A 144,179-nucleotide genomic window follows, 5' to 3' on the forward strand; every position below is an offset into this window, starting at 1 on the left:
CTATTACATGAGACAGAATTACTGGAAAAGCAAAAATGCTGAAAGACTGTCACTGGGGATCAGAATCCCTTTGAATTAGATGCTAAAAAGTGAAATCACAGTACAGTCCTTGCCCAGACAACTCAGAAGTTAAATGCCAGAAGGGCTGCAATAGATAAGTCATTCAGACAGATGAAGGGAGGGAAAGGAAAAGAGGCTGAGTACATCTGAGAATAAAAAGAACAAAGGTTATGAATTCCAATATAGAGGTCTTTCCTACACGTGGGAGTTAAGGTAAGGAAAGCATTTGTAAGCTTGAAAAAGAGTGAAGCTAGCGAAAAGCAACCATGTGGGTCTTCTGTTCTTAGTCTGGCACGGACATTTGGGTGACTGTGGGTTTATGTGTCCATCCAGTTTTAAGTTAAGCATTCTAATATTAAAACAATTAAACAAAACACCTTAAAATAGTGCTATCAAATAAGCCTGACAGATGGATGGTGCCCTCAGTGATACTGTAAGAGGGATGCAGCTACAGATTAGTATACCAAACTTATGTGTCTATGTTAGCAATAGGATCCAGTGTCGTCAGTACAACGTAGAAAGATCTAGAAATTGATTCAGTTGCCTTAAAAGTAGGCATCCTCTTTTGTTTAAGAGACTCTAGATCATCTTACTTGTCCCCTAGATTCAGGAACACTATATTGGTCTCCCAGCGTAAGTTGTGTGCTAGATCTACTAATCTCATTCAGATATCTTGACACTAGACACCTGTGCTTAAGCAACTGAATGAAGAAACAGTCAATAAATTCAGAGGAGCCTAGGGAGAACTTACAATCTCTTTAACAGGGATTCAGCTTAGTTGCCCAATTGGATAACCATGCTTGACAGCTACGCAGCCTTCAGCTATTGCTCTAGATGGATGTAGAGCTCTAGCCAATGCTGTCTCATGGATATTTAGATTAGATGTCAGGGGAAATTTTCACTAAGAGAGTAATGAATTGCTGGAACAACTACGGCTGCCCAAAGAAGTTGTGGATGCCCTGTCCCTGGAGATATTCAAGGCCAAGTTGGATGGGGTCCTGGGCAGCCTGACCTAGTGCCTAATTTACTATTGGCAAGCCTACGAGCAGCAGAGGGGGGGGTGGAAATAAATGATCTTTGAGTTCCCTTCCAAACCAAGCCATTCTATAGTTCTATATCATGTGGATGTGTGAGATACCATAGGGCATCAAAACATGGATTAGCTGTCTTTAGAACGTCAACTGAACAAATTCTCTGATGCTTGGTCAGTTCAATAATGCACTAGGTCTGTCTGTCATGACTTTGGTGTGGATTTAGTTGCCTATAGAGAAACATCTACTATGGCCTGAGACCTCACAAGCTGTCCTTCCTGGACTCTATGGCCTAGAATCTACCTGGCATAGATAAGCCTAGAACATCTTAAATGGCCTATGCTTTCGAGATGCTTAAGAGACTGTGTGTCCAGTGATGATGATGAGAAATCTAGCATAACTGCAAGTGAATATCTACATTTAAACTAATAAATGTTTTCATTATTTGTGGAAATATGTAAAGGCAGGCCTAAATGAAAGGAAAGGTGAACCCTGATCTTAGCTAAAATTTAAAGATGAAAGTCTCTGCATGTGAGGGGAATATTACAAGTTTTCCACCCATAGAAATAATGAATAATGGACATCAATTATCTTGACATGAAACTCCACAGCAGCAGACATCCCACTATGCAACTTGTTTTGCTGCTCACATCTTTTTTATAAAATAATAGAATTATATCCATCAGTATCTTTCTGATGTGTATTTGTATTGTTGTTAAAGCAAATGAGAGAGATAACAGAAGCAAACAAACAAAACTCTCATGAAGTCAATGTTTTTAATTACAATTCTCTGTGAGCAATGACTAGTGATCGAGAGTTGTTGTGGGCTTTTTTTATGCTTCATGGCTGCATGTCAGTTTCTCTGCTATGCTACTAACCTAATTGTGCTTTCTTCCTCAGCAGAATGAGTCCCGGCTGAAAAGCTAAACATCTCTGATGAGAATTCACAAAACACCTCATGACTTCCTCTCAGCAATCAGTAAGAAGAAAAAAAAAATAAGTCAGAATTATCTTTTAAGTTGACTGAATTTCTTTTTTATCTCATTTGGAGTATGGAAAAAGGATTTCTATACTGAGTAAATGCTTTATTAAAGTCATTTTGTTAAGTGCGTTTTGCCTGCGTAAAAACTACTGACAGCTTAAACTTCTGTATTAAAAAATGACACAAACTAAGCTTCAGATAAATTCCCTTAAGCGTACTAATACATAAAGTTATATTAATAAAAGTTATTTTAACTTTTTATTTATTATTCCATTTTAACAAGTTTTAGCAACTAGTTTTCCATCCATTTTGGCCCAGCTCCAATTTCAAGGTAAGATGTTGGGAAATACAATGCCATTGTGTAAAAAATATAAAAACTAAGTGGTAGTTGAGCATGACAAGACAACATATCACTGCCCAGCTGGGATGCCAAGAGGAAAATCAAAGCAAGAACTGGTGTTTGTAGTATCCCACACAACATGACAAATGTATGCTGTGATCTCAAGAGAAAGGAGGATGAGCTCAGGAAGTGTGTAATGAATGGTGCTCTGTCTTTGAGAGTCAGCAGCACTGGGAACAACTGCTGTTCCAGTAAAGCTCTGTTTCCTACAATGTTTTTATACTGAGCTGTTGATAATCAATAGCAAAAAAAAATCCTGTTCTTATCAATTCTATTGGAAAGACTCAACACAGATCTCGTACAACATGCTAGTGGCTGATGGAGCCTTGGAGCCCCTTCTGGGAGCCAGCAAGGAACAGCAGAACTTACATGTGTGAATCCATCTTTCCTCACCTGCTAAGAAGATGCTGTGTATTCCGCAGTTTCATTTCTCCATTTCCAGTGGAGGGAGACACAAGATATTTGGCAGCTGGCCAGTCCCAACTAAGGCAACTCCTAAAGGAAGCGCTGGGACTGGGTACGCCAGAGGAATGCAACTGTGGGTGACAAGGGGAAAAGTTCAGAAAGGGTTGTGTAGAGAAAAGACAGATAGGGATATGGTAGCAGGGTGTGTATGTATCACCTTGCTGAAATTTACATAGATGACATCACTGGGTCTTCCCTTGTCCACTGACACAGTTATACCACCATAGAAGGCCACTAGATTGGTCAGACAGGACTTACCCTTGGTAAAGCCTTGCTGGTTACTCAGATGATGAACAGGAAGGGGACCTGCAGAGATTTACCCCAGAAAGAGGCAGAGGAGGTGGAGAAGTAAGTTGTACCCATCAAACAGCTGAGTTGGTCAACCCCATTGTATGCAGCAGCATGGCAACACTCCTGTGATTAAAAGGAGGCCTACGCACAGGTATAAATAAATAAATATATAAACACCTTTTCCACAAACATGAAAACTGAGAGTGTTTAGTTCAGGCTTGGCTGTTACTTTCTTCCCTGCATAAGGACTGCGCAGAGTGAGGACCACTGTGAGATATAAAGAAGCATTGACTCTATTAGCTTTTAGCTATTCACTGTATTAATCATAATCCACCTCACCTTTCAAAAAGTAAATAACATCTTTAAGATGATCAGACTCAGTTTCAAGCAACATTTTTCTTATTAAGCAAGCACAGAGGACTGGGAAAAATCAATAGGAGAGTTAGACTAGCCTCTGCGTAGAGTGTTTGTGATCACTCGTAAGTCACTGCAAAAGATGACAAAGCTGCCACATCATGGAGAAAAGTAATTTTACAGAGCTCAGGTGAGCTGAAGTTTCTGTCTTTTCCACTCCTGTTAATTCAGTGCATCATGTGTCTCCACCAGCTAAACGAATCTGCAAGCTTGCCAGAGACAGATGGTCACCACTGTGACGGAGCTCAGTGTGCTAATTTCCACTTTATGGGCCATGACTCCTTACAGTTTCTTTTCAGCAACAAAGAAAGGAATCCTAACTCTTCCAGGACTTTGCAGGTCAGTGTGTATGGGCTGCAACAGCTCAGTGTTGCAGGTGGTTGGCTGACTACATCCGTCTGGGGAAAGGAGAGGATCCTCATTTCAGCTGGTAGGAGGAGACTTGAGTGATCTCCACCACATTCATCACCTGACTGACACAGTTCACATCCCTTGCTTTTCCAGTCACCTCAAATAACTGCAAACAACAATAGAAATTCAGTGAATTTGAGATGGCTTAGACTAAAGTTATCAAGTACAAACATTTTTTAATTTCCGTACTATTTTTCTATGTAATGTCATAAATATGAGACTTTAAAAATTAATTAATTATGCTAAGTTTTGAGGTAATTTTGAGGGGGTTTCTACTTTGTTGTTGAGAGAGGAAGTTGATTTTTTATCAAAGTAGTAGTGAATCTTGATTTTCTTAGTAGGTGTGTTATTCAGTTGTATTACAACAGAGCTTTAGAGGTTGCAGACGTAATGGGAAGACCAGTGGTTCTGAATAAGAAAAGGTAAGTAGCTATTCCAGCAAACTATTTGCAGTGCAAAGGAAAAGTGGTAAAAGGAACAACAGAAGAAGAAAAATATCAAACAAGTTGCCTCTGGATTTACAGCCTATCTGTATTAGTGAATCCCTCCATTTACCTTCTATTTAGTGGATTGCTTGTAGTAGAAGTTACAATACATAAATGAAAACAAATGTGTATGTGCTAGACGTTATGGACACTGAAAAAAAATGCTTCTAGACAAGAAAAAATGTGGGTTTGTAGTAGTACCAACCTCAAATGTGTAGGAAAGCTACTATCTTTCCTTCTTCCTTCTGTATCTGTTATGTGAATAAAATAAAACTATTCTACCAGTGATTTTCATATAGATGCCAAACTTCATCTAGATTAATAGGCTATTATTTTCTGTGTTTGTCCTTCTACCATTGTTAATTCTGACTTGAAGAGTAGCTACTAATGATCAATAGGGCCTCTAATATGCAAATCCTTACATTATTAAAAGTAATGACATGCACGGAACATAGCATAGCTGAGATTTTACTTTGTCCACCAGACAATTCCATAACCTTCATTTGTCCTCTGCATGTATTTTGGTAACTAGCATTGAATGACTATCTAAACTGAATACTGTAACCTGTATTGTGAAATCAATCAATATTACTTTCTGACATTGATATTACGTTCTGAGGATACTTAATTGTAAATCCCTGGAGCACAGGGGTATTTATAGAATGTGTCAATACATTTAGCTGGCTAAAATGGAAAAATAAAATTTTATTCCATTTTTAGTGGTATAAAACTTGGTCATGCAGTGTAGTAGAACTTGTTTATCCAGATCTATGCATTCCATGAAAACAGAATTATTTTCAGAATCTTCCCAAATTTGAACTGAAATTCTACGTATTGCTGCAAATTTCCTGCCAGTGAAGCAAAGCAAGGATAGTGTGCAAGTAGAATAAGATTATTTTAAGCCAACTTCTGCATTTGCTGTAATGCATATAATTGGTTCAAGATCAATTTTTCTAGGCAGTGAAGCACTTTCAGTACACAGTCCTGATTCATCTGTGAAATGTGCCCAATATATATAATGACATCCTGGCTTGTATCAGAAATACTGTTGCCAGCAGGAAAAGGGAGGTGATTGGCCCTCTGTACTCAGCTCTGGTGAGACTGCACCTCAAGTACTGTGTACAGTTTTCGGCCTCTGAATACAAAAAAGACATTGAGGCCCTGAAGCATGTCTGGAGAAGGGCCGAGAAAGTGGTGAGAGGTCTGGAGAACAAGTCTTATGAGGAGCAGCTGAGGGAGCTGGGCTTGTTTAGCCTGGAGAAGAGGAGGCTCAGGGGTGATGTTATTGCTCTCCACAACTCCCTGGAAGTTGCGGAGGCCTCTTCTCCCAGGTAACAAGAATAGGATGAGAAGTAATGGTCTGAAGTTGCACCAAGGAGGTTCAGATTATTTCAGATATTAGGAAAAAATTCTTATCAAAAAGAGTGATCAGGTGCTGAAACAGGCTGCCCAGGGAGGTGGTAGTCACCATCCCTGGAGGTGTTCAAGAAATGCTTAGATGTTGTACTGAGGGACATCATTTAGTGGGAAATATCAGTGGTAGGCAGACAGTTGGACTAGATGATGTTGAAGGTCTTTTCCAACCTTCAATGATCCTTTGATTCTATATAATGTATAATATGTAACATATCATGCATAACATATTAAAACATTAATGTTATATATAATTAATACATGCATATATTTGCATAACCAACATATGGAAGATAATATTTAGGAACAATACCAATTCAGGTAGCACAGAAACTTTTTCCTATGCTATGTGTTACATATATTTAAAAAAACATTTAAAGTTTTTAAGAAGTAACAGCAAGCAGAATTGTTTTTAGTGAAAGACTTTGCTTTTGGGTTGTAATATGGTCAGACAGTTATGCTAGAAATGTATGTATGCCTAGGATCATTCTTGGGCTCAGAGTGGTCTGTATTTGTACTATTCAACTCTTCTAGCCTGCAAACTGGGTGAGCACATCCAAACTGCTAACTGGGAATGGTTTCTGGTCTGTGCTGATTCCCAAAATGTGTCCAGGATGTGTTTGGGAGAGCACCAGTTGGCTGCAGTGAAAACCATAACAGGAGCCATTTAACATGACTGGCGATCGAGTTCTCATCCCTGGGAATGTTCCCTGGCACTGTTGAATTAGCTAGGATAGATGTAGTCCAAAAGTCTAAACTAATTACTGTGAAAAGAGACAGTAATTCAGTGGTGGTGTTTCAGTGCCATATGCTGACACCTTTGGGGTCTGGAAAGGAAATAAAACCATCCTAAAGTATGCTTCATTAAAGGAATGCTCTGAAAGACAATTGCAGTGGGGAAGCAATTTCAGGCATCACTTATGACACAGCAAGCAGCGTGAACATGAGCAAAGGAGGGAAAGATGAGCCCACAGGAATATGTCATGATAAAACTGTGCTTCCCTTACTTCCTTTCCTACTATTTCATTAGGTGACAATTGTGTTAAAAAAATTTTTATGTTAAAAAAAATAATAATTTCTTACAAAGATAAGCTGTTTCCATAAATTAAGCCATTTGAATGACATGTTGGCATTACTGGAGTATAGAGTTAACCACATCCTGTTCCATAGGAAGAGCTCAAATCAGCTCCCAGTTAAAGTAGACTACTGGATATGGTATCGTGAGACTCTGTTCAGGACACAGTCGTGAGGAACAGAAAAAGAAACAGTAGCATGTTATTTGGCGGAGCCTTACCAGGTATGACAAATGAGCCACATACATGCTGAAGCCTTGTAAAAGCCAAGATTTCCCAGTAAAAAGGCAAAATGTAAATGATAAGTCCCTCAAATTCGGACTTTCCTTACACATACGCTCTTAAATATACGTGGTTTATAACAGACTGCCAACTAGTCCTATCCTCAGCGTGGATTTGCCAATGTAGTAAGTGAGCTGACTTAATCTGTCTTCTTGTTACTGTTGTTTTAGAGTAGCCTGTGCACTAGATCATAGGAGAAGGAAGAAACTGTACTGGTACACTTCATTTTGCTACTGGTATTGCATCCTTATCTGCCAGGCCTCTAAGGCCAGCAACTGTCTGGATCAGGAGAAGATATTGCATCAGCAAGGAGGTAAACAACTTTTGAAAAGACTATAAAACTTGCACTATACCTCTCTAAGTTATGAAGTACTGAATATCTTTTGAAAATAGATCTACAAAGGTGGAGGCAGAGGGTAAAATCTTTTCATGTTTACCGGGACACAAGCCAAGATATGACAATCGTATAATCCTTCACCTATTAAATGGAACAACCAAGTTTATTGACTACCTCCAATACAGCTCAACAGTGAAGAGAAGACTAGTTTTATAACTTACTCACTTATCACGCCATGCATACATGTAGGGCATGATGGACATAAAAGTAACTTGATTGCGTCTCAGCAAGTTTTCCTTTACCAGGAAAAACTCAAAATGTGCTTAAAATGACTGCATCTTCAGATGTGCCTCACTGCCCACTTGTGTATTGTTATAAGGAGAAGTTGTCAGAACGTGATCTATGCACCCTGTTAGCTTTAACCAACTTCCATTCACTAAATTGCGGGAGATGGATAAAGGTCAATTTGTGGCTGAGAAAATTGAGCTTAATCACAGGCCACCTAAATGAGGAAAGACATTACCATTTGGTATTATATAGTAAATTAAATGGGCTTTTCTCTGGCCTGCAAAGGTCATTATACATTGTAAGGCAGAGGTTGTACTGTGGAAATGCTAATTGATTTTTAATATTGGCTGCTGACTTTCCTGTAGAGGGTGTCAAGTGCCTCTTGGGAGTACTTACTGACACTCATTCCCAATTCAGCCATAATTCCCACTCCATATCAGTAAAATCAAATAGATTTTTGAGGACTAGTCCAGCAAAGCTGGAAAAGGATTAAGGACCCAGGTAATAAGCATGACTCTGGCAATGACAAACTATTCAACCTCTGTCCATGCTGAGAGATACCATTGCATCTCATCTAGAAAGCAAGATAATTCCTTTCTCTTGTCTATGCACTCAGAGATGGAAAGGGCAAGTTATTATCCATCACAGAACTGGTCTGAGCATTTAGTGTCAAGTCCACAGCGTTTTCATTATTTAACTCATGTTACATTGCAAATCACTGAAATATAAGTGAAATGTCTCATTAAAGAAAAGTCAACAAACTAATACAAGTTCAGTGGAGACTGCTGAGATGGTCAGGGCTACAACACTAACTCAGGAGGGATTGGCTGAGGGATAGAAGTTGTTCAGTTTGGACAAAGGAGGAAAATGATCCGCAGGTGTTGGTTGCTGCTCAGATGAACATGAACTAGCAGTGTGCCAAGGCATCCAAGAAGGCCAATGGCATCCTGGCTTGTATCAGAAATAGTGATCAGCCAGTAGGAGCAGGGAGGTAATCGCCCCTCTGTACTCAGCTCTGGTGAGGCTGCACCTCAAATACTGTGTTCAGATTTGGGCACCTCACTGCAAGAAAGACATCGATATCCAGAGAAGAGCAACAAAGCTGTGAAGGATCTGAAGCACAGGTTTTATGGGGAGTGGTTGAGGGAACATGGTTTAGTGGGCAATGTTGGCAGTAGGTGCATGATTCGACTAGATGATCTTAGAGTTCTTTTCCAAACAGTAACAATTCTATGATTGTGTGACAAGAGGTTTCTTTGGAGGAACCTTACAGCAGGGCCTGGCTGTCAAGCAGATGGAGCAAGGGTCTTCACAGTGATATGTAGTAAGAGAAAACAGTAGGTTTGGACCAGATATAAGAAGCATGTTGTTGTTTCTCCAGTGGAGCATGGGAAGTGTTGAAGGACATTGTCTAACTCCATCTTCTGAGATTTTCAAGATCTGAATGTATAAGGCCCTGAAGGATGTTGTTGGATCCCATTGCTGGCCCTATTTTGATAAGAAGTTTGCAATAGAGACCTCCTGAGGTCAAAGGAAGCTTTGTCTAAACAGTGATACTTTCCCTTCTGTAAAGAAGACAGTTGATAAACTTATTGTTTGCATACATCCAATAGCCTGCTTCTGATCGTCACCTATAGCGTGAAATGCTTTCAGGGCATATATGGTTACTGAATGAATGCAAAGACCGAATCTTCCCAAAGCAATTTAATTAGAGTCAGCTCCCTTTCAAGGAAAACCTGAAAGATAAAGTACATTATTTGAAAGGATGTGTTTTCCAGGGCTCTGGTATGGCAGACTTCCTGGCTCATGGACATGGCTCATGGACAATGACATAGGAAACCTCTGGCAAAGCATTGGCAAATTCAGACCTAAAATGAACTCTGGAAGTCTAATCATCATTTGTGTTAGATCATTAGCACGTAGAAATAGACACAGTCTATGAGAGGAGGATAGAAGTTATGATGAAGTCATTTTGACAAAGAATGACAAGAAAAAAAGAAAAAAAAAACCTTTGCTGTTTCAAAAGTATATATTTCTAGGGGAAAAAAAAATAGGAGCGTTTCAGCTTTCAAACTGGGACTTCTTAAAATGACACTTCCTGTAGTTTAGACAACATTACTGCATTACCGTTTATGTTCAACTTGTCACGGCTTTGCACAAATGCTCAATATGAGGGGAAAAAAAAAAAAAAAAAAAAAAAAAAAAAAAAAGGAAATGAAAAAGCACTACCAGGGCTTAAAAGGAAGAGAGGAGAAAAAAAAGACAGCTTATTCCCAGTGCAATCCAGGCTCCTTTTTGTCAGATTTAAAGAATATTATCCAGTTTTCCCCATTAATCAGCCAATAAAGGGGACCCACATTCTGACAAGAAGCATAAGATAATGTCAACATTATTTGCAAACTGCTACACTACAGTGACAGCCTAATGTTTATTACTGTCAAATTACTGTCATTTTATTAAAAGGACGAAAAGAGCTGGCTTTGCTGAGCACAGCTCTCAGTCCCACTAGACTAGCGAAGCTGCTCCCTCTTCCCCCTTGCTGTTCACTGTGATAGAGCACGGTACAAACATTCCTCTGTACAGACAGCACCATGAACATGCAAGTTAATGAACAATGTAGGGACTTTCAAATACTGTGAAACCTTTTTATCTGAATCATCCTTTGTATTTTGATTTTTTTTTTCTCTCTCTTGAAATATTAATATTATTATCACTAGAGTTTATTCTCATAATAGCTATTCTCCATGTAGCGTTTGTACTGTTAGAGCTACATTCTGCTAGCCTTACACCATTTGAAGAAACATTTTCCTGCTGTGTCAGTTCTGGCTCTTGTGAAGAGGCATGCTTCACAATTTTAGGAAGTATCTCCATGAGGTACTGGCATAAGTTGCCCAGAGAAGCTGTGGATGCTCCATCCCTGGAGGTGTTCAAGGCCAGGTTGGATGAAGCCCTGGATAGCCTGATCCACTGACTGATTTAGAGGTTGGCAATCCTGCCCTCAGCAGGGGGGTTAGAATTAGATGAGCTTTGAGGTCCTTTCCTATGCAAGCCATTACATGATTCTATGATAGCCTTCTAGATTTGCATCTATTACTGAAAGAATGTCATATTCTCTTTACCAACAATTTTCCAGTACAAAATGATAACACTTGGTAACAGATCTGGGCTAATTCATCCTGTAGGGTCATATGAAAACACGTTAACATTGTTTTGACAGTGTTAACAAGAGTGTAGTGGAACTGGAAGCTGGAGATGGTAAAATCCAACCTCAGAATCAGTGGTAATTTCCTGGAAGTCTTATTACTAAGAACTGATACAGCGCTTACACAAGGGAAGGAAGGGCAGGTGCTGTCTCCTGATGCCTTCTTAAAAAGGTTTGAGATCCCTTTATTGGGCTTTTAAAAGAATCATTGGATTTGCACTTTTTGAGAGAAAGGACAGATGAGCCTCCTGTGCTGAGTAGCCATGGGCACTAGCAGGAATGGGATCTCTTATGCTGCCCTCAATGCATTTATAACAATATTTTAGCTAATGTATTTATTGCAGTTGAACTTCATGTCAGATTACCACCTATATAGGTCAGAAGAACTTTTTTTCTCCTTCAACTGCATACTTCAAAAAAATAGGAAAAAAGCATCAGAAATACATCTTGTTCTGTTCTTCACTGGTTTGTGTCCACAGAACCAGTCTGCTTGGTGTGACCCTTGCCTCCAATGTTTGCTTTCATATCTAATAATAAGCAGAGTGCAATTAGAGCTGGTTCAAATGAGAGTTAGAATGATTACTTAAAAATTTCAGGACAAAGAAAATAAACTCAGCACATGCCTCACTACACATACAGTACAGAAAAACATAGAATCATGGAATCATAGAATTGCTCAGATTGGAAAAGATCTTAAAGATCATCAAGTCCAACTGCAACCTAACCAGAATACCCCAACTCTAACAACCTTCCACTAAATCATGTCCTTGAACACCACATAAAAATGGTTTTTAAACACATCCAGGGGTGGTGACTCAACTACCTCCCTGGAGAGCCTATTCCAGTGCTTAACAATCCTTTATCTGATATTCAACCTCAACCTCCCCTGGCACAACTTGAGGCCATTTCCCCTCATCCTGTTACCAGTGAGAACAGACCAGCCCTGCTCTACCTGTAAGCACCTTTCAGATATTGGAAGAGAGCAATAAGGTCTTCCTTCAGCCTCCTTTTCCCCAGACTAAACAGCCCCAGTTCCTTCAGTCTCTCCTTGTAGGCCACATTCTCCAAGCCCTTCACAAGCCTTGCTGCCCTTCTCTGGACCTGCTCAGCACTTCCATATCCCTTCTGTACTGAGGTGCCCAAAACTGAATGCAGTACTCGAGGTGAGGCCTCACCAGTACCGAGTACAGGGCAGGATGACTTCCCTAGTCCTGCTCACCACACCATTCTTGATACAAGCCAGGATGCCATTGGCCTTCTTGCCCACCTGGGCACAGTCTATCCAGGTCCCTCTGTAGTGCCTTTCTCCCCTCTGGCAGATCAACACTCCCTCCCAACTTGGTGTCGTCTGCAAACTTACTGAGGGTGCAGTCAATCCCCTCATCAAGATCATTAATAAAGATGTTAAATAGAAGCAGCCCCAGTACCAAGCACTGGGGACACCGCTCGTGACCAGCCACTCCATTGACCACAACTCTTTGGGTCTGGCCATCCAGCCAGTGTTTCACCCTGCAGAGTGTATGCACATCCAAACCATGGGCAGCCAGCTTCTCCATGAGAATGTTGTGGGGGACAGTGCCAGAGGCTTTACTGAAGTCCAGGTAGACCACATCAACAGCCTTACCTTCATCCACTAAGCAGGTCACCTTGTCATAGAATGAAATTAGGTTTGTCAGAAGGTATCTACCATACATGTTAAATAGCAAGTCCCACAGACACAGACTTTAATATGACAGGTGGAAAAGAGAAAGCATAGAAGTGAGCTGAGGGTTAAGAGAAATTGGCTTTGGCTGTCACTGGAAGATCTGTTCAGGAAGAAGATGAGAAACTCTTTTGCAGGGACAAGAGGAAATGCTTTCAAACTAAAACAGAAGTGATTTAAATTGGACAGAAGGAAAAAAAAATTACAGTAACAGTGGTGAAGCAGAGGAATATATTTTATATTATTTATATTTTTATATAAATTTATATATTATATTTTTTATAAGATCTTATATTTTTTATAAGAGATCTTATAAAATAATAAAAAATCTTATAGAGATATGAGATCTTATATTTTTTATAAGATCTCACTTGCATTGCAGATTGCTTACTTATTGCCTACTTTTACCAAGACATTTAGGTTAAGTTTTGTTCCGGTGTAAAATGGGAGTCAGCTTAAAAGATACAGCAGGAATAAGCACAAACTCAAATTTAACTAATTCCAAGAAAAGCCAAGGAGGCACATCTGACAAAACCTGAAGAGTTCATTTTTTTATCAGTATCAAAAACAAATCATCTCCAGAACACTGAAATTTAACAGCAAATATTTAGTAAGCTTAAAAGCCTGCCTCTTCAAGAGGAGATTGGTGAATTTTTCAGGGGACTGGGGGAGGTGTAAAGAACCAGTCCTCTTCTCAGGGCTATAATAATTTAAGAACCGATATCTCTATCAATATCTGAATTGTTACTCCTAAATTTGCTGGTGTCTGGAAAAAGATTTTGAAGTGAAATAAGGCAGAAGAGTAGGAGCTCTTTCCTCCCAGGGAATTTCACATGCTTGAAGAAAAGCAGTTGGTTTTGCCTTCTGCTGAAATGCAGTTCTCTCTGGGGTACAGAGAAGCAGCTGTGTAACAACACATAGCGATGGCACACAGGAGTGGAAAAATTGCACATGAAAGTACAGTGGGACCAGGAAGTTTGCTAGACAAATTGTGCTGTCATTACCCATTCAGATTATCAGATTATTGGGACAGAGAAGGGGATTAAGTTTCCTATACCACGCGGTCTTTAAACACTCCTGTGTGGCAAAGCTTGAAGTTTGATATCTTATTTGAAGGTTGGCAACTACCACCTCATAGGGCGCTTTGCTTTGATACTGCTGCTCTGCTCCTGCTTACGCTGTACAAGTGTCATAACTGCTGATATATTTTCACTGAGGAGCAACATTTGGTTACAGACTGAGAATGCTGGTGCTAATAACTTGGGCTGTTTCCAAAAAGGTTAAAAAAAAAATAAATTAAAAAAGAAAGGAAAGGAAAGGCAACAATCCAAATATGTATCAAAAGCTGCACAACCCACTGAATCAACAGGGACCTGAACTGAGATAATAAATGCCAATTTCTGGGTGGACATTAAAGGACTTAGCAATAAGCTAATAGGAACAATACATTCATGGACACATTAAATAAGGCAGTGCTGCTCAAAAGAACGTAAATAATAAATTGCAGTTGGCTAGGGATTTTTTTTGTTGTTTGTTTTTAATATATACTAGGAAACTCTTTGAAAAACAAATTCCTGAGAACGTTGCCTGCTCTTGAGATGTATCCATAGCAGAACAAAAGATCTGCAGGGATGATTAATAAGTAGCTCTGTTTCTCAAGCTCTGATTAACAGCATTCCCACTTACACAATACTCCACTTGAATTAGCAGAATAGGATTGTCAGTGAATGGCACTAATGGGACTGGTAGCAGAGCAGCATAAGGAAGTCAGTTCTTCCCTGCGAGCATATTCTGATTATCAGGAACTTATTTGTAATCATCTCACTTACTGTCTGCATTTGTACAAGCGAGAAGGCAGAAGAGGAAACACAGGCTTCATGTTAAGAGTGATTATTCATTATTAAATTAACTACTATATTAACGACTGCAATTATTTCAACAGCAGTATGTATGGGTTGATAAGGATGTGTCAGCTAACCTCAGACAACCAAAGGAGGGCTCTAGCATAGGAGGAGTGCTCCCACATTCCTTTGGGCAGATCATATCTGGCTGGCCTGTTTTTCCCTTTCATGCACTGCTCTTTCTCACAGCTGTCCATAGAGGAAGCCATAGCAACCACAGAACCAGACTTAAGAGCACTTTATGTGGGTCCAAAACCACCTGAAGCACATAAGCCTTTTTATGAAGTGGAGGAATTTACTTCCCCTGACACTGTAAATACCTTTGAAAACCTCACAGATTCTGATAGCATCCTACAAGAATCAATCAGAGGTGCAATGAACAAAACTGTTCTGATGGTCTTATGCCCGTTGGCTGAGGGAGAAAAAAAGATGTGACTGTTACTGACTTGATGAGAAAAAGCAACAAGAAAACATGCTGTATGTTTTTAACCTTCTTCTTATGTATCTTTATAAAAGGGAAAGAAGTAACAACCTCTTTTGTTTTAGATTGCTCTCAACTACCTTGGCTTGGGAAAAGTTGGACAATTAGCCCAGTGTACTAGGTAATGAAGAACAGAGGAATATTTGAGTGAAGATGCATTTCTCTATACCTTCCACATTTTATTTCAAAATATGTATCTTTGGAAAAAGACTTTGGAATAAGTTTATTTTGAAATGAAATAGTAACTCTGTTCCAAACTCTGAAACAAGTTTTTCTGGGAAAAGTTGAGTTTCTAAAGAACATCAAAATTAAAAAGTTCAATGAAAATAAAAAGACCTACTGGCACATACAGGATTATCCACTGAAAAACTGCACTGATGAAAAATTAAGCTTCTTTTGGCTCTTTTTCTGTATAGTGCATAATGATCTATGTACATTACCTCTTCCTTAACACAACAGAATTTGAAAGTCTGCAAATTCCTCAAATGTTAAGAACCATAGGAATATACAGCCTTAGATTTCTGTTTTTAGTTAAAAGATTTCCTATCCATATTCCAAAGGAGAACTAATCTTATTTATACAGCTCTGGATAACTGGAAAAGTACAATGAAGGCTTTTATTTTCTTTCTATGAGGCATCTAATGGTTATTACTGGAGGCTAGATACTAATATTTTAGCTACTATGTTGTTGAAATAGGAAATATTTTACTTTCTTTGTGCCAAGTTTTTATGCATAGAAATTCAACTACATTTCCTAGTTTCCAGACTTTGCTGTAGCCAATCCCATTTAAATGTTTCCTTTAAGCAGCAGCTAACATTTATACATAACCACAAATTTCCTTTTGTGTGAGTCAATTCAGCCAATGCTGAAGCTAATCCTTCGATTTAAAGTGCTTATGAGCGAAGAAAAGTATGTAGCAGTGTTTAACAGAAGGCTCTGGGAATGAACACTAGGTATGGAAACACACAAGCCAAGAAGGCCACGTCACAAGAACATTTGAAATGGCAGTTATCAAAGGATAAATCTTTTTCTGCTAAACCTTGGATAGAAGGAGAGGAGGAAGGTTGGCAATAAATATGGTTATGTACATCTCTCTCACCTACTCCTACTCTGTAAAATCCCCTCTATACTGTGTAGCATACCATATCTTCCACAAATTGCTATGATAGCTGTTTTCTGTGAAATTTTCCAGGTTTCTGTTTATTCCCAAACCATATCAATTGCCATTATTTTCAGTGTATCAACAAACCTAGATTTGGAACTGAAATATAAGTGGAAATCACCATGCCTCACTTCGGACATCTAAAGATTAAACATCCAAATGAGTCTAATCACCCACAAAATCATGGGAAAAGAGCCTGTTGCTTTCAGAGGATGAGACACCTGATCCCAATGTACTGCAGTCTCAGGTAAGATGCGTTATCATTTGAGCTAGTTTCTCTTGGTTGCCTGTGACAGGAAATGGGCAACCAGTCTGGAGTTTGCCGTCTGAGTTTGAGATGCATAAATTGTCACAGAAAAACCCTCCAAATTTCTTTTCTTTGACCAAGCATACAGAGACTTCTGTTAAAATAACTAAATGCTTTAAAAAAAAAAAAAATTAAAAACATAATTCATAGTTAACAGTATTTCTAAATGTTTCTTGTATGGGGAACAGCAGCTGTATTCACGCATTAATACCAGTAAATACTGGTTTAATGTGGCTTTTGCTATTTGAAAAAACAGTAAGAGATATGTAGAATTACTGTTTTCTTAAAATACCAAAATGGAGAATTCTTGCTAATAAAATGTATTTTTACCATCTCAAACTTCAGATTATACCCTCCGCTTGCAAATCAGAAAAAAGAGAAAAGCTTTCTTGTGATGGTTTGAATTTTTATACAGTCATCACAGATCCACAACTTCAGTTCAGATGCAGTTATTAAATCGTTCAACCTATTCTCCTATGTAGAAAAACACTCAGAAGCTTGTTCTCCTTTATGTAGCTTGCTGCTATGGCTAACCACTCTCTTGTGAGCCTAACTTCTCATTTAAGATTACAGAGCTTTTACAGCAGCATTAGTTCTTAGTTTTTTTCCACTACTAGATTAGAGTCATTTAGTACTTTTTATTCTATCCCTGTGCAAGCAATTATAAGCCACAATCAAGCTTTTCAAGTCGCTCACAGTAAGATTTCTTCTGTCCTTTGAATTATTTTTCTGAAGAGCATTTACCAAGTACTTTAAATTATGTACACATGCATGTAAATACTATTCAGAAGTACATGGTGACCTTTCAATGAGGTACCGATAGTAGCATTACAAACATTATCTGCTTATAACTTTGAAGGCTACCACCAAATGTTAATGAGGTTACTACTGCTGTATGAGGGATGCCAATGCCAGACTAGTTAGTACAGATAGCACAGTTATCAGAGATCCTGCATAGGACCAACGTTTTCCTCTTACAGGAGACCCCTCTGACCTAGGACAGATCACTTCAACTTCTTAACATCAGATTTATCTAATTCAAGAGTAAGCCCCGTGGAAACATGTAGGGAATACTGTGTGCAAAAAATACGCTGTTTTGAAGATTAGCAGCCATTACATGGCCTCCCAGTCTGGCTCAGAAAAGCTGTGCACTGGAGCGTAGAGGCTTTCTTCTTCCATTCCAGAGTTGGAAATACAAATGGCTTTTAGTATTTAGATTGCTTTTTTCACTACCTGCTTTTCCACATCCAGAGTTTCACATTAATTAATATGCTTATTCTAACTTCCATTTTCTCCTGTCTGTAACAAATATAATAAAAAAGGAAATGCAATTGATGATCACCACCACAAAATGTATCAAGAAACTCTTCTGCAATTCCTTACACGTTACAGTTCTTTCAAGAGGAAGAACTGCCAGAGGATCCTCTCTGCTTTCTCAACTTCTACTGAAGTATAATAATCTTAGGGGGTCTCAACTGCTGATAGAACAATGATAGAATAAGTGAATCATGAAGAACTACATACTTGTTAATATGCTGCATAACTGAGAGTGTCATCCCTGGTATATTTTAAATGTCTAATTAAAGCTTCTGTTCAAACCATCATAAGTTAAGTTAATCATTAATTAATAATCATTAGCTTAAGTTCAGTAAAAAAGGAAATTATAAACTGAACATGGTTAATTTTTGCATTTGGAAAATGCCAGTCAATAAATCCAAACAACCTCCACAATACACGTAGACAGAATTCACCATAGTTAACGTATACTTGGTCCTCTCATCGGCTTTCAAGCCTGTGATCAACTATGCTGAAGGGTCTAATGAGTTTTTTAAACACTAAATATTTGTATTGCAATATAGACACTGCAAAATCATCTAGTAGAAGCCCAAAGTCCATGAAAAATACATTTAGCAGAGCAATTCTGTAGCAGTCTCTTGACACTGGAGGCGAAAGACTGCATGTATGGATTTATGAGCTGGTAACTGAATTACCAGGAGAATTAGTTTCAGAACACATGCTTCTTTCAGATACTTCCTCAGTGACAGCAGTGACTTCTGTGCACATGGAGTCTGCATCATTTTTCTCATTGAGAGGTACACAGGAAATAGCCACTTCCAAATTATGAAGAAGTAAAAAGGAAACTACTCAGAAACGAGACAGTATCAAATGAAGATGCTTGGTGTGGGAAAAGGGGTCAGATCTTTCACAGGCAGATCAACAGCATTAGCACAAGTTACCACTTTAATCCTTTGCCATAGGAAGCCATGAACAACTGAGTTTGTTTGTCTGAGTCAACATTTGGAGCAGTTCAGAATGTTTTCTGTTGGAAGGGAAAACCACTCCGAGGTCAGTAGAACAACCTTCTCTTTAACTCCACAAAGGGAGGGGACAGCATTTCACTTCAGATGAAATCCTTCTCTCTTGATTTTATGTTATATAAGGATAAGGTCACTTAAGCTATGTTACACCAAATTCTTCCAGGCATGATGAACTGTGGATAACTTCAGTTTTGAAAAAGCAGAACCTGACTCCATGGACTGATTCACATGGGATTTCTCTCAAGGCGGTAGGAGCAGAACCACTTTTAGTCAGGAACAGCACAGTAGCTTTCTATCTTGAAATAGCATGAGTTATTTTGATATCTGGATATAAACATTTCTGAGAAATTTTATCCCATACCCTAATTAAATCTGAATTATTTTTATTTCATAAATCACAAGTATGATGAAAGCTGGAAATTTCCAGAAAGTCTCTTCCCTCATTTGCTATTCTTAGTAATGTCACCATTTCATACTCTCTTAATACTTTCCAATAAGGAGACTAAAAAAGAACTATACAGCAAAGCAGCTTTATTTCTGCCCTTGGCTAAAGTTTCTGAACATTTTAAAGATGCAAGCCAACAGAGATGCACTCTCAGCTTCCAGTCGTAGAGACAGACTGCCTGAAGACAAGCACCAATGCACTGCAAACTCATTCAAGGCTGCACAAACATTTATCATCTTAGCAATACGTGCTTTAACACTAACTACCTTCAATAATTTCCTTTACCATAGGGGCTTTTTTTCCCCACTAAGTAAAATACAGCTGTCTTGGAAAAAAAATTGCTGAGCTAGTGAAAAGTAATTCTCAGTGCCTTCAACCAATTAATCTTCTTCATAAACCTGAAGTCAAAGATGCTCTTTATTTTTATTGTGCATTTGCTCAGCTCTGACAGCAGTAAGGTTGTTGGACATCAGTTACTTGGCAATTTTACCACCCAAGGTACCATTTATCAGCATATTAAATACACTTTTAACTTTTATAACTATTTATTTTCATCTGTAAAGTTTCCATTCTCTTACTCAGAAGGATGAGGTGTTCCACCTTGAAAAGCACACTCAGCAATGTTTTTTAGGAAGATGGGTAACCAAGGTTTGATCCAGCTCATCCAGTTACAGGTTGTTTCCAAAATGTATGTACCTAAATGTGGTAAGACCAGTATCATTAGACACTGAAATACACCACTGGAAAGACCAGGATGCAGACTGAAGCTGGAGGCTTATGTCCTTGCTCCAAACCTTTAGGTAATGCAATGTTATGACCTCATAAAAAAGAACCGTAGGGGCTGCTGTATCACAGTAAAGGTGGGATTCATCGATGACTACATAGGTAGGATAGACCCTTCCTTCCAACACCCATAAAGGATCTTGAGGTGAATGACAAAACACTCCTCTCTTGCAACATGACCAAGATTTCACTCAAAAGAGATCACAAAAACCTCCTGATTGCACTTACTAAGAATAAAACCCAACAGTAATGAAGATCAAGACTCACAGCACAAGTTTTTAGTGGAATCAAGCAAATTGCTTTTAATTCAGGATAGCCTGCAGTCAGCCAACTTTCATTTGACCCTATCAGTTTCCATGTTAGGTTACTCAGTAATTACACATATTTGTACGTATTGTACGTATTGTACATTTTGTATACATATCAAAATTACTGGCAATGCTAGATAGGTTTGATAGTGCCGTATTTTAAAATAAGTCATACTGGCAAAACATTTCAGTATCAGTGTTAGGAAACTCACTCTGGAATGAATACCTTAATCATTAAATAGTTCATATTATTCCTCAAATGAGATCGTACCAGTAATCCTACTGTCCAGTCCAAACTGCAGCAAGTGAAATTACATTCTGCTTATCAAAGCTCCAGCTCCCCACCCTCCTCCAAGATCTACAGATAATTTTTATCCTTGGCAGCACTTAAAATGTTAGGTGCTGTTCCACACTGGAGGCTCCTGTCTGTCAGTGTGAAGAGAAGCCATTACAATCCATCTCTGGAGCTTACTCAAATGTTTTTGGAGTTTGCTTTTAAAGTATGTTATTTATTTACTATTTACTTACTGCTTGCTGTGGAAAACACTGCAAAAATGCAGTTGTAATATAGTGAGAGATGATGGCAGGGAAATTCTTTCCCAACATTGAGAGTAACTGGTAAAATCAACTTAAATATTCAAACGTTGGAAATAGACTTTTTTTCACTATAATCAGAGTAATCAGAGGTGTTCCCTCCCCCCTCCCCCCCATTTATTACTCAAGACATTTGCATCAGTGTAAATGTTAACATGAAATCTTAATATTCCCTGGATCCCCAACAAATTTCCAATGCATTCATCAATAGTCAGTATCAGAAAATAATACATGCTGCAGACGAGCCACTTGGTGTAAAGATTTTACCTAACATTGTTTATTCAAAGTAAATTAGGCCTAAGATGTAGTTTTTGGTGTAATGAGACTCAGTGAATGCAAGAAAAATACATCTGATGGACGTATAACAAGAATGGGACACTCGTGTTTTTTTTCCCCTAAATATTACTTGCAAAGCACAAGGACTTGAATTATCAGGATTTTATTTGTTACAAATTATCACAACCACAACTGAAATAGAGCAGAAAGCATTGAGTAAACAGAACTGTAAGATACAAGATTAATCAAAGTGTAAAAGCCTCATTCAGGACTACTACTAGAAAACCAGTGATTGCATACCAGAGAAAACAATTCTATGCAAACACCAAGTGAAAGAGAATAAGCAGCATAATACAACAGGAATTAAAATACCATGTTATACAAGTTTCTGAAGGAAGCTGGATTATCACTACTACTTATGAGTTTTGTTTGGTGTTTTGTGTTTAGCTAATACATAAAGTTCCAGAAGAAACACTGATCCTCCATTTAATTTATCCATGTTGTTCATATATCAGGCAATCTATTTCCAAAAGCATATTTAAAGTCTAGTCATGAGAATTCACACGCACTTCAAGTTGCTGCGTAAGGCTAAGAGTCACTAAAGGAATGTGAAGTTGCATTATTGCTTTGTAACAGGAAATTAAATGAAAATTCTTTATTGAGCTCCAAGTAGAACATTTTGAGTCACTAAACAAATAAGGGTTCATATATACAATTATTTTAAAAAGTATATAACATTATACACTTTAAGGCTTTAATACAAGAAATACAGAAACAGAGTTTTCATACTCCGAAGCCTGTCTCATTGTTGCCTAGGCACATGGACAAGTACAATGTTCTAAGCAGTCAGTAGTTAACATGGCAGAAGTTCCTGAAAAAGAGAAAAACAGAATTTATTTGTACACAGCCTGAGAGTAGTAACTACTAGTTTCCTGAAGACTGTCACATTACAAGCAGAAGGATCAGGCAATAATGTGTACAATAAACATACACAGACTTAGGGAAACCACTGCAAAGACTGCTGTCACTGAATTCAGTTCAAGTGTGATAATAGGTTCAATAAAGACAAATAATTGTGTCACTATAATCGTATTATTTGACCAATAACAAAGCAACTGACCTGTGCAAGAACATAAAATCCTACTAGAATGAATCAAGCAACATTTATTTGTTCATTTAGTTTTGCCTTAATAAAAGAAAGGCTGCCTTTTCTCCCCCTCACTTTGACTTAGGCCCCTTTTTAGATTACATTTCTATTTGTTCAAAACTTAACAGATTTCATTTCATGGATAAGTCCATTAGTTATGTAAACAAATTTTCATAGGAGAAAGCATGAAAGAAGGAAGACATACTGTATTTACCATTCTAACTACCGTTCTGCCCTACATATGTATACTTTTTTTCTTAAAAGAATTTTTGAAATTCTCTTCTCATCAGTAGAGCAAATAAAAAAGGACTGAAATGGTCAGCTTTCCTGTCAAGGTGGGACATGTATACCAAATGGGAGCACCACATGGCTGAGGATTATTACATCTCCTGTCAGATGCAGATATGGCACAAGACCAAGGCTGATATTTCTGACTACAGAATGAGTGTGTGCCTTTCCTCATGAGATTAGTTTACAGATGCGACTGGCAATATCCAATCATGTGCCATCACATTACACAATGGTGGCTGCAAATGTCCTCTGAGTGTTTTCACAGGGACACCTGATTATTATTTTTATTTTTCCCTCCAAACAGAACGAAGAATATTAAGGTTTATAGAACTTGAAGACTGTATAGCAGAGAAACTGAACACGTTCATCCTTCATACTAACAAAGGATAACATCAAAAAATACAACTTGCATAAGCATTCCAGAAGGTTGAATTCACTTCTGATTCACTGGTTCACCTACTCACCAAGCCCAACCACTAGACATTTTAGCTTTAAGCCATACAGTTTCATCATATATGCAAATGAATACTTAATGATTTACATGAAACATCATTATCTTTCAGCAGATAAAGAGGGGCTAAGAATGAAGGGGACAGATCTTTAGCAGGATCTGCTGTAATACAATAAAGATAAATGGTTTCAAACTAAAAGAGGGGAGATTTAGATTGGATGTAAGGAAGAAGGTCTTTTACAATAAGGGTAGTGAAGCACTGTAACAGATTGCCCAGAAATGTGGTGGATGCTCCACTCAAGGTCAAGCTGGACAGGGCTACAAGCAACCTTATCTAGCTGTAGGTATCCCTGTTCACTACAGGGGAATTGGACTAGATAACCTTCAAGGGTCCCTTCGAACTCAAACACTTTAATGATTATATGGTGTTGAAAGTGTCAATAGAGATTTAAACAATTTTACTCTGTGTTTTTTAAAAAGATGCTCTGCTTTGCTGCTTCTAGCAGCTACTTTTTCTCTCAGTTATAGAATCTTTGCTCTTCGAACCCATTCAGCAGAAATCTTCTCCAAGCTTTCCTAACCTTTATAAGGTCCTCTACTTCAAATCTTCGCAGTAATCTCAAAATTGTTCTAAAAGCATATTTGTATGTACAAAAAAATCCTTTAGCTTGTGACAGTTGCCTCCTAAATATACTATGCAATACAATGTATAAAATATTTTAAGTATGGAGCTCTAAGTCATGTCCTCTACAGGCAATGAGTGCATGGGGTTAGCAGTAAGAATAACTGGTCCAACTAGGAAGCAAAGAGAATATCTGTGCAGAATAGTTCAGTTATTTCTTACTTTATGTACTGGATTTATCAGAAACAGCACAGCTAGCTATTCTATAGCTAATGTTTCTCAGTGACTTGCTCTCCATTTGTGCCAAAATTCACTTTGCTTCTTGTGCAGAAATGCTCACCTTTAAATCTTTTTAGAAAATGCTTTATTCAGCTTTATAAAACCACTTTAGACAAGCCTGCTGACCAGATCAGGATTTTAAGTTCCCATTTGAACATCAGTAGCATAAAATTACATTCACTTTCACTCACTTTCTCCTTTGATGAAGTTCTTAATTAGCTGAAACGCTATCAAAGGTAAATATACCTTTCATTTCCCAGTCTCAGATACATTTACACAATAAGCAAACAGCCAGAGGACAGTGTCTGTCTGCACACAAGTACAGTTTAAGATCCTGTTTAATGACAATTTAAAATCATGCCTTTTCCCAGAGGAATTGAAAATGGCCAGTGATTTTGATTGTATTCTATTTCAGTACCTTTAACCATTATGTAATTAATTACGTATAAAAAATTAAGGACCCGATCAGAAGCTCCATTATTTATCTAATAACTTCAGAGATGAGCGAAGGTACCTACCAAAGCATCAGAAGATTAAGGTTTTTGTTTTTGTCTTGGCTGTCCAAGGAGTTGAGTTTCCTGACAAGAGAAAAAAAACATTTTACTAAATCTGAAATATTTTCAAGTAAAAAATAAACAATATAAATTGAACTATAATAGAAACTTAATGATTAACAAAGCTTCAGATAACATTTGCAATGTTTAAGTTACTAGAATTTATGGAAAAATAATATATTACAAACTACTGGTTATGAGGTTTTACAGTTGTTTAATAGGGAATAGTTTGTCCACATTTAACTATCTAAGCTAAGGATTTTAGATTACTAACACAAATTAAACGTTTTAAAATGAGAATTTAGGTGTTCTTGAAACCTTTCCTACATTCTAAAATGAAACTTTCTAAGTTGTATTCTCCCTGTTTTTATTGGTTAAACTAAAATAAATTAGTGAGATTAAAATCTTATTGGATTTATTTACCTTTGCAAATGAAGACCGTTTTAAGGGTTACACATCCTCTGCCTCTGACGAAAGCGACCTCAATTAGTCAAGTCAGAAAGTCTTTAAAAGCTTTGTGTTTATTGCTTCCAGCACGGAGCGAGGTGGTCATTAACGTACCAAAATTCTCATAAAAATTCCAAAGTTGCACTAGTGAAAAAACGCTCAACAAGGTGAAAACTAGTCACATCGTTTTCAGAAAATTCATTAGCTATTTTAACCCATTTTTTACAAAAATATTTTGATCTAATGTGGCACTCAAGCAGATCCATACCATTTGGATACTTTAAACAGCATTTATATCTACTGTGAGTATATGAAGGTACATTTAGGTTTATACCTTGTTTTAAAAAAAAAGTTGTGCCATGTTTAATATAAGCCTTTTATGCTGATTGCTGTTAAATGGATTTCTCCCTGTTTACTACTATTTATGAAGTTTTATTATCAGATAGAGCATAAAATTAATCTCACACACACTGATTTTCTTTCAAAAGTTTATTTAGTATCAAGCAAGGGTAAAACTTTGCTTAACACTACAGAACATTTCAAGACTTGAGTTACAAAATACCACATTATTTGCATTTGTAATTTGCTTCCCTTTTTACGCATGTTTGCAAAGAGAAAAAAACTAGCAAATGGCCGAAAATAAAAACTAAAAACTAAGTTGTTGAAAACCTTTAAAATAAAAGGTTACGCTTATGTTAAAAGAACAGACTAACATATTTAGTAAACCTAGTTTAACACTAGTTAATCAAAGGTTATTTTTTTGATCACCTATTTTTCAAATACAGTTTGGAAATAACAAAGTTCCTTGTTTTACATATCTTTCTGTCCAGGTTGTTCTTTCAACAAAATATTTTAAGCTCAGTCCATCCATTCAGATTTTTAAGCGCTTTGATTTAATAAAAAGGGATTGTTCATAGAAAAAATTACTTTGAACAGTATACAGGACTGGTGGAGATTGGATATTTCACAACATCAGACAGTACAATCAGTATCTGGCATATGGCTGGTCTCTGTAGACTCCTTTTGTCGTCCTTGCCGAAGGTGCCTTGTGTCTCGAGTTGGTCCATTCTTCTTGTCCTACAAGAGGAGAAAACACAGTTAGACCTCTTTCAGTATTTTCCAATGCTGTACTTTTTTCTTAATTATGAACTCAACGGAAATGCTATTTACTGAAACCAAGGTATACAAATGGAAGTTTAACACCTGGTCAAAAAAAAAGTGGATGGAACAGATCTGAATGAGCCAGCTTAGTCTTTCAGCCAACAACAGCACACAGTGTGAAAAAACTTAAGGTGAAAAGATCCAAGATTCTGGCATTCAGCTAAGCCTCCATAGTGCAAAGGTAAAAAATGCCAGGTACATTAACAGAGTAATGATTACACTAGAATGAAATAACTGAAGAATATGAGTTATATGTAAGTAACTCAGAAATAAATTTATTTTGATCAATACGAATTTAGGCTTAATTCATATATGCAATCTAATAGTGAAAAGCCACAACTTTACTGCAAACACTTGTGGCTTTTAAAAATCTTGAGACAACTGACTTCATTGAACACTCACTTCCTCTAACTGGCAAGGAGTATGATGGTAGGTTATAAAATTAAGGAGCAAGATACATCACATGTTGGAATTCTGACAGCAAAATAACTTTGTCAAAAATGTGTGCTATAGTTAATGCTTCATATTTTCATATGCCATTTTCATGGTCATAGATATTAAGAAAAAATAGCAACACATCTTATTTAATGAAAATCAGAAGGCAATGTCAGGCATTCATAACAAGAGGAAGATTCAGGACCAAGTGCAGAGTTTAACAAAACATGACTTAGGTATGCTCTACAATGTAAGCACAAGTCAGAGTACCACATAATCCCTGAAAAAAAGAAATCCCAAAAGCAACCATACACCTTCTAGACCTCTATTCTGAGAACTGCTCTGCACTAAGCATAAAGGTGTACACTTGAATCCAGTGCTATCCAGAAATTAAATGTGAAATCTAAATGGCTAGATACAGTAATCTGAAATGTTCAAGTCAATAGAACAAAAATATTACAGTCAACAAAGAACCCACTGTACTTCTTTGAATGATAAAACAACTTCCTCTGATGGCAGATATCTGCCTCAGCTGACACAATTAAGAAATCAATAATTTCAAGAGTACAATTTCATCATCTCTTCATAATAGTCTAATTCCAGCTGTTTTATTGAAAAACAAAAAAAGGGGAGGTTACCTGCAGTGCCTAGGCTACATATCACACTGAGGTGTGAACATTTGGACTAATAAGTAAAAGATGCAAGTTCAAATTTCACTGTAAGGCTAGAAGAATTAAAATTTACTTTAGCCATCTGGTAACAGAGTAATATGCATGAAAAGCAACCTCTGGGGCTTATTCATTACAGTGAAAACAAGGATCATATTAAGCAAAAGAACACTGGCCACACAGCAAAGGCAGCTGCCAAAGGTATGAGAAATTAAAAACTATTCTAGCTTTTAAGCACTGCTGTAAAGAACAGTTTACATGTAAAAGGCAGTGTTACTTAGTAGTAAGCACAGGTTGAGGGGACTTAACTGTATTTTTGCATTCTTGAAATACTCTTAGAAATATCATACTTACTTTGGCAAAGAATTTACTTTAATGAAAAAATAAAGATTTCACTTACATATATCTATCTATCAATATCAAATGAAAGTGATGTGGGATAAAGAAATTTGAAATTGGTACCTCTTTTGATGAACTGATTTTTCTCTTAAGCAAAAAGAACTAGATTAATCAGGTGACATTGTAGAAACTATCATTAGGTATATTTATAGAATCGTAGAATGGTTTGGATTGCAAGGGATCTTTACGATCAGCTAGTTCCAATCCCCCTGCTATAGGCAGGGACATCTCTCTTTAGACCAGCTTTATCAAGACAAGGATCTTGGTTGAGGTAATTTATGTTTCCACAGGAAATGTTTTAAAATATAATTAAAGAAATACTCATGAAATTATTTTAAGTTCTAAAATCCTGTGACATGCACGACTCAGAATCACAACTCTCATACTATGCACTAGCAATCCTCAAATGTATGATATTTGAATGATCTAGATTTTAATTTCTCTGATCTCTAGCCAGAGATTTAATATTTATCCCTTAAGCAAAGGTGCCTTTTAACATGCTTTATGCCTCTAATCCATAACAGATTCCTTTAATTAAACCTGTCACTACCACACTTCTACCTCAAAAAACGTGATCTTTACTACTGGCATATGGTTTTTGCTTCATTACACATTGTTTTGTCTCTGGATGAGTAACTCCCTGCCCGCATGTCTATTAGCTACCTAAAGTACTTCCACAACCTTTACCTAATGACTCTGCTTGATTTCACAGGACTGATGCACGACAATGAAATAATGCAAAAAGAGCATAAAAGTTTTAAATGCATTTGGTTCGGCTCTGTGTCAGAGAAGTTCAGCATATTCTTTGCTGGTACTGAGTTCACCACCAGATATGCCATACTAGAAACATTTACTTTCAGCAGCAAGCATCTGTTGAACTAAGGACAAACAAGGCCTTTTTTTTAGTTTAAATCTCACTGAATGAGACATGAAAATGATTATATATTTGCATTTGCAAATATATTTGCAGCACAATTTAGACTGTTCTCTTTTAGTTTGTTTGATTTCAGATTCACATGAGTACACTAGCTAATAGACCACAGAAGCCTACTGCAGTGTTCACATGTCCACATGTGGACAGTACAGGAATTCCTAGCAGCTGTTAGCCACTGCAGAACTGAAGTCTGCCTTACGGAAATTCTGCATCTTTGATTATATTATTTTTTCAGACATCTTTACTACTGTAGTCACTCAGTTCAAAGCTACTCACCATATGATTCGTATGTTTCTTCACTCAGCCCATGGCCGTAGTCATAGTAATCAGCTCCACTGTACAGCAGGGAAGCAGGAAGGAAAATAAGAAATAAAGCAGTTAGATTTTTTTAAGAAACAGTGCTTACCATTACACTTTCTGACTTCAAAAAGGAGAATCTAGAATGTAGATGTGTCCCAAGCTAAAGAAACTAAGTATTCAAGTGAAAATGCAGCTAAAAGGTTCTCACTGTTCACTAATGAGAAGGAAAACCAAAACACATTTACATTTGTTTAGGTTGATTTTGTCCATCACTGAGACCCTAGCCCACAGTGCAAAATGTTACACGAGAATTTTACATTTATCATTACACCTACAGATGGGAAAGTTGAAAAACTTAACAGTGCCAAAGATTATCAGGTAATGTTCCGGAACTAATTCCTTTGCTATCATTGTCTACTACTACCTAGTGGTTTGAATCTTTGAATTCAAAGAAAGAAAAACAAAAACCAATAAAGGATAAATGAGGGTTATACATCTCCTACATGTTTGCAGAGTTCAGCATCTTCAAAACGAGACAGATGTGCACAAATGCAAAGGCTATCACTTGAACAAATAGAAAAGAAACAATAATCAGAATTTCAAAGCTTAAAGAAGGACTCTGCAGTCATTAGTATTCAAAAATTTGTATGAATACTATAACGATGGACTAAAACAGTCTTCCATTTCATAATGACATTTTCTATTCACAGTAAGATCACTGAATGGAACCTAGAGAACAAGCACGACTAAAAGTGATATTTCCATCATCCTTTCATATTTTGTATAATTGTAGCTATGTATAGGTTGTTATATATTGCCCATTCCATCCATCATGTAAGAAAAGTCTATTAGACACCTTTACAGCATATTAAAAATAAGTGTCTCATTTTCTTTTCTTTTCTTTTCTTTCTAACCACAGGCAGAGCACAAAGATGATAATTGGAAAATATATACTCCACAAGCTGATGTCACCAGATCTGTACCTGCTTGGTAAAGAAATCCTTGTGAAATATGATCACTAAAAAGAAATTGCAAATACTGACAAAGCATTTCCAAAATTAAATGGATTGCTAACAAAATAAAAACCAGAGTGAAAAGGCAATTTATGGAGCCCTAACATGAACTTGCAGATAGAACATTATAATACAAATAATTCCTAAGTCACAATCATTTCTAAGCTGAACAAGATCACTTTGGTTTTTGACTAGCAAGTTCTGGATTCCAGAAAATAATCTAAACCAAATACAGTAAAACCCTGATGTGTGCAAATACGTATCTGAAAACTGTAGCTGAGTGCTTTTTAATTGTGAATGTAAAACTTCCTGAACAAAAGCATTAACAGTGTTAACAGTGCACTATGAAAACCCATACAATGTATCTGTACCCAACCGAAATATTGTATGTGTTTGTCAGCCCGTGTGATATACAACACAGAAATAAGGTCAAAGTTTGAAGCCTAACATATAACATAATCTTTTCCTGCAGCAGCCAGTGATAGAACAGTCTTTATTCTGACAACCAACCTGAAATTGACGTGCACTATCCCTCCACACAGTACGTGATTATTTATTTTAAAACTGTCAAGCTTAGAGGCCTGTAGCAGCTGAGCCCTATTCCCGTATCTGTCAATCCTGTCAGAATGACTTCTGCAGGGTTTCATTTCATAGACTTAAATATCTATTAAACAAAAAGTGACTCATTTTACATTATGTAAACTGCAAAACAAACAAACATCTGAAAGGGAAAATCTTCTGCTTGCACTAAAAGGATATCATGACTTATCCATATTAATCGTCCGATCCTTCAAAATTAATAATCTACATAAAAATAGAAATAATAATAGGAAGGAGAAATTGCCCAGTGAAATGCAATACTTCTTCCTTCAATTTTTCCCTCTTAGTGAGGAAAACCAGCTTTTTTTTTTTTCCTTAAAAAAAAAGAAAAATCTCCATTTTCCACATGGATATCAAAATTAATTTTGGAACTGATGGAAGGCAGAGCATTTTCAGAAAACAACTGAGGAAAACTTCCAAGCAGAAAAGCTGTTTTGTTTTAAGAGTAGCTTCATAAATGTCACCTTTGTCCTACAGAATCACACACAACAACAATGTAAAAAGAACAAGTAAGTATCTTTTTAGCTAGAGGTCCTACATGACAAACCCTGACAGGTAGAATCATATCTGAGCAGAACTTTTCCATAAGGACAAGCCTCTTTCTATTCCCCCCTCAGATCTTCATGCACAGCTGCCACTGATATCAAAATCCATCTGTCAACAGCAAACAGGAATATGCATGTCCTAAGTATTACTGCCAAGACAACGATCATCTTAGCGAAGCTTCTCATCTCCACAACTGTCTTGAACATTAAGTTGAGTATAAGTTCTTAATGCTTTTGTGGATCATTAAAATAGATTCTGTAACCTAGTTTATAAAAGGGTAGCATGAAACCAGGACATCAAGAGAAGATTGAAGTCCTTTCTCAGATCTTATAGATATATTTTTTACTTACTGCACAGCTATAACATTTCTTGGTGGATGTTTCTTTGGCTCGTGTTCTCAGCCTTTACCTCAACTTATATCTAATACAGAAAGCAGTTGAGACCTATTCGTGCATTTTTATAAAATACAAGAAAATGATGCAATCACTCCTAAACTACATCCCATTTTAATCTCATAATACAAATAGCAAATCTATTTCCTATAATCCAAAAAGATGACCACAGTGCCCTCTCAAGGATTCTCTTAGCTATCACTGTTTAGAAATTATTTTTTTATGGCAAGAATTGTAATATTTTTTACTTGTGTTGAAGAACAGTGAAATGCCTTTATAAACATCTGCATTTTGAAGCTACCCACCAGGCACAAAACTAGGTCTATGTATTTCTAGCAGAACTGTTTTTCCTTAAAGCAAACAGTTTTACCACACGGAATGTCTGGTTACTGGTATCCATAAACTCATTCAAGTAGTTTACCGCTGGACTCCACTCTCATCATATCATTATCTCAAAAAGGACAAAGGACAAGCAGCAGCAGCAGCGACTACAGCGCACAATGCAAGTGAGATGACTTCTCAGGAATGGCAGTAGTAGGAACCTATAGTGCTACAGTGAAACCAGACTACAGTAACAATCCATTCCATGGATTCCATGGGAAAGACAAAATAAAATGTCAGCATCAAACCAAAAAGCACCAGCAGAGAAACCAACAAGTAGAGCTACTGGCATTTTGGTTTACCGTGAGAATTAGAACCAAATCCCAACCAATCCCCACATCACGTTTCTCTGGCTTGCAAAGCAGTCTAAGGATGAGAGAACAACACTGCTATCAAAGGACACAAAACTGGAAGCCCTGAACAAACCAGATGTGTACCAATGTGTTTCAACAGCTAAACAAGGATAGAAATTTGAACCAACGTGAACATTAACGCTGAAGGATGTGTTTTCTTCCCCACATTTCCAAACAGACAAGAACTCTCAGCACAGTGGGAACAATGGGGATAACGAAGATCTGAATGGCATCAGTTAGACTTTGTAGAGTTAAGTAAGGCAGTCCTCTTCATCTTGCATTAAAAAGATGAATCCACTTAACAGCAAATGTTTGTTTGTTGGCCTTCTGTGGGTCTGTGTTGTGTGTTCCAACTGCATTACACATTGTTCTCATTTGATGTGATTATATCACAATAAAATTTAAATTCTGATGGGTGCTAACTGATCGTTTTTCATGGCATCTCGCGCCATAATTGTACAACTTCCATCTGCCAGTTATTTTTTCTAAAGCAAAACTCAAGAAGGAAGAGAACAAAAAGTACAAATTTAACGTTTTTCCGCAACTGTCTTCCTTTTCTAAGATTTGCCCAATTAAATAGATATTCTCCCACCAATGGAAACAAGTAAAATTTTTCTTCCCTTCATATAAAAGCAAATACTTCAGGGTAACCTCCAATAGATAAAGCTACAGTTTTCAATTAATGCTCATATGCTTATGTTCTGTAACACAAAAATGTGTCCTGAACTGATAAAGACCTTTCTCATGTCTCTGTCATATGCCTACTATTCACTGGCTTCCAAGAAAGCGTGAGCTTTCAGTGAAGTTCCTTCTCCACCTAACATCAGGGAAATCAATCTTATTTATGTATATTTTTGAGTCTTCTGCAAGTCTGAAGTTATGATGCCATCTATTTTCTTGCTGTAAACGATGTAGTCTTCGTTCCTTCCCTGTCTTTCAATGGAACTGGTTACTACATATGACAACTTTAAAGTTATTTCCAAGTGCATAATTTGTAAACCCTGGAAGTCCAATCATCCAGCTTTTGTCTCCGAAGATCATACCTCTGGGATCCCTGCTGCTGCATACTGAGGCTTAGCAACTAGGTATTTCTAAATTCATTTAATCTCCCTAAAGTTAGTCTTCATTATTGAAGCTTAAGTCATCTTCTTAAGTAGAAGCTTAAGTCACAACTGTGTATTCCAAAATTCATTTTACGCTACTCAATATAAGGTCTTATAGTCTTCATTACTGAAGCTTAAGCTACCTTCTTTTTAGAAACATACTCTAATTAAATTTAAGTACTAAAATTAATGTATTTTTAATTTTTGACTAATTCCAGAAGTAACCATTAACATCTTCATAGCCTTTATGTTCAAAAATATTCACTGTTAATTATTTTTTCTCCTTATCAAGTATTTCTTACGCAGATCCAATTTTACCTACCCTTTTCTCACACCGTTCCACCTGTATAATCAGTCAAGGAAAGATTTCTAAGTCCCACCAAATACCCTCTTTAATTATACTGTGCCAATTCAACCATACTGTTTTTAAGATTCTGTACAGACACCTAAGTTCAATTAAATCGGTCACATAAATTGAAAAAATTGTCTGGCATCAAGTTCTGTTTTTAGATTTCTCAATTACTCACAATTTTACACTACTTAGCTGTACGTTACTTTACTTCTTTGTACAGCTTTAACACCATTCAAAGATTTTTCCAAGGTCTCTGGATCATTTATTATTATGTGCACTTTGTATGTTTTCAAAAGACTGAGAAACAGTCACAGTAAACTTAGACATAAAAACCAGGACAAACTAAAATTAGGTATCTAAAAATGTTTTTTATTAAGTATTGTTATTACAATTTCAAATTAATTATATTTCTTAAGTAGTGAACTAGTGACATTCACTAATGCCTACATAAAGATTCTGAAAAATTTTCCCCGTTTTTTGGAACATACAATGTGAAATACTTGTGCTATGATTTTTTTTCCCATATGAAGTTTTCTTCCATCATTACACTGAATTGGCTTAGTTATATTCCTGTGTACTGAGGCTTCAGATCAGTGATCTTTGTAACTCTTTTTTTTAATTGAAACACATGTGCTAGAATCACAGTTAAAAGTGACTGTGCCATTGAGACACTAACATTTTATCTTCTCACACCTTCACAGATGACAGAAAATTATATATCTAAAGAAGTACCTGAGGAACCAGATATGACAAAGTGTAGAAAGAAATTTCTACCAAAAACTGAGCCTAAAAGTTAAACAGGAAACCACATGGCAGAGATTTTCAGTTAAAAGATATATTACCTTGTGTATGATAATGCTTTTGAAGCTTTATTTTTGCAGAACTATAGCCTACAACAAGCTTCTATGTAGCAGGTGCTCATAAGCAACAATAAACAAATTGCAAAGTAGTGGCCATTCTCACTATCCCAACAATGCTGTGAATTGATTTGATTTATAAGCCAGAGCATGAAATACTAACTGCAACTAGCATTAAAATCCAGAGAATCACATCCTGAAAAGCTACGCTAACAGACACTGTTTTGCATATAATGCATATTTATGGATCCTGGAAATGCTTGAATGCTGACAAACTAACTTAATGTAAATTTAAAACACCGAGCATCACAAACAAAATGATAGCAATTAACATGGAAATGCCAACAGCAACACCTAAATAAGCTAGCTTCAAATCCATCTACTCAACTCTTTGCAAAATCCCTCCATTCATAAACAGTAACGTTGCCTGCTTTTGTATAACTACTAAGCACAGCTTAAGAATGTAACTGAAAATTTGAGTTCTTCGTTGAAAATGCACAGGACCACATTTCTGCGCCTGGGCTAGAAGTACAACCTCAGAATCAGGTTGCTGAAACTAAGGTGCCACTTCAGTGGCACTAGAAGAGGGAGTGAGAAATCTGGAGAACTTTGGCCAATCCATTTACCTATATTAATTCAGCATCAGTTGAGCAACACCACTATCTGATCTTATACCTTTGTTTCTTTATCTTGATGTAACATCCAGTAATATTTTCTTCATTAACTACCTCAAGCTACTAACAACAAACTTCCTCAAACCTTTCCAACCAGTCCTTGCAGGGGCTTCGGCAAAAAAAATTGTCTCAAATCAGTCACTTGATGAATGGTGAAGAATAAGGCTTCACTGCATGGCATCTATAACACTGATTTTTTAACACTCTTAGCAATTGCCACATGTACATTTCTTTTCTCAGGCTTTCAGACAAACGATCTGAAGTTGCATCATGCACTGTTCCTTCAACACATTAAGGAATAAGCACACTGAACTGCATTGAAGATGCATTGAAAGGTGGACTGAAGAGAATATGTAAATCCACTCAAAAAGTTCAGATTAGCTTGACAAGATGGCACTGAAGTTTGCAGACAAATTGCTGTTATTTGAATGCACTGCATTTTGGCGTAATTTAAAGTGGAAGTAATTGTTCAATATGCAAGAAAAGTGACTGAGAAACACTGCTTGAGGCAACAGCACAATGGTTGTTGCTGAGAGAAATTTGGAGGATTAAGAAGGAAATGCGGAAAGCAGAGAACAGCATAGGAAACCAGAGAAAGCCAGCAATTATTTTAAGTGCTAACCTTTCCCTGATTTTAATCAGCGTTTAGATTAAATTCTTCTGCAATGGAGTCAAGATCACTCAGACTGAAGATCTAAAGCAACTTTAAAATAATAACAGCTGCAAATTAAACACCAAATGACTACACAACTACAGGAATGACTTACTGTTTTTGGCCCTGAACAGGCACAGGTATACAGTTATATGAACCATTTCTTTTATAGTAGACTGCTCATCTCCACTGTAGTTAAAAATAATGAAAATAGTCATTATCATTATTTTTTTTTTCCTGACGAAAAGTTTTCAATGCTAGCAGAAAAGCCTGAAGAGTTACCAGAAACTTCTGAGTGGCACAAGCAGACAGATGGGGTTCTCTAAATTTTTTTGTGCTACAGTAGCAGCATTATCCATTCTCTTGATAGCAAACTTAAAAGCAAACAGTAAACCTTTAATGCTGCTGGAGAGGTAACAAACCCACCCCCTTTCTCAGCAACCTTATCACATAATCTGAATTTTAGTAACAAACCTCATTCTCTGGCATGTTAACTCTCTGCAGCATCTGTCACTGCTATGAATGGTTGATCATAAGTACCTCTGTAGTCATCTCAATGCTATTAAGCAGATGGCAACGCTAAATCCGAATGATGTAGTACATCTCCCTAGTGGACTTTGTTTCCATACACTACCATTATTCTACAATTCCTCAGCGATAAATCTTATGTATTCTAGAGAACATTTAACAGTGAACTGACAATGCCAATTGATTTATTAGCACCAGTTTCTCTTTGCCCTATTATCGTCTTCGCAAACGCTTGTGCAGTTCATGTATGGAGCCACTAAGGGACAAAAGCACATTTGCTCAATTTGCAACACATTTCAGAGATTTAAAATCAACAGATTTTTTTCTTCACATAAAAAAATCTCAAGACTGATCTACCAGCTAAAAAGTAAGACCCCATTAAATTCTCTGGTTTCTTCCACAACATTCTTCTCTACATTTTTGTACTAAAATTGTTCTAGCACTAATACCAGACCACAAAAATGCCCACTTTCTGCAATAAATCTGAGTTAAAGATAGGAGCTCTAGATGGATTTGGGAAGTCTCTCAGAGTTGGTTACTTCTCACTGGTGACAGGACGAGAGGAAATGGCCTCAAGTTGCACCAGGGTAAGTTTAGGTTTGATATCAGGAATAATTTTTTTTACAGAAAGGGTTGTTAAGCACTGGAATAGGCTCTTCAGTGAGGCAGCTGAGTCACCATCCCTGGATGTGTTTAAAAACCATTTGGATATGGTGCTCAGGGACATGATTTAGCAGAGGGTTGTTCGAGTTAGGGTAGTACAGTCAGGCTGTGGTTGGATTTGATCTTTAAGGTCTTTTCCAATCAGAGTTATTCTGTGATTCTAAGTCTGTGTTGTGTGAGCATGCACACACACACAGTAAGGGGTGCTATCAAATCTACATGCATCGGACACACCCTCAAGTATCTGAACCAAGAGCCCCACAAGGAGATGCCACAGCAGAATCCTGTACTTACAACTCACACTCTACTGTAAGATCCTCAAGTTTTTGACGTAGCTCTTCAATATTTAATTACTATATGTTTTTATATGACAGATTTCCTGAAGGGATTACTGACTGCATAATAGGATATCTGTGCTGCATGACCAACTATCTTCAGCTCTATTTTTGCAGCTTTCTTTAGCATTTCCCTAAAATGATCAGAGCTCCCGGCCAGTTTTCATTGCTCTATAAGTAAAAAGGCTGCTTCAATTGTTTGATTTTCAGAAGTTGAGAAATTTGTGTTAAATTCATTTTAGGTTGTTTAGCTTTTTATGAAAACACTGAACAGCGTTTAACCACCTTACTAGTTTGCCCTAATATAAATTTTGTCTAAGGATCCTCTGCAAAAAATTAGATGTAATTTAGTCACATCTCTTCTGAAAATCAGTTAAGATAACCAGTCAAGCTTAGCGCAGCTCCAAGGGATATCTTTTTAAAGTTTCTTTAACCATAACAAATAATTCTGATAAGAAAAAAACACACCCCCGAGCACTACAATCTGGGGCTTTGTCGCATGAACAAACAACTGTGGATAAGAAAATGTTTTAAATGAAAGCAACCTCTACAGGATTACAGGGCATTAAGATGGATCAGAACTTAGAAAGAACTCTGATGTTTCTCTCCTTATTAATGCTGTGACAGGCTTTAACTAAAGCTTCACATTGTGTACAACTTAGATACTTTCTTGTACTTGACAATGTTAAGTAAAACACCACTGAAATTTAAACAAACATGATGTGGTAGCCTCAAATGAGTAATAGGAATGAACTGTGTAAACAAATACAAATTCTGAGCTACCCCACTGCACTTAGAAATACACAATATGCTGTTCTTCATATACTACACCATCCTATTCCATCTCAAATTTGGCCATTTTTGGAAATTACACTAAACACATTAATCAAAATTAGAAAGAATACTGGGGAGTACTGCTGTCCTGTACTGAATGGCTGAATTTGAAGAACTTATGCTCCTGATGCATACATCTTACAGATGCAAAGAACAATTTGGAACTATTTCAACCCTAGTGCAAATTTCCATTTTTAACAAAGGAATCACTGAAATAAGGAAAATCTTTAAAAACAAAATAAGTATTCAAACCATCTCAACTTTATCACACAAGAAAATACATCTGTAAACATTAACCAGTTCTAATGAGGTGCAGGAACAGAATCCTGCACTGAATAACTACTGCAAATGATTTAATAAACAAAACTCATCTTTTCAGTTTTAGTCATCTCACAAATTTCCTTGTTAATTTAGAATATCGTTCTTGAGAAATCAGTACCAGAAGATACACTAAAATACTACTTTTTCAAAAGATCATTGCTTTGAACATATAAATGGAAATAAGAATACGTTTGTTATTAAATGTGTTTTAAACATGTGAACACTCTCTATGCATAAACATCTTTTCTATCCATGCATCACAAGTGAGGTAAAATATAAAGAAAAGTTTAAGCTACGACAACAATTCTATTTTTCATAATTTCCTTCACAGAAAGAACACTGTAATGTAACTAAATATGATAAAACATCTCTTTGTGGTTAAAAAACATTTTGCAATATGGGCTACTATTGATATTCAAATTAAATGCTATTAGTCTAGGTAGCTCAGATGGCTGTTGATAGTTACTACTTATTGACTGCCAAGACAAACCTAATATTCTTTTCTGCCAAACTAGAAAACATGCAGAGAATGAGCATCCGTACCCCAAGAGAAATTACAAATGAACCATTTTTTGTTTTCTTTTAGCATACTTAACAAAATTATGGGAAAAATAGTATTTTGAAATTAAGTGGAGATCACAGAGTAATCAATTTGTGAAGCATCCCCTTCCATAACAAGTTTAAGCATATCAGAAGAATATATAATATCCACACATACACATATCATTGTTACGGCTTTATTCATCAATTTCATCTCTTACGAAAAAATTTGCTAATTTTAGTTCAAAGGAAAAGAAATCCTAGTGAAATCCTTAGCATGAAAAAGAAGCAAATTGTAGCAATGTTTTCAGTTTTGGCTCAGTCAAATGACTTGGTAATGAAATCTGATTGCTATGTGCAATAAACCCTGTTACCCAACACTAGAAGCAGTAAAATAGTACAGAATTACCAACATAAAAGTTGAGGACTATTCTGGTAATTTTCTTTTTGGGGAAAAAAAAAAAATCTATTACCAGCAGCTGGTCTCTAAATGCCTACAGAGCATTGTATTTTGGAGGTCCTACACTGTCTTTTTTTAAAAAAATCCATTTTTAGTAGCTTATAACACTATAGGAATCAAGTACCATATATACAAAGGTAATATTTCCCTTGTGTTAGTTCTCAACAATAATGACATTGGAACGTTCCACTACGATTTTCCACATGAAGTTGATGGGCACAGGGAAGAATTTATAAATACAACAAAATTTAAGTTGGGTGTGTCAACACTAAAGTAAAGCAGATGTCAGTTATAAACAGCTTTGATCTCAATTTTGCTTTAAATTGTTTTGCAGTCTTTCAGACTACACTGAAAAAAGTAGAGTAAACATTGTTGAAGCTAAATGCTATTTCTCTGATTCTTTCATTAACACACATCCAGCAGCATCTCCCTTCCCTTCCGTCTCGCTTCCAGTGGGCATGGCTTAAAGCTCTCATTATTCCAAGCAACCAAATTACACTCAGTAAAACATGCACAAGAATCCCCTCTGCTTTTTCAAATGTATCCACTAGAAACAGCTCATACTGGGGATCATCAGCGAAACTTTGTGTGACATGGTGTTTGCTATTAATTCAAACTGATACCTAATACAAGTAGCTAGTACTTCACAGTTGTTTTTTTTGTCGCACTACTGGAAATCTGGACACCTTATTTTTCTATGTAAGTCATGTAATTTTCAAGTAACTTCTTTAAGCAAAAATCAAAGAAAATAAATCATTTTTAAGATATCACTTCTGTTTCTTTTCAACCACTCAGTAATTGATTTTCATACTGGTGGTACTAGAGACAAAACACAGCAGGTTATTTCCAATAAGCCTTTTATAATATTTTTGTTGTCTAAAATGAACCTGAAAAAGTCTAAGTAAAATTAACTTTCTAACTGGACAGTATTTCACCTACAGAACTTGAAACTTACCTTTGTGCTTGAGTACTGTAGCTGTTGTCATACGAATCATAGCTTTGCTCATCATAAGCAGTTCCATAGCCATCATCGTATTCCTGAATGGATATAAAAGAAATGTAAAATATTAACCCCTCAAAATACTTCACAAACAAGACAGTAACTCAGTTCTAAATATGATTGTACTCTCAAAAAACAGACATGACATATGTACACCCTAAAATGGCAAAATCTCGATGTTCTTGATGTTCACACCATACAGAAGTTGAATATGAAAACGGCTGACAACGATGCTGGGCTTTCCTTAAAGGATAAAAAGTGGAAAAATAAAGAATTGCCACAAATTTACTACTAGATAACACAATAAGCTGAACTAAGCTCAGCTACTGATCAGTAAAAATGACATTTCCTTGGTAGTGAACCCTCACAACGAGAATTAGGAAATCCTATCCAAATATCCCAAAGGCCTCAATGAATATTTAGAAGTATCTTGTCCAGCTTCACCAAGTAAGAAAGCCCTCTGAAAACAAAGGGAGTTAGAGAAATGAAGATCATGCAACGTCATATAAATTATGCTTTCTGAGAAAGTGGGTTATCAACCCTGGCAATGTAAGAATAAAGTATCACAAAAGAATCTCTTTCATAGAGAAAGAAACCTTATAAAGAATCTTTCAGTAATAACTGAAAATAATAAAACCAACTACTTGTGACAATTAGATAAAGATTGTCCAATGCCAGTAGAAAACACCTCCAGTGATCTCAATCTGACAGCCTGCTGGAAGGAAAGTTTTCTATAGCAGAGTCATTGAGATCCTCAAACCAAATAAGAGCTGTGAAATTGCTATCTATGAGGCTTTTTAGAACTTCCCCTGTCATTTGATATTGCTTATATGGAAAACCAAGCAATCAGCCCATTAATACTGCTTCACCACCGACCACTGAAAATTACTGCTTCCCAACAGTGATCAGTAGAAGGATGTCTATCAATATTTGCAGGTAGAGGTGAATAACAGCTGATTCCTATGTCTGGAAGAGGAAACAAAGATTCCTCCAATTGTGAAAAGAAATGCATGCCTAAAATGAAAAGGAAATCCATTGTTTTCTCTTTCATCAACTCACTGCCCTGAAACTAAATATTAAAATAGAATCTTAGCATTTCCTTTGCTCATCTGATACGGATATCAATTTTCCTTGATGCACCGCACACTAAGCCCACAAAACCATTGCCTCTTGGCACTTAATTATGAACAAGTACTTTATTACTTATTGATGCAATGCACAGACATCTGTTAACAATAGAGTCATTGATAAACAGCAGAAGCTGTCTGAGCCAATGTACTTGCTCTGTTCCAGAGCATTTACATGACATTTGGGCTCCTCTCATAGAATCTACCAACTGTGAAAGCTTCAACCCTAAGAGGGAGTCTCAGATTTCAAACTATGTGCAAATAACGGTGACAACAAATGAAAGCAGAAGACTGAAATTAACCTTTTAACATTTAATGAGAATTGGTCCTGTTCTTCACATTTATATAAACTTTTTCATTAAAAACAGGCTGGAAAAAAAGGGGAAAACAAGACTACTCCAAAGCTATGGTGTGTCTATGACTTCTCACAGAAGAACATAAGAACAAACTAAAAAGGAATGGACTTCTCAGGTTAACAAAGCATACAAAAAAATGAAAGCAGAATTTTGGGAAAGCCCATTTTTTTGTATTATACTTCAGGGTCCGGTGCTACCTTTCCCTTCCACAGAAAGTTTGCTTGGAATTCATTACTGCAGACTTTTGCCATGCTAATTTCTGCAGTAGTGAATTAAATATCTTTTTCATTATTAGTATTTTTCTGTAGATAACTAAGTTTTGATTGAAAAATAGCTAGATTCTATTTTTTATATGTAGGACTCCTATCACTTAAGCATGATGTTGTTTATTATCATAATCTGCTTAAATAGACTGATTTTAGTGCTGTATTTATACTTATAAAAATCACAAATTTACATTAAAAAATACACATCCAGTGCTACATGCTGCAAAAATTGAATATTTTTATAAAGCTGCTGACATCTTGTGAACAGAAAAGATTCAAATTTCAAAATATTTTTATACAGTGCACTTGAAATATCAAGGGCCGAGGGGCAACTGAAGTCTCTACCAGAACATTCCATGAACTAGGTCTGATGTTGTATTTTCTGTCAATCATACTGGATTTGAAAACTTTCTCTTTCAGGAAGTTATTAACAAGGCTGGGCAAAGTAGAGTATTTTAATGCAATCAAAATCACAAAGTATTTTTGTTTTTATTTCTGAAAAAGACCTCTTGTGACTTCAATAAATGTCTCATTTAACATTAGTTAATACCTATGTGAAGGATTCTCAGTCATCTGACATGTTTCAGGTAACATAAAACGTGTAAACATGAATGCAAATATTTGTATTTATATTTATATAAATAATATAAAACATGTAAATTTAACTTTATATATTCAAATGTAATAAAAAGTATAGAATATAGGTGTATATTTAAGAACATCAGATTCACTGGCCAACACTGCTGCAAGTGAGTAGAAGAAAAATTACACCTTCATATAAATATTTCCATTACATGCGCCTTATTTGGGCATCTTTCAGTTATTTCTAAAATACTATTTTTCTATTTAAAGCCACTTCATGTAGCAGACAGCATTTGCACACCTACCAATCAAAAGCAATACAATGGACTTCCCCTATACTCCAATTACACAGGGCTAAAAAAATACCTCTAGCTGAAGATAATAACCACAGAATTGCAGAATCATAAAGGTTGGAAAAGGCTGCTAAGATCTTTAGTCCAACCATCGATTCGTCCCCACCAAACCATGTTCCTTGGTGCCACATCACCACTTTTTTTGAACACCTCCAGAGACAGGGATTCCATCACCTCCTTGGGGAGCCTGTTCCAATGCGCTGCTACTCTCCGTGAAATTTTTCCTAATATTCAATTTGGTGCAACTTAAAGCCATCACCTCTTGTGCTGTCACTAGTAACAGACTCCCATCTCACCACAACCACCTTTCAGGCAGTGGTAGAGAGCAGTAAGGTCTCCCGAGCCTTCTCCTCTTCTCAGATGAAACAATCCCAGTTCCCTCAGCTGCTCCTCACATGGCTTGTTGTCCAGACCCTTCACAGCCTCGTTATCAGTAAATATCAGCAAATACTAGTATTTGTCTCCCAAAAACAAAAGCACAAGCAAGAACATTTTATCTATGAATGGAAGCATTCTGCTTTTATGATTCACCATCCTGCTTCTCAGTACAGCCTAGAAAACCAACTCTCAAACTTAGTCTGATGAAAAGGCAGCAAACATGCTGCGCAGTTTATGCTTACAATACAAAAATGTAAAAAATACTGAGCTGAAAATGCTACAACTGACTTAAAAGTGCAGATATTTTTCACAGGACAACTGAAACATAAACAAGAATGGTATCATGAGAAACTGTCCTGATTTAAATCCTGATTTTAGGAATTTATTTTCAAATTAAGAGATTAGGTAGAATTATATGGCAGATGCTCTAAAACGATATGAAATAGTTCTGTATAATCTCAAACCTTCTTAATTACTACTCCATTAAGCTAGCATCACATTACATTTCCTCTTAAAAAGAACTCATGCCTGCAGTTGTCTTAATGACAGTGCCTGCAACTGATGTAAATCCAGAGAGTGGAGAACAGCACAGAAATTCTTCGTAGACAGAACCAATGGCATCGTGTAAGCATTCATCATTCAAGTATGTTAAACAGTAAGTCACAGTCATGGGTCAAATGGTAATAAAGCTAATGAAAGTGATCTCTGTCAAAACTTCTGCACGACCCCCAAAAACATCATGAATTGTGCTGTCTTGAACATCTGCATTTCCTTCTAATAACCAAGCACTTTAAATATTACCTTGTTCATAGGGAATAGGAAATGGGGGCTTTGAATTATAACCTGTAAGCAATGACAATAACAGGTAAGTGCTTGGGACATCTTTAGGTGAAATTCACAATGTTTCAAACAGAGCTTGGCAGAAGCAGGCAAAAAAAAAAAAAAAAAAATTGTAAAAATTTCACTTTAGCAAAGTCATTTGCAGTGCTAAAAAAAATAATTAAATCAATAAGAAGTCAAATTCCCAGCTCTCTCTCAGTAAGAAAATTCACCCAGGGGAAAAAAAAATAAGGCTGTTATCACTACAACGTAAGGGTTTCTGTTTCCTTTCCTCATCATTCTCAGAAATTAATACTCACGCCAGTACTTTATCATCCAATGCCAATGGAGTGCCTACCTTTCAGAAAAGAACTATTACATTCAGAAAAGTACTGAGTGCAGAAATGGACTTGACGGAGAAAGCACATAAGGTAATATCAGCATGAAGAAATGAAGGATATTTTTAGGCAAATTAGAATGGTAAAAGGAAGCAACAGCTGTTTTACTGTGTAAAAATGACATCACCCCATCACTTAAATAACAGGGAATAGCGAGCTATCAGGACAAGCACGGGCAGCTAGTACCATCTGAAGTCTGACTGATAACACTAAGTACATTTGCAGCAAACAGGCACAGGCTCTAAGCTCTTAGTTTGAACATTTTCATTTGTTTTCATTTAGAACTGCACATTCAACCAGAACAATCAAGGTGTTTATGAAATGAGAAAGGTGCACTGGTAGGTTGTTTCATACACTTTAAAATAATAATTAGAGAAGTTGCTAAAGAATATGGCAGCTGCACTGAAATCAAGGCAAGACTATTTCAGTTCTCCTGTATACAATGGCAGGAGCCAGAGTCAGAATCACAAAGACGCACACCTACAGAACTGCATCAAGTCACAGAGGTTCAAATTATGATTAGCAGCTTGAACTCTGAAATAATTGAGGAAAATATTTTATGCTCAATGCAGGTTGTATTTCAACCTCAAGATAGGCAGGCAAGAGAAACTTTCCAGCTTTGTCACCAAAACATTTGACTGTTTCCACAATCAAAAAACATGTTTCAGTTCCTGACAAAAAAAAAAAAAAGCTTTTCCACTGTTTTTCTGGCCCATGTTCAAAATCCCAACAGTTTATTAAAAATAAATAAATAAAAAATAACAGGAAAGAAAACAAGCAACGACTTGTGGGACTTAGTATCTTTAAACTTTCTTTTTTTTTAACATTTGTTTTTCTTGACCTACTTAGCAAGTAAAAGAACTCTGAAACATACAAAAAACCAAGAGACCATGTTTTTGTGTTCTGAACTTCCTTTCCAAAAGCCTAACCAGAATTTAGCCTGACTTTAAGTACTTTTGAAAAGCCCAACCCAGTAAACACACTGCTTTAAAAATCAAGTAAGATTTCAGTGTAAACCACAGCATTATCCACAAAAGGGAACAGAAACAGAAAAGACAGAGAGTATTTCTGTAATCCCTGGAGAATGAAGTTATGACAAATCCTTTTCCAGGAACTGAAGCTTCACTGAAAAAAAACTAAGTAAACAAGAACATCCGAATTTAATTTGATTAAAATGATCACAAGTACTAAGGAAAATATCAGAATTCAGAATCACAGAATGGCCTGGATTGGAAGGGACCTCAAAGATCTAGTTTCAATCCCACTGCAGGCAGGGTTGAATGCCTTGGCAAATCAGAACATGGTGTAATTCCTGCAAAGTGAAACAAAAATTATATTGGAACTCAATTCAGTTAGGACTTTTATCCTTTACAACTTTTGAGTTAGCTCTTAGCCTTATATCTTGCCTTGCATCCTGGGAAACGTTCACTTGGAAATAAAGACTTCACAATTTTCATATGGTATACAAACATTTTGCTGCCACTTCCAAGAGATCTTTCCTTTTCTACAAGCAACAGTAAGTGAGCAAATTAATGTTAATGAGAAGGAAGTCGGGTTTAAAAGCAGCCTGCCCTGCAAAATCAACACAGCTCCAAGAAATTGCTCCCACAGTATGCTCTGTATGATCCTCACTTTCAGTTTTTTGACATCTTCCAAATTTGGTGTGATCTCAGTGAAGAGATGCAGAAAGGATATTTACAAATGAGAACGTTGTGTTAAATGGTTGAACTTCAGAAGTTCCTATCAGCTAGACTCCATATAGCCCCTGAGCACCTTTCAGAGTGGATATTAAGACACCCAGTAGGTACTGAAGCCACCTAACACAAGATTAGTGGTAAAAATGAAGGCATGAAAAACATTTCTTGCAGCCTCAATCCTTGTTTGTATTTAGTAAGCATTTAGACAACAATCTTACATACGTGGTTTAACTCTCAGGCACACTGTGTCTCACTCTCTGTGTGGAGCCAGGAGTTGGACTTTACGATCTTCATAGGACGCTTCCAACTTGGGATATTCTATGGTTCTGTGAGTGTAGTATGAACAATTCTTCAGGAACTCATGCATAGACTCCTATACTCATTGCTCTAAACTCATCACCATTACATCTGGCGTTTTCCACAGAGGAAAAAGGACTTGATATTACATCCAATACTCAGCATCTGCAGAATTGAAGTTGAATGCTGGAGATTAAGCCTGAGAGAATTTGAATAAACTTTCTAAGAAGATGCACTAAAAAAATAGGTTGATCAGCTGAATGGGCTCTCACCTGGAAACATTAAGGCTTTGCATTCATTCCTTTCACTAATGGATACATACATATTTTATAATCATCACTGGGTTGTGAAATGGAGTTTTTGTTCTTAGCCATCCAGCCAAACATCACTTGTAAACAAACCACCCCCACCTCCTCCTTCCCCTTAATCTTCCCACAGAATTCTTAGAGTTCCTTCCAAAATGGAAACGATGGAAACTGCAGCTCATGACACTGAGAATGCCAGGACAGCCAGCAGCACGGTGATGAGCACATGTTCCCCAGAGGGAACTGAGGAAATGTGAATATCTGCAACAGGAATCTCAACTGAAGGCCTTCCACTGCTTTCAGTGGAACCAAGCTTTCAATTAAGTGAGACTTATAGCATTACATCTCGTCTTTTTTGTGTAGATCTTGTTACCCAGAATGTTATTATGTCCACTGAGTTTTCTCCATTTCTTGCAGGGAACAGAATGAGCTTGGCCTCACACTATTGTCATGAATGTAACTTGTAGTATCAGTACAGCCTTGCAGAATGGACTTAGCATGACAATTAAAAGCTCGTCTGAATTCAATCTGAAGCATCTCTTTGTGCACCAGTAAAAGCAATATATTTCTGGAAATACCCATAAGTGTATGCTTTGGAAACTGTAAATTTTAGCAATTTCTAAGCTTTAGGATCTTCCAGAATCAGATGATAGCTGAAAACAGATCATAAAATTTAAATTTTGTTATCAGCATCTATTACACATTGAAGTGTTCTGTAAATTCTTTGAAGTAGGCTGTGTCTTCAAATTAAAAAAAATATCAATTTACAATCACTGTAAATTGTTCACAACATTCTTATTCAAGTTACAATTTATTCAACATTAGAAAGACTCCCCAGGTCTCTTACTATTAGATGTTTCGTCTTAATTCATTTTTATTACAGAATATTTCAATGAGAGTGCATTCTTCTTGAAACTCTAACTGCTAAACATTGTGCATGCAGCATTAGGAAAATGTGCCATTAAGGTAACCCTTGTTGGAACATAAGGAAGCATCAGTAACCTGCCAGAAACAGGACTAAAGCTCTGCCATCACTCCCACATACAAAGCGGGACATTCAGAACTGTTTTCCAAAATAGTGCTTAAACAAGTCTTGTCCATGACTTGCTAGATTACCAAGTTATTTTTTGGTTCAACAGACTATGTGCTTTAAATCCGTGTTTAAAGTTCAATATTTAATGCCTAAGAACTGATTATCAGTTTAGGTAAATATCAAGTTTCATTTAACACATTTTAAAAAAGAACTTGATGTGGCATGACAACAAATATATTCAAGCAGTAGAGAACTGAAAGAGAATATCTGCAAAACATTTTGTGAAATGAGAATAGCAGCAAATAAAAATCTAATCTTGAACAGCTTCAGTTACATTGCTGCGTTACTAATTCGGAAAAAAGCCTCAAAGTTTAAAGCTGGTGGGAAAACAACAGCAAAAAACACAGACAAGTTGTTACTAGACAGTACTTGAGATTGAACAGTTACATTCTTATCCTGTGTTTGAATATTAAGAAATCAACAGTAGAAAAAAAAAGTAATAATATTATTTATTTCCTGCTTATTAAAAATTATGGAAAAGACTAAAATCTCCAAGTAGTAAAAAATTTCTATTCCTTATCTTCATGGAATAAATTGGCAGCTTAAAAATACATGAAAAATATTTTGATTTACCTATTGCATGTTTGGTAAATGTAGCAACTCTTGATTAAGAGAACAGCATCCCTGAGACTATCTGGCTTAAGTAAAGCCAGCAACCATCTAGGATGTTTTCTCTTATCCAAGTATTATAAAAATAATCCTGGACATCATTCTACCTCATACTAGGCTTTCTCCTGACCCAAGCATATGAGGATTTAGAAACGGGAGGTGTATTAGCCTTCTGAGAATGTTTATCACACCAGAGCAGAGAGATTAGAACAGCCATTATAAAGCTGGCTGGCTGCAGAGACCTGAATTTTTCCTATCGCACAAACTGATGCTACGGCTATTAAAAAGACAATGTTAACACAAGATGATAAGGAGCTGTGGTTTAGTAGCTTCAAAATCTCCATCATGGTGCTAGCAATATGGTGAAGTCCAAGAGAAATGGGTCTTGGGGATGAATGCGATACAGTAGTGAGACTGGCAAAAAATGGAAAACTTATACTGAATTGGAAAAAAAAAGTGGAGATATTGCTGCTATTCCAGTACTTATGTGACTTCAGCAGAGAAGGCCACATCCAGCATCCAAGAGTGTTATAGGCCTCTCAGAAAGCTGACTGAGCGATGAAGGCGGTCTATCTCTATGTAGAGCCTTCTGTAAGAGTTAAGTCCTGTGCTCCTACTTCCAAACGTGGGACAGATCATCTATTCCTGTTGACTTCCAGCCCGCGTTAATTACCATCTATGTCAAAATCAAAGAGTCTTTGCTCCTGGCATCATCTCCCCAGTGTGAAATACTGCCTCCAAAATTAACCCTTCAGATTTGTCAGACTACTGTAGGTATTTTCAATTTTGATTTTATTTTTACATATAGTTTAAGTAATAGAAGATAGGAGAGAAATTAGGATAGACAGGAGGAAGAACTGAGTAAATTACTGTTAGATGATATATTTATTGGTCTGATGTGTTAAGGACTGTGAAATAAGTCATTAAAGGGAGTGATAAAGAAGAAACTAACTGTTCATGTGACTCAGTGATGGCCCCACTTTCTGTCACACCGTGTACATAATAGTATGTTAGAGAAAAGGGCAAAGATTTTATGTACTGACAGCTCTGCATCATCTTAGATTACAGAATTACAGAATCAAGTTTTGAAGGCTTCATCCATTATACAGCTTGCTTCCTTCCAAACTTGCACAATTTCACACTGTTTTAAAGAGTACAAAGTAGAGATCTGTTGGAACTGAAAACCTTCACAGATCTTTGTAGACATTTCAGACCACAACAGAAATGCTCTGTAACTTCTGCAGATATCTCTGGGGTTGAGATATCTCTCTGGGGTTCAGAAACTATGCCATAGATGCTGCTTAAATAGCTTCCTAATGATACTCACATCTACTGTCTATTGTCCTCTCAGCAAGTTGTGACACCTTACCCAGCTTGGATATTCAGGATTGCAATACAGCACTTAATACTTACCAGCAATTAGTAAGCAAAGACTGAAACAGGACTCTAATCATGTCTCCTCACTCACTAAAATATACAGTTATGGCCCTTTGATTATAAGCTAAAATTGGACAGGTGGATGAAGTATCATGCATTGACACAACATGCAGTACTCTAATGGTTCATGTTTTCATCAGACTTTTCTAGCAAAGCTCAATTTTAACAAAGGAGGTGCAAAATTTGATAATTTTAAAATGAATCTGCTTGCACTGCTTTTACCCTTGCTCAGATATTTGGAAGATAAGTGATCTGGTTTTAGACAATGTGTTGTTTTTTTTTGTTTGTTTTTTGTTTGTTTGTTTGTTTTGTTTTTTTGTTTTTTTAGTAGCTGTATAACACAGCACTGTTTCTATATGTATTTCCTAATATTCTCTCAAAAGAAACATGCATCAGGATAGCAATTCAAAAGGCTGTTACTTCCATGTCTTGCTACACAGATATTAAAAAGTAAGAAATTAATCAGGTTTACTTTCTACTAAACGGACATTTAATCTACTACATATGGTCTAGAAATAGGCACAATTGATATGAAAGGACTATCAGGACTAATTGATTTCCAAGTCTTATGAAATAATCGCCTACTTACATCATCCACCTTGAACAGTTAAGTCAGGTATAGCCAAGAGACATTTGGATAAGTTGCTTAAGAACAAGTTCTCACAATATTAATAAACTACACTAGTTTATCCTTCATTGTTCAGGTATATGAAAAAATGTTCATACTAGCAATATTAAACTTGTACCTCCACAAAGCAATGGTACATAGAACCTTATGTTTCTGACTGACGGACAACAGTTGAGATTTGATTTGAAACTTTTGTGGTAAGATAGAAGGTAGGTAGAAGAAAGGTGTTCATAAAATAGGAGAAGACATCTGAATAGAAGTAAATATTTTCTGGAACTCCCAAGCTCTGTTTTTGCAAGCTTGAATGAAGAGATACAAAGTCTGGATAACAGAGTATGCTGTAAAAAGGGCGCATGAAGTTTAAAGATATATATAAGATCAGAAGTATTGTCCTTGAAAATGTTTTCTATTAAGACAACCCATTTTTATTACTACAGTTGTGATTTAACAATCTTTTTTTATTTATCCCACTATTCTGTAAGTTCAGTACAAATTAAATTTATCCTTACAGTTCATAACTGTAATTTTCAATCATGTACAAAGTATTGTGCTATGTTTAATTTTTACTGCACTGAAATCAAGACAAATATGTAAAGGCTGACTGAGATGACTGTGCATTGGATGATTGTGGTAAAGTTCTTTGGATCAATTCTGAAGCATTCATAAAGCCATTTTAATTACCTAATCACTGAGCAAGTACTACGGCTATAAACACGGCTTTGGGCTCAAGAATAGAAATTACTCGAAGTGCCAACTTAAACATCTACCAACAACGTGGTTTTTCAGATTTTTTTAAAGAAGAAACCTAATAGATTTAGGAACTACATAAATATTTTGCTGAAAGCACTGTAAATGTCTTTATGATAGTACATAAAACCTGAAGTCTGAGCAGTATGAAACAATTCAAGCCTAAGAGGGTGATAAGATTATCACACTTTCCACAGGTTCCGGGCATAAGACCTCATTAGGTACTAACTGAAGAAGTTCTGTTGGGTTCTAAAGCAGTAGTTAGGCCCACCCCTTCAAAAATGCAAACACCTCATGTTAATAGCTCTGAGAACAGCTCAACTTACATATTCACCATATGTCTCCTGTGCCGGAGGTGGTGGAAGAGGCCGGTAGCCTGCAGGTGGAGGCACTCCTCTCGCTCTGGGTGCCAGAAGTCCACGGCTACGACTGACTGGCCCTCTACTGGGAGGCACTCCTCTGGGCGCTGGTGCCCCTCTCGGTACTCCTGCAGGTGGTGGAGGCACTCCTCCACGGCCCCTGTGAATACATGGATTACTTACATAAATATCCCCTTGGTATATCTCTCAGTAGCTCCCTCCCACAACAGCGTGACAACCAGGCTTTGCTACAGACAGACAAAAATTATGAAAGAGCCATTTTAATTTGATATATTTCTGTATGCTTTAATTCAATTAAATGCATTACGCAGTAAACACTGGAAGATTAAAAACTAGTCATATGATTCAGTGATGAACCTCTCAGCAGTTTGAGCCATTCTTTTTGCTGATCACATACAAAGAAACACTCAATTTGCTGGAATCAATCATCTTCACTAAAATTTGGTTTATAGCATGTGAAATCACAAACACAGAATATCAAGTTAATTTGAACCTGTCAAGCTATTTCATACTCAGATCCTGCACAGAGGAATCAGTCCCACCGCCCTTCTCATCCTGAGCAAGCTCCGAAATGCAATCCAAAGATCACAGCGTGTGCAAGAACTTGAATGGGTCAGAATAAATTATTTTTCTTCTGGTTCTATGAAGTGATTTCCAGCTGTTGCACAAAACTTTCAGACATGTAATAAACGTGTAAAGTGTTCAACTGGACATAACCTATACAGGTATTCAAGGACAACAAATAATAGTGGTATATACATAATTTTTTTTTTTAAATTCTGAAGGAGTAATAGAGGTCAACTTGCAACCCATTAATTTCAACAATTCTATATTTGAATTTCTTCTGCATTTCCATATTGAAGTAAAAAATAAGAGACAAACAGGGACAGTTTGCAGAAGTATTTGACCCATTTACAGGTAGAGTTCCCTCCTGCCTTCCTATAGTAAAGGCAGATCCCTAGAAGCACAACTTGCCAAGTTTGCATCAATTATCCTCTTTTCAATAGAATATCTAAAATATTGCTAATAGACATCTCCTTTCTAAAGGAGTCCATTTTCCCCCCATTTACTATAATTGAGTTTAAATGACTGCTCTGTAGGCATATTAGACTTAAGACACCATTACTGTCTAATATAACAATTACACAGAACAAAATGAACAAAAATTCTTCACTACCATCTCTACACACCATTATCTAATTTCTAGAGCAGTAATTGGATAAAAATATTCCGTCCTGATTTCAGTAGTTATTTCCAACTTCAGCAATACTGTAGAATAAGATCCAGATCTAGTTTCGAGATTTCAATTAAATTACATAAAGATCTTCTACTTCCAATGATTCCTAGCTAAGGTCCCTTCCAACCCAAGTCATACTGTAACTTTTTTTTTTTTTAAAGAAACTTATCAAAAAAGTACTATTTTAGCAATTTATTTAATTCTTATTTTAAAAACTACATGAATAGTAAAAGAATGCAGAAATGTAAACACTTGCTAAAATCAGCATCTAATTGCTTCTAATTATTGATCAAAAAACAGAGAGTAAATGATTTAAAACTGTGCTTATTACTTGTTTTTGGCTAATCTGTAGAATGCCTCCTCAGGACAGGGTACCAGCTGCTTATTTGACTTCACTGAAGTGGGGGCAGGGGTGAGCAGTGATGTTCCCAGACACAGCCTGCTGAAGTAATATAAAGAAATAGCAAATGTGACACTTTCCAAGCGAAGCCAAAGAAAGGGAAATGATTCTACTGGCATAGACAATAGTCAATACCAAGTTTAAAAAAAAAATCAGTCAAAAAACTCGAGAATCGCAAGACAATATTCTTCACTGCATCCTCCATGTTGGGTGTAAGTGAAAGAAGGAAGAAATTGGATATGCTGAAAAACATGGAAAAACATTTGGAGGAAGAAAAGAGTTTAATTTTTAGAGCCTGCATCAGTTTATTCTTGGAGAGGTATTATAACACCAGATACACAATTAAAAGATATCTTCTGCATTTCAAAAAAGTTAATAGGATTGATGTAGAGATGGTGGGAAATCATACTTATATTAGAAGAACATTTATACATAAGTTTTCTGAGTTCTTGAGACAGTTATGAACAATCTGTGAAGTACAGTACTGGGCTACACCACTCGGATGTTAACTGCACCAGGATGGGAAAGACTATAAAAAGGTGCAGAGACGAGAAACCCAATAACTGAAGAGTTCTATTACATCCATGCAGAGTGAGCCTATCAGGGCATGATATAAAAAGCTAACTTTAGGAAACTAGAGAAGATATCAGGAACTGAAGTTTGACTGACAGGAGCAATAACAGAAACTGATATCTAACACAGAGGAAACTCTTCAACAGCAATCTTTGCATGTCTTTACAGAAAAGAACACAAGTTCTATTATTGCTTAATTTGAAAAAGGGAAAGTATATAAATTATGTTTGAAAAAATTAAAAATATATAAGAGCAAAATGTGTACACGCAGCATGGGAAGAAATTCCAGTACATCCCATGTTAAGTCACACCAAATACACAGCAGTTATTTTAAAAAAAAAAAAAAAAAAAAAAGATTTAGAGAAGGCAAAAGGAGTTCAGTAAGGCCAGCAGAGCCGAAAGAGCTGTATTTAAACAGGTGTCAATTGAAAAACTGAAACTATCTTTGAAATTGAGGGACAGAGACCATTAAAATAAGTCTAAAATATTCAACAGCATGTCAGGTTAAGGCATTTTTGAAAAGCCTAAAACGGCTACAAGTCAAACACTCTGGAATCAGGGAAGCTGCCAAGAGTCTGAAATCATCAGCAAAGAATGCAAAGATATTTATCTATAACATCCATTAAGTTTTTTGCAACACAATCAAGAAAGAATGGACAAAGTTCTAAAGCCAGAGACTTCTCTTATTGGGAATGCATTGGATGCTGCAGCCAACTGTCTTAGAAACAAGTTACAGAACATATAAAGCAAGTATAGTATTGTACTATCTTTGTACAAACTGTAATACGAGTTCAGATCCTTAGCTCCTTATTCTGGAGCTGAATGCCAAACTGAATGTCAAGGAAAGAAAAAATAGCAACCAAAATTCAAAGCAGAAAACTAAGAGGGTGCTGTTAGCGTGTGTAAATTAGAAGTGAATAAATAGAACTGTAACACTACTATGTTTATTTACCCTTCTGTTTTCTCGTTCTCTGCAAACGACAGTACAGAACAACTTAAATATAGGAAAAAATTAGGTAGATTAAGGCACTCGAGACTATAATTGGCAACTCAGGACAACATAGTGTGACAGAATCCAGTAGAAACCAACAGAACAGAAGTTATGTAAAGAAATATTTATCAATCAATCTCAAGGTAAGAACGAGAGGACAGGAATTAAGAGGGACTACATGTTAAACCAGATTGCTCCTATAAAGTATGTTCACTGAATCACAGAATAGCTGAGTTTGGCCACCTCTGTGTCCATCTGGTTCTTTTCCTGCTCAAGCACAGATACACAGAGCACGGTGCCCAGGATCAACTCCAAGCAGCTTCCCAAGATCTCCGAGGAGGAAACTCCACAGCCTCTGGGCAACCTGTACTGGTGTTCAGTCACACACAGTGAAAAAATTTCCCTGATTTTCAGGGAAAGACTCTGAAGAAGGCTGTAATTGTCTGTAATTACTCAGATTTATGATACTGCAAACGTGCAGTACATAAGCACCACGAGAGACAAGTTTGCCTATTTTGCCACCTACTCCTGAATATTAGTATGCTAACCAGAATCCCCTGCATTTCTCTGGATGAAGAAAATTCTACACCTTAAGTACATTTATATACACATACATAAACTGTATTATCTACTGGATTGTCTGCAACAGTTAATAGTACTTAAGCACACACCAAAACTTAGCTTGTAGCCAGGTGCTGTGAACATGACCTCCAACCATATTCTGAAGAAAAAGTGATAGTCTATGCACTTGAGACCACTGAGTCCTGTTATCAAAGAAATACTCTGCCCTAAAACATCACTACAGCCAAGCACATTAATGTTCCCCTTTTGTTATCAGCTTTATTTGTATTTTCTAGATTGTATCAGTCTGGCAGTGGTGAAACCAGTGGGAAAAAAACTGCGTATTTAATGAGGATGTAAATTTAGGTGTTTAAAGTAAGAACTCATTTTATTCCTAGTACTCGTTAAATTAACTTAAAGACTTTTTTCACTGCAAAATCTACAAGTCCTATTCTCAGGGCCTAAACTAAACAAAGTATCACATTTCAATAAACATATGATTTTTTTTTTGGTACACTGATCTGTACTCCAAATAATGCGTGATAGTAACACAATTTGTTTACTATGTCATGAAAAATATTTGCTTGGAATCTGAATAATACCCCATGATACCTTTCTAAAAATTATTTATAATTGCAATTTAGCATGAGAAAAAAATTACAAGTAAAAAAACAATGTATAGAAAGCAATTTTCTTAATCTGTTATTACAAATGCATTGAAGGATGAAAGAACAAGCCTTTCAGAAAGATGTTTCACTGTGCTACAGCATTATTTGTACAGATTGTAAGGTAATTATATAACTTTACTACCTGAAAATCTCAAAGTGCACCTCACTGTGTTCAGATAAAAATAACTACACCACTGAATCTTGTAATTTATTATCTTTTGCTTTTTGACTCAAGAGTTTGACACGAGGAAAAGCACTCCACTCGTACTATTCAAAACCAGGTTATACTATTATTAGACTTGGAGAAGTAACTCACAGGTATAATTTTTGACTGCCAATGAAGTAGCATTTTATCAGCTCATACAACTTAAACAAACAACTATTTAAACACTTTTCTTCTGTCTTCACAAGTAATAAAGTAATAATTTTTATAATCACTACTACTTTATAGTAGTCTTATATAATATCTATGATTTATTTACAAAAAGTAGTTATTGCCCTTGTCTATTACAGTCAGCTTCTATCTAGCACGTCCTACCAGTTTCCCTTGGCAACAGCCCTGCTGTAGCCCTGTTACATTTTTTCCCTAATTACATATTGGATGCTATTACAAGCTTCTCCTTTCACTCAATGAATTATTAACTTTGATTACAAAATCACAGCTCCAGTTTGTAACTTTTTGTATTTTTAGTAAAAACAAATTAAATCAGTACCTGCTAGAGCTATGAAGCTCTTTTTCAGTATCTCTGAACAACTGTAGGAAGTATATACAAGAATGGATCCAATATGAAAATGCTTGTGAAATTTAGGACCAGCCTCCTAAAATGTTATTATTAGGAGACTAAATGATTGGAATTTCTTAATTTTAACATTCAGAATTCCATGCATCAGCAATATTTTAAATTTAAGTCAATCAGTGTAGCCTTATTTTGAAAGAAGGCACTGAAGCATTTCTTCATTTGAGCATAGGCAGCTATAGTCAATGCTCCTCAAATAGGATATTTTGTCTAGGTTTTACAGTAGACATCTGAAAAGTAAGAGTTCCATTATATTATTTTTAAGTGTGAGCACCAAATCATTGAACGCTCCAATACCCAGTTCTCCCCACAGAAAGCAAGGCTTCCTCTGCCTTTTCATCTTTACACTATTAATATGGCTGAGGGTAGAAAAGCTTTGCAGAAGTATCTGGATAAATTAGGTTGTTGGGCTGAGTCCAATTGCAAGACAGTCAAGAAAGCTAAGAGTCAGGTGCTGACCTGGATCACAACAATCCCATGCAGCAGTATAGGTTCTGTAGTCACCAAAAAAAAAAAAAATCAAGGCAAGAAAACCTGGAACTATTCAGAAACAGTGAAATAAAAATAATTAAGAAATGACTTACCGTATACAGGAATACCTGTGCACAAGCTAGAATTTTATATGAAAGGACAAGACATTAATTTCTACAAAGAGAAATTTTTGTATGGAGCTAAACATACATGTAACAAGTTGTCATAAAAGAAGTCACCTGATACATTATCTCCAGTTTCAAGATGTCTGATAAGGAGTAAAAAGGCAAAAATTAGTATTCAAGTGAAACTATTCATGAATTATGTATTATAAAAAGACTTAATAAATTGGGAACTTTAACACAGTTATCACATCCTCATTAGGATGCTATAAGTATTAAGATTGATGTAAAAATATTCTGCAGATTATAAAGAGAGGTTAGAACTGATTTTTCAGACATAATTTTAGAAGTTTTCTCAGGCTGCCTACTACTTTGAAGATATGCAAGTAAATTTTCTTATTCTGAAAGCTTTGCTTCAGCCTCTCTTATAGGTCTCACACACGCTTGTAACTCAAGCTGTCTCAACGTGGGAAGGAAAAGCCTTTAACAAAGTCTTACTTAAATGAAAATATTACTGAAGTCAACTTGTACTAAAAGGAATGGCAGCATTACAAATGAGTTTGAGATCTTGAACTCAGTATCTGTAGTACCATTGCTACTGAGATATAATAAGTCTCATTCAAGTAATCTTTTTCACAAAAGCAAAGCTTCAATTTCCAAGGGCAAAAAGGAGAACTAAAGTTTAAGAAAGTCTTAAAGAAAAGGACCAAAAAAACCCACAACAGTCTTTCAGTTTTGTTTAGATCATACGAAAAATGAAGTAGACAGAGTTTTTAGCTGCCATCTCCAAGTCACATGCTAACAAAATTTACATTTACTCTGAAGATAGTTCAAGAGCATGCCAATTCAATGAATTGCAAAGAACTGAGAGCTAGATAGCAGTATGCATGTCTTGCATAAAAAAGGAGACTTGAATAAATAATTTACTGAAGATGGAAGCAGTGATAACTTGCTATTATACTGAAATTCTCAGATAATTATGTATGTATGTACTAGATACTTCACAGAGGAAATTAGTTATGAGGAACTTCAGTAAGAAAGATGGAAGATCAGAACAAACTACTCATATTCAGTATCACAGAAACTCTAGCTTAAGGATACATTTGCAATAAGGAAACATGCAAGAAAACCATAAATGTCCGTACTGAATCCTTAATACCTGTAAAAGAGTTCTGATACAGATCTGTAGAAAAGTTGAAAACAAGGTACTGAAGTAAATCAGCAAACAAAAATCATCAAAATCAAATAAGATCAGATTTGCAGTACTTTTTTATGGCTGATTACAGTGGCAAAGACAGGAACCTCAAGATATAATTACCACTACTTTTAGAAGAATTAAAATAAAAAGAAGGAGAATAGACATATCTACTTAACACTACTTGACTAAGAATAAAGCAACAAATTTGTGTTGTTATACAGAAGGCAGTTATATTCTTACATGATGCTCCCAACTGTAAATTCCCTAAATTAAGGTCCATTCTATATTGTGTTAACAATTGTTGTCAGGACACACAGAACTATAAACAGATATTTTTTTTTTAAGTGCAATAATTTCTCAGTACTTCTTCTAACATGCTCAAACTAAAGTAGAACACTTCAGAACACTATTTGAAAACTATTTTAGAAGCTACAATACAAGTTTCAAGCCTGCTGTAGTGAAGATCCATAGTGGCATAATAAAGACAGCAGATCACCACAAAAAACAGTTGCACTCAGCTGCAGCAGGCACAATCTCCTGTGAAAGAAACTGTTATGGAGTTCATTTAGTTTTGCTTTCACACTTTGGGACTCAGAGGACTTAAAGCTGTCATTCCCAGAACTTCAACAAAGACAGGGTGTTTCCAGAGTGAAAACAAAACATCTCCTCCCCCAAAAAAGCAGTAAACTTTCCTATTCTTGGATCAAGCAGAAGTTGTTTATGTAAAACGTTCCAATGAGAGAAGCCAAAATCCAAGTTCTATCTCCACAACATTTCTGTAGGACTACTTAATCACGATCTTGAAAATTGACTGTGATACAGTAAAGAAAAGGAATGTCTATATTCCACAGATTAGAAAAATCACTCCGAAATCTGTAAATCGAGGCAGAACACCTTTTAAAAAGCTGTGAGCTCCACAGGGCCAAGACATCATCTCTGCATGCACCTGAGGAGCAGCTGGAAGTTAACAGTTAAGTGAACAACCACAGGAAGAACGAACATCTTGTATGATGTACAGTGCTTCTTGACGTGTATCATTCAGCTTTCATAGGATAAATTTCAGCACCACTGTTAATTCAGTTAATTCAGCCTAAACTGTTTAGATGATCTTTGAAGAATCGAAATTATTTCTTTCTCCTCATTTCTGAGGGCAGTACATTAAATAGATTGTTTTGTTTTTAAAATGTTTGAAGGGATACGCTTAAAATGCACACATTCAAATGAAATTCCATTGCAGCTGAGACACCTACCTGGTCAAAGCAGGAACTGGTACTCCCCTTGCTCGAATAGATGGCTTTCCACGAACTACTGGAACCTCTGCATTCTCTGAACCACCATTCAAATACGTTAACTCTTGAAGCTGCGCCTGTCTGATCTCATCGTTGTAGTCCTGAAACAAGGGAGGGTAAAGGGTGAGAAAGCAAACTGTTCAACCACCATACCAAGTTACAAGCAGCGAAACAAAGATCTGGAAAGGACTTCCTCTTAAACGAACTTCCCACTGAAAAGTTTAATACACAGAAGTGCGCTGTAAGCATATTTCTAGAAGAATTCTATGCATTAACTGCAATTTGTGCTCAGGTCATGTTTTTCTTCCCTACTGCATATTACCTCCAGGTAAGTTTATCACTTAAAATGTGAATGTTAAAATGCTGCAGATGACAGGTGAAAATAAAATAGAAAAATCAAGGTCTTATACTCTGAGCTGAGATCTGGCCTGTAGTTATTTAAGATGGATAGCTCATTAAAAGCAGGAAACATCTACTGCGTAGTGTTGCAATGTGGTACAGAAGAAATGCACAGTTCAGAACAGCCCCCCATGAAGAAGGGATAGATTAGCCACCTATGCTATTAAAATCAGGATTTAAGGAGAGAATAAAAAATGAAATTTAATCAAACATTCACCATTCTCTCAAAAAGAGCTCCAAAACCTTCATTTCTAAAATAAGCAAGGATGAATAAACTGAAGACAAACGATTTGTTTCTTATTCAGTACAAATCTTCACTCAAAGTCTACAGAAAAGAAAGCTGAAGTCATTTACATGGAATTAATACAGTATTTCTCAAACCCACAAGAGTCTTTTCAAGGGACCTTGTTACAACCTCCAAAACTGGCACATCACAGGAATTTAAGAGATAGCACAATGAACTCTTTAGAACTGAACATTTTACTGTCATTTTCCTCCACATAAGATGAGCCAAAGAATGAAAATGGCCAAGTGAATCAAGAGAATACCTTATTCAGCATCTATACATATACACTAAGTATCAAAATATTTATGGGTACTTTAAGAAGAATGAAGTGATGCTTCTGGTAAAAATTACTCTCATCCTCTGCAAATCTTTCCATTTCAAAGAAGGAAGGTTTATCCAAATACTACTGATTTTACAATTCAGTTATGAAATCAAAGGATCTTAATCTCTTACCAGAAATCTGATTTTTGTTACATTCATGTACTATGCAGATACCAAAAGACCATAAGGCAGCCTTTCTTTGAAAAACTCCTAAAACAATGCTGCACAGGAAGATTAATACTTCTGTGAATACAAAGATCTCAATTATCCTTGAAACATTCTCCTTCCCTTAAGCTTTCACAAAGGAAATATGGAAGTTTTCCTTTACACACCATTTATGAAGATAATTACTAAATTGAGAAATCTGTGGCACTACACAAACATTTTGTCTATCTACTGTTTCACAACAGGATCTGAAATTTAAATCACAACTGCCCGTTTGAGATCGTTCTCTAAATAGCATGAGAAACCAGCTGGCAGAGGATGAGGAATAACTGGAAGACTGAATCAATTGAACAGTTTCAAGAACTGCACATATTAAGCGTTTGAAATATGGATTCCACTGTAAAACAAAGCTTGAGATCCAATAAAATCACACTGCCCCAAGGAAGAGGCAAAAAACATTGCTCTGATAACTACTGAACATAAATCCAGACTGAATTCTGGGTAGATTAAAATCAAGTACAACACCCTAAGTCTAGCATCAGAAGTGCTACTGACCATAAAGTCTGACAAGAAGAAAGCGACTCAATAATTTAAAGGAAAGGAAGAGAATATACCAAAAGACAGGTAAGAGTCAAAGCAACTTGACGAGCACAGCAAAAAAAACCAAAACAAAACAAACACACACACACACACACACACAAAACAAAAAAAAAAAACAATGTCAGAAGCTTTTATGCCTTATTTTCAAGTCATTCTGAAAAAGTTACACACTGTTGCAGGTGTTGAAGGCTCACTTCAATGTAAAGGTGCTTGGCTGTGGATCTGAAAAGAGTTAAGTAAGCCAGTAGTATTTTACCATACTTGGCTGCAAGGATATTTTGTATTTTACACTCTAGCACCAACTGTGATTGCATAGTCAGACCTGATCTGGAAACTGAAAAACTTCCATAAATCTTCCATAAAGGATCAGCATCTAATACTGCAATGCATAATTAGCTAGCACTGTTCAGAACAAAAACTGAGGTCATATATTGAAATCAGGTCTTCTTTCTGGAAGAAAACTGATAGTTTGCCTAGAAGCCACAGCAGACCTTACAGGAAATAAAATCAAATAGCATTTGGCAGCAGTTAACCCAATATTTATTACTTATAGAAGGGACAAAGCCAGTCCTTATTGCTTCATGGGGTTACAGCTGCAAGGAGTTGGGAAACAAGAGATTGCACGTTTTAGAACAACTGTGATAAGATTACATTTGAAAAGCCAAAGGGAAATTAAGACACGCTCTCACATTTCATAAGAGATCGTGCAGTTCTGCTCAGTACAAACAAGGCAATGATCAAAACATGAGTAGAAATGTCTATCCAATAAATGGAATTGCTCATTATCAGTCTAATTTTGATGGTTTAATGGCAGTAAGGACTATAATTTGCTAAGTATATTTATTATGACATAAGGTAAATTAAGCTCAATGAAGGAATAAAATTCCTGCACAGGAATCAGACATACACTCTGACTTCCAGTGAATGTAAAAGGCTTTTCTTATCAAATCATGTGCATCTTCATCTAGAAACAGCTGTTTGCCCACTAAAGCAGACAATCTCCTTACATCTTACTAAGAAGACATTTAAGCCTTCACACAAATTTGAATCATGTAAATACAGTAACCTGCTATGTTAAAAAGGCTCAGCATTCCTACTGAGGAAATACTCTGCTGGGTTTCACTTTCCTCACCATTTGTTTATGTGAACAGAAGAACATGAAAAAAGGTAAATGTATGTCAAAAAAGTTACTTGGAACTCTTAGATTTTTGATCTGGTGCTTGGTTATTTAGAAACAGAACATAAATTGTAAACACAGATCAGTTTAGCTTAGATGGACCTCTGGGTCCGTCTGCCCAATCTCTGCTAAAGCATGGACACCCAAAGTAGGGCGCCAGACCCACATACAGCAGAATCGCCGCAGCCCCTCTGGGCAACCTGTACCAGGAGTGGCTCTGCCACTCTCAAAGCACAGAAGTGCTTCCTCATATTCACATGAAACTTGCTTTGGTTTGTGTCACGGAGTAGTACGGGAGCATGTGAACTACTTTTCATTAAGAAAGGTGCAAGTCAGAAGAGCCAAGGAGCACATGGTCAACTCAAGTCACTCATGGAATTCCAGCTTCAAGGATCTAGATAGATGCAAAGTGAATTAATTCCCCAAAATACATATGGTAGCATTCTCAGGTCATCAGCACCAATTGCTTCACCCAAGAGCAGAACTTGCAGCTCCACTCAGGCTGTAGTGGACACACAGAACAGGCATTCAATTGGTTCTTACACTACTATACTAACTATACACAAATACCCATAGTACTGTCACTCCAAGATATGAACCTTTGGAAAGTTTTCTACTTAAATCTCTCACATTTCCAAGATCTTATACTAATCAAGAACAAAATTTAGCAATATTATCAGCACCGTACAAAACAAAAGTGAAAACAATACACCTTGAAGAAATATACAAACCAAAGCATGCTTATTCAATAAAACTTTTTCTGAATTCTGATTTCTCTGAATTCTGTGTAGCACTTTCTAAACAAAAGAATTGCCTCATACATTAAAAACTATTTTTCCTGGGACTATCAAGATAAATAATAACTTCTACGAACATCAAGATAAAATACCTTATTAATTGACTATTCTGCACAATTTTATTACTTTGATCAAGGTCTAAGAAGGAAATATAGAAATAAATACTAACAGGGATGAGAAACTTCTTGATTTCTTCTAATGCATGCCCCATTCTGGCATATGCTTCTGCTGGTGGAGCAAACACTTCAATTAAAACATGAAGGTCATCATTTAGGTGGAAGTATTTTGCCTCTCCACTTTTTCTTAATTCTTCCTCCTAAGAAAACAGACAAAGATGTTTGGTTTTTTTTTTTCACTTTATCATTTTAAACATTTTAATGTAGGCTTTAGAATTGCTTTGGATGCATTTATGCTTACTGTCTGTTCACATTTAGATATCAACAACTAAAAAGCCTTTTAAAATTTTATAATTTTCTAATACACTTCAAACAAGCTTGTTGCTAAATATCAGAATATTATCAATTTGCTTACAAACACTAGAAGCCTAATAACCCAAAATAGGACTCAGCAGCTCCTTCTCATATACAGGAATAGTACTACAAGGCAGAAAGCTTTCAGTTTTCCCCAAGTGCACCAATTTTATATAGAAAACACAAAGAGAAATAAATAAGATAAAATGGAAAGCTTCTTTTCTCAAAAGTAACATCTTCAGAAGTAGGTTTATTCTGATATTCCACAATGGCAGGATTTTTGCCAGTATTATTTCCATCTCTTAGTTTTAATGCACTCCTCAAATACTCCTCATTTATTTTTTACTCTTACTGAGATGGTGTGATGAATGAGTTCTCAAAGAATAAATGAGAAGTGTGGCCAACTAGTTGAGGGAAGTGATTCTGCTCCTTTTTTTCCTGTTCTCATGAGACCCTACCTGCAATATTCTATCCAGCTCTGGGGTCCCAAGCACAAGAAAATGAACTCTGAACAATCTGGTCTAGTGCAAGGTGTTCCAGGCCATGGCAGCAGGGCTGGAACTAGATCTTTAAAGGTCCCTTTCAACCCAAATCACTACTGCTTTGAGCACTGCTCAGGCAGCGATGATTAAATTGCTTGTTTTAGTACCTGAATTAGTGTCAGACAGAAAAAGATGTGTAGTCTATTTATCTACAGGAACAAACAAAGCTTCTCTCCACATTTTAAGGATTATATCATAATGATGTAACTTGATTTTCTGTTAAATATCACATTGAAATTTCAATTAGAATTCTATGATTCCATGATTTTCTAAGAAATGTATGCATTAGTCACATCTCAGAACTTGCCAGCCTGACCAGTAACTTGTTAATTAGTTATTACAATCTAAGCTCCACTTCACTGTACATCGCTATTCCTTTTCATACAGAAGGAACAGCAAGGAGTGATTTCATATTTTAGATAACATTAGCGGCCAGAAACATTACTGGCCAGAAAAGGAGGCCAGTAAATCATGACATACTACAGGCAAAGTAGTATTTTAATTTGTATCAGTTAAAAAGTGCAATTCACTAGGCAGGTGATGATGATGGTCTTGTTACTGATTTGCGCTGCCTTTGTTTTTTACAGCTTGAGTCATATCATAGGATCATAGAATCACATGATCATAGAATTGTTTGGGTTGGAAGGGACCCTTAAGATCATCTGGTTCCAACCCCCTGCTATAGGCAGGGACACCTCCCTCTAGGCCAGGTTGCTCAAAACCCCATCCAGCCTGGTCTTGAGTGCTTCCAGAGAGGGGGCATCCACAAATTCACTGGGCAACCCGTTCCAGTGTCTCACCATTCTCACAGATACGTCACCACAGTAAGAATGAAGCTGATTTGCACACACGTACGTGAAGCTGTAGATTTCTGTTGTCTGCTAGGGCTTCTTGCAATGCATACTGTCACCATAACCAAATATCTTCCATTAAAACAATTGCAATCAGATGTTGACTTAAGTTGTATACAGCATCCTAAATTGGGGCTGTGATTATTTTTCCCTACTTGTACTTAATTTGCTTTAATTGCCTGTTATTCTTTGTCTGTTCTTTGTTATTAAATGTTAACTGCTCTTTTCTATGAAATATCTTTGTTTGATTCATCTAAAAGTCCTTCTAAGGTGAAAACACTGTGACGTGAACACTACAGGTTATAAGCAAAGTAAGGCCTATCTATAATGAGCTACTGCTAATGCCACAGTTACTTTCCCAGGAACTCTGGTTTTGGGACTATATATACAATCTGTAGTAGTCTCAATGTGGACTGCGACAACAGGCTCCTTACAGAAAACAGACCCCATGTGAATCTAGTTAATACAAGCATATTTTATGTTTTTATTTGCTCCCTGACTTTTTGTCACAGGACTTGTTGACCTCTCCAAAAAATTTAGGAGGAAATTCAGGGTATCGTAAGCACTCTCTACTGAAATATTCAAGTCTTACCTTCGTCTTATCCCTCATTGAACCTTTTCCCAAAATAGACATTTTTGTCAGTGTTTCTTCCTGCAAGCGTTTTAAAGAGTTGCCACGTGGACCCAAAAGCTTTCCCACAAAGTTAAACTGTAAGAAAACAAAAAGACATTATGACCATTGGATTTCTAAGCACAGAAGAAAGCAAAATTTGCTGAAAGAATTTTTTGTTCTAGCAAGAACAAAAAGCAAGAAAAGCAGGAAGTGTTAAATCATAACTGACAGTCATTAAGAAGAAACGTATAGGATAGTTAACAGCATGTTACAGACTACCAGATGCCAACTGAAATCTAGAAGTATCTGAACTCAAAGAACTTTCAAATAGCACAGATAAATGACACATTCAAGGCTGAGGCCAGATGTGTTCAAACTGCAATTCAGTTTTTCAACAGTTGTTATCAGGTATATAACCATAAAAACAAAGCTGGCAGCAATCCCTCACAGATGCAGTAGCACCCAACAAAAGTTTTGAAAATGAAAAAGTCTGAATTGCCTTATGCTGCCTGTAAGATTTATGAAGTAATATAGCAACTCATATACCCTACACTAAAACACAGAAACAAACAGGGAATTAAATCCAGAATTTATATGCTTATATTTCCTGCCTCAAACAAAAATGAACATTCTTTAAGGCATTTTCAACTGTCACTCAACCTCTATTAACACTGAAGTTTACCAAAACCAGCTGCACTTTCTAACTAGGGCAAAACACTATTAAGTTAACTAAGGGGAAGGTAATGGAGCACCACAAATATAAAGGAACAATATTACTTGGGGAAAACCCAAACATCTCCCTTTGCACAAAACATCAAAACAGGCTACTGTGAATACCTGATGCTCCTTAAGCCCAGAAGGTAATTCAAGGGGAAGATGAGTCAAAAACACAAATTCAAAACCCCACCCAGAGCAGAGAAATAAGAAAAAAGAATCTGTCTGCTACCATTTAAAGATAAAAAATTGGGTTCAATGGAGCCAAGAGGCACGAGAGATCTGCACAACACATTTATTCCCAGATGCATAGAGAGAGAAGGTACGTAAATTCAATAGGTAGCTTTTGTCCATCTGTGATGCACTTTGGAAGATACATGAAATCTGAAGGATGGTTAGAGAAGATTAATTTGAAGTAAACAGTCACTATTTTGATTTTTTTTCACATACTAAAATGTGCCAATAAACATGAGAAACATTTTGAAATTTGTATGGAACGGCACTTACTTCAAGCACTAATTTATTCTCTTATAAATAATACCCAAATTTGGAGATTACTATTCAGGTATATTTACTATGCTCTGCAAAGCTTTATAAAACCACGATATTCACAAACAGTTGCAATCTAAAGCGACCCACTTATGGTAACAGAGCTTTAGGCATAAGTAATATACAGTGACACTATAAAACAAACACCTTTAGACTACTTGTTTTTCTGGACTCATTTATGCAACTGTTTTCCAGTTGTCTCTTCTTCTAGTACTGTATCATTAAAGAACCACAATGGAAGACTCATTAGAGCCCTCCATAATTAGATGGCTCATTTGATCTCCCTGTTTCTCTAGACAAATCCAATAGCAGTTGACAATGGGGCAGTAGCAGTTCTTACAAACTCCATTGTTGCTACAATGGAAATGCTGATGGAAAAAGTAGTCCAGCTCTAGTTCTCCTACAATGAAGAAAGTCTACAGTTCCAGTTCACCTACTTCAGTTTGAGACAAAAAGAAATGCAAGCAATAAAAAAAGCCTATTAAAAATGAAAACGTAATTCTTCTCTCTTTAGTACTTGCAAGCTCAATTCCCGACTTAGAAACAGGATACAAGTGAATGAATGGCTATGGATGACTGGTCCACACAAGCTATTGAATAAGGCCTTTCATGAACTAGCCTTTTCTGAGACTAAGAGATCAAATCTCAAAAAATACTAAGGTGACACCTTTAACTGCTGTGGTACCTCATTTTATTCCTTACAGTTTCTTTAGATACTGTCAAGGAAAACAGACTGGAAACAGGTTGCCCAAAGGTATAGAAATCTGTCAAGCTGAGAGCATTCATGAGGTCATCAGGAGGTTGGGCCAGAGATGTCTTGGAAGTCCCTTCCTATACAGACTTTTGACTTTATGATTACAAGCATGTAACTGCAATGAAAACACTCAAACTAGGGGAAGGGAAGGGAAGGGAAGGGAAGGGAAGGGAAGGGAAGGGAAGGGAAGGGAAGGGAAGGGAAGGGAAGGGAAGGGAAGGGAAGGGAAGGGAAGGGAAGGGAAGGGAAGGGAAGGGAAGGGAAGGGAAGGGAAGGGAAGGGAAGGGAAGGGAAGGGAAGGGAAGGGAAGGGAAGGGAAGGGGAGGGGAGGGGAGGGGAGGGGAGGGGAGGGGAGGGGAGGGAACCCAAACACTGAACTTTCAAGTCAGTAATGCCTTGTCATTTTTTTAAATAAATGATCACTACTAATGAACAGGGACTTTATAGTTAAACGTAAATGGAAACCTTTGTGTAATGGAATACTACATCAACTTTTCAAGCATTTCAGGTTACTCATGTTTTCAGTAAAATAGCCTTGTAAATTAGGAAAACAAGTACTACATACATTTTTAAAAGAGATTTTCCATTTACAGTAGACTATGCTAAAAATATTTCTGAATGTTGAGTAGCTGCATATAGATAAGCTGCTCTGATATAGAACTTTTAATCTATTTTACTATGTTTTCAAATTGAATTTTACTAAAAAATTATCATAATTTAGACAGATAATTATGTATTCAACTATTCAGAGCATAGTGCTGAACATTTAATTGAAACAAACTAGTTGACCATTGAAGACTAAAAATCCTAACATGCAAATACAAATGTGTGCTTCCAACAATATGAGTTCTACTTTCAGATGTCATTTTCAGAAAGAAAATAACTAACTTTCCATAAATAAAGCCCATTTGAAATCAAATGAAATCTTTCAGTAGGGAAGAGTTACTTTGAACATTTACTGGATTTCTTGAACTGATGAACATTAAATAGGAAGTATCTGTTAAAAAGCTTTGCATAAAATGTCTCACTGAGATACTGAAATGCTCAAAGAGATCACCACCACCTTCACCAGCACCTTCAGTATACAGAGTATATTATGATCCCCAGTAATCAATAACTGGGACTTGAACCTAAGGTAAAAAAACACAACATGGTAAGACATATTTTCATTACAAAAAAAAAAGCAAATCCAGCCCAGCTGCTGGTGGAACATAAGGTAGTAAGCCTGGTAGATCCAAGCTAGCTCTTACAGAAGTTTCTCACATACACAGGTTCACAGCTGCTTCCCATGCCACACACTCCTGAAGTTCTTTTGTCCTTCTGACCAAGACAAAAAAAAAAATATATATATATATAATTCTGATCTAGTACTGAACTAAAGTCTATAAACTCACTGAATTAGGCAATGAAATGAATACTAAAAACAAGATATTTGTGCAGGTATAGACAAGCAAGATCAAACCAGTCACTTTGTTATCCCCGCAAAATTCAAGCTGTCAGATTCTTCTCTCCATTGTCTTCTCAGTATAGCATGATCGTAACTGAATTGCACATTATTAGTCAAAACTGTACTCAAATTTGCTAGTTTCAGCTTAACATTGTGCTAAAACAGTCTCATTACTTTCCACTACTAACAAGTGTCAGCCATGAATGTCATTCTGTGGTGTGCATAAATCTATGTTAAAACAAGAGATATCTATACATGAAAACAGCTTCCAGGATCTTAGGTAAGAATTGGGATCTTAGTATGGATTACAGTAAATAAACCTGAAGTCACCTCTTAACTGCTGTCAGAAAGATTCAGAAGACTATGCCAGATACACAGCCTTAAGAAACTAGATAATAACAAAAAAGTTGACGCATTTTAGCAAAAAGTATCAAGACTGAGAGTAACAGTTTGAGTAGACCAAATTGGAAAAGACATTAGATACTGCTAAGTTGATGCCAAAAAATACACTCCAGTAGTGAGTGGATAAATGTTACCCCTTAAGTCTCACATCAGTACTACTAAGTTCAACATAATCTCCACTCATTCCTAAAGTATGAGATTCTGCATGTTGGCCATGATGTCCACTAGCACCAAAATGTAGGTTAACTATACTGAAAGCATTAGTTTCCCTTGCACAGATTATCTTTCAAGGCCGCTAAAGAATCTCTTTTATATATATATATAGGAGATTGTTTTGTTTTGTTTTTTTTAACATAGTTAGAAAATTTTATACTGATAAGTAGTAGTAAGATTTTTGGTGTGTTTTTTTGATTGTTTGTTTTTGTTTTTGTTTTTGTTTTGTTTTGCTTAAAGATTGCATTCTTTCTAGATATTCTGAAGTGATTTTAAGTATTTAAGTATTTTTGCACATGAAGTACATTGGAGATTATGGACATCATCGCTTAGCTCTTCCTCCCTCCAGAATCCTCAGATCAAAATGTCTTTAACAATTACCTAGATACATATTTCCTTATTAAGGCCATGCTTGAAGCTATTTCCAGAAAACAGTTGAAGAAAAAAAAAAAAAAAGAAAAAAAAAAAACAAACTTCCACAAAAATTACAAATACAAATGAGGTACTGTACTTTCTTTGTGAACATTTAATCTTCTCTATGAATTTCAGGAAAAAAGGAATTAATGCCAATGCTGCAGCATGTTTAATTGTATATATTACAGGAAGTAGGATATAATAGAAAAAGTAATCCTCGTTTATCCCCATCAAGACAAGTCTGCTGAGACTGGTTCATCCAGCTTAAAATACTTAGTGAAAGTACAAATATCAGACCAAATGCTTTGCTGTGAAGCTCTGGCAATCCAGTGCCAAAGCTGTAGAAAGTTTTCTTGGCATATTAATTTTCTGCAATGGTTCATACATGATAGATTCACTAGAAGAAGAAGTATTTAAGTTATGATTCAGTGCACCTTCCCTTCCAATGGCCTGAAATCAGGAAGAGTTCAAGATTTTCCTTATTTATTCCAAGAGAATATGTTTTCTATAGGAAGGTAAGTGCTTCAATCATTTATGTTGTACCAAACTGCTCTCTCCTCCACACAGCTCTCAGAGCAGTAATAGATCTTTAAACATCTATCCAACTTGAAACTTGGTTGATTGAAGTTATTCAACAGTTCTCTAGTACTAAATCTAAGGCTTGAGGGGCCTGAAGCATCTCTCTTATGAAGAAAGGCTGAGTGAACTGAGTCTGTTCAGCCTTGAGAAAAGAAGACTGAGAGGGGACCTGATCCAGGTCTATAAAAGTAATGCCTCCTACTCCTTTACAATGGTCCAGAATTTCAAACGTGGAGGTTTGTGAAATAGCAGTAGAGGTTGATATATTTTAATATGTCATGGTTCTGGTTTTTTTTTGTTTTGGGGTTTCAGTATTCCACATCAAAACATCATGTAGTGTACAGGGCATTGAAGTGTTAATTCCCCAGTCCCAGGTACCTATCCCTGTACATTACAGAAGTCAGGGGATCTGGCCCTTCCGGGTGGGGGGGCGCTCTCTTGCTGCCTTGCAGTGGGTGCTGGAGGTGCTTTCCTAGCCGTTTCAAGCTTTTCAGGTTTGACTTGGTCCCGGGAACTCACTCTCTCTTATCTTGTCTGATTTATTAATCTCAATTTCAATTAAATTGTATATATTGTGTTATCTTGTATTCCGATATTATAGTAAAATAAGTTTTCCTCCATAGATTGTTGCTGCTGTTCTTTTCCTCCCTTCCTTCCTTCCCATTTTTGTGGGACTGGGGTGGGGGGGGATGGCAGAGGCCTGTTGCCTCTGTCATGGACATAGATTGATCTAGTCAACTCCGTGACATAATATTACATTTGGTTGCTGTACAACAGATGGCAGAGGAACAGTCTGATTAAATGGCACTTGACACAGAAGTGAGTAGCAAGCAGGAAGCAAAAGTGTAGAACTGAATTCCTCCATGTGAAAAAAATGGCACCCACTGACACTCATCAACACTCGCCAAACATTTATGGAGACCTAACAGTGGATTTGGGCACAGTGTGGTGGTGGCTGGTACATGCATTTCAGCAGTGATAACAGCAACGTGAAAGATTAGCCATGTACTGGATGGCCATACACAGCATGAAATGAACAGCATCTCCCTTTAAGTGCAAATCAGCAGATTACAATCAGGAAACCGGGTATGGATACGAGTATTGGCATCAGTACATTGGAAACAATGGTGGCAATGCTGGAAATCGAAGTTTGCACCAAGTGGATGCACACAGGAAAAGAAAGGAGACCGCATTAAGTATGTCACAATCTACTGAACCAATAAGAAGATGAAAGTGACAGTTTCGTGACTGCATCACTACCGGTGATGAGATGTCACTTCACTACTATGAGCCAGACTCAAAATGACAGTCCATGAAGTGGACGCACGAATTCCCCATCAAAGAAAAAGTTGTGATCCTTCTGGATTTCCTGGAGCCCAGACAAACCATCAATTCTGACCACATCATGACAAAGGTTCCAACTTCCAGTAAGGACAAAGACAACAACTTTGCCCTTGCAACACAATAATGCCAGGCCCCACATCAGTTGAAGACCATGAAGACACTGTCAGACTTGGCTGGGCTGCCCTACCACACCCACCATATAGTCTGGATTTGGTGTTATCTGACTTCCATCTGTCCAGGCCAATGAAAGACAGACTGCATGAGCAACGTTTTCCTAGCAGTGATTCCATCACAACAGTGATGAAACAGTGGATAGCATCCAGTGGTGCAGCTGAGAATTTGCTCTATCAAATAGTCTTATTGTGCTCTTTGTATCTGTTGCAGTTTCCATAGGAGAAAAAAAAAAAAAAATAGGAGGCATTAATTTTGGAGCAACTATGTAAGATATGATCCTCTCCAAAACTATGTAGATACTTCGAATACCTTATACGTGCCAGTCAGTTTAAAATACGTATTCTAATTTTAAATGTTGAGTTAAAACACTTCAAGAAAGTAACTTTTGAGAATATAGAGTACCACTTCAGGGAAATACTGCAAATCATTTCTCATGAACTTTCAAAATCTACTCAGTATTAAAATATAGTTCTGTAAGCAGTTTTCAAAATGGTAGCTTGTCAAAAGGTGGAAGTGATTATTCCTGCAGTTTTGATTGATTCCATGAAAAATCATCATCATTCTATTTATCATCCATTAAAGCTATTTCTCTGAAGTCTGAACACTTCAGTTTACTAAGCTGGCAGAACAAAATCAGATGTCTGAGATTACAGACTATTTCACAATGCATATTTATCAGATGCATGTGGTGGGAAGGATAATACCCTCCTGCTGCATCTGTACATACGTAAGCTATGAAAATTTTCAGAAGTTCAGGCATTTCATAGAAGCAGTAGGAAAGATTTAGAACCCCTTCACTCTCATACTGCCACATCCTGATCTTTCATTGCCAGCACACTTCATTGCTATCACTATGTCTATGCAAGTTTAAAGATTCATTTTTCAAGCATGATATCCAGCAGAAGTTATAGGGTTGCACTTTCACGCTTGACCTGGAATCAATAAAGATATTCAGCTGATGAAATAGCAAAGTATATTAAATCACCCTAAACTCCAATTCCTAACCGGTAAAACCTCATTAAGGTAATAGCAAGTTAGGCATCCAGCATTCATGTGGACTCCATAACATAGGTAACAATCTGGAATGGAATCCTACCTCAAAAAATTTTCCACTGAGGCAACATAAAATCCTAAGTTTCCCACTTACCCTTGTTCATCATATGTCTCAGAATAGGCCTGCAGACAGCATTATGAGAACACACGAAAGCGTCACCTGAATATTTTACAGTAATTCCTGCATTTCAGCAATACAAAACTTTCAGAGGAATCAATCAAGCTAGGCCAACCTGAATTACTCCCAACAAGACTCTGTACAATCAGAATTTGAAAAGACTTGCTGGGACCTGCAGCCTACAGTGGAGTTCCCACACAGTTCTGTCTCACCAAATAATGCTGTCATCATACTAAAATATAATCGCTGCATTTTTTAACAGCACAAGTGCTTCCAAGGAACTCAAATAAAGATAATTCAAATGCACAACCAACCTTGAGATGAAACCGGAATGTAATTCCTTCAAGTATCATAAATTATTTCATAGAAATGACAAAATTCAGGCTGTTCTGGTTATTCTGTCACTTTCTGTGAAGATTCAGACAGAAGTCATTGAACTACAGAGTCATCAAGGCTGGAAAAGACCACCAACATCATCTAGTCCAACTGTGCACCTACCACCAAAATGGCCCAGTAAAACCATATATGACATGAATTTTGCCCCTCAGTTCTTCTTGAATTCAACTGCAGGAAGAGGAGTAAAATGAATAGTATATGACATTGTTACCATATATTGTCTACTTGATCACAAGCATCTTCTTCTGTACAGGAAAATAATTCAGCAATAACTGAAACATTCTTTGTCAAGTGTACAGGTATTTCTAGAGTGAGACTAAATGCTATTGTAGTAGTGGCAATTATGGAAGACAGGAAAAAAACCACAATTAGGAACAGGCTGCTCAGTGGAGGGGGGAGGGCTCCTTGGGCTTCTTCTCTAGAGATATTCAAGATCCACCTGAGCACCTTCCTGTGCACCCTGCTGTAGGGAATCTGCTTTAGGGAGAGGTTGGACTCAACGATCTCCAGAGGTCCCTTCCAACCCCTACAACTCTGTGATTCTGTGAACTCTCTTTCATATGAGAGATTACAGTTACGCAAATTTAACACATCCACACCAATACTCAACTGTTGAACTACTAAGCAGAAGATCAAGAAAACAAGGAGATTTCTTTTCGGGAGACCAAGAATAAGCAAACAAAGGAAAACTACTTTTCAACCTGAGATATAACAGATTTCCTTCAGAGATATAACCAGCAGCTCTGAACTTCAGTTGAATAGCTTTCTTCTGCAGTAAACCTGTCACCTTAAGGTTTGACAGAGGTAATGAGGCTGAGTATGCACAGGACCCAGCCATGATCCTGCAAGAATACATCTGACAGGACAGGTAATGTGAGCAGTCATTACAATGATGCGTTGATCAGATCAGAGCTAGAACTGTCTGACCTACGTTGAGGCTATTATGATTTATTCAAGGAGTCAGAGTTGGAGAGGTTTTAAAGAGGGAAAGCACAATGAGATACTTAAAAGTTAACTCTGTGTCAGCTTTAGTAAGGTGTTTGAATGGTGAGTAGCACATGGGTGGGCTGATTTGGTGCAGAGATCTCAAAAACTAACTGATATTTCATTGATCCCATCTATTTATCTAAATAGAAGAGACATCACGACTTACCAGAGAGTCACTGGCAAACATTAGCAGAATGGTTTTTCATTTTTAGCAAAATCATTTGTAGTTTGTAACATTTTTAGATACTATACCATCTTAAGGGTTTAATAACTCCAATAATCAACTTTTCTGTTCTCATGTAAGTTGAAAAAGCTGCACCATTTCAGAAATAAGCTTCTTTTTTGTCACTGTTTGGATACCTTAGTTTGTCAGAGTCGAATTGGTATTCCTGATGCTTGATGGATTTATCAATTATCATAGTGCCTTTGTCAGCTCTAAACACCAGATTCTCACTTCATTAACAAAGAGACTACATCCGAAATACTAGAAGTATCCTTGTCCAGGATTTGTATGCTAACTGACAGCTTTAGCATGGACTGTTGGCTGAGAGAGAGAAGAAAAATTGTGATGAGAACAGCTCTAGATTTAATATTTACATATAGAAGAGCTTTTTACACAGCTGTCATCCATATTTATCTGCCTTACATTCCATGTTTCTGAAGCATTTGTAACTAATACTGATCAGCAAAAAGGATAAAATTACTCACAAAAATCAGAATCAACCTTCAACCATTTTTGTGAGGTACTATCAATTTGGCACCCTCTTCAAATGACATATTTGCATTAACTGTAACACCTCTTGCAGGCAAAATGGTCTGGCAAACCACATACAAGCACAGAAAAGCATGGCCTAGAGCATAAAAGGCATAAAGCATCATTTCAGGCTTTTTAAGAACCACATTATGTCTTCTGCTTGAATTCTGCACCATCTGAATATATAATAAATGTGTTCAAAGAACAGCTCGTTAAAGTGTCTGGAATCCCTTCATATCTCCCCTGACAGACCTGATAAAGCATTACTAATTCAACCCTACTCTGAACATATCTAACAGGAATAGAATTAGTATTTAGACCTTCTGCGTTGCAATGTTTGCTCCTTCTCCCCTCATGTTCAAGGCATTCTAAGCTCTGCAGACTACAGTACATCAGAATAAGGCTCTCAGTTTGTCATGTTGAAGCTATGCTACCTTGTACAAAAGTATTTAAATTTATTACAGTTCTGAAATAAAGCAGCAAGCCCAATTCTAGTAAACATGGTGGCACACAATTACAGTGACTGCTCATATTTTGGGTCTCTTTCAGAGAAGACCAAGAGTGCTTACGACAAGCCTGAATTCATGCCCACCTCCCAGGCTACGCCCACACAATGAGAGATTTAATTCCTTTCAACAATATTTAATCTGTAACAAGCAAGCTTTTACACAATTATCCACTTATATTTAACAAAACTGAACTTTCTGAAAGAAATATTGAGCATCTTCCTTTCCATTAGGGAGCAAAAACACTCTTCAACCAGAAAATACTCATAGCTTTATTCCCTTTGGTAGAAGAGATTTGTTTCAGAGGAGTTACCAGTATTCTCCAGAATATTCTACAGAAAAAGTAAAAGCGGAGACATATGAACTCACATGGGAAGTTTGTTCTGCACAGCAGCTGTTACTGTCCCTTGGATCCTGCTCCTCTAAACATACAAGATTATAAAGCCCTATCTTTTGGATATAAATGCAGGTTCCTTTCCATAGCGTGGACAAGGCTTGACTCCCAGCTCAGACAGTCAAAAAGAAGTCCATGGACCACAACTACTACCAGCATATAGCAGAGCATCCCTGTCATTTCAAAAGACAGCATGGGCTTTCCCAATAGCTATTGTAAAGAAGAATTTTGGTATTTAGATCTTTATGGATCTTTATACTAAAGAAAGAGAATCTTTCAAAAGGCACTTTTTCTCCTCTTCCTGTCACTTTGCTTTCTCTCCTTTCAATCTTGACTGCCTACACATCTCACCATTTAAATAAAGAAAAACATCTTGATTAGAAATACCATCCGTGCAGATTCCCCTATTTGTTACCTTCCATTTTTTTGCAATTCCTAATGTGGTATTTATAGGATAGTTCTTCCTGATCATTAGATAAACATGGAATTCCATGTCAGAATTCCAAAAAGGTGCCCAAGCATAAAAGGTGTGCAAGCATACAAATTCAATGAAACAGTATTTCACTGAAGTTTGTTCAAAGTTGAAACTCGTGCAAATTACTTGGCATAGTCTAAGAGAAAACCCTGATAGTCCAAAGAAAACTATTTAGAAAGTCTTCCAGGCAAAATGGAGAAAAGGAATGAAGATATAAGCAGAAACAGAAGCAGCCTTGAAATTTCCAATGAAGGCTATCTCAAGGAAGTAAGAAATTGCAGAATCATATGATAGAATGGCTTGGGTTGGAAAGGATCTAAAGATCATCTAGTTCCAATCATCCTGGTATGGACAGGATTGGTAACCACTAAATCAGCATTAATTTAAATGTAATTATTTCTTCTATCCAAAAAAGATTCTACTATTCTGATGATATGATTTATAATTTTTTTCAACATGTTTTCTGTGTGCTGAGCAACATTCTTCAGCGCATTTATTTCAAGAAACATTTCTACCTTAGAATTCCCATACAACAGACTAGAGGACAGCATTACTACAGATGGGTAATACTATCATAAACGTAAAAGTCATCTCCTTAAGATATACCATTACTATCTTTTTACGAGCATTTAGTTACGTAGTATGAAAACTACACTTACCTTAGGAAATTGCTTTACTGGAATCAAAACTTTTTGCCCCAACTTCATATTTTTATTGATGACCACATCAATATATTTTTCTTCCTCCTTTCCTTCTCCTTTCTGGTATTTTTCAATTTCTGTTAAAAGAAAAATGTTTGTTATTTTCTTAGCTTAATACTGCTATTTGAAAATTAAGAATCTTCAAAGGCAATATAAATTAAAAATAATAACTTCAGAAATAATACTGTAAAGCATGACACTATTATATATAATTCCCGTTGTGTAAAAAAAATGGAGTAAACCATGTTTTCATTTACGGCATTTTTAATACTTACATTCAGATCATTATCTTAAATTATCAGTGCAAGTATTTTAAATATAATTTTTTTTACTTAAAAGTTAGGATACGCTTATGTATCATATGGCTCAAGCAAGGAAAAAACTATTTTGTCTTAGACACTTTTTTATTTCAAAAATTTATCACATAGTTTAAGTATTATATGTTATTACATATACATCTGTGTATAAAGCTCTATAAAGAATTCAGTTGTAATGGTGGTTGTCTACTGCAAAAGTACGGATTCAAGTTCTCAAACTTTCAGAACTGCAACTAAAGCACATTGGAATAACACTCATCTGACATCTCTAGACACAACCCAAGATGACAATTAGGAACGAGATTTAAAAGTAATGAGATGAGAAGAAACTCAGGCCTCCTCTTCTGCAGACTGAACAACTCCATTTCCCTCACAGCTGCTCCTCCTTAGTTTGTTCTCTAGTTCCTTCACCCACCCTGAACGTTTCTGAAAGAACAGGCCTCCCTAACTGTACTTTCAAATCTACTTGGCAAAACCCTAGAAAATTTAATCATACGAATTCTAACAGTGTGAACATTTGGGAGGATCAATATTCTGTAAAGCAACCTTCTTCCAGTGCCCTTTATACTGCAGTACACTAATGAAAAACTCTGAATTTCAGTGCACTGCCCTGCAAAATGGTGACAACAGAGAAATATTTCAACAACTGAATCTTAGCAACAATGGAATTTACATGGGTTTTGCAGATGCCACTTTATGGACTGGAGAATTATGAGCAATAAGATAGATGTAAAGTTAAATTGAAATTCACTCCCAGATGAAATCAAGGCTGAAATTTTGCAGAGCATGATGTTCCAGCTCACAGAAAGCCAGGTGAATGATGTGTTAAGAATTCTGAATTTCTGAATCCATGCATACCTGAAGTGCAGTACTACTGCAGTACTCTGAAATATAAATGAACTTCTTCCAACACCTCTGCTTCCTCGTATAACAACAAGAACGCTCTCATTTTTTTAGATAACAAGATCAGATATCCAAAGTTTTATGTTTTGAGAGTGCAAAGCAAACTACGACATCGATTTTTAGCACTACAGTTTGTATACACTAAGTATGAATCCTCAAAACTCAGAACTATGCAACCAGAAGGATGAAGACCTTTAGCAAGATTTTATACCAATATTTACCACACAGTAAAATTGTAATAAAAAGAGTTCTATTCCTATGACTGAAGCAAATACAATCATACTGAAGTTTAACGGGAGGACTAGAAGTTGTTTAGGAAAGCAGAATAACATAATCGGACTGCATTCAAGATCCAAACACTACAAGACAGTGCATTAATTTCATTTTGAAACAGATCAGTGCACATAAGACTCCCAGTAGTTAGGTAGATACAGAATCTTCAGACGTTTTCAGTAGCGGTAATTAATGATAAATTCAAGTTATCTTTCTACAGTAATTTAAGCTCACAGAGAAGTGCCTTTAAGATTCAAATTCAGATGTTCATTGTGTTTTTATCAATGGGTAGATACAGCTAAAAATTTGTTTTCTTCTGCTGAGAACGCAACATTACAGTATGGTACATGTGCAATCCTACCCTGCCCCCAGAAAAATTTTCATAGAAGCTGCATTTATAGATCTGAAAAATTCCAAATTAGAACTGTGCATTCGCAAATTAATCCTTGTTAAAGGATATTCATGGAAAATGCTAATAAGTGTGACACAACTGAATGTTTCAGGAAGGTCTCTCAGACTTACAAAAGTTTAAGTGGTACAAGTCAGGTCCTAAAAATGTCTCAGTAACATTCCTCTGGTGACCAACTGCATAAATTCCTTCGAAGCTCAGTGCAACGTTACTTGCATTTCCTAAATCTTAGCTCATGTTACCATTGGAGTTTCGTATTAGAAGAACTTCTTGATGGCAACCTCAATGCAGTATTCATTCATTATTTTGATTTGCTTAAGACAGTGAGATTCAAAAGGTCATACGAACAGCGTCATCTTCTTGCACTGATAATCACTCAACACGAAGCACCCAATAAGTTTTGAAAAAAAAATTCATTCATTTGACTGAAGAGCTGCCTTTGCACCTTTAATAAGCTTCGTACTTTTACTGACCATGTTAAGAACAGCCATTTCCATATTTACTTTAATTCCCATGGCTTAAAAAACTTCCATTTCATTGAAGAAGCTACTGAAACTCATGAGATTGACAAACAATAGTTAGGAAAATGGACTGCATTTTCCCCTATTTTACTTAAATTCAACTGAATTCTTTTTCTTCTGAGCAGCCATAAAGTGCACTGACATAGCATTATAAAACAAGAATTGACTCATATTATTTAAAAATTAATCAAAAACAGCCTAAGACTTCTTGAATGTTTACTGATCTACCAACAAAATTATCTAAGAGCAAAAAATTTTTATCACAGATTTGTTTTTCCTCTGATTTCATTACACTCAAAACGAAGATGAACATGAAATAAAACTAAGTATTAGAATTAAGCATCGAATCAGATTTGCACAAGTCACTTGTTATTTATCATCCACATACATGAAGCTCTAGATAATTAGGGAAAAATCATGCCCAATCACATAGCAAATGCAATCAGATTTCCAAGGTCAAATGGACAGGAAGATTTACTTTTTCTTAATCCTTAGATTACATTCACTGCTGCTTAGCTATATGAAGTAATGACATCTCTGTGATCACAAATAGTAAATAAACATGTGATTAAAGCTTTTCCTAATACTAGATATTAAAATCCCATGTTCTCAGATCAAGGATATGACTAATACAGTAGTAGAGGAATTTAGCTGGATGAAGAAAAAATTGCATGTTTTGTTGCTGTTGTTGTTGTTGTTTTCTTTATATTTAATCATAGCAGAGATCTAAGCGATGATTACTTCTCACTTAATTCACCAAACAACACTGCTAGATACATTAGATAATGACAAAGTAGGATTGCTTCCTGTTTATCTCATGGTAGAAGTAATCTTCCAATAAAAGAACTACAAGCTAGTATTCCAGATCCCTCTGCTAAGCCAATCTAAGTACCTGCATTTAATGCAGAATGATGTGATAGTGCGTTCTTGTCTCTTGTAAATGAACTTAAAAATCAATGCAAGACAAAATATCAAATTCAAAGTAAAATAAGTGTGCATTGCATTTATACTTAATACAGTGTTAAAACAACAAAAACAACAAAGAGGATGGAGCCAGGCACTCCTCAGCAGTGTCTAGCATGAGGACATAAGGCAAAGAGCACAATTGGAACACCAGAACTTCCCCTTGATCTTCAGAGATCTGTGTGGATGACAGCACTGGCACAGATTGCCCAGAGAGGCTGCAAAGTCTCCTCTGAAATCTCTAAAAACTGCCGGGGTGTGGTCCTTGGTAACCTGCTCTGAGTGTCTCTGCTTGAGCAGAGATTGGACCAGATGGACCCAAAGGTCCCTTCCAGCCTCAATTATTCAGACAGCATCATCTTGTGAAAGAAAAAGACAGACAGACCGAAGGACAGACAGAAAACAACCTCTGCTACTGGCCAGATAAAATACTGATCTAGATGGATATGTGGCCTGACAGTACAGTCATTCCTTAAGCTATCTTTTTGGGAAAAAAAATAATTTGGGGAAAAAAATCTTTTTGGGGAAAAAAATAAATAAATAAAAAATAATAATAATAAAAAAACCAACAGTAAAAACAATAGTACTACACTGTGGCTCAGTAGGTTGCATTTTTATACAGGTCTACATTACAGAATACATATTAGTTTTCAGAAAAGCAAGCTTCCAAAGGAGAAAGAGTATTCTCAGTGGCAGCAGAATTTCAGAATAGTTTAATGGAGAAAGAATGAGGACAATATTATCTGCCCCGTTTCAAACTTTCTACAACTCTTCCAGCACAGAGCATCATTAACTACTTCTGAAGCAGCCTTTGGGATTGAAGGACTACATTTATACCATATGTGAAGTTCTCCTGCATTCCGTACTATTTTTCTTTTTTGAAAATTTTCACTGTAACAAATCACACTTGGATCTCAGGAGATTCACATTTTAAGCTTACCAATTCTGAAAATACTGGCAAATTAGAGAACTAGAGTAATCAAGAAAATGAAAATAGCCTCACAGACTTGAAAATAATGGACAAATATTTGTGCTACAATTACATGTAGATTCATTCTGAATGGTTATAAGAGACTTGAATGAAAAATACTGTAAAATTGTAAATGTTCAATGCAGCTGCTCTACTACTGTACCATCCACCTTCATTATTTCACAAATTCCACCCATATTCTTTAGTCACCATTTTAGTACTTTGAAAAAAAGTGATTTTTTACATAAATTTAGCTTCATCAGTAGTTCATAATTTGTAATTGGTATAAAATGAAATATTTCAATCATGAGCTACACATAAGAAACTGGAATTTATTTTAACAAATGTGCATTGTTACCATAGTTGAATTCAGAACAACTGTCTTTTTTATATGCCATTGCCTTTGCAAAAGCAATTGACAATGAATCTGATTTAAATGTACAATAAAATAAGTGGTTCATGCTAGAATGATGTCTGCAGCATTCAACATACTCAAATTAATAACATCCATGTTGAAGGACTTAAACCAATCTTGATAATAAATTGTGATCACAAGCATTTTAAGTTCTCTTACCCACTTTCTGCAGTAATCTGAAAATACATTTCAGTCACCAATATGACAAATTTGAATAGGCTTTTTATTTAAGCAATTTAAAGCTAATTGAACACCTATTACTTCACACCAAAAATGTATTCAGACTTACTAACATTGAAACTATTGCAGGAAAAGTAGCAGCTAAGATATTAGCAGATGTTCATTCAGTCTCAGCTCAGGAAAATAAGACATAAACAGGTTCCAGCCCCAGATTCACACACCACTTCACTAAAAATTATTTGTCTTATTGTGAGTAGAGCTTTGGAGCTTAACTATTAAAAAAAAAAAAAGTGCTAAGAATTCCCAAACGATTCACCTAATGTTGACAATTTTCTTCAGAGAAAAATGCTCATGCATAGCTAGTTCAAGAATCCACTAACTACAAAAACATCATCTCCTTTGTTCCATGATTTCATAAAAAATTCCAAAGGCAACAAATATATGTAGATATATACACCCTATGTGGATCACTTTGAAAGTAATGCCTCCTATTCCTTGGAAATGACAACAAAGAGCACTGTAACACCATTTAAACAGCCAATTCTCAGCTGCAAAACTCTACACTGAAATGCTGAAATGTAGTCACCACCATTAGCTAAGTATTTTCACCTGCATACCACACTCACAAAAATCTGCACCAGTAGAAGTGATTCACTGTTTCACAGCTGCTATGGCAGAATCATCACTAAGAAAATCTGTGCAAGCAGTCCACCTTTCACTGTGATAACATCCACTGCTTGGACTCCATAAATGTTTAGCAAGCATCAATGAATAGCAATGGGTGCAATCTTTTTTTCCCCATGGAGGAATTCAATGGCACAACTTTGCTCCACACGCATTTCTGTGCTAGACAGCATTTTGTCAGACTGTCCCTTTGCTGCCATCTGTCATACAGTAACAACACGTAACCAAATATTGGTGGGAAGGTTCAATCTTTACTGTCATACCATCAACATTTGTCTCTGAGGTTGTGGACCAACATGATTAAACAGGAGATATTACTTTCAGGGCAGCCTTCATACATTTCACAAGCAGTGTCCCCAGGGCTCGGTACTGCAGCTGCTTCTATTTAACATCTTTATTAATGATCTTGATGAGGGGATTGACTGCACCCTCAGTAATTTTGCAGATGACACCAAGTTAGGAGGGAGTGTTCATCTGCCAGAAGGGAGAAAGGCAGAGGAACCTGGATAGACTGGATCAATGGCTAACTGTATGAGTTCCAACAGGGCCAAGTGTCAGGTCCTGCATTTTGGTCACAATAACCTCAGGCAACCCTACAGGGTTGGAGAAGAGCGGCTGGAAAGCTGCCTGATGGAAAGGGACCTTAGTGTACTGATGGACAGCTGGCTGAATATGAGTAGCAGTGTACCCAGGTGGGCAAGAAGGCCAATGGCATCCTGGCTTGTATCAAGAATGCTGTGGTGAGCAGGACTAGGGAAGTCATCCTGCCCTATACTCAGCACTGGTGAGGCCTCACCTCGAGTACTGTGTTCAGTTTTGGGCACCTCAGTACAGAAAGGACATGGAAGTGCTGAGCAGGTCCAAAGAAGGGCAACAAGGCTTGTGAAGGGCTTGGAGAATGTGGCCTACAAGGAGAGACTGAAGGAACTGGGGCTGTTTTGTCTGGGGAAAAGGAGGCTGAGGGGAAACCTTACTGTTCTCTTCCAATATCTGAAAGGTGCTTACAGTGACAATGGGGTTGGTCACTTTTCACTGGAGACAGGATGAGGGCAAATAGCCTCAAGTTGTGCCAGGGGAGGTTTACATTTGATATCAGGAAACACTTCTTTACAGAAAGGGTTGTTAAGCACCGGAATAAGCTCCTCGGGGAGATGGTTGAGTCACCATTCCTGGATGTGTTTAGAAATTGTTTGGATGTGGTGCTCAGGAATATGATTTAGCAGAAGGTTGTTATGGCAGTATGGTTAGGTCATGGTTGGACATGATCTTTAAGGTCTTTTCCAATCTGAGCAATTGCATGATTCTATAAACAATACCTAATACCCTACAGAAGTTAAATGTACTATCCCATCACAAAAAAAAAAAAAAAAAAAAATTCATTTCCACATCTCACCCTCCTTCAAATATGCCTGACATTGCTTCCTAAATACTCAAACTAACATTGGGAAAGGGATTGGACACTTCTGAAGTTTCTTAACAGCTCAAGTACTTTGTGATCCTGTCCTTCACAGTATCATAAAATCATTACAGTTGGAAAAGACCTCTGAGATTGTCTAGTCCAAACATTAACCCATGCTTATGACTGCTCTGGACCACATCACTCAGTGCAACATCTACCCTTCTCCTGAACACGTTTAGGGACGGTGACTCTACCACCTCCTCACGCAGCCTGCTCCAATGACTCACCACTCTTTCTGAGAAGAAATTCACTGAATCATAGAATGGCCTGGGTTGAAAAGAACCACAATGATCATCTAGTTCCAAACTCCCTGCCACAGACAGGATTGCCAGCCACTAGACCAGGCTTCCCAGAGCCACATCCAGCCTTCCCTTGAAGCCTTCAGGGATGGGGCATCCATAACCACCTTGGGCATCCTGTTCCAGTGCATCACCACCCTCTGAGTGAAAGGGTAGTGTTAATATCTAACCTAAACCTCCTCTGTCTCAGTTTGAGACCATGCACTTGGCCTTACTGAACCTCATTAAGTTTTCATGTGCCTACTTCTCCAGCCTGTCCAGGTCTTTCTGGATGGCTTCCTTTCCTTCTAATGTATTGACCGCTCAGCTTGGTGTCACCTGCTAACTTGCTGAGGGTGCACTCGATTCCATTGTCTGTCATTGATAAAGACGCTGAAGAGTACCAGTCCCAACACCAACCCTTGGGAGACACCACTTCTGACCGGCCTCCACACAGACATAGAGCTCTTGATTGTTACCCTTTGGCTGTGACCAGCAATCGAGTTGTATTCTCACCACATCTGAATACAGGGAAACTATAACCTCCTTGCTCCTCCTGGCTACACTGTTTCTTATACAAGCCTGTGTGCCCTGTGCCTTTGCTACCTGAGCACGCTGCTAGCTTGTGTTCAGCTGAACTTTAACCAATAACCCTGGTAGTTTCTGTTCACGTGGCTTTTTAGCCACTCTGCGCCAAGTCTGTCATTATACATCTTGTTACAATCAAAATGCTGGTCTTGTTTGGTTTTGTTGAAGCTCATACAGTTGGCTTCAGTCCATCTTTCCAGCTTGTCCACATCACTTTGTAGGGCCTATCTGCCCTCATGCAGATCAACACTTTTCTCCCCAGCTTGGTGTCATATGCAGACTTACTGAAGGTGCCCCTCAATTCACTCATCCAAACTGTCAATAAAGACATTAAATAGGATGGCCTCCACTACTGACCCCTGGGGATCATGCTCAAGATCATTTGTAACTTCATGAGGTCTCTGCAAGCCCAACTCTCAAGCCTTTCCAGGCCCCTCTTCCCTCCAGTGGCATCTCTTCCCTCCAGTTCATCAGCCATGCCACACTGGTATTGCTGGCAAACTTGCTGAGGGAGCACTCAATCCCACTGCTAAGCTTCTGAAAAATGCATTAAGGAATGCCACTTCCAGTACAGACTTCACAAGAATGCCACTTCTCGCTGATCTCCATTTGGACAGTGCTCACAACTATTGGATTGTAACCATCCAATTAATCTTAGGGGATGGAATGGACCTCCAGGGATTGTCAGGTCCAACTGCCCTGCCAAAGCAGGTTCTCAGCAGAATGTCTCTCCAGTAGGCATCCAGCCTGGTCTTGCAAACCTCCAGGGAAGGAGACTCCATGAACTCAGGGTAGCTTGTTCCAGTGCTTTGTAACCCTCAGGGTAAATAAGTTCTTCCCTGTGTTTGTACGGAACTTGCTGTGTTCTCACTGCCTGTTACCCCTTGCTATTGCTGCACACCACTGAAAAGAGCCTGGCCCAATCCTTTTGATTCCCACAGTATCAACAACTACTGCATGTTTCTCAGTACAAAGGCCAGTTGGGTTTTAAATATCTCTGAAAAAGAAGCTGTATCAGATAATTTTGATGTACTAATTGTATAATAACAAACAGACTTGATGTGGTCTCTGGCACTTCAGTAATCAGCAGCCCAGTATAAAACACTATCCTAAATGTGGTACACATTTTGCAAATACACATTCAGCTCATTCAGTACATTCTAAATCAGTAGTTCTGCAAACCTACTTCCTGTACGATTGATTACCATTTTGTCACAGTGCATGGAGTTCTTTCTCCATGAGTACGGTTCTTGTATTTCCCTTTGAATTTAATTAAGTTCTTGTCTGCCTGGCAGGTTACATCTTGATGGCATCAGTGCTCTGGTACTTGAATCACATTCCCCAGTTTCTTATTGTCACCATATTATTTCTTTTTGCTAACTTGCTGAAGTTCTGCTTTGTTCCACCATCCAAAGTATTAACGAAGATGTTAAACTACTGACTTCTATAACCCATCATTAGCAATTAGAATTTATTAGGAGGGTATCTGACATATTGCTGAGTTAAGGATTACCAGCTTGAGGTTGTACCATTGCCAGCAACCTCCATCTCAAATAACAGAAGGCTAAGCTCTAGCATTTCTCAAAGTGTTTTTTAAAGAAAGGAAGATGACACTTCATGTTCATTGTTGCATAAATCTTACCTAATGCTGGACTAATGGTTGTACGGGTATCTTCCAGGTATTAAATGTAGTTTGTTTAAAACTGTCAGAAGACTTCAGAGGTCTTTGCAAGTGCCCTAAAAATCTGTCAATCCAAAACCTCTAATAGTGCCTTCTGTCTGCTTCAGTCTTCAGTAAACAAATGTTCTGTGGCTAAATGAGAACTATTTCAACTTACCAATATTTTGATTTGTGATTTATGCATGTTAGGAGCTACACGTTGTATCCATTTTTTCAGATGAGGTTTATTTTAGGGTTTCCCTATTTGTGAATGGTGTCAAAGGAGTCAGTAAAAAAAAAAAAAACCACAAAAAAACCCAACTTAATTCAATTGAAGTGCAATACACATTATGAGGAAGAAAGAATATGGGTCCTTGATGACTCACCAAGATGGCAAGTAAAATCTTGTCCAAGGGTTACCTGATCATGTTTGTGCAAAGAAATGGCAGAGTAGGAAAAGCTTTTTGTAAGGTCTCCTAATATAAAATAACTTCATTATGTCAAAACACAATGCCCTAAGTTTGTATGTCTGATCCCTTTATGACTTAAAATAAATATGAATTTACATTTGAAGTCCATATGAAGTAGCTTTACACCTACTGCAAACTGTCATGTTCTCACACTCTGCTTTTGGAAGGAATTAGACTGGGATGATTGTTTACATCATGCAAATCTTCTAAACATAAAAATCACTTAATACCTCCCATTTTGTTTTTACTATACTGTCCAGACAGTTCAAAGGGCTTCCAGAGGTTTTCCTTTTGCCAGTAGTTACTCATGGACAACTTGTGCTATCATATGAAAGCATAAATGCATACGTGTATGTATTTGCTGAGGGAATTGTAGTTTGTTATACAGTTAAATGTAGTAGATAAACAAGGCAGAAAGGTTGACTTTACAGACAACTTCAGGACAATTTCACATGAAGACACAGAGCTCTTGGAATGGATCCAGAGGAGGGCCACTAAGATGATCAGAGGACTGGCGCACCTCTCCTGTGAATAAAGGTTGAGGGAACAGGGCTTGTTCAGCTTGGAGAAGAGAAGGCTCTGGGGAGATCAGTGGCCTTCCAGTACCTAAAGGGAGCATACAAACAGGAGGAGGAACAGCTGTGTACATGGGTGTATAGTGATAGAACAAGGGGGAACAGTTTTAAACTGAGATGGGGAGGTTTACGTTTGATATTAGGAGAAAGTTTTTCCACTCAGAGGGTGGTGACACACTGGAACATGTTGCCCAAGGAGGCCGTGGATGCCCCATCCCTGGAGGCATTCAAGGCCAGGCTGGATGTGGCTCTGGGCAGCCTGGTCTGGTGGTTGGCGACCCTGCACATAGCAGGAGATTGAAACTAGATGATCATTGTGGTTCTTTTCAACCCACGCCATTCTATGATTCTATGGTAAGCAACACATTAAAATTTAGTGGAATAATTCATGTATCAAGTACACCTACATTCAAGGCGAAATAAAACCCAAGCTGAAATGGTTATATTGGCTTAAGATATCAAGTTAGTAATGCCAGAAAATGCCAAAGTTACCACTGACCACAGACACTTGCTCTGCCTACACAAGCCCACCAATTCAAGCTTCTGCTCCATCAATTCTGTCTGCCAAGGAAAAATATGAAAAGCACAAACACCAAGAACCTGAAGCATCGTTACTTGGTGATTCAATTACATTTACATTTCTTCAGAATTAGAACAGAAAACACTGATGCTCTTATCTCAAAAGTAAGTTATTTCTAGATGTGAGAAAAGCTATAAAAAACAAGTGCTTCTATTCAGAAAATGGAGGGTCTGGCCTCTCAGAGGATGAACATTAGCTGAGAAGAAAGTCAGTATGCTATGTTTCACTGCTAAGAAGGGAAACAAAAGAGTTTAAGGGTGCATGTGAAAAGAAAATATCAAAGCAATCATAATGTGCACTTGTCCTACAAATGCACTTGTAAATCATGGATCTTGTATTGAGATACACACATTAACGTATCGATCATGCTAAGTTTCACACCTCACTTACCTTAATTCACTGACAGTATTTTAGAGCAAGTGCAGGAACAGCTGATAAAAATAGCTAAATGCTTGAATGTGCTGCTTATTATAAAGCTAGGAAATAAAGGTTTTTAAATGAACTGAATAAGATCTGACTGCCCATTAACAAAAAAAAAAAAAAACCAAAAACAAAAAACTAGAAAGAACACTTAACCAAGGAAAGACTAAATTCTCATCAAGCCATGAGCAGAAGTAATCACAAACATTTCCACCAGATCCCTGACATGAGGCTTTAAAGACTTAACAGTCAGCATTTCGGAGAAAAATAAATGTTTTGTTTATACCTATATCCAGAGTCTAAGTACATTCTCAGAATTATTTTTATTATAGCATCCATTTCTGAAGCTGAAATTCTAAACGGGTTATTATTCCTATTTACTATAACTCAAAAATATGAACACTAAATTCTTAGTAAGAGCAGAGACAGAAAAAGTTTTTTTTTTTTTCCCATTAATTTCATATAGCTTCTATTTTACCCCTGGTATAATAACTCTATTGGCAGTAGCCCTTGACAAGAAGCAAGGGATTAACTATGTAGCTGGCCAGAAGCATCTATTCTCTTTAATCTATTTTTCTGAAGGGGCCATCTGCTCTTATTTCTTCATTTCATGTTCTAGCTTAAAATTGCATTCACTATTCTGTTAGTATTTCAATTAGTTGCATGTAAAAGTTTCTACCATGTCAGGATGGCTGTCTTGAGGATGAAATGCTCTAAGGTAAAAAAAAGGGGAAAAGAGGTTATTAGCAAAAGCTGATTGACTGTAATTTATACAGTTCAAATAGCTAATTAGTTATCATTGGAGTGAAGGGAAAATAACCCTCTCTAGCATTTGTTTTATTACAACACAGCCTGACATCCAATACCGACAAGTGCATATAGCCAAGTTATAAGGTGCTGAACTTGAACAGAGAAGGATCACAGTTTCTCTCTGACAGCTTCTTATCAGATGATTGCTCAAAGATTTCAAACCTGCTTTGGTTACAGCACCAAAAACTTCCAAATGATGTGCCAAAACCACTTCATGAAAATGCTGACAAGCTACTGCCACATGATTAGCAATATTTGCATGGATTTATGAAGAATGAACAAACTTCCTAAGTATTTACTCACTGTAAACTACATGTTTGCACTCTATCTGGATATCATTAATAGCCTTCTAGTCTATATCTTCTATATCTAGTCTAAGACAGCCAGCGGAAGTTCTGGTCATTGCCTTGAGCACACAAGCAAAAGGAAACAACATCCTCAGGACCTACTAGTTACTTGCGTACAGCAAATAAATTGTCAACAATGCTGAGCATATCCACTGAAGTTTAGAGAAACTATGATTTACTTGTTGAGAGCAGATCTTACCAATTTCTATCAGACATTATTTCAGTAATAACGAAAGTAACTCATCTCAACCAGCTACTTGCCACTTATGCGATAATGAAATGCACATCAGCGTTTTTAATTAACCTTATGCAGAACTATGAACTATTACTTGGTGTTCCAAACAAGCCCTGTTATTTCAGATGCGTAAATTTTCAAGCACATCTGTGAACATATGATTTATAAATAACAATGATAGTTGCTCTGCACTCTCCATTTAATCAGTGATAATTATGTGATATTCTAAGAGCTTACAGTTAAAAGGTTTGGTGAAGTGTTGCTCTTAAATCTCAATTTAACACTTATTAAATTGGCCTGAGCCTTGCTAGTTAAAACATACATCAAGAGAACAGCACAGGTCAAAGCTATTTCAGTTCCTATTCACAACTTAATTGCATTTAAAAAGTCCCAAGTAAAGTACCTCCATTATAACTACAACAAGCAGCCTGTGTGTAAGCCTATGCTTGTGGTCAAACAGTAATCAACAAAGCAACAACAACAACAACAAAAAAATCTATGGGACAGAGGAGCAGCGAGACGCAAGGACCACTTTCTGCAGGCAGGCCAGTTAGAGCCTTTGTACCCTGAGCAACAACTTTTCACACTTACATACTTAAATTGAGTCATTTTAACAAAATGATTATTTAACTATTGAAGTCTGTTAACCGTACACTGCCTTTCTTCAGGAGGGACTCACATTTCCAGGAGCAGACAGTATATTCAGCAACAAAATCACTGTGACAGATGAACACTGATGGTATACAGCACTCAGGTTCAGTTCCCTGCTTTCTTTCAATGGGACCAACATCACTTTCCCAGTTACGCTCCCTCACAGCAGCAGACACTCGTTAGGCTAAATGCCGGCTCCCCCTGCTGACACTGTCAGTACGAGTCACAGCACAGCTGTCACGCTGAAGATACAGGCTGCATTTCAAGAGACCAGAAAATCATAGAATAGCTCAGGTTGGAAAAGATCAAGTCCAACCACAACCTGACTGTACTACCGTAATTCTAGCAACTCTCTGCTAAATCATGGCCCCAAGCACCACATCTGAACCTCAAAACATTCAGGAAAAAAAAAACTGAAATTAACAACTGCATAACAGCTCTAATACTTGGAAATCAACTGCTAACAATACTGTTTCTTGATAGAGGTAAAGCATCCAAAAAAAGTTACCTATTTTCAAAACTATTAAGATACTTTTCAGTTATCCTACAGCAGATTCTTACACGGAACACTTCTTTCCTTACGTCAGACTAACATCTCAGTTACCTGAGAATCCCAAATTCAAAAGAAAAAAGACTGGAAGAAGTTTCAGAAATACATTCATTCCCTCAAGCATTTTGCCATACTCCTGGAATTCCTGATATATGCTTCACATGGACTTAACAGGTTTCTGTGAAGTCTTCAAGACAGGCTGCAGTAAAAACACATTTCAGAAACACAAACATTAAGTTTTAAGATATAAATACTCTTGCACACTTTTATATAATAGGCTAATAGAAGCTTTAGCCCTTTTTTCCCCAACCACAGTGTAATAAGTGTATGCTAAGCAAAAAGAATCCTTAAAAGAACTTTGTGTTGGACAAGGTGGACAGATCACAGTAATTTTTTTTAGACTTTAAATCCAAGTGTTAAGAACCACATTTCACCTTCCAATCTCTGTCTAGGATGTCATTAGGATAACACTAAAAAAAAAATACTGACTAGAGCAAGAGGTATCACTGCAATTGCAGCCTATCTGCTGCAGATCCTTCACTGAAAGCAAAGCAAATTAGATTCTCCAACAACAGGATCTAAACAGAGGAACTGAGTCAAATGATTCATAAGAAACAACTTCTTTGAGAAACCTCTCCAGCCCCCACAGAAAGTCTGTGAAATCCTTGTAAGACACACAGACAATTCAGTGCTGATAATTTTCTCCTGAAGCCAAGGCAGGCTGGAAGTGGGCATGAAATTATCAATTAATACAGCAAAAAACTATTCTAGCTTTCTGAACTTTTTAAACTGTAATAGAGTGAGATTGGAAGGGACCTTAAAGATCATCTGGTTCCAACCCCCCATCACATGGACAGGGTTGACAATAATAATAAATTTTGTTGTTTCATATGAAGTGATTTCAAAACGATCATGACAGTTCACTTAAGCAAAAAGGGTCAAACTTTCCCCCACTTCTGTGCATATGTATCTATCCCAGTGGAGACTTCTGGTGTAGAGAAGAAAGCTTGACTTACATTATGTGTAGAAACTGGTCTCATCTATAATGACAAAATCAGGGGAAAAGACCAAAACGTGCTTGCAGAAGCTTTAGGTCAGAAGCCCTGAGAGTGCAGAGGGCTGACAAGTCCTTCTGTCACTCTAGCAGGAAAGTAATAAAAAAGCCATTAATAAAAATTTATTTGGTTTCTGTTTTTTTTTTTGTTTTGTTTTGTTTGTTTTTTGTTTTGTTTTGTCTTTTTTAAAATAATACCACTACTATCCCAAAACAGGAGAAAAATACAGCTGAAAGCATTAAGCACCTGCTTTCAAAAGAACTTGCTTTCAAGAGTACAGTTACTGTTCCTGGACCACATCTGATCAGGAGCACTTCACTACAAATGCATTTACACCGAGCAGCCAATGAATGCAGCTTGAATGTTCAGTGTCAGAGCAACAACAGCAATTCTGATTTCATTCTAGATCTGTCTAGTACATGGAAAGGAATCTTCTCCTACTGATTATTCCTATTGTACAACCCAAAATGGATTGACAAAAGTGAAGAAAATTACTAAAACCTCAAAGGATGTGAATTTCTAGTTTCCACCATCACTACACTATACCAGGATCAGCACAGCGGAACTTCCAACACAAAAGAAAATTTGTTAAGTGCAAGAGCAATAAGCTTACTGAAATGATTTCTAGTTCTTTCATGTGCATCTTGATATTGACAATTACCAATACTAACACTAAAAAAATCTAGCCAAGATTGAATGTCCAGTAATGCAAGTATTTTGACAAAGATTTTAAGGAACCATTTATTTTAGTATCTTATTTAACATCTAGGCACTCAAAATATTGTGCTTCAGTTTTCACTTTATTTTTTGCTTCACGTTTCAGAACTCTGAAGGGCCACTTTGCAGCTTTACCTCTGTGGAGGCAGCTATGCACACAAACCACAAGTTAATGATTATTTTCACTAACGTATCAGATCAACAAGAAGCTTATAGACCTTTTACCAAGGTCGTAATATTTTTCCATGATCTTCTTGAAGATGAAGACAATTCTGTACCTAGAATTCACGTCAGAAGACAATTAAATTCTAGTCCGTATGACCTCATTTTAAAGACATGATTATGTACTTGTAACTTCTGCTCAGCTGAAGTATTTAACCTAGGTCATTCTCAGAACTACAGTCACTGTTATTCAACACCCAAGTTGCAGAATACTCTGAATCAGAATCCTTAAAGTTGGAAGGGACCTTTAAAGGTCCTCTAATCCAACTCCCCTACAATGAACAGGGGCATCCACAGCTAGATCAGGTTGCTGAGAGCCTGGTTCCACCTGACCTTGAATGTCTCCAGGCACCATATTTCTGGGCAACTTGTTCCAGTGCCTCACCACCACCACTGTAAAGACTCTTTCCTTTATGTCCAACCTAAATCTCCTTTAAGTTTAATGCAGTTTTCCCTTGTTGTAACACTGAAACTAGAGAGTCCATCTCCTTTCCTGTAGCTCCCCTTCATATATTTAAAGCTATAAAGAACGATGAGGTTTCTCCTCCAGAGGAAACAATCCTATTTCCCTCAGCCACTCCTCAAATCTTGCTTTCCAGCCCCTTTCATCAGCTTTGTTCCTCTTATCTGCAAACACTCATTAAGTTCACATTCTCTTTGTGAGTGAGGGGCTCAAAACTGAAAACAGTATTTCAAGTTTCTCCTTATTAGTGCCACATGCAATGAGACAACCCCTTCCCTAGTGCTGACCATGCTCTTTCTGATAGAGGCCAGGACACATTTTGCCTTCTTGGCCACCTGGGCACACTACTGGCTCATGCCTCTAGATTTTTTTTATTGGGCAAGCTTCCAGCCACTCTTCCCCAAGCCTGTATTACTGCATGGGGTGGCTCTGACATGAGAGAAGAACCCAACCTCTAACCTTATTGAGCATCACACAGTTGAACTCTATCCAGTGATCCAACAAATTCCAGATTCCTCCACGAATCCTTCCCACCCTCAAGTAAATACAGCCCTGCTCAAGCAGATCAGTTGCCTACTTTATCAAAGTACACCATTTGGCTAATGCATCTATCCTTAATTTCATATCACTACTAATAACAAACATTAAGCTCAGCTAAGAACAGTCAGCCCATTTACTGTAAGCTATTAGTTACATCAGTTACCAGCTAATCCATTTAAGCATGCTTTTTACTGAAATTGCTTAGTGTTAATTAGAAGTCACACACAGTACCACACTTTACAAAGACTGTTCAACTCTGAACTTTGATATCTCACTCTCCCAAAGAAGGAAGGAGATCACTTTATTTCTTAATTATACCTCAATTTGAAATCAGAGAGAACTCAATAGCCACAAATATCACATACATAGATTATAAGTACATGCAAATAGAGTAGAGCAAGCTACGGGCCAGAGGAGCAGCCATTCAGTGTTGTGACTCCTCTGATTTCTTCAGTAAATAAGTGCTCAGAAGGTTACCGTTTTAATTTGCATGGATGGTGTCGAAAAGGATTGAAAGTGACAAACCATGTCAGCTTAAATTTGAAACCTTTAAATTTGATCTCTCTCATTGACTGCCAAAGTAAGTGTGCAAGTGAATTAGAAGTCAGCTTTGGTCTCAATGTGATCATGGGTGAGCAGCTGCAGGGTAGAGTCACGCTTCATAGCAGATGAGCCCAGGGTGAAGTATGTATGCTTATCTTTAGCTGCATTTTCCAGCTTCACTGTTAACATGACTGGAATACCTGATAAATCAATTCCCCTGCCTTTTAGGAGACTAAGACTCAAACCTAATTGTTAACAAGCTACAACTTTCCCAGGGCAGTTTCACTGCAGAAAAAGCAATGAGCCAACCACAACAAATGTCTGCTTCTGAAGTGTTGTAGAGTGGAGAAGATATAGACCAGATGAAACAAGAGACAATCTGATGGCTTCTTCAAGTTCTTACTACTTTTTAAGCTATCTTAAAAGAACCAGAACCTAAGCCAGCTTCGCTTGGTTTTATGGGGTTGCCTTCAAGCCATACCCATCCATATTTCTGATGGAAATTTTTCTTGCATTACACCTGCCAGTTAACCCTTGTAAGCTTTCACATATTATTATTTTGAAGTTTGATTCTTAGAAGATAATAACAGTTTCTGCTTTCTAGTTAACCTCCAGGAATGACAACTTCAAAAATCTTTCAGTCTGAAGTGTGCACTACAAAATTTACTCATACTCAGGATTACTCAGAACATACAGAATCCAATCAGTTTTTTTTTTCATTTGCTTTACAAAATGCCTATAGCCTCTACAGAGCATTTTGCCAGCCTTCAAGAGCTGAATACTGAAAAGGGGAATTACCACTTTGCTTGCAGAAGCTGCAATGAGAAACAAATGGAGGATGTGCCACACCACTGAGGGACTGGAAACTGAAGTTACCATGCATGTCTGCCCCATGCCATGTTTGTCCTCAAAGCAGGAGGATGATTCAGCAGCAAACAGATGATTTATATCACAAAGTTAGTGCATCAGTTCACTAAAAAGTGTGCTTGATGACAAAATTTTAATTCTTCACACATCTATTCATAAAAAAAAAAAAAAAAAAAACCAAAGGAAATCCTTAGTAAGCACCCAGAAACCCACATCCCTGAATAGATTTATTCAAAATCATTAACATCTATGTTAGGTGTAATAAATTGAGTTCCTGCTTTAACAGTTTTTACTTTGCAGGCACAGAATAGCTACAAACATAAGGCAGGTTAATATTCTCTACAATGCAGGAAGCCAGTACGCTTCTCACACCATCTATCCTCATTGGCTTTTAGGAAAGTACTGGTTTTAAGAGATGGCAATTTGATCACTAACTCATGAAGCTCTGGACAGAAGTCAGCAAACCTGTGCTGATCACAGACAGTCACGTGGCTCAGCACAGTGATCCAGCATCCAGCTAGCACACACAGCCATCTACTGATCAGAAGGCTTGTTATTCCTGTATATCTTACTCTTGACAGGAGTTTAAAGGTAGTCTTGCCAACTGAAGCAATAGCTTAAGTCTCAATATAGCTAAAATAAGATCTTAAGGCAAAATTCCTTAAGACCAGCCTATGTAGAAGTAAAAGCTGTATTTCAGATAAGACACGGACTCATTACCTCTTAATGTAAGGATTTCAGCTGCCCTGACTTTAATCACTGTTTCCCTCCACCTACATATTTAACATTATATAAAACAAGCACCAAACATCAGTTTTAATGTCATCTTATTAAAAAACACACCCTGTATCAACATGTTTTCAGTGACCTTCTGGTAGCATGCAGTCTCAGATCCCTTAGCCAACATTCACAGAATACTTGCCAGATCACCACAGATCTATAGGATGACAAATAAGGCAACTCTTTTCTTCTCTCTACATTCTTACAGTACCATTAGGGAATTTTCTTCCAGTGTAGTGTTGGTTGTAATATGTACAAACACTTGCAGTGTTAATAGCTTTTAAAAACACTGCAATCTACACAATGATAAAGAACTGATTTCACTTCAGAAGTATCACTTTTACATTCAAAACATATTTCCCAGTTTTTGCATATAAAATAGAGCAGCTGACAGTAACTTGGAAAAATACAAAGACACAATCCCTGTACCAGATTTTTGCTCTTTCACAGAACTGTATCCTTCCCTTCCGTCCTTACTTGTAAGATAGTAACCAAGCAATATTCCAGTTCCCATTGCCTGGTATCAGCTACAAATTAATCTTATTAGGATGGACACAATTATGAGCAACATGCCTGCTTCCAACATACAGCATGCTTAAAGGTTAACAAAATTCATTTTTAAATAGACTTACTGTTGAAACATACAAGTAAATCTTATTCAAAGCAGAAAAAATAGAAAAGGTCCCTATTACACTAAAATTTAAGCAGCAGTTAAAGATACCAATAAGAAAAAAATCACTAATAGATTTTGCATCCCAAAAAAGACAGTCACCAAATTCCTGAGCAGTGTTCAGCGCCAGTGAAAGAAATCAGTATTGCAACAGCACTGCAATATATTACAAAGGATAAATGAAAAATACTGCCTTCAAGTTGAATACTTTCAAAATGCTGAAAATTTTTATTAGGGCAAGAGGAGACAGACACCTTAATTCTGAGAGACCAACAACACTGCCTATCGAAGTATTCTGGCAGCATCCTAGTTATCTCTGCATTGTTTTTCAAGTGACTCCTCTGAAACAAAGCATGTCAAGCTCTTTCTGTATCATTTGCAATTACGTAATTTGTATGTATCCAAATTATAGTTTGTAATTACAAGCGTAACATGCAAATGTGTTCACTTCTGTGCAAAAGCTGTAATTAACTGATTTTTGGAAGTCTATACACAGACCACTTTTCCCTAGCCTAGAAGCAGAGTTTCAGCATGGGCAGTTATTTCAGCTATTTTGCTCTTTTGTCGGTGCTGAAGCAACTGAAATGAGGGAGCAACAACTCAGGAAGATTCACAAGTTCTACCATAGAATTCTTACACATCAATCCTAAGTTTATGTATTTCAGTTAGAGTAAACGCAAATGCTAAATGTAATGCTCTTAAGACATCAAAACACCATTACGTAATTAAGCTAGTTATTTTAAGCACTTAAAGATGTTCTCACACACCTCGGCTAAGCTAAACTCTGAAACACGCTTCATTCTAAACTGAGAAACTAAGCAACTTCAGCTTCAAAAAAAAAAAATAGACAAGCCACTTCATTTGCCTTAGTGTTCTATCACAGAAAGAACTCACTGGACCTGGCATATGACAAACAAGCAAAAAAAACACTTTGCCACTAATAACTGCATTTACTTCAATGTGAATATCAACTGAATTAAGCAAACCAGCCACTGATAAAGTTTTGTTAAACGTCTTTTCTCAAAACAGTGAGTTTCTCAATTCTATTAGACATCCAACTCACCTCGCTTGAATCCTCAACTGTACAACTGCTTTAAAGGGTTTTAGATAGCAGCTACAGAAATACACATTTTAAGCTATAGTTAACTGGTTGATAGTTGTCTTGCTTCATTTTTTGCCTGACACGTGAACACTTCAATCAGATTTAATGCAAGACTTACAGTGTAAGTCAAAAATTCCAATGAGACTAGAATAAAGAGGTTCAAACCGTAACCATCACTTTTTTCCTATGGAATACATTACTTGGTTTTGGAGCTACAAGTATGCAAGTAGGTACCAAGTATTATACAATGAAAGCAGGTAGATGTTTCTGCCTCTTAACTGCCCATTTGAATGAGAACTACAAAAACTATTGGTCTACAAAAGTGATGATTCTACAGTAACAACTGGAGAACTGTATGTATTTCCATAAACAGTATTTGAAATAATTTACATACTTCCACAACGTGCATCTGATTGTATGAATTGTATAAAGGTTCTGCGAACACTAACTTAAAGTAACTTCACTAATTTGCAGCCTTAAGTTCTGAGCCATTGAGCTTAGCATTTAGCATTTCTTTAACAGAAAGCATGGAAATAGAGAGTTGTGTTAACAAAGAGCTCTCTCCCACTATCAGTGGCACTCCTACAAATTCAAAATTGGAATAAATAGGCAGAATGTCAACAGCCCAAGGGCAGGCAGCTGCAAGTCACACAGTACATGCATTCCACAGCTGAAACTAACAGTAACTCCAGAACATTTTGGACAGTAGTTAAGTCTCCATCCAATTTAGAGATTGGCATTTGCAGCCCATTACACATCAAGCAGCATGTCAATACACTGAAGACGACACACTGATTTAGCCCTATCCCTGTAGCATGCCGTACAGCTTGGAGTCACTTCAACTGAAGCAAAAAACACTTAGCTGCTATTGAGTTACACTGGAATACAGTGCTTCACCCCACCATTCCAAATACTCGGAAAGGAAACTTGCTTCACCCCACCATTCCAAATACTCGGAGGGCTTATTTACTGAGCGGGACTTGTAAATGTGGAGATGTGTAACAGGCAGGTGATTCACACGAAGCCACGCAGTCTAAGTCACATGGCTTTTCTACTCAGCACCATCGAAACAAAGAGCCAGCACGATCGGACATGTCAAAGGCAGAGGGATCATCCTGACTGCCTGGAGCTGCATATTTGAAAAGGAGCATGCCCGCTGTTTTGGGAAAAAGCAACCAAAGGCGTTGTTTGCTCCCTAATACTGGAGTTTGAGGAGGCATCAGATCCAAGACAAAGATGCAGGCTCCGGCCAATAGTCACCCATCTACAACCAGCAAGCTATTACACCGGAACACCTCAGGGTAAGAGGGAACACTTAAGGATTTAACCGCCCCAAAACTTCAACCAAGCTACCTAACAACTCAACTTGAAGTACTCTATAAATTAAACAACGGAAGATTATCTTAAACCACCCCAAACCAGAACAGGGCTGGGGGAAACCACCCTCAGCCTCCTTCGAGCAGGACGGGGCTCAGGAGCCGGGCAGCACCTCAGCAACAGCCACAGGATAGAGAACAAATCCACGCCGTGCGGCCTCCGCGCCCCTCCGCGCCCCGCGTCTCCGCGGAAACTTCCAGCAGCGCGGAAGGATGGAAGGAAAGGGCCGCCGCCGCACCCCTCACCTTGGTTGACCAGCCGCAGGGTGTGCGTGAAGGACGGGTCCAGGGAGTCCTTCTCCGCCATCAGCTCGGGCAGATATCTCTCGTCCATAACGGTGGTAGCGCTCCGGGGCGGCAACGGAGCGCCCGCGGGGAAGAAGAAAGTGCGGAGCTGGGTGCCGGGCGGCGGTAAATCCTTGGAGGCAGCGCTTCCCCCCGGCCGCCTCCCGCCTGGGGCTGCGGGGACGCATCCAGAGGGAAGCGCCGCGAGCCCCCGGCCGAGAGCGAGAGGGAAGGGGACGGCCCCCCGGGCGCGGGACGTGAAGAAATCCCTCAGCGGACACGCACGGGGCGGAGGAGAGAGATAAAAACGGGCTCCGAGAGCCGCCGAGCCCAGCCGGGACGCGCCCCTTCCGCGTACACGCGCGCGCCGAAGAAAAGCGTGTTAAAAAAGAAAAAGAGACACCGAACGCAAACAACAAACGCACGCCCTCCACGACGCCGCACCGACTGAGCGACAAATCCCACTGCTCCAGGTTTAAATACCCCCGGACAGGCCACGCCCCCACACCGCCCTAAGCCACGCCCCCACATCGCCCTAAGCCACGCCCCGAACGCGCAGAGCCACTCCCCGAGGTGATGCTCCGCCCCCGCCTCCTCCCTATGGGCGGTGCTGCGCCAGCCCCCTTCCGTGTCGCCCCGCCTATTTCTATGATGACTCCCATTGGATACATCGGTTTGTCAGTCAGGGCGCGGCCACAGATTGCGATTGGTGGATACTCCGAAGCCCCGCCTCTACCTTTCTCTCCCTCGGCGCGCCAGGGGGGCTGTGGAGGCGGCTTCTCTCGCGGCGGGGTGGGGTCACTCCGAAAAAATAGGCGAGAATTTTGCTTTTCAAATGAGAACCAAAACCACGATTTTAACTTTTTTCCCCCCCCAGATAGTGGCCATTCGGTTCATGCAGTGACAAAGCCCATGGGAAGCGAGGACATGCATCCTCCGTAGCACAGCATAAAAGTACCAAATCACTGAAGGCAAAATCACGATGCTGAATCTTGAAATCAGTTTCACCCGATTAGCTGCAGTGAATAGACCACTGAAAGCGTTTTGTCTCTGTGATGACAGTCGTCTCACGCTGGCTTTTGTATTTCATGCAAAATAGATTGGCGGTGCATTTTAGTCATATTCTGCAAGATGGAGAGAGAAAGCACTGAAAAAATGTGAGAAAAATCACTCTGAGTTAGAAGCAGAGGTTAAGGCTGCTTCCTGAGAGCTAGTGTGCTCTTTCACCCTTAAAACAGAAAATACCTTGCTAGTTATACTTTATGTACTGGAGTACCTCATAAAACAATGTTTGCTGTGCTACAGTATAACATCTGCTTGATTTACATTCTCTTTCCGATTCTTCCAAAATAAATCTGACCCAGCAGTAGCAAGAACCAGAAATAGATTTACAGAAATATATTCTTGAAAATTCTCCTGCATGACATCAAACTTGACAGACATACAAGCATACAACAAGCATGCAACCAACTGCAGAAAGTTGGGTTGCAATGAGTGTTTTATTTCAATCTTACATCTACATCTTCTATTAAAAAAAAACCTCCTGAAAGGCAGCCATCTGTTGTGAAACAGGCAGAAGGTGACACAGGACAGTATGTAGGAGTGTGATCTTTATTGAGTGACCTGGAGCAAAATAATCCCTACCTCTGCTAGTAAAACTAAAAGCGTATTTACAGCCCTCTATAGCAAACAGAACCTGAGAAAGAAAAGTAGATATATTATAGAAATGGCATAAAACAGAATGTGCTTTTCTTGGAAAAAGTCATATTCCTCCTGGTAACTGATTAAATAAACATTTGATGTTTCAGAAAACCACAGTATTTCTTCCCAAAGTATAACAATTCTCCCTGACTTAAAATACAAAAAGACTTACTGGATGTGTGTAGACTTGTTTTTCATCAGGTCTATAGCAATGTACGAAGTGTAAAATTACCACATTTAATCCTACTGTTGAAAATCAAATCTTGCACATAAGAAGTATTGTATGTTGTTTTCTCAAGTGAAATTCACTAGGATGTAATAAAAATAGAAGATGACAGAAAAGATGGGAAATGCAAGCTATAGGAGGCAGATTAGGTTATGGTTAGCTGGAAAGCCTCCTCAGCAAAGCTCTTGCTGTCCAAAACAAAACAAAACAAAACCAGGAAGCACCAAATCCTTGATTCCTGCTACTGACATGAAAACCAACTGGGTTAAGGAACTTCCCAGTAAATGTTAGCTTTACTTTTCAGAGAATCATAGAATGGCTTGGGTTGGAAGGGACCTTGAAGATCATCTGGCTACAACCAAGTTCCAGTTGCACAAATGTGCTTAAGACATGAGTCTGAATTTTCAAAATTAACACTTCAAGTGTTTTTGCAACTACTCTCCAACAGTAAAATAAATGAGATTTTTATACTTGTTCACTTTGCTGTGTATATATGTACATGGTAGTGTCAGGAAGTTAGTTCAGTAGGTGTATATTGGTCAGGAACAGGCATCAGAGTAACATTTCTTAAAGCACCAGTTATCTGACTTGGCAGTATGTCTATCTTCACATGCAAAAATGGTAGAAGCCAGAATTAATATCCACATGCAATAGAAGCTTTTGGGCATTTTAGTACCCTTGCTATCTGAGATGCAATTCACTTCCTTACTTCTTGTACTTTTTGACATACACAAAAGGACAGGTAAGAACTGTGATGTGTGTGAAAAGGCTCTAACTGTGTTGCATCCTACCTCTGGTGCCTAAGAGTTTCAGTATAACTTGTTGCAAGTCCTTTTTCTGTATTTGCTGGGTCAGCAAAACAAGCAGTATTCTGAGGATTACGTCTTTGTTTCTAATATTCTAAGTACACCTAAATATTCATGATCCTGCCCAAATTACTGTCCATTCATTTTTATTTCATGGCTGATGTTGTTTCATTAATTCAATCTGCTGCTGTAGACTTTACATGACTATAATATAGCTCTTGTGTCTGATTTACTGATTTAAAGCTCAAACCTGAGAAGACTGCTAAGAAATTATTATTTGAGCCTTCAGCTTGCTGAAATGCATGTAGCTAAAGACCTATAGAAGCAGGGTTTATTTTAGGAATAGTTTGTCACAAATATCTAGTGAATATGTCCTTGATATGACTCACCATCGTTCTGATTAGCATGTTGTTAAGTAGGTGCTGGCTTCCTTGGTAATCCAATATATCAGTTGTCAATTTCTATTAGGCATATTGAAATTATCAGTAAACATTTTTTTTCCCTAGTATTGCTATGGCTGATTTCTTTTCTTTTTTCTTTTACTTGCACTTGGGCTAAAGTATGAAGGAACAGACAAGAGTATACCATTAATCACAGAATCATAGAATTATTAGGGTTGGAAAAGGCCGCTAAGATCACTTAGTCCAACCATCAGCCCATCATCGCCACACCTACAAACCCATGTCTGTCAGTGCCACGTCTATCCTTTTCTTGAAAACCTCCAGGGATTCCACCATCTCCCTGGGCAGCCTATTCCAATCTCTCACTACTCTTTATCTCTCACTACTCTTTCTGGGAATAATTTTTTCCTAATATTCTACCTCTATTTCCCCTGGTGCAACTTAAGGCCATTTCCTCTTGTCCTGTTGCGGGTTACCTGTAAGAAAAAAACCGACCTCCACCTTGCTACAACCTCCTTTCAGGAAGCTGTACTCATACTGTGAAATGTTTTCAAAAGCCTTGGAATCTTTCTCCTAAAAAACTGTAGGTTTCACTTTTACCTCATTTGTTCCACATTTAAAAGTGAAGACTACTTTCATCCCCAATGAAACTTACTGCTAGAGCTGTTTCTTTTAAAAGATTTGTTATGTGTGTTATTCACTTTATTACATTTACTTTTAAGAGAAACAAGATTTGCAGGAAAAAAAAACATTGCATTAGAAATAGAAATTTTCAATCGTACAAGCTGTTTGGTACCATGTTGACAGCTACTGCAGCATGTGTGGGCACCTATTCATACAAATTTTCTTTTTTTCTTTTGTACCTTGTTTTATGGTATTAAATGTCAGAAACAGACTGACAGGAACCTTATGGAGTTCCACAAGGAGTAGATGTCCCTGCTCCCGGCAGATGATCTTTAAAGGTCCTTTCCAATCCAAACTATTATATGATTCTATGAAAAGAAAAGTCATGTGGGGTCTACGACAGGCTGCCTGATCTAGTGGAGCCAGTTGATAAAGCTTTCTTCCTCCAGCTACAGGAGACATTGTGATAACAGGCTCTTGTCCAGGGACAAGAGACTTTACCTACCCTGACATCTGTTAGAAAAATAGAACAGCAAACTGTAGGCAATCCAGGAGGCTCCTGGAATGTACTGAGGATAACTTCCTGAGCCAGGTAATAAATAGCCCCACAGGGGGGATGTAATGCTGGACCTGTTACTCACCAATGAGAGGGAGCTGATTGGTGACATCAGGATTGAAGTCTGCCTGTGTTGTAGTGAGCATTTTATCACTGTGTTGAGTGATAAAATGATGGATTTCAAACTCCTGAAGGATATCAAATAGGCAAAGAATAAAATCAGGAAGCTTAATTTTTAGGAAGGCCAACTTCAGGAAGTTAGTCAACAAAGCCAGGAATCTATCCTCAAGAACAAAGGAGCAGAGCAGAGCTGGCAGATCATAGGATTATAAAATCATAGAATGACCTAGGTTGAAAAGGATCATAATGGTCATCTAGTTTCAAACTCCCTGCCACAGGTAGGATCACCAACCACCAGACCAGGCTGCCTAGAGCCACATCCACTCCTTGAATGCCTCCAGGAATGGAGCATCCACAACCTCCTTGGGCAACCTGTTTCAGTGCATCACCACCCTCTGTGTTAAAAAACCTCCTCCTAATATCTAACCTAAACCTCCCATCTCATTTTAAGACCATTCCCCCTTGTCCTATCACTACCCACCCTCATAAACAGCCCTTCCCCTTTCTGTTTATACGCTTCCTTCAAGTATTGGAAGGCCACAATGAGGTCTCCCCAGAAACTTCTCTTCTCCAAGCTAAACAAGCCCAGTTCCCTCAACCTTTCTTCACAGGAGAGGTGCTCCAGTCTTCTGATCATCTTAGTGTCCTCCTCTGGACCCGCTCCAAGAGTTTCACGTCCTTCCTCTACTGGGTGCCCCAGGCCTGGTTGCAGTACTCCAGATGGGGCCTCACAAGAGTAGAGGGGGACAGTCACCTCCCTCTCCCTGCTGGCCACCCCTTTTTTAATATAGCCCAGAACACAGTTGGCCTTCTGGGGTGCAAGTGCACACTGCTGGCTCATGTCCAGCTTCTCGTCCACCAGGACTCCCTTTCTTTGCAGGGCTGCTCTCAAGGGATCCAGCCAACAGTATAAACACCTGGGATTACCCTCAGCCCAAGTGCAACACCTTGCACTGGGCTTTGTTGAACTTCATTAGGTTCACAGATCTTTAAAGAAGCTTTCCTTAGTACGCAAGAGGTCTCCATTCTCAGGAAGTCAGCAAAAGGAAGGCAAGAGACTGGCCTGGCTGAACCAGGAACTGATGGTCAAACAACTTCTTTTGTTTCAGTCTTCTCTAGCGACTTCTTTGTAGAAAGCCCTTGAGTGGAAGTTGGGAACAGGGGGAGCGAAGCAAAGATCAAGTTTGCATCCGCCTGAGGAACCTGAACATCCATAAGCCTATGGGTCCCGATGAGATGCACTGCAGAGTCCTGAGGCAATTGTCTGGCGTAGTCACCAAACCATTCCTGATTATACTTGAAAACTCATGGCAGTCAGATGAAGTCCATGGTGATTGGAAAAAAGGCAATATAGAATCCTTTTTTAAGAATGTGTATAATTCTATTACACATTTTAACAGAGAATTATATGCCTTTTTTACATTGTACGTCTTTTTTTGTTGTTGTAGAGTCAGCATGAGAGCATAGGGATTTTTCAGTATTTTTCTTGAATTAGAATCGATTTTGTTTAATTTCTCTTTTTGGGTGTACGCATATCTGTTACAGTTAAAATAATAATAATAATAATAATAATAATAATAATAATAATGTTTTTCTTTATATGGTGGAGAATATCTGTGCAACATCTTTGAATTCATCCTGACTGTGATCCCAGTACTATTTTCTTCTCTTCTTAGTACTCTACATTTCTGCTGGTCTAAATTATCATCCTCATTATGTTCCACAAGTCTCAACTCCTCAGAGAGTCAGGGTAGTCTAAAGTTATATAATAGAGACCATTTGGTGATATTAGTTTATTGAATTTGCCTTTAAACAGAGTTAACTTAGATACAGTAATCATGAACTATTTATAAATAGTTATTCTCAAACTTCTGTTAAGGGGGGGATGGACAACAGTAAAATATCCATTTTTCTTTTGGAAAAAAAATCCAAATTTGCACCAAATACTCTTTTTTGTAGGTTTGTTTGTTTGAGTTTTTTTTTTTTTTGTTCAGGTACTCAGTTGCACCAGGTAATGCTAGAATGAACCAGAGAATGCTTTGTGAAGACTTTGCAGGTTATGGTGAGACCAAAATGCACTAATGAGAGTCAACATATCTAAAGTGAAATCTTGAAGAAAAGTAGCAGTGTTAGGAGAGCCCCAATTGAGTCACTGAAAAAGAAATCAAATTTATATGCAACACACTTTAAACACTTCATCTTCTGTTTGTGGATGGGAAACATGGCTCTTTCTAAACTCTGTACAGACAACAAGATGAAAGGAAATGAACTCACCGTGAAAGACAGCAATATTTTAGCTCCTGCTCAAAGTATTGAGGCAAATCAGTATGTGAAATATTGATTTTATAAGGCCTCTCAGTCTGTCAGGCATGTGTGCTACAATGAAAGTATGAAGCAGTGGAAAATGTTCTCACAGTCGTATGTTCCTGGTATCTTTTGTGATTCAGAGGGGAAAAGGAGGAAAACAGCCATCAAGCATTTGTAGTCAAAGATTTGCTCAATTTACTAGCAATTGCTGAACAGGCTAGCATGACTTCCAAGTCTTTTGTTGTCTTAAGACAACGTAGCTGTGTTTTCTAAGGCCCAACATTTTCAAGTGAACTATTGATACCAGCTCCTCCAGGAAACATGGATGTAAGTATCTCAGTGGCTCATTTTGTAATATCATGGAATAGGCAATCAATATATACAGAAAAGCTGTTTTGAAAAAGTTTTAAGTTTCTATCGATAGTGTTTATGTAGGTTGCTCATGAAAGTAATACCTCCTATTTATTTCCATGGAAATGACAACAGATACAAAGAACACAGTAGCACTATTTGATATAGCAAATTCTCAGCTACAGAATGCTATTTTTCAACATAATCACCACCATTAGCCGTGTGTTTTCACCAGCAATGAATAACAGCCTGCATGCCAAGCTTGTAAACACCTGTGCCAGTACAGGTGCCCAGCTGTCACTGTCACCACTTCTGAAATGTACCACCCACTGTCTCTCTGTCCTCGCATCTATTCTTTGGTCTACATTAATGTTCAGCAGGTGTTGATGAGGGTCAGTGTGTGCCATTTTTTCCACGAGGAGAAATTCAATTCCACTTCTTTGTTTCATATGCACTTCCATAACAGAAGACATTTTATCAGTCTGCCCCTCTGCTGCCATCTGTCACACAGCAAAAAAATGTAATGGAATACTGGTGGGAAGGTTCAACCTCTGCTGCCATACCACCAACATTTGCCTCTGATGTCGTGGACCAAAATAATAAAATAGGAGGCATTACTTTCAGAGCATGATTGTGTATTGACAGAAAAAGTGTAGGTGGAAAGGCAGAGTTATGCAAATAATGTATTTGTGATTATTTTTTTTTTTCTCAGGGTAAAATCACTTTTTAAATCTAATACATGACAAGCTTAATTTTTGGACTAATGCATCTTCTGCTCATTGTGTTTTGGTCTTACACTTTGAAATAACAAGTATCCGTACTTCTTTTCCCAAAGTTTTTGAATTAAGCAAATTGAATGTTATCTCTGTATAATAATTTCTTGCTTTATAGTCTAAAGTTTAGAAAGTAAATAGATTAGCAAAGTTCCATTTCGGTAACAGTCTGATTTCACATGTAGATTTTCTTTTGTATCAGACATGTACTGACATTTAATGCTCTGCAGCATAGTAGTACATTAGAACAGAAATCTTGAGTTACATTTTGTAATAATTACATCAAATATATAGAATTATATTTATTTCTATACTTAAGGTAAATTAATCTGAGAGGAAAAATCAACATAAATTGTTTATCAGAGTTTATGTTTCCATTAGTTGTCTCACTGCTGGAGAAAAACAGTGTTTTTATCATGCATTGTTTAAAGTCTGAATTGTGACAAAGTTAGGTAGCATTACATGAAGATGGGATGAAAGGGAGAGGGAGCTGTTCAGACTGTTGTTGCAACCATTATATTAGCTTTACAAGTATGAGGTGTTATCTTGGTAGTTATCTTACTGTCTCCTACTATTTCATTGCAGTTCAATGTGTAAAGTGAAATATTAAGAAAAAAATATGCCTGTGCTTCCCTGCTTGAAGGCTTTAATTAGGTGTAGCGTATCTTACTCACCCAATCATTTTCCTTAATTATTTGGAATACTGACTTAATGAAATTCTGTGACTTAAATTGAGAAATATATTTTTGTCAGAAGAAAAACAAGTTACTAGAAATCAATAGTTTGTCTTATTATTTTAGCAATGAATTTAGCTTTGTTTTTTTTTTAAAAAAAAAAAAAAGAAAGAAAGAAAAAGAAATTGCTAAGTAAGGCTTAAAATTTATCCAAGCACAAATTTCTTTAAAAGTTACATATATCTGGGCTCATGCTGAATTTTGGTTTTAGTCACAGGTTTCTAGGTGGTTTTTTTTTTTTAATTGGTAGAGAATTAGAACATAATACTTCCCAAGGAAATAACCTCTGTTTGCTTAATGAAACTGCGTAATTTTATTGACTTTTGGAGAGTTCACCTCTTAAACAGTTCAAGTAAAAGTGCAGTGTGTGAAAAATGGGGTATAAATGGGTCTTTTAAATTACCTTGAGAAGCTAAGGATATCTTTATAGCATCAGTATTTAGTAATTGATGCATTTATCCTAAATCTCAACTTTGCTGCTGCAGCAAGTCACAAAAATTAGCATAGCAATTCTAAAGAACAAATTAGTCCCTTGCTGTAAGTTTCTTGGCTACTGATATTTTCATTTATTACTGTGATGTTTTTCTGGTGTTTTGCCACAGATCTTTTGTTCACATGACATAACATGCAGTTAAAATTACCTCATTTTCTGTCTGTTTTTCAATAAACAGAATAAGTTACACAAATATGCCATGTTCTTAGCTGTAATGCAGTGTTCTAAATGACAAAGATGATTTGACTTTTAATATTCCTAATTTTTTTTAACTTTATAATGTCCTATATTATAGCTATAAGGATAATAAAATGATTTCTTCAGCTCTACATTGCATTAGATTTCCACAGCAGATTAGAAACAACCCTAAAAATATCCAATCCTAAATATATCCAGATAAATTTCTATCTCATTTTTTATAGCACATAAATAGAACAGCTGAAATTTTATTCTAGGAACAGATCTAATTTGAGTAAAAACACTTCAGGTAGGCTGGAACAAATTAAAGCATAAAAGTGGGAATGTGTGAAAGAAACATATGCTTCCATTCCAAGATTTGTCGTATTTAGCTACGGCAGTGCTAATGTCCTGCTGTTTTGTTGGTGTTTTTTTTTCATACAGAGGAATATATGAGCAGTCAAATTTCTTTAAGATGGGCCAGTAGTCAATTATAGCTTTACAAAAGAATGTCTTGGCAGATGCAGTTGTATTCCACATGCAGAAAAAGAATCCACATGTATTTCCTTTTTGACAGCATTCTAACAGCGAGTTGTGTGATGCAGAATGGTAGAAAAACAGGGTGGAACAGATATGAAATCCATCTGTTCAGCTAAGGAAAGAATCCAGGAGACACGAGCGTCAGCCCAATACCTTGATAAAAATTAGATGCAAGATTCCAAGTACAGGCCTTTCCTTAAACTTACAATCTCCTTTGAAGTAGAGCAAGCCAGGACAGAGCTCACTGTAGGACTTGAGCTCTTACTCTAAAATTATGAAGCAATGTATGTAACATTTGTCACACTTGCTTTATGTATAGAGGTTGTACTTGTGCACCCTGAACACGTTCATTAATATTCACCTAATCCAAGGAATGTGAAAGATTACATTTTGCTTTTAGAACATGAGACTGTACACAACTACCTACTACCCTTCCTTATATGAAACGTACAAGATAAAAGCTTATCTTTACCCCTTGTTATATCAACTTCCATGTGTTTCAGTCTTCAACAAGTCTAACTGTGAAAAAAATATTTGCAGTGCTGTTTGCCAGTTAACCCCTTTCTAGGAAAAAATGTTTCTCTATTTCTTAGAATATTTTAACTTTAAAACCTACTGCAATAAAATAACTGCAGACTAATAGTCTTCGATGTGCCATTAAATGTAAAGGCCAGACTTTTGAAAGGTTAACAAAAAAGTTATAGGCTTTTGAAGAATAAATTCTGAAAAAAAAATTTTGTAATTAAAATTTTAATGCTTCAGCCATGTTAAATTGCTATGCACCAGAATATGGGATGGGTGAAGTTCAGAAACAATATTTAATCTTAAATCTGCTCCAAAACAAAAGGACTCAGAAAATCAATTTTAAAATGAGTCAAGACAATTATTGCTACAGATGTGGTAAGACAAACTATATTGGTTCAGTGAAAGAAATGAAGTCAAAGTTTGTCTACTTTTTTTTTTTTTTTTTTTTTTTTTTTTTCTATTGTAAAGGAAACTGGATGTCAGATGGAAAAAAAAAAAAATCTGAACTTGAAATTTTAGGAACAAGAAGCTATTTTCTTCTTCATGAGGGAAAGCAGCCTGACCACTGAACTTACAGGATGGTTCATCCTCATCCAGCAGTTTGCACAATCTAGATTTATAGCATTTCCTGATTGTGACTGTCCTGTGATTAACAGTATGAATATTTGCATCCCTCTGTAGAAAAAAAAAAAATAAAAATCAACTATTGAAAACATTGTTAAATAAGAAAGACTAGCCCATATCTACATTTCAGAGACATAAAACTACACTGAATGTGTAATATCACAGAATCACAATCACAGAATGGCCAGGGTTGGAAGGGACCTCAAGGATCGTGAATCTCCAACCCCCCTGCCACATGCAGGGCCACCAACCTCACCATTTAATACCAGACCAGGCTGCCCAGGGCCCCATGCAGCCTGGCATTGAACACCTCCAGGAACGGGGCATCCACAACCTCTCTGGGCAGCCTGTTCCAGCACCTCACCACTCTATTGATAAAGAATTTCCCCCTGACATTCAACCTAAATCTCCCCTCTCTCAGCTTAAAATATCAAGTTAGCATACAAGACACTGGAAGAAAAAAATAACTACAAGCTAAGAAGTGCTCATATAATCTTTATCACAGGTACCTCTTTCTTACTTACGTTGAGCTCTCAATTTTTACTTGTCTTGTTTTTGTTACAGCAAAGAAAATCCATACATCATTTTACACAGTTCACTTTTGTTCAGATATACTGATACAGCAGGAGTCCTTACTAGAGTGATTTCTGGCCTGATTTTATAAAAACCATCAAACTCTTAAATATCAGAAAACTCATAAGTTTTTGTACCACTGCTGATATTTGTAAAATGTTTCTTTATCCAAACGGAGAAAGGAAAAGCTCTGGAAATCTGAGTCCATTTCTGACAGTCCAGGGTCTTAGAAGCAACCCACCAAATTGGAGGGATGGGCTCTGATGTTGTTAAGTGTGAAAGAAATAGAAAACAGCATGGACTAATAATATAAAAGATCAAATTATCTCTCATTAACAAACACTATGATGTTTTTAAGACTGCTTAAGGCCCCCAAATGGAAGTTCTCAATATAGCCATAGGTTTTTCCTGTACTACATCACTGTATTGCTGAGATTCTTTAAAAATTTTGTTACTACTCCAAACTCTGTTATAAATAAATTAGTTTTAATAAGCAACAGTGTATGGATGCTACAGTATAGTAAGCTGAGGCAAGATAAGATCTGCATAAAAATTCTTTCCTTTTTATTAAAAAATAAGTGCATACCCCAAATTGAGAAAAACCATAGTGCCAATTGCTGTAGTGGTTGACTTGTCTGGCTTTTAAAATCCAGTTCCTAACAGAGGTTCATCAATGAGGTTTCCTTTTATGTGGGTCTTGAGAGCTATTAGAAAAAACTGCTTTGCAAAATAGGCTGGGAAATGTAGTTCTACTGAAAGTGATTATTTTGGCAATTAACCTCTAAGCACACTGCTAAACAGGGATGAAGAGCTGGAGTGCTTGACTGAACTGTGTTACAGTTAAAGACAACTTGGCAGTAACTAACAGTGTCAGAGGGTAATAAGAGTCTATAAACTTATTTGTGCTGTGTTTTGTATAGATTATCTGAGATTCTAGATTCAGTGTTGTGATGGTTTTCTTTAAAGTAGTAAGATTGTTTCTGTGAGCGTAATGTAGGGCACCTGGTTTTATCTCACTTGTTTAACAAAAGACTATGTGAGCAACATGCAATAAATCATCTGCTGTAAGCTGTTAAGAATTTTTTTTTGTGGTAAAATCTGAAATCTTGAATTTTATGACACTTCTTCAATATTCAGACAAAGAGGTGATAGCTTTTGCTTACAGCTATCTGCTTCCTGTATGATAAAATCAATGGTTTTACACACCCTAGAATTCAGTTTCCTACAACGCTGATGCTGTTGTGTTCCTGCAGACAGGTGATGCTGTACTGCCTGAGAATACTTTTAGTCCCTCATATCTGAAAGTCACAGAATTTATTGGAAAATTAGATTATCCAGTTTACGGTACACAACCTCTTGCACTTTTAAAGGAGGTTTACCGGAATGAATAATATTTTTCAGAAATTCTTAGCAAATGTTTCTTGTTTTCAATCTCAATCATCCAATAGATATTTAAAACAAAATACTTCTAAATTTAATCTTGCATGAACTCCAAGCAATAAAAGTGTAGAGCTTGTTCTGTATATGAAAAACAATTAACTCTCAATGAGATTTTAGCATGAATTTTAGAGTGGAAGGAGAGAGAACTGAGGGTGAGTTAGAAGCGCTGACAACCATAACTATAGTTTCTGACTTCTTTTTCATTACAAACATGGCAGTGATGCTGCCACCAGTGATACGACATAGAAAGCTCACTGAGGATTATGCTCCTTTTCAGCATGAAGGTGACACAGAATTCATTTGGGTGGAAAGCTGGTACCAAAAGCTTCTCTAATGCAACTTGACATGTCTAGTTTAGCAGATTTGACCTCCAGCTACTGTTGCAGATGTATGTGGATCACCTATAGATCTTGTGTCACTGCCTCTCTCTGTATAAATGAATCTCTCTATTCTCCTATCTCAAGGAGTCTAAGGTAACACCAGATGTTCATGCTTAGGCGCTTGAATTGAATGCTTCCCATTCTTGGAAAATTTATTTCTAGCTCATGAAAAACCAATGAAAAGACACTATCTTCTTTGACAGATAATTATGGTTAGAATGACTGGGATTTCTCATCCTATTTAAGAAAACAGTTATATTGACTTCAGACTGTGTTTACTTTTCTGTAAATGGCTGAGATGTGTCCAATGACAACATTCGGTTTCTTTGATGTTAACCCCAATGAAATCTGTCATTTGCTGATTTGTTTTCACCAACCGAGTCTGCTCTGTATGGTTAGTGACTATTAAAAAGACATGTTTAAATAAGAATGTAAATGCTTGTTCCTCTGTACTTTCACTAGGGTTAGTAGGGAAATTAAAATTCTTCACCAAGTTTTTCATATTCTGACAATATTTAATGATGTTATGATGCTTTGGTAACTTCTTTAAAGAATTCAGAACAGGCTAGCATGAGAAGAGATGAAAATATCTACCAATATAACTGCTAATTGCTATGATCACATTGTGCCAAAGGTTATGCAAGTGTTTAACTTCAAACATACACACAGATCTGCTATGATGGCCTCTAATGAGCATGTTTATAATGGAGACAGAGAGCTTCAGAAATTTTAGACAAAATGAGCCTTCTGCATCTTCTAACTTTTCCATGATTCTGCTTCTATAATCAAAAATTTCCTGAGAACTGCTTCACTGCTTAGCCTTTTTCCTATACCAGTTTTTCGTAGAAGTAGGACTCCTTCCATTCTAGCAACTTAGAGTGAAATTATCTCACATCACCACTAAAGACAGATGGGTAAAGAACTTCAGTGATTTTTTGAAACAGTGATTTTTTAGGTGTCTGATCACAAAAATGGAAGCCAAACCTCTCGGTGTGCTTTCTATGCAACGCAGTGAGGACTGCTAGTTCCCTCAGATATGCAATTCAAAGATACTCAGATTCAATAGGAAACTGCTAGCACTTTCAGCATTTACCAGTAGAAATATAATTTTTATGTCCTGTTTATGTACATACCACTGCCAGGAGATATTATACAACCTCCTCAAAATCCAGAGCCAAAACCTACTCTTGAGGGAAGATGCCTAATCTGAAAGAACGGAAAAAATGTTGTGCTACAAGTATTGTAATGTCCTCCTTTTTCAAAATAATTGCCTAATTTTAACACTTAATCAGAAATGCTTTTACAGTAGTGCCTAGTGCACTGACTTCAGAGTGTGGAGTTCTGAAGTCTCCCCTTTCCCTCAAGATTCTTCATTCTTTTTTGATGCATGGACTGTTGAACAAAAAAGTTAGTAGCCTGTAGGCATATTCAGTGTGTTCTCCTGTGCAGAAAATGAAAGATTCATGAAGGCATCAGGAGAAACTGTGGAAGTGCAAGTTTCTAACTGGCTAGAGTAGCTTTCTGAGAGGAGCAAATCTTCCCAAAGCATGCAAGGTAGTTCTTAGTAGTACCTGCGTAAATACTGTGGCTACTGGGCCATTATTATGAGTAAGACCCGAGGAAACGGCCAGAAGTTATACCAGAGGAGGTTTAGGTTGGATATTAGGAGACACTTTTTCTCTCAAAGGGTGGTCAGGCACTGGAATGGCTGCCCAGGGAGGTGGTGGAGTCGCCGTCCCTGGCAGTGTTCAAGAGGCGTCTGGATGAGGAGCTGCGAGAGATGGTTTAGTAGATTGTGGTACTAATAGGAATGGGAGGGTGGTTGGACTAGATGATCTTGCAGGTCATTTCCAACCCTGTGATTCTGTGATTCTGTGATTATCATGACAGATAATGCTACAGGTGGTTGGGTTTTTCTGTTCAGTTGGGTTTTTCTGTGTGGATTTCTTTTGTTTTCGTTCTTTTTTGGGAGGAGGGGTGTTGTTTTGGTTTTGTTTGTATAGAAAGAAACTACAAGTGCACTTTGGCAGTATTTGTCTTATTGAGGATGTGTCCCCACTAGCTGCTGCAGACACCTTCCAGACTGGGTGTTTTGGGAGTTAGGCATTGCAGTGCCTGTTTTCTGGATCCTGACAGAGCTTGTGCTTTGGTCTGTTGAGGAAACAAGGAAATTGCACCTGCTTGGAAAAAAAATGCCATATTTGTGTGGGGAAATGAGTTACCAAACAAATATCCTCAAGTTGTTTTTTTTCAAGTACTTAGCATTTAATTGCACATGATTATTGCTAAATTCTACTGTGAATTTAGCTGTAGAAGTAACTTAAGTGGTTAAATAGTGAATCTGTGTCTTAAGAGCAGCAAATCTCACAATCAACCCTGCAGGAAAGGAAACATTCTTATTCCATTTGCTCTATAGATGGGAAGAGGCAGAGACAGCAACACACCGAATATCTCAGTATTTCCAAATTAATAATAATTATAATAATGTTAGAGTTTTGCTTTTGGGTACAGTTTTTTTTTTGTTGTTTGTTTGTTTGTTTGTTTGTTTGTTTTTTGAAAGGGGATAAAGTGTTGGGATTTAGATAAATTTTTAAGGAAAAAAAAAATCAACAGGAAAAGCATTTGTAGAGTAGTCCTCAGAGCCCTGGTTATTACAACAGAAATTCCACAGCATGCAAACAGACCATCTGTATCATTCACTTTGTTTAAGAGAAAATGTGAGGAAAAACAAATACATTAAATAATATTTGAGATATCTGTTTGAGCTGAGCCTCACTACAACAGAATAGAAAGCTCATGACAGTCAGTAGATGATTTATCTTTTAAATTCTTTGATAATTGGAGAATCTTTTGGAGGTGAGGATCCAAAGCACAGAAAATTTCCTGAGACAAGCTGTAACAGAGCACAGAGTGAATTAGGTTTCAGCTAGAAACCCCGTAGAACAAACTGTCCTCTACTGCCCTGATGTGCCGTCACATACTGCTCACTTTGGAGGATGGCAGAGTGCAAGACACGTATAAAAGCAGAACCGTTTAATGTCACTGGCTCAGGTAACTGCTCGTATCCATCATCTCAGGTGATGCACTGTCACATGAGCCCAGACACCAGACCTGGAGCTGATTTGCAATTAGCTGGCTTTGAGTGGAAGCAGAATTAAAGCCAGATGTTTCTGTATGCCTGAGCACATACTCGTGGCACAGACATTCCTATGGATTAACCTAGTAGTCTCCCCTTCACATTAAAACCTCTATATGAAGACAAATTTCAGTTGAGATGTTGTATTGTGTTTCTCTCAATTTATTCTGTGTGGTGAGCTAAATAATTTAATGTATAATGTGCCTTGAAATTGTCCACTTTCAGTTCTTTATGCTATAGATGTTACTATACTTAACACTGTCAGCAAATCTTCCTGAGTTAATTGTTGCTGGGCAGTCAATGGAGATGATAGCACATTTATCAGTAATTAGAAGTGTATGTATCTACCGTCAGGTGGAAAAGAACAAACATCTGCTCAAGAAATATTGTGGAAAACAGAGGAAAAGGGAAATGTTACACATGCGATCAGCTTCAGGGATTAAACTCTCACACACATGGATCAATAGAGAACATTAAATATAATTGAAAATAGCAGTTTTCATGTTATTTTTATTATAAAATACAGCTAAATGCTAAGTAGCATCACATTTTCCCAAGTTTATGTCAGCTTGTAAAGATACAATAATTGCTTAAGGCAAGAGTATTAAATTATGCCTGCTCAGATTGTGGTCCCGCATAAGTGAGGGTCACATTTTTCATGAAGTTTCTTTAGAATCACTGAATGTAGGGATGAAAAGACCTACAGTATTCCACAACGTGCCTGAGAGTTATTAATTACGAGAAATAACAATAATAATAATAATAATAATAATAATAATAATAATAATAAAAAAGATTTTACTTTGGTACAGTGGAAGAAAAATGCTGAATTTTCAGAACTTTTATACTGACAAGAGACAATACAACAGCAGCACGTTTCAGGCTTCTGCAGATTTTCAACTCTGCCACACACGGTTTTGTTTATTCTTGTGAAGTTATAATCAAAGAGGTTGATACAGTGGAAAATTAATAAAACACAAATGTAAGGGTTTTTGACAGTTGAGAGAAGACTCGTATTAACTCATCACTTTTGTTTTTTTCTTCTCTGGCATAGCAGCTTGCGAAAGAGAAGTGCTCACAGTATAGATATTCCTTAAATTCTTGGATAGGAAGAAGCTTTTTGCTAAGTATATTATGCTTTATTTTGTTCATTATAACCCCCATTATTTTTACATGTTGTCTGTTCACAATAAGGACATGGGGCAGATGATGCTATACCAGATGAACAAAAATAGTATTAAAAAAAGAAAACAAGCTTTAGTCTTGGGTAACATTTACAATTCTACCTCAAATATTTTCAGTACTGTTCAAGGCAGGTACAGATGCATCTAAATATCTGTCAGCAATGTGTTTTCTGCACGTTGGTGCTCCTGCTTGGAAGTGCTTTGCAGTGTTGGGGTCGAAGCAGAACGGAGTAGTCTTTGACATTGAGTTTGCAAAGTGACAATGCTGCCTCCCGGTGGCTTCCTCTGTCACTCTTTCTTAATGCCTGTATATTTAAAGCAGCGTTTTGGCTGAAATACATTGTTTTATTTCTTTCCTATTTTGATGCTAAATGCACACAAGTGAGTACACGTGTTTGTTTTTTTTTTTAATAATATATATAATAATACATTTCTACACCCATTTGTGCGCTGGCAGGGTGTTTTTTTCTGGCTCTTTTTGGTTTGATTGATTACTACGTTTGTGCCGATTGTGACTCAGACTGAAAGCCCCAACGCCTTGTTTTCCTTTCATTCTGACTTGGCAGGAGTTTTTAGGGAGATGCACAAAGCACTATACTCCTTAAGTCACATATAAGTTCAGAGGAATTTCTTCTACAGCATAGTGAGCAATCTACTGCTAGCAACTTCTTGTCGTTTTTGCACAATGTAAGCTTTTTTCATGATTTAACGAGTTTGTGTGCTTTAACCTAATTATATGCATTAATTTCTTTGTGTTGCCTGAAGCTTTCCAAGAGCACCCAGGTCCACCTGACCCATCTGCACACAGATTCAGGCTGCAGAGGTGTGACAAGGCTTTCCGAAGCTGAAAATCAGTGAGAAGAATGGTCAGCTTCTCAAAAGGTTTGGGCACTCACTCCAGCAGCTCCCACAGTCACATTTATAGTAGGCTTCTTTTTAATCCTTCATATGTTAAGAAGCTGAAAATATGAAATGTGATCACATTAAGATGCATTATGTGACATGTAATATATACATTAGATAAGGCGTGTAGCTCTGTTTATGGACAAGATGGATGAGAAACTTAATTCTTTACCATGAGGGCTAGAGAAGTCTCTACTAGCCATATCTCTTTACCCAAAATGTGGGAAGGAAGAGGAAAGGAGCTTAGATGAGTGAATATGCAACTATTTACAATGTCCTCCTTTTAATGTTTCAGTTCATGCACTTCACCTTGGCCAAGCTAAAGCCATTGTTTATGGAGTGCATGTTGTATTAAGTCAAATGATAGTATAGGATGAGTTGAGATGTTTGTGCTCTTTTACATGTATTTTATTCAATTATACACAAATTAGAAAACCTCATTAAATATCTGCTTTACTGACTGTGAAACAATTCCTTTTATCTTGAAGATGAAATAAAAAATAAAACTGCATTAACTGTCTAAATGCAACATTATGGCTGTGAAGTTAATTATGAATGTTTATTTCAATACTTTAGTTTTCTTGTTGAAGTCTTGCAGTTTGAGGATGTAATTTTGAGGGATTGCTTTCTGTGTTTGTTTTTTTTTTGTTTGTTTGTTATTTGGCTGTTTGGCTTGGTTTGTATTTTTTCTCACTTATTTTTTGGTCGCACTCAGGATTTCATCCAGTGACATCAGATCATCTGCTCCGGATGCCAAGACTCCATCAAAGTTACAGCCTACTTTTTTGAAAACAACTACTGATGTTAGACAACTGTTTTCTAGCTGTGATTTTAAGTAGGAAAACCTAAAGCTTAGACTCTCAAGGCTACCATTCATCTATACATTCTTCACTACACCTTCTGCTCATGCTACATGCAGTTAAACCCTGAATTGCTGAGAATGCGTGTGTAAACCACATATGTGGGAGCCAATGCCACATGGAGATGGCAGTGGCTGTGCCTGCTTTGCTGGCCCCTCATGTCCTCAAACCAACAGAGATTTTCAGAGAAAAGTGGAGGTGTTGTAGGTTGGTCAGTGCTTCTCATGTTGGGTATCAGAATCTGAAGAGCACAGAAGTGCTAGTAACTTTTGTATAGGTGACTCATGATATGTCTCAAGTGGGAAATATGGATTTAGACACAGCACTAAAGACAGAAAATAGTTGTGATCCACTGTGAATTTGCATTAGCAGTTGTCTCAATGGAAGAAGGAGGTTGGTGGTATAGAAATGCAGGCATCCCTATCTGCTTGTGCTGTTCAGCTCCCAAAGATGCTGCAGGTATACAGATGTGTCTGTACTGTGCAATAAACATGTTCTGATACTGCCATGTGAGAATGACTTTTTGCATTTTGGAGCAATCTCCAAGGACAGCTTTCCCATAGTGCTTAATTCACGTAGCTGGATAATGATATTTGTGTCAGGTAAATAAGTGTAGAAGTGCTGCTATAAGGCAGCTTCTCAGCTGCTTCATACTGAGCTTGCTGCATGCAATGTTTGGGCAGTGCTGCTCTCAACCCCGGCAGCCAGTTAGATTTTCCAGCTCCACTTTGCAAAAAAAGGAGAGACAGGTTCACCAGGGGCCAGGCAACCAAAGCTATTTGGTTCCAAGTTTTCATGTGATTACTGAAAAAGCATTTACCAAAGAAATTACAAATGGTCATGTCCAGCAGTGTCTTTCTACATCCTTACTTTGTATTGCGTGATTTTCTAAAACATAATCTGCTGCCTACAGTTTCTGTGCCTCCAAGTTCCTTGGGAGAGCAGAAGCAATTCCTGCCACACAGCAACTGTTGTTTTTTTTTATTATTATTATTTTTATTACAGACTTTGTCTCTCTTGCACATTCAATTCACTAGTGCCCTACAGAAAAGAACTTACTGTCTGACAATAAGTGTTTAATAACTGGTTACATTTTTCCATGTTCTGGATAACCTAGCTCTGAGGGAGGCAAAGGGAGGCAAAAGGCAAATGCTTTTTGGTTACAGGCAGGTACTTGAAGGACAGTTGTGACACTGCACATTGGTAGCACATTGGTAGACAGGTTATGTGTATTAAGAATGCTCTACACAGTCACTGCACAGTACTTTTTGTTTCGGAAAGCACTCTATCTGCTGCTGATTTTCTCAAGCATAGCTAAACAGCTTTTAGTTTTTAGCAAGTTTTAGTTTAGAACAATATATATGTATATATATATATTAAAATTTCATTATATTATCTATTAGGAGTCCAGGTAAATTATGACTTTTTCCTCCTTTTCCTTTCGAACATCTGAGCCTCCAGGGCAGTATTTGGATGCAGGTATTTTGGATGCTTCTCCTCCTGGCTCAAAAGCTTTATAGAATTGCTGTTATCAGTTTTCTGTCCTGTGCTAGTACATTTGAACAGCAGGGAATGCTGCAGCCCAGAAGCCTGCACCTGTAATAGCTCTGCATGTTTGTGATGTTTATGACATATTGTCTGGAGCACAGCAGAATTCTTGTAAGCATCTTGGGTTAACAAATACACATGCAGCAACAAAAGCAATATTCTGTTGAAGAGATTGCTGTAGGTAAGAATCTCAGGTGCCAAAAGTTTTCCCTCCTAAGCAGTTCTAAATTAATTTATGAGGCCAAGCTGGTCTGTGGGTGCTTGCTATGGCTTTCAGGGAGCTGGCTGCTCCTATGATTTAGTCTAGATTTTTTTTTTTCTTCATCGGCTTCTCTGCGTGTCTCCATTCTTTTTGCAAATGGCAGCTTTGAGACACGTTAAAGCCCCTGAATGGCAAGCAGAGAATCTCACTGCCACTGGCAATAATGTTAAAGCAAGGAAGAGCCACTCTCAGGCTGCTGCTTCCAGAACTGTTGTTTTCTGGAGGAAAGGGAAAAATAAAGTGTCATGTGGGCGGTCTGGAGGCAGCCAGGCAGTGAACACAGAAGGTGATAGTGAAGAGGGATACAGGGAAATGTGTAGGATGTCCCATGGAAAGGAACCATCTAACTTGGCAGCCTAACCAAGAATAAATAAGTACAAATTATGAAAGTAAGCAAAGGAACGAAAAGAGACGAGGATCGGGGTGTGGAGAAGCATTATCAGAGGAGCAGAGAAAGAGAGATGAACAGATGGGTTCAGGATCATTTCTTACATAAAAATAATGAAAGGAAGGGGCAGGATTATATTGAAAAAAATTCTCGTGAATGCAGATATAGGTGTAAATAATTACATATATGTACATATATGTAGGTTGCTCCAAAAGTAATACTTCCTATTTATTTCCATGGAAACTATAACAGCAACAAAGAGCACAATAACATTGTGGGATAGAGCAAATTCTCAGCTACAAAATGCTTTTTTTCAAGATAGTCACCACCATTAGCTGTTTATGGCTGTCCGGAGTGTGACTTGTCTTTCATATCACCGCTGTTTCCACTGAAACAGACCACCCACCACCTTGCTGTACTCACATTCACTATTTGGTCTCCATAAATGTTCAGCAAGCACTAATGAATGTCAATGCGTGCAATTTTTTTTTTCCACATGGAGAAATTCAGTGACTTCCTTTAGCTTCATATGCATTTCCACGACAAAAAACATTTTGCCAGACTGCCCCTCTGCTGCCATCTGCCCCATCGCAACAAAATGTAACGGAATATTGGTGGGAAGGTTCAACTTCTGCTACCATAATATCAACATCTGCCTCTGACGTTGTGGACCTACGTAATAAAATAGGAGGCATTACTTACAGAGAAGTCTTTGTAAATAAAATATCGTTTCTTGTCTATATGAGCAACAGCTGCTTCTGCCAAAACACAAAATGATTATTATGGTTTCACTGCACAGTTTGTAAAATCCTATGAAGCCCTTTGCTCTGAATAGTAAGAGAGTGTCCTGGGATATGATTGATTTTCTTCCTAGCTGCTTGTAAAGCTCCTTGTTTTGGATGTAGGATGAGAATAATGTTGATAACACCCTTATGTTTCAGTCATTGTAGAGTAATGCACTCTGAGTTGAGCATGTTTCAGCTCCTCACACTGCTCTGCCAGTGAGGGGCTGGGGATGCACGAGGAGCAGAGAGGGGGAAGAACCAGGACAGCTGACCCAGACTGGCCAAAGGGATGTCCTATACCACAGAGTCTCACAATAAACACTGGAGGAGTTGCTGGGGGACAGCCAGTGCTCAGGGTCTGTCTGGCCATTGGTCAGCTGGCAATGAGTGACTGCACTGTGCATCTCTTGGGTTTTTATTCTTTTCTTTGTTTGCTTGTTTTTATATTTTTCTTATTAAACTTTCCATATCTCAACTCATGAGTTCTCACACTTTAACCTTTCCTATTCTCTCTCCCATTCCACTGGTGAGGTTAGGGAGCAGCTGTGTGGGACCTGGCTGCCCACCAGGCTAAGCCACAACAGAGAGCTTCTGTATTTCTCAACAGAGTGAATATTCCAAAGCATTTTGATATCATTACCTTAGTCTAGTTCCTCTGTAATTCTGTGAAGTGAATATAGAGACTTGGATAATTCAAATGTATGAGTTAATAAATTACAGTTAGAGTATATCCAGTTACCATAATGGCTCTTAAATAATTGAACAAAGCAATCTTAAATAGGATACCGCTACACTGCACTAACTAGAAAGGTGTCATCAGAGTTACTAAAAGCCTATCCCTTAAGGTCCCCTTACACTCTGTACGTAAGTACAATTAGTGGCTGCTTTGTGGGTCTAGAGGAATTGAGTATAAATCAAAGGAATAGAGAGCTTGTTGGGAATCAAGTGGAATATAATGCTGAGATTTGTGTGACTTATGGAGAATGTGGCTCAATTGCTGCTGAGATTATCTGTTAGATGAACCACCTAATTTTGCTCTGACTCATTTTAACCATGTGCAGATCAGCCATGACCCACTTCCAGACCACTGCAGGGATGAATGTTTATAAAGATTTTTCTCATTCTTCAAAGAGGTCACTACTTTCTAATCAACATCTGGAATCAAGATGGTATTGAAAGTCTATATTGACCATGCCTCTGTCTTGAAGCCCTGATGAAAGCAGAAAGCTTTGCTCCTGTAATTATTTCCACTAACAGCTGACAATTTACTTACCTAGGTGAAGGACACAAGATTAGTCCCTGTTAGGACTCTTGCAGGAGCTAAATTTGTGATGAGGCAGTCCGTGGGCTAATTGAACCTTTGTGCAGACCTGAATGAAAATATTAAAGAAAGAAGCGTAAAGCAAAAGGAAAAAGAATATCTAAATATATATATATATTGTTATGTATGGGAACTGCTGAATCATAGCCTGAACCTCTGATTGATCACCTCAGGTGAGCAATGAGTCAGCCATGGGAGCACAGGTGAAGGCAATTCACCAGTGCTGCCGGAAGGGGTGGAGCCTGGCTGCACCTCTCCTAGACCCATTTAAGAGGTGACTACTAATAGGAAAGGATTTCTTCTGGAGATTCCTCCTCTGGAGTTTTGTAGGTTGTGGGTTTCTGTGATTTATCAATAAACAGACAAACCAAACCACATACTGGAGTTGGCTCTCTACAACTCGCTTTTTCTTCCAGTAGTAACAGCTAAGATTTATTTAGCTCCTTTCATACTCCAAAGAATTTTGTGAATTCTTTGGAGAACAGTTTTTGAGAGGAAACACAGGGCTCATAACAAAAAGGTGACCAAAGGTTTGGGAAAGAAAAGTAGTCTGACAAAATATGCAATACCGTAATACTACAGGACTTTGGACCAGGAAGTGGAGTCAAAACAGAACAGCAGACAGAACTTAACCCAACATCATGAATAAGTGCGTATATATATAAGCACACTGAAACCAGAATCTAGAATGATACTACAGGGGCTCCACTTCCTTTAGGGGATACATTTGTACTTTCTTTAGCCTATAATACAAAATCAATACTAAGCTTGGTGCTGAAATACTGTCCTATGTGTGCAACTGCAATGAAAATGTACTTTTATCACTGGTGGTTACACTGTTGTAGTATCCAAAATATATCAGATACTGTTCAGTTGCTGTATACATAGAGCTTGTATCGAGGGGAAAAAAAAAGTAGGACAATAAGTGATGGATGTATAAGAAATTACGAGTGTGATACTGCAGCTTACTCTGTTCTTTCTTTCATGCCTTGTATTTATTTTGATCATTAAATCTGTTTTCACAGAATTGAAGGGGTTGGAAGGGATCTCTGGAGATCAAGTCCAACTCACCTGCAAAGCAGCTTCCCTACAGTAGATTGCACAGAAAAGCATCCAGGTAGGTTTTGTATATCTCCAGAGAAGGAGACTTCACAACCTCCCTGGATAGTTGTTTTGCCATTCTCATTTAAAAAAAAAAAAAAAAAAGCCAACTCTCTTTCTCCTTCATGTCAGCTAGGAGGCTGTTTTCACCTTTATCTTAATCAATGGGAATTAACAGCAGCGTATTCCCACAATCAAATGGAGCTCATATCTGATTTAACTTGAATCCTGTGTAAATCAGTAGGGCTTTATGCAGTATAAACAGAACAACCTTTGACCTGCTGTTCTGTTTGTTTGTTTGTTTGTTTTTAATAAATATTATGAGTGTGTGGGAGCAGGCTGCTATATTTCTGAATTCCTTGCCTTGCCCTTCTGAGTCTTCAGAAGCCCTGAAGGGAATGCCTTTGGGAATTATTTATTTGCTGAAAAGTTTAAGAGAGGTTTATTGAGTAGTGAAAAAATCACCGTATTTTGTTGCTGTATTTTCCACTTTTATTCTGAAAGATTAACCTGTACAAGTAAAGCACTTTAATGGAATATAACTATTCCATGAAGAGGGCCTGAAGAGATCTGTGCAGCATTTTTAAGCTGTCTCAATTATAACTGAAAAATAGTTTGATTCAGCAAGGGCCCAAAACTCTTTTCCCTTTAGGTCTCTCTAGAAGAACCAAATATATGCTACTGCTTGGGTTTTTTATTCCCTTTAGATCTCATATTTTGGTACAGAAAGTATACAAGCAGTATTCTGTGAGCTGGAAATGCAGATGAATCAGGCAGCAAGGGTGAGCTGAATGGCAAACTGAGATTTTTGTGACAATACAATCTGCTCTTCTCCAGGTACTGTAAGAGAAACGTGTCTGGCTTCCAGTTACATGGAAAACAAAAGAAAGCAAAACAAAAACACACCGAGGATGTATCACTTACGATACTCTCAACAGAAAACACACAATAGTCTCAACAAAAATGTTCTGTGATGAAGGGAATGTGTTACATCAAATTGTTTGTGTAGTTGATGTGCAATGTGGAATAATAAATTTTCATTGTCTCCAAAGGCAAAAGCCCAGTAGTTAAGACAAATGAAGAAACCAAGAGCAGAAGTTGGGAAGTGTTGGTGTACAGGACTGTGTGGGAGATGCTGCAAATGTTTTTCTTTTTTTTTTTTTTTTTTTTTAACAGTGTCAGAAACTACATCAGGTGAGTTGGTAGCAAGTGCCGGTCACACAGGAATACGTGAAGAACTGTTGTTAAGAATATTGTGACAAGTTATATGGAGCGCCAAGGGAAACTCCAGACTTTATCAAGAGTGAGGCAATCATTCCCAGTGCTGTAAAAGTATCTTGGCAGGCAAAGACCATAAATGTAATAAAAGAGGAGGGTTGGGGGGAAATGTTGTCTGTGCCCATAAAAGAGGATGGTGATTGTGCAGTTATAGTGCTTCATAAAATTTTTCAAGTTTAAAAGGAAGGGAAGAAATTGGGCTAAGAGACTGGTACAAAGCAACCTATGATTTTTTTGCTGTGAGCTGGTAGGAATAGGGGAAAATACCATCAGAACCTTAGTCTGATTTTTATGCCTTTCTATAAACAGCAGCTACTCTTCTGTATTGGAGACAGGACACAGTAAGATGGACTTGTTTCCATTTTTAGCTAAAATACAAGATGGTAGTAAGAATGAGAGAAGCAAAATTATTTAATTGACTCCTCGTGTTTTTACACACTTAAACAAAGAACTGTACAAAGTACAGAGTGGAAGATGAAAATTAAGTGAGACTTTATTCATGCATTTTTTTGCAAAAAAGCAAGGCCAATTACAATTTTTCCTGACCTAAATGATTGCATGCATTGAATGATGCAGATTAGATCACAAAAATAAATAAATACAATAAAATATTGAAACAAAACAGTTACATTAGTTCAGAAGAAATATTTTGTGACAGTAATCATTTCCTTGAAAAATCATTTGACAATGAAATATTGCGTTCAATATATCTTTATATATCAAAAGATTTGTGGTTTACCCATATTTATATAGGCTTTACTCTGAATCAATCACGGAATCAGCAAGGTTGGAAAAGACCTACGAGATCAGCCATTCCAACCATTCAGATATCACCAATAGTTCTCACTAAACCATGTCCCTCAACACAACATCCAAACGTTCCTTGAACACCTCCAGGGTCAGTGACTCTACCACCTTCCATGGCAGCCCATCCCAGTGCCTGACCACTCTTTCAGAGAAGTAGTATTTCCTAATGTCCAGCCTGAATCTCCCCTGGTGCAGTTTGAAGCCATTCCCTCCAGTCCTATCACCAGTTACATGAGAGAAGAGGCCGACCCCCAGCTCACTACAACCTCCCTTCAGGTAGTTATAGAGGGCAATAAGGTCTCCCCTGAGCCTCCTCTTCTCCAGACTGAAAAATCCCAGCTCCCTCTGTCGCTCCTCATAAGCCCTGTCCTCCAGACCCCTCACCAGTTTTGTGCCCTTCTTTGAACCTGCTCCAGGGCCTCAATGTCTTCCTTGCAGTGAGGGGCCCAAAACTGGACACAGCACTTGAGATGGCACTTCACCAGAGCTGAGAACAGGGGGACAATCACTGCCCTGTTCCTGTTAGCTGCACTGTTTCCAATGCAGGCCAGGATGTCATTGGCTCTCTTGGCCACCTGGGCACACTGCTGGCTCATGTTCAGCCAAGCATCAATCAATACCCCCAGGTCCATTTCTTCTACACAGTCTTCCTGCCACTCTGCCCCAAGCCTGTAGCATTGCCTGGGGTTGTTGTGGCCAAAGTGCAGGACCCGGCATTTGGCTTTGTTGAAACTCATCCATTGTCTTCAGCCCAGCTCTCCAGCCTGTCCAGATCCCTCTGTAGGGCCTCGCTACCCCCAGGCAGATCGACACTTCCAGCCAACTTGGTGCCACCCCGAAACTTTCTGAGGGTGCACTCGATGCCCTCATCCAGGTCATCATTAAAGATATTGAAGAGGACAGGCCCCAGCACCAACCCCTAGGGCATACCACTCATGACTGGTCGCCAGCTGGATTTAGTTCCATTCACCACCACTCTCTGGGTCCGGCTCCCCAGCCAGTTCCCTATCCAGCTAAGAGTGTACCTGTCCAAGCCATGGGCTGCCAGCTTCTGCAGGAGAATACTGTGAGAGACAGCGTCAAATGCCTTGCTGAAGTCTAGGTAGACCACATCAACAGCCTTTCCCTTGTCCACCAGATGGGTCACTAGATCATAGAAGGAGATCATGTTGGTCAAGCAGGACCTGCCCTTTGTGAACCCTCTGCTTCTGAAAGACATGGTAACAGGTAAAGACTGAGGCTTGAAAATACATGCCTTTGGAACAACAGACTTGCTTCATCTGTTAAGATATGGTGATTAGTGAGAGTTGTGATAGCTCTCCAGAGATACATGAAAGACTGCTAATGACTGGTTCATTTATAAGTGATGAAGATCTCTCAAGATCAAAACCCTTCAAAAATACGATAAATGAAGAGATGTGAACTTGCAGAGATTTTGACAGTAGTACATTGTCATTGTCACCCCATTGCTGAGATTTCTTCAATGCTCAACTTTTAAAGGAATTACTTTTCATTTACAATATATTTAAAGCCATTTAATTTACTTTTATCTGCTTCACAATTCAGCTTTGCAGAGCCAAGAGGTTTATGGCTGCCTCTCCATCACATTTCTTTTTTTGTCTGAAAGTTTAATTTGAATCGAGTCAGAAGATTTTGCATGGTTCTGTACAACTGCAATGTGCTCACAACCTCCACTGCATGGATGTCTAGCCTGCTTGAGAAATTTCAGAATGTTGTGCAAATAGAGATCATCTGAACAGTATCTGTGCAGCCTGTCTTACCCTTGCTCAAACTGCAACACAACTCTACATCTGCCTGGAAAATGTTCATCAAAATAGTATAGCCCTTAAAGATGAATATTTGAATTGCATGGAGCCCTCTACAAAATCACCAATCTCTAAGCACAGAAATACAAAGGTATATGTCAACATGCACATAAGGTCTAGATTTATTTACCTTTTTGCAGATCTTCGTGTTACTTGTGTGCCATTAGTGGCTGAAATTAGATCACCTAAATTTAAATGATAAAAGTAAACACTAATATGTTTATGGTTATTGGATAGATAAATAATTATTTCCAGAAATAATTATTTCCAGAATTTTTTTCTTCAATACTATTGATAGACAAATATCTTGTTGATTACCTGTAGCTTTGAATTTAGTGAAGGTTAATCAATTCCTTCCACAAGAGTTTATTGGAATTACTGGGAAAGCGGGACACAAATTATAGGACTATGTGCTATCCCAGGACTTGTCCCACTATTCTGAAATGTAGATTATGATTAGAGGAGAGAAGATGTCAATTTCAGCAGGAATATTTTGTCAGAGGTAAGTAATTCATCAGCAGCTCAACTGTGCTAAGATGGATGGAGCAGATCACCTTCTACTCAAACCAAAATGTTAATATATTCTGAATGGATGAAAAGGATTTTGACAATTATGTCATTATGAAAATTAATACAGCTGTGAATAAGAAGAATCCACTGCAATAGCATGAGTATTTATGTAATATCACCATTTGATAATAGTTAAGTCAGTGAGGTGTTGTAATTGCCATTATTGATTAATTCTAAATAATGCATACTGGTGATTGATACTGAAACAGTATTCTGTTTTGAGAATCCCCTCCTCCATTTTTATTTACCATTTTTTTTTCTCATTCAGCTCTCCAACATTTCCTATCAGTTTTTCTACTCATGGGGGCAGAGATTCTCACCTCTTCTGGCTTCTGCTACAGGCATTACCATAATGAGAGCAAACAACAATTACCATTTCATTCATATTGAAGCATAAAAACCAAGCAATTCCAATCTGGCTTAATCTTGGTCACAGAGAGCAAATAAAATCCTGGATTAATATTGTTGCATACAGCAAAACTAAAAATGTTAAATAAATATATGAATTTCTAAAATGTTAAATTATGCATTATAATATCTGTTTTCATGAGGTCAGGCACTGTTTTGTTTATTCCAGATTTACTGAAGAGCCTCTTAAAAAATAAAAATAAAAGATCAATGATGCTAATAGTTTTCGCTTCTCAAGCAAAATGCCCATTTCTGAAGGGATTCCTGAATTGTTTTGAGCATGCCAAGAAATATAATTATCTCTGTGTTACTGACTGTCTCTGGTTAATGGAGAAAAAGAAAATTTAACTCACCCAAAGGGTCATTAAAAAGGTGCAAGAGAACTCAGATCTACTGTCTGGGATTTGACCTGTAGTTACTGGGCCTTGAGATTTTTTGAACAGTAGCCTATGGAATGTTGAATTTATACCTACGGGTGGAGCTCCCATGATACTCAGGGTCACATCCAGGTCTCTGAGGTTTGACTTTCTGTCTGGTGTACAGGAAGATTTAGGCAGAGAAAGCAATTTAATAGTGTGTAGCCTGAGGGTGAGTTTTCGTGGAAAAGGCTAAACCGAGTCAGTGTTTGTCCCTTCTTCTCTCTCTCTGTTCTCTCTTTTATACTAAAAGAAAACTACCCCCAGGTAGAAAAAAGTTTTCCCCAGGACTTGTTAGTTGCAAGGTACCTGATGAATGTAAGATGTAATGAGATAATGTAACCGTAAGTAGGGCACCACTCTGATTAGTGAGCGGTATTAGATCAACTCCAACATTTCAGAGCTCAGGTTGATACCTCTATATATCCAATTGAATTTATTAAGCATACACATGTCTTTCCAACTCTGACACTTTTCCAGAGATAAGAAATCTCAACAAAGTTGTTTTAGGCTTACTTATTTAGAAGCAAGAGTCTAAGTCCTAGCTTTAGGATAAGACCCTACAGTGGTTCTTCCAAGGAGTTCATGTAATGATTATTTACTCTTCTGAAAGAGGAAGATGGAGCAGTAGTCAAGTCACTCCTCAACTTTCAAGACAAGTGTTTAGAATCTCTTACCTATGAAGTGAGACCTTAGTTCCAGTGCCTTTTTCAGCCACAACAGTTTCAAAGAAGCCATCGTTATCTACTTGACAATCACTCTAGCCACCAAGAGGGAAGGGAATCCTGTTCCCAAACCACCTTGGTCTACTTTCTTGGAGGAGTATGCTAAATGATACACAGAATAGGAGAAGCTGGTAGTCCCATCAGATAGCACTGAAATAAACACATAATATATGCATAGCCTGCACTTTCCAGAGAGCTGTTTGCTGGAGCTGGTTGTACAGGTTAATCTGTCAAAGGTATTTTGGACCTACCCTACTTTTTTACCCCATCATGACCCAAGTAGTAAGCAGGAGGCAGGATCTGATTAATCAGGGCAAATCTAACATGAATTCAGGACCAAGAAGACAAACCTGATTTGTGTGAACTGTTTCAGTGTTATGTATCAGCAGACCCAAGCCCCATGTTGAGTTTACTCCTTCCATTTCTGTTTCACTTGCCAACACTTTTTCCACCCTTGATATGATTTTAATTCCTCTTATATCAATCATTTAATGAGCAGTGACCTCCCTGAAGTCATGGCCCACTTTCAGTGGTTAGAACTATTGCTCTCTGTTGAACTAGCAATTACTCCAGTGTCCAAAGGCACTTCAAAAATATCCATGAATACATTTTATAAAAATTGATGAAATAAATATTTTACTAATAGAGTAGAAATCTTTCTAATTAATTTTTGAGAAAAGTTTGATGACTCTAATCCGAAAGTTATTTAAGTGAATAATGTTACATATGTAATGGGAAGGAGGTGGTATGGTCGTGCATTCCAACCTCCCAAGCCTCTGAGAAGAGAGATGTTAGGGGGCAATAGCATTCTCCAAGCTGTGAAACATTAAAGGGACAGCTGAAATATTGCCCTTGCATATTTTACCTAAATTTGATTTATTTGTGTTTTAACACTACTTTCAGTAAATAGGACCACAGAAGTGACCATATTTCTGTGTTGATAAGCCTGATGAATTATGGGGTCTGGGACTTTTTATCCTGTATCCTGTGGTCAAAAATGAGTGTAGTATTTTCAAGCCTCTTTCTAGTGGTCAGGTGTCCACTTAGTGACCCTAACTGTTGACTTCTTCTGTTCTTTCAGATGACAGGATGACAGCTTACTTGTTACGGAGACTTATGTGCAGAATAGGCTTAATAACATACTTGTCAATCTATGACAAAAGAATTTTTTTTCTTTCCTATGCTTTCCCTTGTCTGTGCAGAAGCTGGACAATTCATTGCCTTCTGTGAGAAATATATTCTACATTTAAAGAAAAAACTTTCATTGTTGCTTGAGTTAGTCAGTACTGGGGTTTGACATTTTATCTCTACAAGGGAAAGACAGCAATAATTTTTCTTCTTTTTTTTTATCAGCTCTCTTATCTCACCAGTCCACCAGTCCCGTTCTCCCTTTTCTGTGCACAATTACATAGGAACTCATCCAGAAGCAAAGTATCTCCATGTGTCAGGCTTCCTTTTGCAGGCAACCATACTAAGACACTTAATTGTTACAAAACAGTTTAGAAGAACAGATATCTTTTCTCATCTTCTTTGTGGCCTTTGACACAACTAAAACTGAAGAGTTCAAATTATTTTTCTTCGTTAAAAGCACAGAATCTCAGGATGGTTTAGATTACAAGGAACCTTAGGAAGTCGCCTGGTCCAAATCATCTGTTCAAGTAGGGCCACATACAGTAGGTTTCTCAGGATGATATCAAGGCAACTTTTCATAGAATCAGAGAATTGTAGAATCACAAAATCACAGAATGGATTAAGTAGGAAGAGATCTTAAAGATCATTGAGCTCCAACCCTCTGTGATGAACAAGGCTGCCATCCGTTATATCAGGCTGCCCAGGACTATATACAAACTGGCCTTGAACACCTCTAGGGATGGAACATCCGCAACTTCTCTGGGCAACCTGTTCCAGTATCTCACCACCCTTACACTGGTGTATTTAAGAGGATGTAGACTTACAACCTCTATGGAAAACCTGTGCCAGTTGTCCATCATTCTCACAGTACACTGTACTTGTTGGATATCTTTCCTGGACTTGTCTTCCTGTCCTTTGTTCTTCATTTTCATAAGTTGCTTTAACAGAATTAATTGCTGACAACTTCAATGGGAACATTCCTTCTGTAATTTATGATGATTATAAATTTTACCTTTTTGTTTTTGTGCACCGTTTTCTTATTTTGTTTCTTAGAATCACTGAATTGTTAAGATTAGAAAAGACCACTGAGATCACCTAGTCCAACCATCAACCCATTACCATCATAACCACTAAATCATCGCCCTCACTGCCACATCTATGTGTTTCTTGATCACCTCCAGGGATGGTGACTCCACCACCTCCCGGAGCAGCCTGTTCCAATACCTCATGACTCTTTCAGAGAAGAAATTTTTTCTAATATCAATTCTGAACCTCCCCAGGGCAACTTAAAGGCCATTCCTTCTCTTATTGCTGCTACCCAGGAAAAGAAGCTGACACCCACCTCATCACAAACTCCTTTTAGGGAGTTGTGGAGACCTATTAGGTCTCCCCTAACCCTCCTTTTCTCCAGACTGTTCCCTCAGCTGCTCTCCATAAGACGTGTGCTGCAGACCCTTCACAGCTTCATTGCCCTTCTCTGGATATTTTTCAGGGCCTCAATGTCTTTCTTGTAATGAGGGGCCCAAAACTGAACACAGTACTCATGGTGCAGCCTCATCAGAGCTGAATACAGGGGGACGATCACATGCTGCTTTTTCTGGCATAACTATTTATTATACAAGCTAGGATGCCAGTGGCCTTCTTGGGCACTGCTGGCTAATGTTCAGCCACACATCAACAAACACCCCCAGATCCTTTTCCTCCACACACAGCTTTTTAGCAACTCTGCCTCAACCCTGTAGTAATGCTTGGGGTTGTTGTGACCAAAGTGCTAGACTTGGCATTTGGCCTTGCTGAAGCTGCCATAATTGGCCTTATCCCATCAATTTAGCCTCTCCAGATCCCTCTGTAGGGCCTTCCTGCCTTTAGGCAGATCAACACTTCCTCCCCCAGCTTGGTTTCATATGCAAACTTACTGAGCGTGCACTCAATCCCCTCACCCAGGTCATCAATAAAGATATTAATCAGGATGGCCCCAATAGTGACCCCTGAGGAACACCACTTGTGACTGGTCACCTGCTGGGTTTATCTCAATTCACCAGCACTCTCCAGGCCTGGCCCTCTAAGTCCTTTACCCAGCAGACTGTACCTGTCCAAGCCATGGGCTGCCAGCTTCTGCAGGAGAATACTGTATTTCCTACAACAAAATGACAGACTACTCTTATTTTAACAAATCAGGAGTGACTAAGACCATCATCTGCCCTCAAAGTTAATGGCTGGTGGAAGCAACTTCCTAAACAGGGTGGTTGCATCCAGACAGTTTCTTAGGAGTGATCCTGGGCCTCTGCTCACTCTCAGATCATGCCTGGATATTGTTTGGGGGATTTCTGTTTGGCATGGGCCAAAACAGTACCAGGAACCATTGAAATGATGTAGCAGACCAAAATATCCATCTCTGTGTGGGAATGTTCTCTGTTTCTATGTGAAAGGTACAGCAATGTGGCTTTTAAGTAAATAGGAATAAGTTTTTGACCTTAGGGAAAAAAAAAAGAGGAAGAAAAGCATTTGGTGATGTCATTGGAAGTGTGGATCTTTCACATAGTGAATTAAGTACTCAATGAGAAATCAGCCAACTTGCATCTATGTTACTGCAAGTGACACGGGTTATGGTGAAAGGGGAAAAGTGCCAGTGCAAACCCTCTACCTAAATTTGATCTCAGAGCTGACTTAACTTGATTCATATCAAAGTAAGTTAGAATTTCAGATAAATTGAGAATCTCAGCACAGAGAAATACTTCCCCCATTTCACACAGTCTTATTATTTCCCTTCCAGGGCTTCAAAAGGGAAGGAAGCCATTTCTGCACACTGGGCTTTGAAAGTGAACTGCTTTGTGAAAACTCCCTGCAGTGCTGTGTGGCTGAAGAGAACGGTTTGAAAATGAAAGCTGTACTTAGTTATCCATCTTTTGAGTGGCTGTAGAGGCTAAATGCAAATCAAGCTATTCCTTGAGCTATACCTAAAAAAAAAATAATAAAAATAGCAATCTTTGTTGTTTTTCCCAGTTCCTATATTCAGTTTCAGATCCTGCTCACATTTACCTTCATGTCCTCATGAGACCTAATCACCTTCCTGTCATCCATGAGTTGGGAAGAAGAGGCCTGTGATTCCTACAACCCAGCAATGAAGCTCTTGAAGGGTCTTGAGCACAATTCTTATGAGGAGTGGCTGAGGAAACTGGGATTGTTCAGTCTGGAGAAGAGGAGGCTCAGGGGAGACCTTATTGATTTCTAAAACTCCCTGAAAGGAGGCTGTGACCTCTTCTCCCAGGCAACAGTGATAGGACAAGAGGGAATGGTCTTGAGTTGCTTCAGGGGAGGTTCAGGTTGGATATTAGGAAAAATTTCTTCTCAGAAGTACTGGTGAGGCACTGGAACAGGCTGCCCAGGGAGATGGGCATCCCTGGAGGTTTTCAAGAAGAGTGACATGATTTGGTAAGCATGGTGTGATGAGTTGACAATTGGAATAGAAGATCCTAGTGATCTTTTCCAACTTTAATGATTCAAACTGTCCCAGCGTGAAAGTTCAGGGGTTGCATAATACCCTCCCAAGGGATAATGAAAGAACTCTTTCTTTCATTACTTAGAATACTTAGCCATGTTTCATACATTCAGTATGAATATGAATATCAATAGATGTGTTGTTGCAGGGGCCAGTGTTTTTGCAGGTTTTACTCTCCTGGTGTATCAGTATTGAGTTGATGTTGTACATTGTGTGCAAAACAGTTTGGACTTTTTTTTGATGCAAGGCCCTATATTTGCATTTATGCGTTAGTATTATGCACTTATTCATGTTGGAAGAGTTGTTTTGCTGCCTTACAGAAACATGTAGAAATGATTTGATATAAATGGTTTCATACTGTTCCTTACTTATAATGTAATTTGAATAATATTCAAACTAGCTTCTGTTTATCTTAATTTCCTTTTAAAAATTGTAGGGAACTGATAAAGATTTATACAATGTCCACTTAAGTCAATGGTATGCATGAGATCTTTTAACAACAAATTAATTTTTCTGGTGGATTAAGTGGATTTAGGTAAAAGGCAAATTAAGTAATGTAAAATATCATTAGCCTAAAATGTTATTCTAATATTATTAGCTTTATTAGAGCTTACAGGCTAGAGTCTGAGCATAATTATGCTGGTGTGAATGCAGACAACTACTGACTTAGAACTACCAAACATCTTCTGAGCCTTTACTAATATAAAAATCAAAATCTGAGCATCTTTCCTTTCTGGTAGGACTATTTTCTTTGCTGATTTTCCAGCTGATATTTTTTCTGCCTTCTACAAAAATAAAACCCAGTATTCTTTATCGGACTCAGATCTGTTGCCAGGAGGTTTTTTTTTTTTTTCTTTTTTCTACTTTTACCTTTCTGTGTTCTTTCTTTGCAGAAGAAGAAGTGGTGCAGATACACAGTTAATAGCTTTTTACCACACTATTGATTTAAGTAAGTACTTGCTCTCTTTAGGAAGTTACTTTAAAAAAAAGAAAAAAAAAAAAAAAAAAAAGTAGCTTCTATTAAAAAGGTGTAAGAAAAATATAATTCCTACCACTCTGGAATGTCAGTACTTTGATGTTTGTCTCCCTAAGAAAATCTAGGGGAAGTTTATTTTCCCTAGGTAGCCTTGTATGTGCATAAATAACAGGGTTTGTAAACATATGTCCCAATCCATACGGTTACCCATATGGTGGTAAAAGTCCCTAAGCGAGATACCAATTAGTGGAAGCACTAATCTAAAGTTAGGAAATCTACAAAGACTGTGTTATTTGTATAGTTTGCAGATGATAAATCCCATTATCACTGTGATAACTAATACATTTCTGAAGTGTCTTTCATCTTGAACAATTTTACTGGTACTTTCCAAGCAGGATTACTACAGACGTAATTACGTGATGAATCTTTGATATATGGAAGAATTCAAAATAAAAAGACTGCAGAGTTTACAGGATGATCACCTATGTGAGTCGCCTCTGGAGGTGTTTGAGGCCTGGCTAAATAAAGCTCTGGGCACCCTGAGATAGTGCTTGCTCTTGCTGTTGGCAACCCTGACTGTGACAGGGCGCTTGGAACAGGACAATATTTGAAGTCTCTTCCAACCCAAGCCATTCTATGATTCTTTGATTCTAGGATTCTGTGACTCTACTGTTAAAGACCTGCCTCCTTCCCCTTAAATTCATAACCTTATACACATATGTTTCCAATAAAAGAAAAAGAATAAACTAAACTTGTGTGAAAGGCAACAACTGAAACCGTGTGCCAAATGTAAGTGGGTGCCTCTCATCCAAGCTGCAAATCCCACAGCTTTCTCATAGAATCACAGAATGGTTGAGGTTGGAAGGGACCTCTGAAAATTATCTGGTCCGACACCTGTTCAAGCGGGGCCACCTAGAGATGGCTGCACTGCTCAGTTACATTCTGCCTTTCCTCTGGCAACAGATGGAGGAGCAAGGACTTAAGGTCAGCATGAGCACTCTGCAAACACACGAATGCACCCTCATCTTGCAATCTTTGGCAAGACTTGCATTTGACAAGGCATTTGCTGAGTCTGTGCTAATTGCCAGTATTCACTCAGAGAGTCAGTGGATTAATTCTGACAACCTGTTCTTAGACCTGTCCGCTCTTGTATCTGAGTTATCTTTAGATTCTGAGTATTTCTGGAAAGTAACTAGATTGAGAGCCAGAGCAGAGGTGTTTTAAAAGCATGTTCTGAATTATCCCATCAGTGTTTTTTTTTATTGACAACACCTAGGTAGCTGCACTCTAAACATAAATACTCTTGGCAGCCTTTGGCTCAGCACTGCAGCTGCCTTGAGTCTTGTTTTGTTGTGTGTTATCCTCTGTGTCTCATATCCAAGCACTCAGCAAAGAGTTCTGGATTCTGCCTAGGGGGAATCAGGCCTCTAAATGTCATGTATAAGTTTCCGGGCACAGGACTCACTCACTGGATCTAGCTTGGAAAGCAGAAACTACACTTAAGGGAATTAACATCTTTGGTGAGGAAGTATTCATGTCTTTTTCAATGGCAAGTGTAGGATACTGCCACTAATCATTTCTGCCCATTTTTATTATTCAGACAGTATCTGAGTGTAATTTGGGGAAATTAACTAACTAAAAGGCCCTCCACTGAATATTTTGGAACATAGAATAATTAATCTTCCAACAAGATCTGAAGGAATTTCAGATGTACAGAATGTTTCCATTGGTAGTCATGGGGAAGATTTTCAAAGGTCAGTAGAGAAGAGGAATGAAGAATTTATCCAGAAAAAATTGGAGTTTGCTATATAAGCAAGTTAAATCTATATCAAGCCTAAAGAGAGGTTAACATTATTTAAACTTTCAGGGCTGAAAAACAAATGACTGTAATGTGCACTATTTAACATAGTGGTGCACTACACATGCAATAAAGATCCGGGAACTCGGCACATTATTGTAGGTTTGTATGGTCATTGCAAAACTTTGGCTCAGAAATTCATAGGACAATATTGTTGGCAAGTGGACAGTTGGACTAGGTGATCTTAGAGGTTTTCCAACCTCTTATGATTCTTATGATTCTCTGAGCGCAGTTAGCTGATTGCTAGATGTTGGCAATAAAAAATAAAAGTCATAGCAAATCATGTTTCTCTTCTAATTAGTGACTATGCAAGCTGTAACATATCATTCCAAATGCACAGCATTTCGGGGGCTCTGAGTTAAATGTGATCACTTTACCAGCAAGAAGATGTGTACTCTTTTCTTCCGTTAGCTGTCAGAGCTGGTCACTCAGTTTGGAGTATGGCAGTACCTTTTCTCTGCTGTAACACCTTCATAACCCTCTCACTTTTTCCTTGCCCTAAAGTTACAAAAAGACAAAACTTTTCTGCAGAAAATGACCTTTTAGAGATGGAAATTAGCATCATGTGGAGACTGTGGGATATAACCTGAAGACATACAGATAAATCCATGATGCCATGTTTATTGATTGTAGTGATATAAAAGGAAAAATTTGTCTGAGCCTTGTGTGTGCAGCAGTCAGAAATTGGGCATGTAAATACATGTAGGAGTTCTGGAGCACCCCTCCAGACCTTTGGAAGGTACTTTTGTGTGGTGCTTTCTGTGGAAAACCTCAGCTCTGGGTAGCACTGCATAGGCACAGGATTGACTTTGCAGAGTGAAGGAAAACCCCCTCAAGTTTTAAACTGAGCGTATTTGATATGAAAATCACTGGCGTGCAACGCTTATGGAGCCCCACTGTCATTTGAAGAGCAGAAGCACATTGTAAATAGCTATCAGAAAGAATTTACTGGGCTAAAATTATCTGCAGCAAAAATAGGTGTAATGAGACTCTGAACAAGAGAGAAATCTGTGCTTGAATTGTCAGGGTGGATGAGGGTATGGATCTGTGTCTCTGACGAGCATGTTATTACTTATCAGCTTGAAAGACATCCCAAGATATCTCAGCTGTTATGATACCCATATTTCATATTGTATTTAATACAATTTCTCATCTAAGTGAGTTATTGATTTTGGTAACATTTTCATTTGAGCTTTTAATTCTTTTGACTTAAGTATGACTATTACATATTTGTTTGTAATGGTTATACATGCAGACTTTTCTTATGCATATTGAATTTTTCTAAAGATGTGAAGGTGGAAGATGTGGAATTTAAATCTGAAGGGAATGAAGGGGTTGTTGGTGGATTAAGAGAAAGGTTTATGAGAAATCCAGATTGACAAATGAGCCAAATAAAATCAACTTCCATGCAACAACAGAAACTTACTGAACTGGAAACTGTTTGCTGATATTTATATATGTTGCATTTTGAGACATGTTTAGTAAATAAAGAAGCTGTTATTGTTGTTGACTAAAAGAACAGAAAAGAATCATGTCAGACTTGAGCTAGCTGCTTTTTTTTTCCCCTAAAAGGTCTGATTTGCAGGCAAGACACCAATGTGATTCTTTGTAATATTGATTTTTCTCTGGGAAGCTGAAACAGTGAGGAGGACATTGGCTGATAAAGACCTCAGATTATTTGAGACTAGCAGCCTAACTGAAGGACTTCAATGTAAGATTCATTTATGACCAGAGTTGAGAGTTATAGGAGAGCACTCACACTTCAATTTCAAAGCCAAACTTACTGGTGTATTTCTGTCTTCCAAGACAAGTGATTTTCAGGACTGTCATTGCTCCTACACTGTTTTTTCTCCAATTGTATCCTATGAAGTGGTGACACAACTTCCCTGTCTGGAGATAAACATGTCAACAAATGCATTGTAAAGTCTCATCAAGTATTATTTGACATCTTTGAATGGAGAATACTATGGATATACTGTAGATTGGTGTTACTGGGACGCTGAGCGAAGGGTGTATTGACTGGAAAACTAGCCAAAATGACCATAGCATGCTCCAGAATTTAAAAGGTGTAAGCCGTACAGATTCTAGGAGAAATCAGATTGTCATGGCCGGAGCCTCTGACCCCTGGAACTGCTTTATGCTGTGACTCTGCTCCTCACTCCATGCCTGCCTGCAGCCCTGCTTGTGCCTGACTGGGGACAGAAATTAAACCGGTCCCAACCCTGAATCACAGGCTGATATCCTGGCCTGGTCTTGTCCATCCCCATCCCAACAGAAGTACTAGATGACTTCTGACCAAGGTCATGCCATCTCCATCCTTGAAGGTATTTGGTACACAACTGGATAAAGCCCTGAGAAGAATGGACAGACTCCAGAGCTGCCCATACCAGGTATTGGGTTAAAGGCTATAGGTTCCTTTCAACCTGAATTATTCCAGGACTCTCTGATTCCAAGTTATTATCAGTCAGTGTTTGTAATAGGAATAATTAAAAATGAGTCCATGATAAAGAGAGCACAGCACAAGCACCATGTGATAGATATTACTCTGACTGCTGTCTTTATTTCTTGACGCTTTCTTTGGCTTCTATTGCACTACAATGGAATATTACCTTGCTTTACCATGGGACATTCTTGATGTAAAAGCATATGACAAGAATAACATATACCTCTCCAAAACTGAAGAAAAGTGTAAATTTTCCTATTGATAGTACTTAAAAATTGGCTTTGCTTACTGAAAACCTTCTGTTCTGGACCCCATTGTAGATCATTCTTTGAGGAGACCTGCTGTGCTATTGTGTCATGTAGTGTTTCATTCCTCTGAAAAGTGCTATTTATTAACAGACAAAAAATACAGTTTATTCTTGTGATATATATACTTACAGAGGTATTTAGCAGCATAAATCTATGTGATTCTTTGATATCTGTAGAGGTGTGTTAGATTGTCAGAAAGTGATATGAGTATTACGTACCATCTTTGCATACCTATATGAGGTTTATCTTGGTTGCATACAAAATCTCATTTAAGACCTCCTTTCACAGAGGTATTTTATTAGTTGCCAAAACTCAAATGTCATTCACTTGTCTTCATAAGGATTTTGTATTTAAGCACTGTATGGAATCATGATAAGGAAAACAAGTAAAGGGTGAAAAAAGGCATAATTTTAAATATTGAAATCTGCCTACCAGCTTAATGGAATGATCTGAAATGTATACGCTTCTTTTTTTTAAAAATAAAAACTAACTTCTCTGCAGGGACTCTGCTGAAGAATTTGAAGAGTCAGCAAATTCCTTTGGTATTTACTTTGCATTGCAGTACCTTCGCTTTTCAGTTGCTTTCCCTGTAATAATAGACCTGCTCTTTGTCACTTGACCTCCTCTGTTTCTCCTTTTACAAACTACTCTTTTTGAAAAAGCCCTGCTACTCAAAAGATTGTCAAGTGCTGCGGTTTCTATTTTCAGCCTGCTGTTGAAAGATCTTTGTTATTTTCACAATATTCCCTTCTTGTGACTTTACACTACACAAGGGTTATCTAATCCCTATCACAAGAATCCTTGCAAAAATACTCACCAAATTAGGTAAATTGAATGTAAAAACGAATCCTATCATATCTTAGATTGCATTTGGATTAGTATGCTTGAGGAAATAAAAAAGTATAGAACTGATCAAAAAACAAGTACTTGTAAAATCTTGCAATGTGATGTCCTTGCAGAGTTGTGACACAGTCCAATGCTCTAGCTGAAGAGCACCAAAGGAAGAAGAGTGAGCCAGCAAAACAGTCAGTAAATGGAGCTATATGGGGAAAGACACTGTATCAGATCAAGAAATTGGAAAGTATAAACATGGACTAAACATATAATTGGATTATACAATGATGTGGGTTGGAAAGGACCTTAAATATCATCTAGTTTCAACTGCCCTGCTGTAGTCAGACACACTTTCCGCTAGATCAGCTTGCTCAGAGTCCCATCCAAACTGGCCTTGAACACCTCCAAGGATGGGGCATCCACAGCTTCTCTGGACAGCTGTGACAGGGCCTCAGTACCCTCATATTGAATAAGTTCTTCCTTATATCTCATCTAAATCTACCTTCTTTTAGTTTAAAGCCATTACCCCTTGCCCTGTCATCACATGCCCTTCCAGTTCCTCCCCAGCTTTCCTGTAGGCCCCCTTTAGGTACTGGAAGACCACTGTAAGGTCTTCACAGAGCCTTCTGTTCTCTAGGCTGAATCCCACCTCTCTCAGCCTTTGTTCAGAGGAGAGATACTCCAGCCACCAGATCATCTAAGTGG

At 37.6% G+C, this 144,179-nt stretch overlaps 1 protein-coding gene across 3 annotated transcripts; it reads right to left on the reverse strand.

The window, feature by feature from the left end:
- Positions 1 to 21,287: 21,287 nt before the first annotated feature.
- On the reverse strand, positions 21,288 to 102,003 carry KHDRBS3 (KH RNA binding domain containing, signal transduction associated 3). 3 transcript variants are annotated; one of them, XM_048939709.1, is made up of 12 exons: positions 101,518 to 102,003; positions 78,637 to 78,755; positions 66,684 to 66,800; positions 64,398 to 64,544; positions 60,445 to 60,584; positions 53,745 to 53,855; positions 52,123 to 52,315; positions 40,660 to 40,742; positions 29,077 to 29,135; positions 26,131 to 26,280; positions 24,721 to 24,780; positions 21,288 to 22,283 (listed from the first exon to the last, which is right to left on the reverse strand). In XM_048939709.1, exons 1-10 carry the CDS (start codon positions 101,603 to 101,605, stop codon positions 26,189 to 26,191), a joined length of 1,149 nt encoding a protein of 382 aa, XP_048795666.1. In that variant the 5' UTR covers positions 101,606 to 102,003; the 3' UTR covers positions 21,288 to 22,283; positions 24,721 to 24,780; positions 26,131 to 26,188. The 3 variants fall into 3 exon arrangements, with proteins under 3 accessions (XP_048795666.1, XP_048795667.1, XP_048795668.1); XM_048939710.1 differs by lacking the exons at positions 21,288 to 22,283; positions 24,721 to 24,780 and having other exon boundaries at positions 25,678 to 26,280; positions 53,745 to 53,852; XM_048939711.1 differs by lacking the exons at positions 21,288 to 22,283; positions 24,721 to 24,780; positions 53,745 to 53,855 and having other exon boundaries at positions 25,678 to 26,280.
- Positions 102,004 to 144,179: the final 42,176 nt, after the last annotated feature.

This window comes from Lagopus muta, chromosome 3 (assembly GCF_023343835.1).
Source record: "Lagopus muta isolate bLagMut1 chromosome 3, bLagMut1 primary, whole genome shotgun sequence".
Taxonomy (NCBI): Eukaryota; Metazoa; Chordata; class Aves; order Galliformes; family Phasianidae; genus Lagopus; species Lagopus muta.

What these genes read in the sequence shown, in the direction of transcription:
- KHDRBS3 (XM_048939709.1), bottom strand. Translation starts at nt 101,605, where the DNA reads ATGGACGAGAGATATCTGCCCGAGCTGATGGCGGAGAAGGACTCCCTG. An exon ending in CCTGCGGCTGGTCAACCAAG is followed by an intron (nt 78,756 to 101,517) that starts GTGAGGGGTGCG and finishes TTCTTTTAACAG; the next exon opens with AAATTGAAAAATACCAGAAA. An exon ending in TACAGTACTCAAGCACAAAG is followed by an intron (nt 29,136 to 40,659) that starts GTAAGTTTCAAG and finishes CCTGCTGTACAG; the next exon opens with TGGAGCTGATTACTATGACT.